This window comes from Salvelinus fontinalis, chromosome 29 (genome assembly GCF_029448725.1).
Source record: "Salvelinus fontinalis isolate EN_2023a chromosome 29, ASM2944872v1, whole genome shotgun sequence".
In the NCBI taxonomy this organism is placed as follows: Eukaryota; Metazoa; Chordata; class Actinopteri; order Salmoniformes; family Salmonidae; genus Salvelinus; species Salvelinus fontinalis.
In genome coordinates this window covers 15,579,851-15,718,504 of record NC_074693.1, presented here as the reverse complement: position 1 = coordinate 15,718,504, position 138,654 = coordinate 15,579,851, and the positions used below count along the sequence as shown (strand labels likewise).

General features: G+C 47.9%; 2 protein-coding genes and 4 long non-coding RNA genes across 49 annotated transcripts in view; 1 reads left to right on the top strand and 5 right to left on the bottom strand.

The window, feature by feature from the left end:
- The first annotated feature begins 17,719 nt into the window (after positions 1-17,719).
- LOC129827218 (basic proline-rich protein-like) lies at positions 17,720-76,655 on the top strand. Its single transcript, XM_055887956.1, has 7 exons — positions 17,720-17,844; positions 20,426-20,451; positions 21,330-21,716; positions 22,437-23,717; positions 24,129-24,320; positions 24,581-24,666; positions 76,035-76,655. The coding sequence occupies exons 1-7, from the start codon at positions 17,720-17,722 to the stop codon at positions 76,653-76,655; spliced, it is 2,718 nt and encodes a 905-aa protein (XP_055743931.1).
- Positions 76,656-97,695: 21,040 nt separating this feature from the next.
- On the bottom strand, positions 97,696-100,622 carry LOC129827476 (uncharacterized). Of its 16 annotated transcripts, none has more exons than XR_008755172.1 (4): positions 99,611-100,622; positions 99,492-99,534; positions 98,201-99,238; positions 97,696-98,081 (listed from the first exon to the last, which is right to left on the bottom strand). It is a non-coding gene; the product is annotated as an uncharacterized LOC129827476 (long non-coding RNA). The 16 variants fall into 16 exon arrangements; XR_008755168.1 differs by having other exon boundaries at positions 97,696-98,703; positions 98,745-99,238; XR_008755174.1 differs by having other exon boundaries at positions 97,696-98,825; positions 98,953-99,238.
- A 70-nt stretch (positions 100,623-100,692) lies between these two features.
- Positions 100,693-103,077, bottom strand: LOC129827473 (uncharacterized). Of its 7 annotated transcripts, none has more exons than XR_008755148.1 (4): positions 102,856-103,077; positions 102,403-102,559; positions 101,586-102,071; positions 100,693-101,129 (listed from the first exon to the last, which is right to left on the bottom strand). It is a non-coding gene; the product is annotated as an uncharacterized LOC129827473 (long non-coding RNA). The 7 variants fall into 7 exon arrangements; XR_008755149.1 differs by having other exon boundaries at positions 102,403-102,445; XR_008755147.1 differs by lacking the exon at positions 102,856-103,077 and having other exon boundaries at positions 102,403-102,716.
- A 578-nt stretch (positions 103,078-103,655) lies between these two features.
- LOC129827472 (uncharacterized) lies at positions 103,656-109,073 on the bottom strand. 6 transcript variants are annotated; one of them, XR_008755143.1, is made up of 6 exons: positions 108,971-109,073; positions 108,193-108,400; positions 107,744-108,068; positions 105,444-106,217; positions 104,626-105,025; positions 103,656-104,263 (listed from the first exon to the last, which is right to left on the bottom strand). It is a non-coding gene; the product is annotated as an uncharacterized LOC129827472 (long non-coding RNA). The 6 variants fall into 6 exon arrangements; XR_008755142.1 differs by having other exon boundaries at positions 107,744-108,233; positions 108,272-108,400; XR_008755144.1 differs by having other exon boundaries at positions 108,272-108,400.
- Positions 109,074-109,163: 90 nt separating this feature from the next.
- LOC129827475 (uncharacterized) lies at positions 109,164-115,196 on the bottom strand. Of its 10 annotated transcripts, none has more exons than XR_008755160.1 (3): positions 111,622-115,196; positions 109,667-111,583; positions 109,164-109,547 (listed from the first exon to the last, which is right to left on the bottom strand). It is a non-coding gene; the product is annotated as an uncharacterized LOC129827475 (long non-coding RNA). The 10 variants fall into 10 exon arrangements; XR_008755163.1 differs by having other exon boundaries at positions 109,748-111,583; XR_008755161.1 differs by having other exon boundaries at positions 109,164-109,628; positions 110,044-111,583.
- Positions 115,197-115,447: 251 nt separating this feature from the next.
- The window catches only part of LOC129827469 (dynactin subunit 4), a 27,399-nt gene continuing 4,192 nt past the window's right edge, over positions 115,448-138,654 (bottom strand). For 2 of the 9 annotated variants that reach the window (XM_055888356.1, XM_055888364.1), the window contains exons 5-15: positions 137,549-137,656; positions 135,493-135,513; positions 133,482-133,555; positions 131,931-132,043; positions 127,870-127,979; positions 127,662-127,735; positions 127,494-127,548; positions 125,864-125,971; positions 124,923-125,020; positions 119,883-121,525; positions 115,448-115,937 (exon numbers count right to left, since the gene is read on the bottom strand). In XM_055888356.1, the coding sequence (XP_055744331.1) occupies positions 121,309-121,525; positions 124,923-125,020; positions 125,864-125,971; positions 127,494-127,548; positions 127,662-127,735; positions 127,870-127,979; positions 131,931-132,043; positions 133,482-133,555; positions 135,493-135,513; positions 137,549-137,656 (978 nt within the window). In that variant the 3' untranslated portion in view covers positions 115,448-115,937; positions 119,883-121,308. Of the gene's footprint in view, positions 115,938-119,825; positions 121,526-124,922; positions 125,021-125,863; positions 125,972-127,493; positions 127,549-127,661; positions 127,736-127,869; positions 127,980-131,930; positions 132,044-133,481; positions 133,556-135,492; positions 135,514-137,548; positions 137,657-138,654 lie in introns of those variants that run through there. The other 7 variants (XM_055888362.1, XM_055888365.1, XM_055888359.1 and 4 more) reach the window with 6 other exon arrangements.

Below are 138,654 nucleotides of genomic sequence, written 5' to 3'. Positions count from 1 at the left end.
ATCAATGTTATAGTGCTCTGTCTCTCTCTCCACGTCAATGTATAGCGCTGTCTCTCTCTCCACATCAATGTATAGTGCTGTCTCTCTCTCCACATCAATGTATAGCGCTGTCTCTCTCTCCACGTCAATGTATAGTGCTGTCTCTCTCTCCACGTCAATGTATAGTGCTGTCTCTCTCTCCACATCAATGTATAGTGCTGTCTCTCTCTCCACATCAATGTATAGTGCTGTCTCTCTCTCCACATCAATGTATAGTGCTGTCTCTCTCTCCACATCAATGTATAGTGCTGTCTCTCTCTCCACGTCAATGTATAGCGCTGTCTCTCTCTCCACATCAATGTATAGTGCTGTCTCTCTCTCCACATCAATGTATAGTGCTGTCTCTCTCTCCACATCAATGTACAGTACTCCCTCCTTCCTCAGTGTACTCCTTCCTCAGTGTACTCCTTCCTGAGTGTACTCCTTCCTGAGTGTACTCCTTCCTGAGTGTACTCCTTCCTGAGTGTACTCCTTCCTGAGTGTACTCCTTCCTCAGTGTACTCCTTCCTCAGTGTACTCCTTCCTGAGTGTACTCTTTCCTGAGTGTACTCCTTCCTGAGTGTACTCCTTCCTGAGTGTACTCCTTCCTGAGTGTACTCCTTCCTGAGTGTACTCCTTCCTCAGTGTACTCCTTCCTGAGTGTACTCCTTCCTCAGTGTACTCCTTCCTGAGTGTACTCCTTCCTGAGTGTACTCCTTCCTGAGTGTACTCCAGGACAGATTACTGTGATGACGTGCACCAGCATAAATACACACAAATGAATCCTGTGGGACACGGCCCTGTTCCTCTCTCTCTCTCTCTCTCTCTCTCTCTCTCTCACTCTCTCTCTCACTCTCTCTCTCTCTCTCTCTCTCTCTCTCTCTCTCTCTCTCTCTCTCTCTCTCTCTCTCTCTCCTCTCTCTCTCTCTCTCTCTCTCTCTCTCTCTCTCTCTCCTCTCTCTCTCTCTCTCTCTCTCTCTCTCTCTCTCTCTCTCTCTCTCTCTCTCTCTCTCTCTCTCTCTCTCTCTCCTCTCTCTCTCTCTCTCTCTCTCTCTCCCTCCCTCCCTCTCCCTCCCTCCCTCCCTCCCTCCCTCCTGGTTTCTATTGGTTTATAATATGACACGTAGGTTCCAGTTCCCAGTACATAATCACACTCGTTACACAGAAACAGGCTACAGCAGGCTACAGCCGGCCGCCAACACAAACAAACACCGGACGTTGCTGTGAAATCACAAAAATAAAAATGAGCTCTTCGTTTTATTAGGGAGAAAAGAAGAAAGTCTTTCCCAACGTTCCTAACAACGTCAGCTCACCGTCGTCCTTCCTTGCACACCCTCTGAGTTGTAACGTATCGAAGCTGTATATGTACTGATGTTTAGTGATCATTCAGAGAGAGAGAGTGTGTGCTAGCTGGGCCAATCAGACGGTGTGGTTGTGTGAATGATGAGCATGTAAAGTACAGGATGCAGTTCCTATCTCATACAGGATGTGGCTGATGTCATAGGAATGTTGCTCGGCAACCTTCTCTCTCTTTATTCGCTCTATTACGCTGACTGTTGGTAAAGAATGAAAGGAAATTCAGTGGGAGAGTTTTCTTCCCGTGCTTCGGAACTACTTTGACATGGAACATAGTGCTGAAAGGTTCCCTGAAACATCGGAAAAATAGTTTATTTCACAAAAGTAGTGCACTAGGCCTTTATTAGTCCTGTTGTCAAAGACTGGTATAGCAGTCTGTAACACTGGACCTTTACTAATGGGGTTCACGAGTGGTACAGCGGTCTAAGGTACTGCATCTCAGTGCTTGAGGTATCACTACAGACACCCTGGTTCAAATTCAGGCTGTATCACAACCGGCTGTGATTGGGAGTCTCATAGGGCGGTGCACAATTGGCCCAGCATCGTCCGGGCTTTGCTGGTGTAGGCCGTCATTGTAAATAAGAATTTGTTCTTAACTGACTTGCCTCTATGCACCTCTATGCAATCCGTCTCTATCTGTTTGGTTCGGTCCATGTCTTTCCTCTCTAAATGTTTGGTTCGGTCCATGTCTTTCCTCTCTATCTGTTTGGTTCGTTCCATATCTTTCCCTCTAAATGTTTGGTTCGGTCCATATCTTCCCTCTCTAACTGTTTGGTTCGGTTCATGTCTTTCCGTCTCTAACTGTTTGGTTCGGTCCATATCTTCCCTCTCTAACTGTTTGGTTCGGTCCATATCTTCCCTCTCTAACTGTTTGGTTCGGTCCATATCTTCCCTCTCTATCTGTTTGGTTCGGTCCATGTCTTTCCTCTCTAAATGTTTGGTTCGGTCCATATCTTCCCTCTCTATCTGTTTGGTTCGGTCCATATCTTCCCTCTCTATCTGTTTGGTTCGGTCCATATCTTCCCTCTCTAACTGTTTGGTTCGGTCCATGTCTTTCCTCTCTATCTGTTTGGTTCGGTCCATATCTTCCCTCTCTATCTGTTTGGTTCGGTCCATATCTTCCCTCTCTAACTGTTTGGTTCGGTCCATGTCTTTCCTCTCTATCTGTTTGGTTTGGTTCATGTCTTTCCTCTCTAAATGTTTGGTTTGGTTCATGTCTTTCCTCTCTAAATGTTTGGTTTGGTTCATGTCTTTCCTCTCTATCTGTTTGGTTCGGTCCATATCTTCCCTCTCTATCTGTTTGGTTCGGTCCATGTCTTTCCTCTCTATCTGTTTGGTTCATGTCTTCCCTCTCTATCTGTTTGGTTCATGTCTTTCCTCTCTATCTGTTTGGTTCGGTCCATGTCTTTCCTCTCTATCTGTTTGGTTCGGTCCATGTCTTTCCTCTCTATCTGTTTGGTTCATGTCTTCCCTCTCTATCTGTTTGGTTCATGTCTTTCCTCTCTATCTGTTTGGTTCGGTCCATGTCTTTCCTCTCTAAATGTTTGGTTTGGTTCATGTCTTTCCTCTCTATCTGTTTGGTTCATGTCTTTCCTCTCTAAATGTTTGGTTTGGTTCATGTCTTCCCTCTCTATCTGTTTGGTTCATGTCTTTCCTCTCTAAATGTTTGGTTTGGTCCATGTCTTCCCTCTCTATCTGTTTGGTTCGGTCCATGTCTTTCCTCTCTATCTGTTTGGTTCGGTCCATGTCTTTCCTCTCTATCTGTTTGGTCCATATCTTCCCTCTCTATCTGTTTGGTTTGGTTCATGTCTTTCCTCTCTATCTGTTTGGTTTGGTTCATGTCTTTCCTCTCTATCTGTTTGGTTCGGTCCATATCTTTCCTCTCTAAATGTTTGGTTTGGTTCATGTCTTTCCTCTCTATCTGTTTGGTTCGGTCCATGTCTTTCCTCTCTATCTGTTTGGTTCATGTCTTTCCTCTCTATCTGTTTGGTCCATGTCTTTCCTCTCTATCTGTTTGGTTCATGTCTTTCCTCTCTATCTGTTTGGTTCGGTCCATGTCTTTCCTCTCTATCTGTTTGGTTCGGTCCATGTCTTTCCTCTCTATCTGTTTGGTTCGGGTTCACGCTCCTCTTCCAATCTCTAGCAGGGCCTCTGTGGTTCTGCCTGGCTGGGAACAAGGGTGGAATTCTTCTCCCAACAAGAAGTTCTCTCTTTGTTTGGTTCAATGCTCTCTAGAATCTAATCAAAATCATACCAAACCAGGAGACACAAACAACACAGCCCAAGCAACGGTCCCAGTTCAGTCCGACCCTGTCCGTTTCCACACAAACGACTCACACACACACACACACACACACACACACACACACACACACACACACACACACACACACACACACACACACACACACACACGCGCGCTAAAGGCTTAATCTGAATCACACAGCAACTTGGTCTCAACAAAATATCTATTCTTCTCTTCTCCCCTAAAGGACATTAGTGACTGAGACTGAAATATCAGCAATCACTGTAGACCATGGCATTCCAGGAAATCAGAAGCCTCGTGTGTGTGTGTGTGTGTTTGCGTGCGTGCGTGCGTGCGTGTACAATCGTGATGTTCAGTAGTATGTCATTAAGTCATTCCTTCATTCTGATGATCATTATATTTTGGTGAGTCCTACCATTCCCACTGCTAGAGAGCCTCACCTCAAACACATTACATCAATCCACACATCATGATCCAATGTCAACACAACAGTGGGTGTGCCTGCATGACTGCATGTGTGGGAAGAAGGAATCTTTTCTCCCTGCTGTGTGTCTCTCTGAGGTGCAGGTTGTGGTGAGATCAATCGACAGCATTTATATCAACAAAGATGACGATATTAAACATCTAACAACGCCTAGCATCAGTAATGTCCACGGTGCAGAAAACAAACTGCCATTCACAGTTCGATGTGGGTTCTATTTCTCTCTGATAACTCACTTCCTATTTGACCCAGATCAGATGAAGCCTACTCAGCTCCAGGGACCTCTAGGATCTAATTGTTCATTTTCTTCCTGGTGCAGTAGTTCATGACCTCTAGGGTCTAGGTGTTCCTTTTCTTCCTGGTGCAGTAGTTCATGACCTCTAGGGTCTAGGTGTTCCTTTTCTTCCTGGTGCAGTAGTTCATGACCTCTAGGGTCTAATTGTTCATTTTCTTCCTGGTGCAGTAGTTCATGACTTCTAGGGGTCTAATTGTTCATTTTCTTCCTGGTTCAGTAGTTCATGACCTCTAGGGTCTAATTGTTCCATTTCTTCCTGGTGCAGTAGTTCATGACCTCTAGGGCCTAATTGTTCCTGTTCTCCCTGGTGCAGTAGTTCATGACCTCTAGGGTCTAATTGTTCCTTTTCTTCCTGGTGCAGTAGTTCATGACCTCTAGGTTCTAATTGTTCCTTTTCAACCTGCTGCAGTAGTTTATTGGTTGATTTGATTGGCCAGAGACTCCTCACATCAGGTGTCCCCAGGTCTGAATCAGTTCCTGATTGATGAGGACAAAGGGTGCCATTTGGGAAGCACACAATCTCCTATATAGTGCACTACTTTTGAATGGATGGAAGTGCACTAAAGAGAGAATAGGCAGCCATTTTGAGATACGAATATGGGTCTCAGCTTTCCGGCTGTGGAGTTGAAATGCCCTGATCCAAATAGTGAACAATCCTCTTCATACACTATATAAAAAAATTTATGTGGACACCCCTTCAAATTAGTGGATTCAGCTATTTCAGCCACATCCTTTGCTGACAGGTGTATAAAATCGAGCGCCCAGCCATGCGATCTCCATAGACAAACATTGGCAGTAGAATGGAGAGCTCAGTGACTTTCAACATGGAACTGTCATAGGATGCCACCTTTCCAACAAGTCAGTTCGTCAAATTTCTGCCCTGCTAGAGCTGCCCCCGGTCAACTGTAAGGGCTGTTATTGTGAAGCGGAAACGTCTAGGAGCAACAACGGCTCATCCGCGAAGTGGTAGGCCACACAAGCTCACAGAACGGGACCGCCGAGTGATGAAGCGTGTACAAATAGTCTGTCCTCGGTTGCAACGCTACCTACCGAGTTCCAAACTGCCTCTGGAAGCAACGTCAGCACAAGAACTGTTAGTCGGGAGCTTCATGAAATGGGTTTCCATGGCCGAGCAGCAGCACACAAACCTAAGATCACCATCATGCACAATGCCAAGCGTCGGCTGGAGTGATGTTAAGCTCGCCGCCATTGGACGCTGGAGCAGTGGAAACGTGATGAATCATGGATCTAGCAGTTCGACTAACAAATCTGGGTTGGGCGGATGCCAGGAAAACACTACCTGCCCCATTGCATAGTGCCAACTGTAAAGTTTGGTGGAGGAGGAATAATGATCTGAGGCTGTTTTTCATGGTTCGCGCTCGGCCCATTAGAGAAATCTTAACGCTACAGCATAAAATTACATTCTAGACAATTCTGTGCTTCCAACTATGTGGAAACAGTTTGGGGAAGGTCCTTTCCTGTTTCAGCATGACAATGCCCCCGTGCATAAAGCGAGGTCCATACATAAATGGTTTGTCGAGATCGGTTTGGAAGAACTTGACTGGCCTGCACAGAACCCTGACCTCAACCCCATCGAACACCTTTTTGGATGAATTGGAAAGCCGACTGCGAAGGCCGGCCTAATAACCCAACATCAGTGACCCGACCTCACTAATGCTCTTGTGGCTGAATGGAAGCAAGTCCCTGTAGCAATGTTCCAACATCTAGTGAAGAGCCTTCCCAGTAGAGTGGAGGCTGTTATAGCAGCAAAGGGGGGACCAACTTCATATTAATGCCCATGACATTGAAATGAGAGGTTCGACAAGCAGGTGTCCACATACTTTTGGTCATGTAGTGACCCTAACCCAAATGTGGTGTTCCACTGGGATCGATTCCTGGACTTCTATTGTTTCTGATTTATATGAATGATCTGCTATCAACCTATCCCCCTAGTTAAACCCAGGTATGATCTGCTATCTACCTATCCCCCTAGTTAAACCCAGGTTTGATCTGCTATCTACCTTTCCCCCTAGTTAGACCCAGGTATGATCTGCTATCTACCTTTCCCCCTAGTTAGACCCAGGTCTGATCTGCTATCTACTTTTCCCCCTAGTTAGACCCAGGTCTGATCTGCTATCTACCTATCCCCCTAGTTAGACCCAGGTCTGATCTGCTTTCTACCTTTGCCCCTAGTTAAAACCAGGTCTGATCTGCTATCTACCTTTCCCCCTAGTTAGACCCAGGTATGATCTGCTATCTACCTTTCCCCCTAGTTAGACCCAGGTATGATCTGCTATCTACCTTTCCCCCTAGTTAGACCCAGGTATGATCTGCGATCTACCTATCCCCCTAGTTAGACCCAGGTATGATCTGCTATCTACCTTTCCCCCTAGTTAGACCCAGGTATGATCTGCGATCTACCTATCCCCCTAGTTAGACCCAGGTATGATCTGCTATCTACCTTTCCCCCTAGTTAGACCCAGGTATGATCTGCTATCTACCTATCCCCCTAGTTAGACCCAGGTATGATCTGCTATCTACCTTTCCCCCTAGTTAGACCCAGGTATGATCTGCTATCTACCTTTCCCCCTAGTTAGACCCAGGTCTGATCTGCTATCTACCTTTCCCCCAGTTAGGCCCAGGTATGATCTGCTATCTACCTTTCCCCCTAGTTAGACCCATGTATGATCTGCTATCTACCTTTCCCCCTAGTTAGACCCAGGTATGATCTGCTATCTACCTATCCCCCTAGTTAGACCCAGGTAGGATCTGCTATCTACCTTCCCCCCTAGTTAGACCCAGGTATGATCTGCTATCTACCTATCCCCCTAGTTAGACCCAGGTATGATCTGCTATCTTCCTTTCCCCCTAGTTAGACCCAGGTATGATCTGCTATCTACCTATCCCCCTAGTTAGACCCAGGAATGATCTGCTATCTACCTATCCCCCTAGTTAGACCCAGGTATGATCTGCTATCTACCTTTCCCCCTAGTTAGACCCAGGTCTGATCTGCTATCTACCTTTCCCCCTAGTTAGACCCAGGTATGATCTGCTATCTACCTTTCCCAGTAGTTAGACCCAGGTATGATCTGCTATCTACCTACCCCCCCCCCCCCCCTAGTTAGACCCAGGTCTGCTCTGCTATCTACCTTTCCCCCTAGTTAAACCCAGGTATGATCTGCTATCTACCTATCCCCCTAGTTAGACCCAGGAATGATCTGCTATCTACCTATCCCCCTAGTTAGACCCAGGTATGATCTGCGATCTACCTTTCCCCCTAGTTAGACCCAGGTCTGATCTGCTATCTACCTTTCCCCCTAGTTAGACCCAGGTATGATCTGCTATCTACCTTTCCCCCTAGTTAGACCCAGGTATGATCTGCTATCTACCTATCCCCCCCCCCCTAGTTAGACCCAGGTCTGTTCTGCTATCTACCTTTCCCCCTAGTTAAACCCAGGTATGATCTGCGATCTACCTTTCCCCCTAGTTAGACCCAGGTCTGTTCTGCTATCTACCTTTCCCCCTAGTTAAACCCAGGTATGATCTGCTATCTACCTTTCCCCCTAGTTAGACCCAGGTCTGTTCTGCTATCTACCTTTCCCCCTAGTTAGACCCAGGTATGATCTGCTATCTACCTATCCCCCTAGTTAGACCCAGGTATGATCTGGTATCTACCTATCCCCCTAGTTAGACCCAGGTCTGTTCTGCAAGTTCTGCTGTTCTCTGTTCTCTAGGAACATTCTGATGGAAAGTTTTTTTTTTTTATCTCTCTCGCGTGGAAATAGATTAACAAGATTTCCTGAGTTAATGTAAAAATTACTGATTGAGGGGTAAACTCCGGCTAACAGTGATGTTATTCATGATTCATCAACTGTTTCGCTCTACCTGGCCAAGTCTAGTTACTGTAGAACAAAGATCAAAGAAAATAGGAGACTGTTTCTGGAGGCAGAATACAGAATTTGGCTAAAACTCAACCACATCTCAACCACAGGGTCATCTGTAAAGGTTTGCCAGAAGACTAGACAGGGTCGTAATAATGTACTGTGGCCAAGCTCCAGATAGCCAGGGGGGGAAGGCCCCCTCTGAGCTGTCCTCCAGAAGCCTGACTGAATGACTGAATATCCCAGTTGTAAGTCGCTCTGGATAAGAGCGTCTGCTAAATGACTTAAATGTAATGTAAATGTAATGTAAATGAATATCTGACTGACTGACTGACTGACTGACTGACAGACAGACAGAAGCCACATGACAACCCTTTCCTTCACTGGGGGAGGACATGTTTGCTCCAGGCCAGTTCTAACACACACAGCATTCAATAAAGGACTTGATGAATATTTATGAGTTCAATCAGCATGCACAAACCTGAAGAACCTCCTCTACGCTCCACTCTACAACAACGGGACAAAGTGTGGAATCTCCTGGCTAGAGGAATAGGCCCTCACACAGAAGCGAGTGAGGTGGAGAGCCATGGTAGACACCCATGCTCCCAAAGGGGAGCAGTCAAGATAGTCGGAGTCTTCTCTCCTCTTCTTCTTCTCTCCATATTACTGCAATTGTTGGAGGTAGGAACACAAGCATTTCACTACACCCGCAATAACATCTGCTAAATATGTGTATGTGACCAATAACATTTGATTTGCTTTGATTTACCTTAATTTGTTACTCAGAGGGGGACGTTCCCTTTGGTTATCTCCCTGAGGTGTTTTCCTAGGGCCTTCCCCCTGGTTATCTCTCTGGACTGTCCCAAGGGCCTTCCCCCTGGTTATCTCTCTGGACTGTCCCAAGGGCCTTCCCCCTGGATATATCCCTGGACTGTCCTAATGGCCTTCCCCCTGGTTATCTCTCTGGACTGTCCCAAGGGCCTTCCCCCTGGATATATCCCTGGACTGAAGGGCCTTCCACCTGGATATACCCAGGGTCCTAAATGATATCATAACCGCCATCGATTAAAGACAATATTGTGCAGCCAGTCAAAAGTTTTAGAACACCTACTCATTCAATGGTTTTATTTTATTTTTTATATTTTCTACATTGTAGAATAATAGTGAAGACATCAAAACTATGAAATAACACATATGGAATCATGTATTAACCAAAAAAGTGTTAAACAAATCTAAATATATTTTATATTTGAGATTCTTCAAAGTAGCCACCATGATGACAGTTTTATACACTCTTGGCAAACTCTCAATCAGCTTCATGAGGTAGTCACCTGGAATGCATTTCAATTAATAGGTGTGCCTTTTTAAAAGTTAATTTGTGGAATATCTTCCCTTCTTAATGTGTTTGAGCCAATCAGTTGTGTTGTGCCAAGGTAGGGTTGGTATAGAGAAGTTAGCCATATTTGGTAAAATACCAAGTCCATATTACGGTAAGAGCAGCTCAAATAAGCAAAGAGAAACAACAGTCCATCATTACTTTAAGACATAAAGATCAGTCAATCTTTAAAATTTCAAGAACTTTGAAAGTTTCTTCAAGTGCAGTCGTAAAAACCATCAAGCGTTATGATGAAACTGGCTCTCATGAGGACCGCCACAGGAAAGGAAGACCCAGAGTTACCTCTGCTGCAGAGGAGAAGTTCATTAGAGTTACCAGCCTCAGAAATTGCTGCCCAAATAAAATTAACAAACACATCTAAACATCAACTGTTCACAGGAGACTGTGTGAATCAGGCCTTCATGGTCAAATTGCTGCAAGGAAACCACTACTAAAAGACATCAATAAGAAAAAGAGACATGCTTGGTGCAAGAAACACGAGCAATGGACATTAGACCGGTGGAAATGTGTCCTTTGGTCTGATGAGTACAAATGTAAGATTTTTGGTTCCATCCACCGTGTCTTTGTGAAACGCAGAGTAGGTGAACGGATGATCTCTGCATGTGTGGTTCCCACGGTGAAGCATGGAGGAGGAGGTGTGATGGTGTGGGGGTGCTTTGCTGGTGACACAGCATTCTGCAGCGATATGCCATCCCATCTGGTTTGCGCTTAGTGGGACTATCATCTTTTTTTTTTCAACAGGAAAATTACCCAATACACCTCCAGGCTGTGTAAGGGCTATTTGACCAAGAAGGAAAGTGATGGAGTGCTGCATCAGATGGCCTGGTCTCCAAAATAACCAGACCTCAACCCAATTAAACATCTGTCTGCCTGGGTCTGAGACTCTTGTCGGCCTCCTCACTGATGATTTTACCCACGTGTCTGTGGGTTACTGGGTAGAGTGAAGGAAAAGCAGCCAACAAGTGCTCAGCATATGTGGGAACTCCTTCTAGACAGTTTGAAAATAATTTCAGGTGAAGCTGGTTGAGAGAATGCCAAGATTGTGCAACGCTGTCATCAAGGTAAAAGTTGGCTACTTTGAAGAATCTAAAATTTAAAATATATTTTGATTTGTTTAAAACTTTTTTGGTTACTACATGATTCCATATGTGTTATTTCATAGTTTTGACATCTTCACTATTATTCTACAATGTAGAAAATAGTAAAAATAAAGAAAAACCCTTCAATGAGTAGGTGAGACCGAACGTTTTGACTGGTACAGCAGGTTGTGTTCTTCACCTCGCCACGCCTTGGACTCCAGACGTGTCCTCACCCCAGACGTCTGAAGAAGATACGCACACATTACACACAGACACACACTACTGTATGACATCACCGTCTCTTCCCATCATCCTTCTCCCTCTTCCCCTCCCCAACCCCCTCCATCCTTCTTTCCTCTCTTCCCCCTTGCCCTAGTCGTCTATCTCGCACCCAGGAGGCACTTGGCCCAGGTCCTCAAACAGGATATCCACATCCAAACCAACCAGCTAGCCAGACACTAAGCAGCTAGAAGAAGATGTTTGTTTTATTGTAATGTAGGCTATGACTGTGTACCAAATGTCCCCCCCTGTTCCCTATGGGCCCTGGTCCAAAGTATTGCACTACATAAGGAATAGGTGGTGAACTTATTAGGATTGAGAGGGCTCATAGGTTAGATCATCCATGGTGCTTGTAATCTGCTGTGTGGGTGTTTTAATTTTTACGCTGATCATCTGCGCAACATATGGTCATCAAACAAAAGCCTTGAATATTTTGCAATAAGCAGTCAAGGGATTGTTCCCATCAGACACACATGTTGATGGATTGGTTTAGAGTGATTTTTTGTTTTTCTCTCTCTCCAATGCTCACTTTACATGGTTAGGATGGAAGATGACCCTCATCCACTACCAGTCTGGAAGCTATGGCAGGCACCTGGGGGATGATGCCTCAGAAACCATTTGATATCAGAAATATCACCACTTAGTTGGTGAAGTTTCCCCTAGATGCTGATCTAAGGTCATTTCTCCCTATTCTTTCATTCCACCCGTAGCGTTTTGTGCTTGAAGACGACTACTGTCCCTTGGACCCACTGGTTCTGTCTGAGAGATCTGTGTTTGACTACTGTCCCTTGGACCCACTGGTTCTGTCTGAGAGATCTGTGTTTGACTACTGTTCCTTGGACCCACTGGTTCTGTCTGAGAGATCTGTGTTTGACTACTGTGACCTCAGACCCACTGATTCTGTCTGAGAGATCTGTGTTTGACTACTGTTCCTTGGACCCACTGGTTCTGTCTGAGAGATCTGTGTTTGACTACTGTTCCTTGGACCCACTGGTTCTGTCTGAGAGATCTGTGTTTGACTACTGTGACCTCAGACCCACTGATTCTGTCTGAGAGATCTGTGTTTGACTACTGTTCCTTGGACCCACTGGTTCTGTCTGAGAGATCTGTGTTTGACTACTGTTCCTTGGACCCACTGGTTCTGTCTGAGAGATCTGTGTTTGACTACTGTGACCTAAGACCCACTGGTTCTGTCTGAGAGATCTGTGTTTGACTACTGTGACCTAAGACCCACTGGTTCTGTCTGAGAGATCTGTGTTTGACTACTGTGACCTAAGACCCACCGGGTTTGTCTCAGGGAGGATGGAATGTGGAATGAAGGGTTGTATGATAAATGACCATATTAGGCTTTAGTTAGTAGCATGGGGTAACACGAGGAATCTCTCACTACACCCATCAGTTCCAATGAAATACACTCATCTCAAATACCAGCACTCTCACCAAATAACACTCTCACCGTGTGCTGCGTGTGTGTGTGCTGTGTGTGTGTGTGCGTGCTGTGTGCGTGTGTGCGTAAGTGTGTGTGTGTGTTGTCAATAGACAATACATGCTTCAACAAGCTGGCTACAAAGACCCCTTCTCCTCTCTGTTTCTCTCTCCTTCTTTTTCTCGGTCTACTCTTATTTTAGTTCTCTGTTGTCTTCTCTGTTGCCTTCTCTGTTGCCTTCTCTGTTGTCTTCTCTGTTGTCTTCTCTTTTGCCTTCTCTGTTGTCTTCTCTGTTGTCTTTTCTGTTGTCTTTTCTGTTGTCTTCTCTGTTGTCTTCTCTGTTGTCTTCTCTGTTGTCTTCTCTGTTGTCTTCTTTGTTGCCTTCTCTGTTGCCTTCTCTGTTGCCTTCTCTGTTGCCTTCTCTGTTGCCTTCTCTGTTGTCTTCTCTGTTGTCTTCTCTGTTGCCTTCTCTGTTGTCTTCTCTGTTGTCTTCTCTGTTGTCTTCTCTGTTGTCCTCTCTGTTGCCTTCTCTGTTGCCTTCTCTGTTGCCTTCTCTGTTGCCTTCTCTGTTGTCCTCTCTGTTGCCTTCTCTGTTGCCTTCTCTGTTGCCTTCTCTGTTGCCTTCTCTGTTGTCTTCTCTGTTGCCTTCTCTGTTGCCTTCTCTGTTGTCTTCTCTGTTGCCTTCTCTGTTGCCTTCTCTGTTGTCTTCTCTGTTGTCTTCTCTGTTGCCTTCTATGTTGCCTTCTCTGTTGCCTTCTCTGTTGTCTTCTCTGTTGCCTTCTATGTTGCCTTCTCTGTTGCCTTCTCTGTTGCCTTCTCTGTTGCCTTCTCTGTTGTCTTCTCTGTTGCCTTCTCTGTTGCCTTCTCTGTTGTCTTCTCTGTTGTCTTCTCTGTTGCCTTCTATGTTGCCTTCTCTGTTGCCTTCTCTGTAACCTTCTCTGTTGTCTTCTCTGTAACCTTCTCTGTTGTCTTCTCTGTTGCCTTCTCCCACCCCATCAAGGTTATTATCAGACAGTCAGCCAGCCAGTCTGCCAGTCAGCCAGCCAGCCAATCAGCCAGTCAGTCAGCCATTCAGTCAGTCAGTCAGTCAGTCAGCCAGCCAGTCAATCAGTCAGCCAGCCAGCCAGTCTGTCAGTCAGTCAGCCAGTCTGTCAGCCAGCCAGCCAGTCAGTCAGCCAGTCTGCCAGTCAGCCAGCCAGCCAGTCAGCCAGTTTGCCAGTCAGTCAGTCAGTCATCCAGTCAGCCAGTCTGTCAGCCAGCCAGCCAGTCAGTCAGTCAGCCATTCTGCCAGTCAGCCAGCCAGCCAGTCAGCCAGTCAGTCAGCCAGTCAGCCAGTCAGTCAGTCAGTCAGTCTGTCAGTCAGTCTGTCAGCCAGTCAGTCATCCATTCAGTCAGCCAGTCAACCATTCAATTCAGTCTGTCAGTCTGTCAGTCAGCCAGTTTGCCAGCCAGTCAGTCAGTCAGTCATCCAGTCAGCCAGTCAACCATTCAATTCAGTCTGTCAGTCTGTCAGTCAGCCAGTTTGTCAGTCAGCCAGTCAGCCAGTCTGTCAGTCTGTCAGTCAGCCAGTCAGTCAGTCAGTCAGCCAGCCAGTCAGCCATTCAGCCAGTCAACCAGTCATCCAGTCTGTCAGTCTGTCAGTCAGCCAGTCAGTCTGTCAGTCAGTCAGCTAAAAGCTCAAAACGAAGCACCCAGTAGCTCTCATCGACAGGTCTTTCTATGCATAATCTTAGGGGTGCATCCCAAATGCCATCTCTGGTGCACTATGGGTCCTGGTCAAAAGTAGTGCACTTTATAGGGAATAGAGTGTCATTTGGGATGCACTCAGAGAGGGTTTTTATTTAATTGGTTTTGATGTAATCTCCCTCAGAGCTCTGTGGTTGTCTGTGTCGGAGATTCACTCACACGAACACCGCATCTTTCAGAGAACAATAAAAGTTACCACAGAAATACTGTAGGCTGTTCATCATCTGGTGGGAGAATGACAAACACACATACCTTCCTTGAGAGAGTCGTGTCATGTGGTTCAGAGTGTGTGTGTGTGTGTGTGTGTGTGTGTGTGTGTGTGTGTGTGTGTGTGTGTGTGTGTGTGTGTGTGTGTGTGTGTGTGTGTGTGTGTGTGTGTGTGTGTGTGTGTGTGTGTGTGTGTGTGTGTGTGTGTGTGTGTGTGTGTGTCTGCGTACACTTCCGGTCAAAAGTTTTAGAACACCTATTCATTCAATGATTTGTATTATATTTTTACTATTTTCTACATTGTATAATAATAGTGAAGACATCCAAACCTTGAAATAACACATATGGAATCGTAGAGTAAACAAGAAAGTGTTAAACAGCCACCCTTTGCCTTGATGACAGCTTTGCACACTCTTGGTATTCTGTCAACCAGCTTCACCTGGAATACTTTTCCAACAGTCTTGTAGGAGTTCCCACATATGCTGATAACTTGTTGGCTGCTTTTCCTTCACTCCGCGGTCCGACCATCTCAATTTGGTTGAGGTCAGGGGATTGTGGAGGCCAGGTAATCTGATGCAGCACTCCATCACTCTCCTTCTTGGTAAAATAGCCCTTGCACAGCCTGGAGGTGTGTTGGGTCATTGTCCTGTTGAAAAACAAGATGGCATGGCGTATTGCTCCAGAATGCTGTGGTAGCCATGCTGGTTAACCTCTCTAGGGTATGTGGGACATTAACGTCGAACCTCATCAACAGCCAGTGAAACTAGCAGGGCGCCAAATTCAAAACAACAGAAATACCATAATTTAAATTCCTCAAACATACAAGTATTTTACACCATTTTAAAGCTACACTTGTTGTAAATCCAGCCAAAGTGTCCGATTTCAAAAAGGTTTTACGACGAAAGCAAACCAAAGGATTATGTTAGGTCAGAGCCAAGTAACAGAAAAACACAGCCATTTTTCCAGCCAAAGAGAGGAGTCACAAAAAGCAGAAATAGAGAAAATTAATCACTAACCTTTGTTAATCTTCATCAGATGACACTCATAGGACTTCATGCTACACAATACATGTATTTTATGTTCGGTAAAGTTCATATTTATATCCAAAAATCTGAGTTTAGGCAAGACGCTACTGTATCACTTTGCAAAAAACCTGAGAAAATGCAGAGCGCCAAATTAAAATGAATGACTATGAAAATTACTATAAAATCAAACTTTCATTAATCACACATGAAAAATATGAAATTAAAGCTACACTGGTTGTGAGTCCAGCCAACATGTCAGAATTCAAATAGGCTTTTCAGCGAAAGCGTACGATGCTATTATCTGAGCATAGCACCATAGTAAACAAAAGAGAGAAAACATTTCAACCCTGCAGGAGCGACACAAAACGCAGAAATAAAAAGATAATTCATGCCTTACCTTTGACGAGCTTCTGTTGTTGGCACTCCAATATGTCCCATAAACATCACAAATGGCCCTTTTGTTCGATTAATTCCGTCGATATCCAAAATGTCCATTTATTTGGCGCGTTTGATCCAGAAAAACACTGGTTCCAACTTGCTCAAACGTGACGACAAAATATATCAAAGGTTACCTGTAAACTTTGCCAAAAAATGTCAAACTACTTATGTAATACAACTTTAGGTATTTTTTAACGTTAATAATCGATAAAATTGAAGACGGGATGATATATGTTCAATACAGGATTAAAACGATATGTAGCATGCCTTCTGTTTGATTGAAGCTCATGTCCAGGACACCTGGAGTGCCTCAACTTCAAGATGGCCGTATTTCTTCATTACACAAAGGAATAACCTCAACCTATTTCTCACGACTGTTGACATCCAGTGGAAGTCGTAGGAACTGCAAGCAAGTTGCTTAGAAATCTGGTTTCCCAATGAAACCTCATTGAAAGACAGTGACCTCAAAAAAAAAAATTCTGAATGGTTTGTCCTCGGGGTTTCGTCTGATAAAAAAGTTATGTTATACTCACAGACATGATTCAAACAGTTTTAGAAACTTCAGAGTGTTTTCTATCCAAATCTACTAATAATATGCATATCTTATCTCCTGGGGATGAGTAACTGGCAGTTGAATTTGGGTATGCTTTTCATCCAAACGTGAAAATGCTGCCCCCTACCCTAGAGAAGTTAAGTGTGCGCTGAATTCTAAGTAGATCACAAACAGTGTCACCAGCAAAGCACCCCCACACCATCACACCTCCGCCTCGATGCTTTACGGTGGAAAATACACATGCTGAGATAATCCGTTCACCCACACCGCATCTCACAAAGACACGGTGGTTGGAACCAAAAATCTCACATTTGGACTGCAGAACAAATTACACATTTCCACCGGTCCAATGTCGATTGCTCGTGTTTCTTGGCCCAAGCAAGTCCCTTCTTATTATTGGTGTCCTTTAGTAGTAGTATCTTTGCAGCAATTCAACCATGAAGGCCTGATTCACACAGTCTCCTCTGAACAGTTGATGTTGAGATGTGTCTGTTACTTGAACTCTTTGAAGCATTTATTTGAGCTGCAATTTCTGAGGCTGGTAAGTCTAATGAACTTATCCTCTGCAGCAGAGGTAACTCTGGGTCTTACATTCCTCTGGCGGTCCTCATGAGAGCCAGTTCCGTCATACCGCTTGATGGTTTTTGCAACTGCACTTGAAGAAACTTTAAAAGTTCTTGAAATTTTCTGTATTGACTGACCTTTATGTCTTAAAGTTATGATGGACTGTTGTTTCTCTTTGCTTATTTGAGCTGTTCTTGCCATAATATGGGACTTGGTCTTTTACCAAATAGGGCTATCTTCTGAATGCCCCCCGACCTTGTCACAACACAACTGATTGGCTCAAACGCATTAAGAAAAATGAATTCCAACTTTAACTTTTAAGAAGGCACACCTTGTCACGTCTACTCCCTCTCCGGCGTTCGAAGTCGCAAGTTTACTCATCATCACTCACACCTGCCACCATCGTTACGCGCACCTGCACTTCATGAGACTCACCTGGACTCCATCCCTTTCCTGATTTCCTCCCCTATATCTGTCACACTCTGTAGTTCTTTCCCCAGGCGTTATTGATTATGTGTTTCATGTATGTACGCTACTCGTGTTTCCTGTTTTGTTCCATGTTTCATTTATTATTAAATTCACTCCCTGTTCTTGCTTCCCGACTCCCAGCGTACACGTTACAGAATAATGCCTCACCAAAGGGAAGCAAAACTGATTTTTTTTTTACTGGTGACGTTGGTTCCTTGTGCCGGTGCCGAAGCAACCGGGAATGCCCCAGCTGGCTCGTCAGGCTTCCATGCCTCAGCTGGCTCTACAGATTCCCATCGCCTCAGCAGAAGCAACTGGCCCGTTCCTAGTCCTCGGGATTGTCCCTCTCGTCGGCGACGTCCTGCGGTTGGAGCCGCGTGTCAGGGAGGGGGTACTGTCACGTCTACTCCCGCTTCCCATCTCCGGGGCTCGACATCGCAAGTTTACTCATCATTACACACACCTGCCACCATCGTTACGCGCACCTGCACTTCATGAGACTCACCTGGACTCCATCACCTTCCTGATTTCCTCCCCTATTTCTGTCATGCCCTTTTTTTTCTTTCCCAAGGCGTTATTGATTCTGTTACTGTGTTTCATGTCGGTACGCAACTCATGTTTCTAGTTTTGTTCCATGTTTCATTTATTATTACAGTTTTGCTCAATCGCTTTGGCTCATTTTTTGAAACGGTCTTAACATTCTCTAAACTGTAAGTGCAACTGTCACAACCGTTTAATGGGACATCACAACTCTATTGCATGTCTGCAAAAATGTAGTACTCACCCAAAACATTTAATTCATGCTTCAAAACCTATTTATTGTGTCAGTAAATTGGCCAATGCCACCAAAATAGGGGTGACAGGTAGCCTAGTCGTTAGAGCGTTGGGCCAGTAACTGAAAGGTTGCTAGATCGAATCCCTGAGCTGACAAGGTAAAAATCTGTTGTTCTGCCCCTGAACAAGGCAGTTAACCCACTGTTCCTAGGCCGTTATTGTAAATAATCATTTGTTCTTAACTGACTAGTTCTTAACTGACTAGTTAAAAAGGTAAAATAAATTCTAAATTTTTGTCATTGTGTGAGACGTACTTGTCAAAATGTTGAGATGTTTATTCACCATGGCAGTCAAACCCTGGAAATATTTAATGTACACATTTCAGTTTTGTTCTACTATTTTTTTGACACTGACTGCTTACTATACTATACCAGAAGGTCAGTTTCATCTAGCTGAATGCTATGGTCTATCACACTGAGCTTTTTAGATACCGATCTCAACAGTAGGTCAAAGTTCACTGGGAAAAGTCAATACTGTACGAGACAGAAAAAGGATAAACACATACAGTACATTTATTTTTGTAGCAATGTGTTACATGTAAACAGAAAATTCACATTTGCATGTCCATTTATACATATTTCTTACATAAAAATTTGCCACAAAATGACATCCATGCAACAAAAAAAACAAAAAAAACCTGCGATAGTTATGTAAAAACTATAAATTGTACCTCCTCACAGTACGTAACACTACAAGTTCCTGTCTTCTTGGTGGACATCCTGTGGCTCTTGTTGGTCTGGCCACTGATTTTTCAACAACATCAAATCTGAGAACAAATCCTTGCGTGGCGCAACCATCCCCTGCAATGATCGCCTGTGATGTCCTCACAAGCAGCATTCACGGCATCGAACAGAGACATCTGATCTTGTGACCGATAGTCATATACCATCTAACAGAGACATCTGATCTTGTGCCTGAGAAGATATTTTTGGTGGAAAGTATATGACTATCGGATTCAGGAATGGGGAGGATGGTGGAAGGAACTCCATTGTTATCCTTTCTCGAGCAGCAAACCATTACCTAACAATGTTGGTTCGGTGGAACCTGACATTATCCCACACAATTACATCATTTGGCAAATCTGGTCGAACTAAACCTCTTTCGTGTTCTGGTATTAGGTCACTGTAAAGTGTATTTAGGAAGACCAGGAGAAGTTGGGGTGTTATAGGACCCGATGTGTGGAATATGTGTGCGCTCACACCATTCTCAGAAATGGCAGCACACATTGTAATATTGCCCCCACGTTGGCCTGGTGTACCAACTGTGGCTCGGTGTCCAATGAGATTGCGGCCACGTCTCATGCCTTTGGCCAGATTGAACCCAGCCTCGTCCACAGAAATCAAGAATGTGGGTCATTTCACGTCCTTCCAGCTCCATCATTCTCTATGTAGTAACACAGAAATAAAATATAAAGTGAGTTTTACATAGCCTATTCAAGAATCAGACAGTTTAGTAAAGTAGAAATGTTTTCTGTTCTTATGGGTATCTACAACTTCAATAAGCATATACAGGCATCATTGAAGTACAGTAAAACTCCCTGTACAATATACCATGTGCACACCAATGTTTTACCTGGACATACTGGTACCGCAGCTTCTAACTGGACATCCTGGTACCACAGCTCCTACCTGGACATCCTGGTACCACAGCTCCTACCTGGACATCCTGGTACCACAGCTCCTACCTGGACATACTGGTACCACAGCTCCTACCTGGACATACTGGTACCACATCTCCTACCTGGACATACTGGTACCACAGCTCCTACCTGGACATCCTGGTACCACAGCTCCTACCTGGACATACTGGTACCACAGCTCCTACCTGGACATACTGGTACCACATCTCCTACCTGGACATACTGGTACCACAGCTCCTACCTGGTCATACTGGTACCACAGCTCCTACCTGGACATACTGGTACCACAGCTCCTACCTGGACATACTGGTACCACAGCTCCTACCTGGACATCCTGTTACCACAGCTCCTACCTGGACATCCTGGTACCACAGCTCCTACCTGGACATACTGGTACCACAGCACCTACCTGGACATACTGGTACCACATCTCCATTCACTCTGTCACTATTCCTCTCAAATGGCACATTGTAGAGTTGACCCTGTTGTTGGCTATGACCATGTTGTTGGCTGTGGCCATGTTGTTGGCTATGGCCATGTTGTTGGCTGTGACCATGTTGTTGGCTATGACCATGTTGTTGGCTATGACCTTGTTGTTGGCTGGCAATGACCATGTTGTTGGCTGTGACCACGTTGTTGGCTATGACCATGTTGTTGGCTATGACCATGTTGTTGACTATGACCATGTTGTTGGCTATGACCATGTTGTTGGCTATGACCATGTTGTTGGCTATGACCATGTTGTTGGCTATGACCATGTTGTTGGCTGTGGCCATATTGTTGTTGGCTATGACCATGTTGGTGGCTATGACCATGTTGTTGGCTATGACCATGTTGTTGGCTATGACCACATTGTTGACTATGACCATGTTGTTGACTACGCCACCAGCATGAGGTCGTTGTACAGTCCTATATATGACATGTAGAGCTGCTCTGTCAAAAGCACGAGGTCGTTGCCGTTGTCCACCACCACCACCATCACCCCTAACACCACCACCCCTAACACCACCACCACCACCACCACCACCACCACCCCTAACACCACCACCACCCCCACCCCTAACACCACCACCACCCCTAACACCACCACCACCCCTAACACCACCACCACCACCCCCACCCCTAACACCACCACCACCCCTAACACCACCACCACCCCTAACACCACCACCACCCCTAACACCACCACCACCCCTAACACCACCACCACCCCTAACACCACCACCACCCCTAACACCACCACCACCCCTAACACCACCACCACCCCTAACACCACCACCACCCCTAACACCACCACCACCCCTAACACCACCACCACCCCTAACACCACCATCACCCCTAACACCACCACCACCCCTAACACCACCACCCCTAACACCACCACCACCCCTAACACCACCACCACCACCCCTACCACCACCACCATCACCCCTAACACCACCACCACCACCCCTAACACCACCACCACCCCTAACACCACCACCACCCCTAACACCACCACCACCCCTAACACCACCACCACCCCCACCCCTACCACCACCACCACCCCTAACACCACCACCACCACCACCCCTAACACCACCACCACCCCTAACACCACCACCACCCCTAACACCACCACCACCCCTAACACCACCACCACCCCTAACACCACCACCACCCCTACCACCACCACCCCTAACACCACCACCACCACCCCCACCCCTAACACCACCACCACCACCAGCACCCCCACCCCTAACACCACCACCACCACCCCCACCCCTAACACCACCACCACCCCTAACACCACCACCACCCCTAACACCACCACCACCCCTAACACCACCACCACCCCTAACACCACCACCCCTAACACCACCACCACCCCTACCACCACCATCACCCCTAACACCACCACCACCCCTAACACCACCACCACCCCCACCCCTAACACCACCACCACCCCTAACACCACCACCACCCCTAACACCACCACCACCCCTAACACCACCACCACCACCACCCCTAACACCACCACCACCCCTAACACCACCACCACCCCTAACACCACCACCACCCCTAACACCACCACCACCACCACCCCTAACACCACCACCACCCCTACCACCACCACCACCCCTAACACCACCACCACCCCTAACACCACCACCACCACCACCACCCCTAACACCACCACCACCCCTAACACCACCACCACCCCCACCCCTAACACCACCACCCCTAACACCACCACCACCCCTAACACCACCACCCCTAACACCACCACCCCTAACACCACCCCTAACACCACCATCACCCCTAACACCACCACCACCCCTAACACCACCACCACCACCACCCCTAACACCACCACCACCACCCCTAACACCACCACCACCCCTAACACCACCACCACCACCACCCCTAACACCACCACCACCACCCCTAACACCACCACCACCCCTAACACCACCACCACCCCTAACACCACCACCACCCCTAACACCACCACCACCACCCCCACCCCTAACACCACCACCACCACCACCACCCCTAACACCACCACCACCCCTAACACCACCACCACCATCACCACCCCTAACACCACCACCACCACCCCCACCCCTAACACCACCACCACCACCACCACCCCTAACACCACCACCACCACCCCCACCCCTAACACCACCACCACCCCTAACACCACCACCACCACCCCCACCCCTAACACCACCACCACCCCTAACACCACCACCCCTAACACCACCACCCCTAACACCACCCCTAACACCACCACCACCACCCCCACCCCTAACACCACCACCACCCCTAACACCACCACCACCCCTAACACCACCACCACCCCTAACACCACCACCACCACCCCCACCCCTAACACCACCACCACCCCTAACACCACCACCACCCCCACCCCTAACACCACCACCACCCCTAACACCACCACCCCTAACACCACCACCCCTAACACCACCCCTAACACCACCACCACCACCCCCACCCCTAACACCACCACCACCCCTAACACCACCACCACCCCTAACACCACCACCACCCCTAACACCACCACCACCACCCCCACCCCTAACACCACCACCACCCCTAACACCACCACCACCCCTAACACCACCACCACCCCTAACACCACCACCACCACCACCACCCCTAACACCACCACCACCCCTAACACCACCACCCCTAACACCACCACCACCACCACCCCTAACACCACCACCACCACCACCCCTAACACCACCCCCAACACCACCACCAACAACACCACCACCCCTAACACCACCACCACCCCTAACACCACCACCACCACCAACACCACCACCCCTAACACCACCACCACCACCACCCCCCCTAACACCACCACCACCACCACCCCTAACACCACCACCACCACCACCCCTAACACCACCACCACCACCACCCCTAACACCACCACCACCACCCCCAACACCACCACCACTAACACCACCACCCCTAACACCACCACCACCACCACCCCTAACACCACCACCACCACCACCCATAAAACCACCACCACAACCCCCAACACCACCAACACCACCACCCCTAACACCACCACCACCACCCCTAACACCACCACCACCACCACCACCACCAACACCACCACCCCTAACACCACCACCACCACCACCCCTAACACCAGCACCACCACCACCACCACCACTCCTAACACCACCACCACCACCACCACCAACACCACCACCCCTAACACCACCACCACCACCACCCCTAACACCACCACAACCTCCACCCCTAACACCACCACCCCTAACACCACCACCACCCCTAACACCACCACCAACACCACCACCATCAACACCACCACCACCAGCAACACCACCACCAACACCACCACCACCAACAACACCACCACCAACACCACCACCACCAACACCACCAACACCACCACCCCTAACACCACCCCTAACACCACCACCCCTAACACCACCACCCCTAACACCACCACCACCAACACCACCACCAACACCACCACCCCTAACACCACCCCTAACACCACCACCACCACCACCCCCAACACCACCACCCGTAACACCACCCCTAACACCACCACCACACCCACCCCTAACACCACCACCCCTAACACCACCACCACCACCACCCCTAACACCACCACCCCTAACACCACCACCACCACCACCACCACCACCCCTAACACCACCACCACCAACACCACCACCAACAACACCACCACCACCAACACCACCACCACCCCCAACACCACCACCACCAACACCACCACCCCCAACACCACCACCCCTAACACCACCACCACCAACACCACCAACACCACCACCACCCCCAACACCACCACCACCACTTCTACCCCCAACACCACCAACACGCCACCACTACCAACCCCACCACCACCACCACAACCAACCCCAACAACACAACCATCACCACCACTACCAACCCCAACACCACCATCATCAACACCGCCCCTAACACCACCACCACCAACACCACCACCCCTAACACCACCACCACCCCAAACACCACCACCACCAACACCACCACCCCTAACACCACCACCACCCCTAACACCACCACCACCAACACCACCACCCCTAACACCACCACCACCAACACCACCACCACCCCCAACACCACCACCACCAACACCACCACCCCCAACACCACCACCCCTAACACCACCACCACCAACACCACCAACACCACCACCACCCCCAACACCACCACCACCACTTCTACCCCCAACACCACCAACACCGCCACCACTACCAACCCCACCACCACCACCACAACCAACCCCAACAACACAACCATCACCACCACTACCAACCCCAACACCACCATCATCAACACCGCCCCTAACACCGCCACCACCAACACCACAACCCCTAACACCACCACCACCCCAAACACCACCACCACCAACACCACCACCCCTAACACCACCACCACCCCTAACACCACCACCACCAACACCACCACCCCTAACACCACCACCACCCCTAACACCACCCCTAACACCCCCAACACCACCAACACCACCACTGCCAACCCCAACACCACCAACACCACCACCACTACCAACCCCAGCACCACCACTACCAACCCCAACACCACCACCAACACCACTACCAACCCCAAAACCACCACTACCAACCCCAACAACACCACTGCCAACCCCAACACTGCCAACCCCAACACCACCACTGCCAACCACAACACCACCACTGCCAACCCCAACACCACCACCACCACCATCACCACCACCACCACCACCAACACGATGACAGTTTCACTGAGAATCAACTCGCCAGTTTTGTAGTTGTTTTGTAGCAGGTAGTTATTGTGCAAATTGTAAACAATTGTACTTCCTCTTTTGCACACATGTTTCAAAACACGTGCAAATTGCTTAAATTAATAAGAAATTCAAATCTGGTATGAACAAGAAACGAATTGTTCAGAGATTTGAACTTATTGTTTTGAATCTCAAATATAAAAATGTATTTGATTTGTTTAACACTTTTTTGTGTTATTTCATAGTTTTGAAGTCTTCACAATTATTCTACAATGTAGAATATAGTAAAAAATAAATAAAGAAAAACCCTTGAATGGGTAGGTGTTCTAAAACTTTTGTGTTTGTGTGTGTTTAGTCTGCTTCTACCAGCAGAAAGGGGCTTGCGGTCTGAAAGAGGAGATAAAACAGCCTGAGTTTGTTCCTCTTTGGTGAGCATTCATCCCTCTCTGACATCACGGTTCCGTTAGCACACAATTGGCTGGCGCTGGCCGGGTCTAACTGGGCAGGACCACGTGCTTATATCAACAGGACAGGATGTATCCTCCACTACATAACACTTAATAGCACTGAAAAGGGATATTTAGCTTTTATACTTTCTTCACTCACACATTTTACATTTCTGTAAGATTCAACAACATCAAAGCAATGACAGATTTGTAGTAACAAGCTGTAGAAATAGTATAATTTGTGTGGAGAGAGAGAGGCAGAGAGAGAGAGACAGACAGACAGACCTGTAGTGGGTCATTATGCCAGTGGTATGTCATTGTTAGACAGACAGACAGACAGACAGACAGACAGACAGACAGACAGACAGACAGACAGACAGACCTGTAGTAGGTTATTATGCCAGTGGTATGTCATTGTTAGACAGACAGACAGACAGACAGACAGACAGACAGACAGACAGACAGACAGACAGACAGACAGACAGACAGACAGACAGACAGACCTGTAGTGGGTTATTATGCCAGTGGTATGTCATTGTTAGACAGACAGACAGACAGACAGACAGACAGACAGACAGACAGACAGACAGACAGACAGACAGACAGACCGACCTGTAGTGGGTCATTATGCCAGTGGTATGTCATTGTTAGACAGACAGGCAGACAGACAGGCAGACAGACCTGTAGTGGGTCATTATGCCAGTGGTATGTCATTGTTAGACAGACAGGCAGACAGACAGGCAGACAGACCTGTAGTGGGTCATTATGCCAGTGGTATGTCATTGTTAGACAGACAGGCAGACAGACGGGCAGACAGACCTGTAGTGGGTCATTATGCCAGTGGTATGTCATTGTTAGACAGACAGGCAGACAGACAGGCAGACAGACCTGTAGTGGGTCATTATGCCAGTGGTATGTCATTGTTAGACAGACAGGCAGACAGACAGGCAGACAGACCTGTAGTGGGTCATTATGCCAGTGGTATGTCATTGTTAGACAGACAGGCAGACAGACAGGCAGACAGACCTGTAGTGGGTCATTATGCCAGTGGTATGTCATTGTTAGACAGACAGGCAGACAGACAGACAGACCTGTAGTGGGTCATTATGCCAGTGGTATGTCATTGTTAGACAGACAGGCAGACAGACGGGCAGACAGACCTGTAGTGGGTCATTATGCCAGTGGTATGTCATTGTTAGACAGACAGGCAGACAGACAGGCAGACAGACCTGTAGTGGGTCATTATGCCAGTGGTATGTCATTGTTAGACAGACAGGCAGACAGACAGGCAGACAGACCTGTAGTGGGTCATTATGCCAGTGGTATGTCATTGTTAGACAGACAGGCAGACAGACGGGCAGACAGACCTGTAGTGGGTCATTATGCCAGTGGTATGTCATTGTTAGACAGACAGGCAGACAGACAGGCAGACAGACCTGTAGTGGGTCATTATGCCAGTGGTATGTCATTGTTAGACAGACAGGCAGACAGACAGGCAGACAGACCTGTAGTGGGTCATTATGCCAGTGGTATGTCATTGTTAGACAGACAGGCAGACAGACAGACAGACCTGTAGTGGGTCATTATGCCAGTGGTATGTCATTGTTAGACAGACAGGCAGACCACCGCCTGGTATTAACAGCATAGTGCCTCTGCTTCACAAAATACTGCTGAGCTGCAGTCACAGGTTACGTCCCAAACAGAACCCTATTCCCTACATTGGTCACTTCCTTTGACCATGGCCCATAGGGTTCTGGTCTAAGGTAAATCCCTATTTAGGGAATAGGACGCTATTTGGGATGTAGGCCCTGTAGTCAGAGCAGAGCCCACTGTGGAGATCAGACCAACAGCTCCATATAAAAACACAGGGAGGACAGAGAGAGGAGATAGGACAGAGAGAGGACAGAGAGAGGAGATAGGATGGAGAGAGGACGGAGAGAGGAGAAAGGACGGAGAGAGGACGGAGAGAGGAGATATGACACAGAGAGAGGAGATAGGATAGAGAGGACAGAGAGAGGAGAAAGGACGGAGAGAGGACAGAGAGAGGACAGAGAGAGGACAGAGAGATGACAGAGAGAGGACAGAGAGAGGAGATAGGATAGAGAGGAGAGAGGGCAGAGATAGGATAGAGAGGACAGAGAGAGGACAGAAAGAGGAGATAGGATAGAGAGGACAGAGAGAGGAGAGAGGACAGAGAGAGGAGATAGGACAGAAAGAGGACAGAAAGAGGAGATAGGATAGAGAGGAGAGAGGGCAGAGATAGGATAGAGAGGACAGAGAGAGGACAGAAAGAGGAGATAGGATAGAGAGGACAGAGAGAGGAGAGAGGACAGAGAGAGGAGATAGGACAGAGAGGAGAGAGGGCAGAGATAGGATAGAGAGGACAGAGAGAAGAGAGAGAGGACAGAGAGAGGAGAGAGGACAGAGAGAGGAGATAAGATAGAGGAAATAGGACATAGTGTTGACACAGTGAAAGCAGCTTGATGACAGAGCTCAGAAACCCACACAGTGACAGGCTGCAGGCCGGCAGCTCCGCATTATCAGTGGACTTGATGTGAGACTTGTCCTTTGCTCATTCTAACGAATGATGTGTTAAAAGACCTGTGAAATCCCAGCACAGTGGGAGGTCTGTAAAGTAGTAGGTAGAAAGGATGAGATCCACTTCACATCTTCACAATGGCATGTTCTTATAGTAGGTGGAAAGGATGAGATCCACTTCACATCTTCACAATGGCATGTTCTTATAGTAGGTGGAAAGGATGAGATCCACTTCACATCTTCACAATGGCATGTTCTTATTGTAAGTGTGGGAAGAACAAGAGCAAGACCATATAATGGAGGCTGTCTATGTGTTTCAGCATGAGGCCTTTCTAAAGACCAGTCACGTGTCAAATGTATTAAACAGTAGGTGGAAAGCCTTGCTCTAGTCTCTTAAATCATAATGTATATAGAGCAAATAAACATTTATCATGGTTGCCATGCCAACACGTATTGACAGGTATACAATTATAAACCGTCAGAAGTCTCGTGGTTGTCACGCCAACATGTATAGACAGGTTCACATTATAAACCATCAGAAGTCTCCTGGTTGTCACGCCAACATGTATAGACAGGTTCACATTATAAACCATCAGAAGTCTCGTGGTTGTCACGCCAACATGTATAGACAGGTTCACATTATAAACCATCAGAAGTGTCATGGTTGTCACGCCAACATGTACTGACAGGTTCACATTATAAACCATCAGAAGCCTCATGGTTGTCACGCCAACATGTACTGACAGGTTCACATTATAAACCATCAGAAGTGTCATGGTTGTCACGCCAACATGTATTGACAGTGTTACGCACGCCTCTGAGAAGAGGGAACGCAACTCCCTGCTACAATTCAACTCTCTGAAGTGCAAGAGGTATGGACTGTAGGTGCGAGTAAGGATGACACAAAAGCAGAATTTACCGTTTACTAGAATTTATTTTCTTACACGGTAATATGGGGAAAAGGGGCTGGACGGAACCAAAGCAAAGAAAGTAAATATCAAAGTTCCCCCTCTCCTTTCTAACCTGCCTACCCACTTAACACCGCCTGGTGCCCTAACCAAAATACAGGGGGTGGTCCGCCCAGGTCTTACCTAGTGTGCCTAGACAGTAAATATACTACGGGTATATGTATGCCCTCGGGCCTCTTGCCTAAGCACTCCCAAAGTGCCTTCTCCTTCCCCCCCTGGGAACAAACGAAACAGAGTAATTATTAATGATTTCACAAACACTCAAACACAGGACATAGAAAAACTGCTACCAACAACAACAGTACATACCACACTTTCTGATACACAACCCACACTATATCACAATCTAATTTTTCTCTCTCAATCTCCAAATCTCTACTCCAAATCTCATCTCTCTCCTCTCCCTCCTCAATATTTTCTAAAATCTCTCTTGGGCAGAACACTGGCTTTTATCTTCAGGTGGCAATGGTGATTAGTGTCAGCTGCTTCTTGACGAGGGGGCGGGGTCAGCTCCAATCACCAATTAGCCTGGTGTTGACCAATCAGCTGGTTGGGGAGTACTTCAGGAAGCCATCTCCTGAAACACACACTCAAATACAAAACAGAACACAGAAACTGGGGAACGTAACAACAGGTTCACATTATAAACCATCAGAAGTCTCATGGTTGCCACGCCAACATGTATAGACAGGTTCACATTATAAACCATCAGAAGTCTCTACTCTCCATCCCAACCGTATGTCTCTTCTTACACCGTACAGCTGATCATATCTGTCAGTCTGCTCTTCACACACACACACACACACACACACACACACACACACACACACACACACACACACACACACACACACACACACACACACACACACACACACACACACACACACACACAGACTCCCACAGTAAGGAAATACCAAATCTGGTCATATTGAAATCACTGTCCTGGCCTCACTGAGAAACCGTGTAATTTGTTACTGTTGTTTGAGTCTTATCTCAGTTTCTTGAGGTCGCATAATTCACCCTATTCAGTGCACTATGTTTGACCGGGGCCAATAGGATTCTGGTCAAAAGTAGTGCACTGTTTAGAGAATAGGGTGCCGTTTGAGACGAAGCCTTGCAGTCCCGTTTCTCTGTGCTCTGGCCTCTGTTACATTTCCCACCATATTCCATTTATTAGGACCACATCTGATTAGGACCACATCTGATTAGGACCACATCTGATTCACATTAAAACTTCCACAACAGGATCCAGGTTCCACCTCAGAATGCCATGGAAAAGTCTTTTTTTTGTTGTCAGTTTTTTCCATCCATCCTTCCAGTGGTCAACTTGGACTTAAAAAAAAAATAATAATTCAGACAGAGAGAGGGAACAGTAGCTATAACTGTCTGTCTGTGAGTGGAGGTTGGAGAGATTGGAGTGAAGCAGAGGAGGAGGAGGAGGTGACACTGGGACGGTGATGATACTGTTGAAGACGGGGGTTCTATCGAACACATGGTAACAGCAGTAAGCCTTGTCCAAGCCAGAATGGACCATAGGGCAGGAGCAAATCTCCTGTTTCTGTAGTGTCAGGCAGCTTTGATGGACAAGTACTCCCCCTGTACAGGACACTAGTATACAACTTGAATTAGTAGAAACAGTAGGAGACTCTCAGTCTCTGTCATAAGGCCTACAGAACACGATCATAATAAGACATAACAGATGGTATCGATAGGTATTAATTGCCAAGGAAACGGGATGAAGAGAACATCTTATGTCATGTTTCTTAAAAAATATATTTGTCTTTAGATTTAATGTAGTAGCCATGACAATAACAACAATTCCTTATGAGTTTCATGACCTGGGGAAGACCTGGGAAAGGCCTGAGAAAGACCTGAGAAAGGCCTGGGAAAGACCAGGGAAAGGCCTGTGAAAGACCTGGGAAAGACCTGGGAAAGGCCTGGGAAAGACCTGGGAAAGGCCTGAGAAAGGCCTGGGAAAGACCTGGGAAAGACCTGAGAAAGGCCTGGGAAAGGCAAGGGAAATATCTGGGAAAAGCCTGGGAAAGGCCTGGGAAAGGCCTGGGAAAGACCTGAGAAAGGCCTGGGAAAGGCAAGGGAAATATCTGGGAAAAGCCTGGGAAAGGCCTGGGAAAGGCCTGGGAAAGACCTGGAAAAGGCCTGAGAAAGGCCTGGGAAAGACCTGGGAAAGACCTGAGAAAGGCCTGGGAAAGGCAAGGGAAATATCTGGGAAAAGCCTGGGAAAGGCCTGGGAAAGGCCTGGGAAAGACCTGAGAAAGACCTGGGAAAGGCCTGGGAAAGGTCTGGGAAAGGTCTGGGAAGGACCTGGGAAAGGCCTGGGAAAGACCTGGGAAAGGCCTGGGAAAGACCTGGGAAAAACCTGAGAAAGGCCTGGGAAAGGCAAGGGAAAGATCTGGGAAAGACCTTGGAAAGAGCTGGGAAAGACCTGGGAAAGGCCTGAGAAAGGCAAGGGAAAGATCTGGGAAAGGCCTGGGAAAGATTTGGGAAAGACCTGGGAAAGGCCTGGGAAAGACCTGGGAAAGACCTGGGAAAGGCCTGGGAAAGGCAAGGGAAAGATCTGGGAAAGGCCTGGGAAAGGTTTGGGAAAGACCTGGGAAAGACCTGGGAAAGGCAAGGGAAAGATCTGGGAAAGGCAAGGGAAAGATCTGGGAAAGGCCTGGGAAAGGCAAGGGAAAGATCTGGGAAAGCCCTGGGAAAGGCCTGGGAAAGATCTGGGAAAGGCCTGGGAAAGACCTGGGAAAGACCTGGGAAAGACCTGAGAAAGGCAAGGGAAAGATCTGGGAAAGGCCTGGGAAAGGCCTGGGAAAGACCTGGGAAAGAACTGGGAAAGACCTGAGAAAGGCCTGGGAAAGGCCTGGGAAAGATCTGGGAAAGACCTGGGAAAGACCTGGGAAAGGCCTGGGAAAGACCTGGGAAAGGCCTTAAAACTGAGGAAAGACAAGCAGCCATATCCTCACTCAACCTCTTTTTTTTCCAGATTCGTCCTCTAAAACCAAGGAAATAGACTGAGCCAAAACACATCACCTTCACAGCTAAGATTCAAACAGTACATGTGCACAACCAATCAGGACCAACCAACCAGGACCAAGCAACCAGGGCCAACCAACCAGAACCAACCAACCAGGACCAACCAACCAGGGCCAACCAACCAGGACCAACCAATCAGGACCAACCAATCAGGAACAACCAATCAGGACCAACCAACCAGGGCCAACCAATCAGGACCAACCAACCAGGACCAACCAATCAGGACCAACCAATCAGGACCAACCACCCAGGGCCAACCAATCAGGACCAACCAACTAGGACCAACCAACCAGGACCAACCAATCAGGACCAACCAACCAGGACCAACCAATCAGGACCAACCAATCAGGACCAATCAACCAGGACCAACCAATCAGGACCAACCAACCAGGACCAACCAACCAGGGCCAACCAACCAGGACCAACCAACCAGGGCCAACCAACCAGGACCAACCAATCAGGACCAACCAACCAGGACCAACCAACCAGGACCAACAAACACAGAGAGAAAAGCCCTGGCCTGTCCAGTTCTATGAGTCTTGTCCAGTTCAGTATGAGTCTGTCCTGTCCGGTCCATTGTTCAGCGTGAGTCTGTCCTGTTCTGTCCAGGCCAGTGATCAGTCTGTCCTGTTCTGTCCAGTGTTCAGTATGAGTCTGTCCTGTCCTGGCCAGTTCTATAAGTGAGTCTTGTGTTGTGTGTCACAGTGGATCAGATGGATCAGACAGCAGTGGCGCATGTAACTATATGTGATTAACTTTGATTAACAGAAAGTCACAATGACACCACATCCTGTCTGTCTCCTGGCTGCCTCCAGCTGCTGACACCCCTCTGTCCTTGGTGCTGGGTTGGTTAAACTCTTATCAGTGCAGTGTGTGTGTGTGTCCAGCTGCCCAGCCATGTTGTCATTCTAGCACGTTGCCAACATTGTCCTGGTTCTGCCAATAAACATAAATCTGCAGCTTGCATCGTTTCAGAGAGTTGAGTGTGTCCTTCTCTAAAGTCTTGCTGCCTGGAGTGAAGCCAGGAGAGGAGGGGAATGCAAAATGGTGCCTTCCGTTCTCATGAAAGGTTGTTGTGTACACTGGGGTGGGAGAGCAAGCATGAAAACAGGTGAGGAAGGTTGTTTTTGTCTATATAACGTACCAGTCAAAAGTTTGGACACACCTACTCATTCAAGGGTTTTTCCTCAATTTGTACTATTTTCTGCATTGTGGAATAATAGTGAAGACATTACAAATAATGAAATAACACATATGGAATCATGTAGAGACCAAAAAAGGGTTAAACAAATCAAAATATATTTTAGACTTGAGATTCTTCAAGGTAGCCACCCTATGTCTTGATGACAGCTTTGCACACTGTGTGCGTGCGTGCGTGCGTGCGTTCGTTCGTGCGTGCGTGCGTGCCACAACCAAAAATGTACTTCACAGAGTAACCATTAACCACAATAACCTTTTAGTGTGACAGAATCAGAGGGAAGAATTCCAGGCAAAACAACATGTGTTGTTGCAAAATGAACTTTAGTGCCATTTCAAAAATACACTAATATCCATCTTCCCTTATCTTTCGTCAGCCTCAATTATCAACATTCATCAACATTTTATGAAACACAATTTCAAGCCAAGATAATAAGAACACCAGATAATAATAATAATATGTTGTTGTTGTTATGGAGTAGATCAGCTTTAATATTGCAGATTGATGGAAGCCACAAATATGTTTTTATATTTTTAAATATATTATCCTTTATTATTTTCCCTAACCCTTCCACCCTCCCCCTAATTGGAGTAAACTAATAAACAACAACACATAGGCTTCTACGTCCAGCGTATACATACTATACTGTGTCTTCGGGAAAGTATTCAGACCTCTTGACTTTTCCCACATTTCAGTACGTTGCAGCTTTTTTCAAAAATATATATATTTTTAAATGTAATCCTCAGCAATCAACACACAGTACCCCATAATGACATCAAAATACCCCATAATGACATCACAATACCCCATAATGACATCACAATACCCCATAATGACAAAGTGAAAACAGGTAGAAAAAGAAAATATGAAAAACATTCAAACAAAATACCTTATTTACATAAGTATTCAGACCCTTTGCTATGAGACTTGAATTTGAGCTCAGGGGCATCCTGTTTCGAATGATCATCTTTGAGATGTTTCTACAACTTGATTGGAGTCCACCTGTGGTAAATTCAATTGATTGTACCTGATTTGGAAAGGCACACACCTGTCTCAATAAGTTCCCAAAGCTGACAGTAAAAAAAGAGCAAAAATCAAGCCGTGACGTTGAAGAAATTGTCTGTAGAGCTCCAAGACAAGATTGTATCGAGGCACAGATCTGGGGAAGGGTACCAAAAAATGTCTGCAGCATTGAAGGTCTCCAAGAACACAATGGCCTCCATCATTCTCAAATGGAAGAAGTTTGGAACCACCAAGACTCTTCCTAGAGCTGGCCGCACACAGCCAAGACAACGCAGGAGTGGCTTCGGGACAAGTCTCTGAATGTCCTTGCATGGCCCAGCCAGAGCCCGGACTCGAACCCGATCTAACATCTCTAGAGAGACCTGAAAATAGCTGAGCGGCGATGCTCCCCATCCAACCTGACAGAGCTTGAGAAGATCTGCAGAGATGAATGAGAGAAACTCCCCAAATACAGTCGTGTCAAGCTTGAAGCATCATACCCAATAAGACTCAAGGCTGTAATCGCTGCCAAAGGTGCTTCAACAAAGTACTGAGTAAAGGGTCTGAATACTTATGTAAATGTGATATTTCAGTTTTTTTTATTTTATATACATTTGCAAAAAATTATAACCCAATTCTGCTTTGCCATTATGTAGTAAAGTGTGTAGATTGATGAAGAAATAACGTGGACAAAGTCAAGGAGTCTAAATACTTTCCGAAGGCACTGTATACATTTCACGGACACTGTATATTTGACAATTATGATCTTTTGTGTCTTTTCAGTCGCACCCTTCAGTTCCCCTCAACCCCTCCCATCTCTCTGTGAACACCATCCAGTCCCATCCTTCAGTTCCCCTCAACCCCTCCCATCTCTCTGTGAACACCATCCAGTCCCATCCTTCAGTTCCCCTCAACCCCTCCCATCTATCTCTGAACACCATCCAGTCCCATCCTTCAGCTCTCCTCAACCCCTCCCATCTATCTCTGAACACCATCCAGTCCCATCCTTCAGCTCTTCTCAACCCCTCCCATCTATCTCTGAACACCATCCAGTCCCATCCTTCAGCTCTTCTCAACCCCTCCCATCTATCTCTGAACACCATCCAGTCCCATCCTTCAGCTCTTCTCAACCCCTCCCATCTATCTCTGAACACCATCCAGTCCCATCCTTCAGCTCTCCTCAACCCCTCCCATCTATCTCTGAACACCATCCAGTCCCATCCTTCAGCTCTTCTCAACCCCTCCCATCTATCTCTGAACACCATCCAGTCCCATCCTTCAGCTCCCCTCAACCCCTCCCATCTATCTCTGAACACCATCCAGTCCAATCCTTCAGCTCCCCTCAACCCCTCCCATCTATCTCTGACCACCAACCAGTCCCGTCCTTCAGCTCCCCTCAACCCCTCCCATCTATCTCTGACCACCATCCAGTCCCATCCTTCAGCTCCCCTCAACCCCTCCCATCTATCTCTGAACACCATCCAGTCCCATCCTTCAGCTCCCCTCAACCCCTCCCATCTATCTCTGACCACCATCCAGTCCCATCCTTCAGCTCCCCTCAACCCCTCCCATCTATCTCTGAACACCATCCAGTCCCATCCTTCAGCTCCCCTCAACCCCTCCCATCTATCTTTGAACACCATCCAGTCCCGTCCTTCAGCTCCCCTCAACACCTCCCATCTATCTCTGACCACCATCCAGTCTCATCCTTCAGCTCCCCTCAACCCCTCCCATCTATCTCTGAACACCATCCAGTCCCATCCTTCAGCTCCCCTCAACCCCTCCCATCTATCTCCTAACACCATCCAGTCCCATCCTTCAGCTCCCCTCAACCCCTCCCATCTATCTCTGAACACCATCCAGTCCCATCCTTCAGCTCCATTCAACCCCTCCCATCTATCTCCTAACACCATCCAGTCCCATCCTTCAGCTCCCCTCAACCGCTCCCATCTATCTCTGAACACCATCCAGTCCCATCCTTCAGCTCCCCTCAACCCCTCCCATCTATCTCTGAACACCATCCAGTCCCATCCTTCAGCTCCCCTCAACCCCTCCCATCTATCTTTGAACACCATCCAGTCCCGTCCTTCAGCTCCCCTCAACCCCTCCCATCTATCTCTGAACACCATCCAGTCCCATCCTTCAGCCCCACTCAACCCCTCCCATCTATCTCTGACCACCATCCAGTCCCATCCTTCAGCTCCCCTCAACCCCTCCCATCTATCTCTGACCACCATCCAGTCCCATCCTTCAGCTCCCCTCAACCCCTCCCATCTATCTCTGAACACCATCCAGTCCCATCCTTCAGCTCCCCTCAACCCCTCCCATCTATCTCCTAACACCATCCAGTCCTATCCTTCAGCTCCCCTCAACCCCTCCCATCTATCTCTGAACACCATCTAGTCCCATCCTTCAGTTCCCCTCAAACCCTCCCATCTATCTCTGAACACCATCCAGTCCCATCCTTCAGCTCCCCTCAACCCCTCCCATCTATCTCTGAACACCATCCAGTCCAATCCTTCAGCTCCCCTCAACCCCACCCATCTATTTCTGACCACCATCCAGTCCCATCCTTCAGCTCCCCTCAACCCCTCCCATCTATCTCTGACCACCATCCAGTCCCATCCTTCAGCTCCCCTCAACCCCTCCCATCTATCTCTGAACACCATCCAGTCCCACCCTTCAGCTCCCCTCAACCCCTCCCATCTATCTTTGAACACCATCCAGTCCCGTCCTTCAGCTCCCCTCAACACCTCCCATCAATCTCTGACCACCATCCAGTCTCATCCTTCAGCTCCCCTCAACCCCTCCCATCTATCTCTGAACACCATCCAGTCCCGTCCTTCAGCTCCCCTCAACACCTCCTATCAATCTCTGACCACCATCCAGTCCCATCCTTCAGCTCCCCTCAACCCCTCCCATCTATCCCTGACCACCATCCAGTCCCATCCTTCAGCTCCCCTCAACCCCTCCCATCTATCTCTGAACACCATCCAGTCCAATCCTTCAGCTCCCCTCAACCCCTCCCATCTATCTTTGAACACCATCCAGTCCCGTCCTTCAGCTCCCCTCAACACCTCCCATCAATCTCTGACCACCATCCAGTCTCATCCTTCAGCTCCCCTCAACCCCTCCCATCTATCTCCTAACACCATCCAGTCCCATCCTTCAGCTCCCCTCAACCCCTCCCATCTATCTCTGAACACCATCCAGTCCCGTCCTTCAGCTCCATTCAACCCCTCCCATCTATCTCTGAACACCATCCAGTCCCATCCTTCAGCTCCATTCAACCCCTCCCATCTATCTCTGAACACCATCCAGTCCAATCCTTCAGCTCTCCTCAACCGCTCCCATCTATCTCTGAACACCATCCAGTCCCATCCTTCAGCTCCCCTCAACCCCTCCCATCTATCTCTGAACACCATCCAGTCCAATCCTTCAGCTCCCCTCAACCCCTCCCATCTATCTCTGAACACCATCCAGTCCCATCCTTCAGCTCCCCTCAACCCCTCCCATCTATCTTTGAACACCATCCAGTCCCGTCCTTCAGCTCCCCTCTACCCCTCCCATCTATCTCTGAACACCACACAGTCCCATCCTTCAGCCCCACTCAACCCCTCCCATCTATCTCTGACCACCATCCAGTCCCATCCTTCAGCTCCCCTCAACCCCTGCCATCTATCTCTGACCACCATCCAGTCCCATCCTTCAGCTCCCCTCAACCCCTCCCATCTATCTCTGAACACCATCCAGTCCCATCCTTCAGCTCCCCTCAACCCCTCCCATCTATCGCCTAACACCATCCAGTCCTATCCTTCAGCTCCCCTCAACCCCTCCCATCTATCTCTGAACACCATCTAGTCCCATCCTTCAGTTCCCCTCAACCCCTCCCATCTATCTCCTAACACCATCCAGTCCCATCCTTCAGCTCCCCTCAACCCCTCCCATCTATCTCTGAACACCATCCAGTCCCGTCCTTCAGCTCCATTCAACCCCTCCCATCTATCTCTGAACACCATCCAGTCCCATCCTTCAGCTCCATTCAACCCCTCCCATCTATCTCTGAACACCATCCAGTCCAATCCTTCAGCTCTCCTCAACCGCTCCCATCTATCTCTGAACACCATCCAGTCCCATCCTTCAGCTCCCCTCAACCCCTCCCATCTATCTCTGAACACCATCCAGTCCAATCCTTCAGCTCCCCTCAACCCCTCCCATCTATCTCTGAACACCATCCAGTCCCATCCTTCAGCTCCCCTCAACCCCTCCCATCTATCTTTGAACACCATCCAGTCCCGTCCTTCAGCTCCCCTCTACCCCTCCCATCTATCTCTGAACACCACACAGTCCCATCCTTCAGCCCCACTCAACCCCTCCCATCTATCTCTGACCACCATCCAGTCCCATCCTTCAGCTCCCCTCAACCCCTGCCATCTATCTCTGACCACCATCCAGTCCCATCCTTCAGCTCCCCTCAACCCCTCCCATCTATCTCTGAACACCATCCAGTCCCATCCTTCAGCTCCCCTCAACCCCTCCCATCTATCGCCTAACACCATCCAGTCCTATCCTTCAGCTCCCCTCAACCCCTCCCATCTATCTCTGAACACCATCTAGTCCCATCCTTCAGTTCCCCTCAACCCCTCCCATCTATCTCTGAACACCATACAGTCCCATCCTTCAGCCCCACTCAACCCCTCCCATCTATCTCTGACCACCATCCAGTCCCATCCTTCAGCTCCCCTCAACCCCTCCCATCTATCTCCTAACACCATCCAGTCCCATCCTTCAGCTCCCCTCAACCCCTCCCATCTATCTCTGAACACCATCCAGTCCCATCCTTCAGCTCCCCTCAACCCCTCCCATCTCTCTCTGAACACCATCCAGTCCCATCCTTCAGCTCTCCTCAACCCCTCCATCTATCTCTGACCACCATCCAGTCCCATCCTTCAGCTCCCCTCAACCCCTCCCATCTATCTTTGAACACCATCCAGTCCAATCCTTCAGCTCCCCTCAACCCCTCCCATCTATCTTTGAACACCATCCAGTCCCATCCTTCAGCTCCCCTCAACACCTCCCATCAATCTCTGACCACCATCCAGTCTCATCCTTCAGCTCCCCTCAACCCCTCCCATCTATCTCTGAACACCATCCAGTCCCATCCTTCAGCTCCCCTCAACCCCTCCCATCTATCTCCTAACACCATCCAGTCCCATCCTTCAGCTCCCCTCAACCCCTCCCATCTATCTCTGAACACCATCCAGTCCCATCCTTCAGCTCCATTCAACCCCTCCCATCTATCTCTGACCACCATCCAGTCCCATCCTTCAGCTCCCCTCAACCCCTCCCATCTATCTCTGAACACCATCCAGTCCAATCCTTCAGCTCTCCTCAACCGCTCCCATCTATCTCTGAACACCATCCAGTCCCATCCTTCAGCTCCCCTCAACCCCTCCCATCTATCTCTGAACACCATCCAGTCCAATCCTTCAGCTCCCCTCAACCCCTCCCATCTATCTCTGAACACCATCCAGTCCCATCCTTCAGCTCCCCTCAACCCCTCCCATCTATCTTTGAACACCATCCAGTCCCGTCCTTCAGCTCCCCTCAACCCCTCCCATCTATCTCTGAACACCATACAGTCCCATCCTTCAGCCCCACTCAACCCCTCCCATCTATCTCTGACCACCATCCAGTCCCATCCTTCAGCTCCCCTCAACCCCTCCCATCTATCTCTGACCACCATCCGGTCCCATCCTTCAGCTCCCCTCAACCCCTCCCATCTATCTCTGAACACCATCCAGTCCCATCCTTCAGCTCCCCTCAACCCCTCCCATCTATCTCTGAACACCATCCAGTCCCATCCTTCAGCTCCCCTCAACCCCTCCCATCTATCTCTGAACACCATACAGTCCCATCCTTCAGCTCCCCTCAACCCCTCCCATCTATCTCTGAACACCATCCAGTCCCATCCTTCAGCTCTCCTCAACCCCTCCCATCTATCTCTGAACACCATCCAGTCCCATCCTTCAGCTCCCCTCAACCCCTCCCATCTATCTCTGAACACCATCCAGTCCCATCCTTCAGCTCTCCTCAACCCCTCCCATCTATCTCTGAACACCATCCAGTCCCATCCTTCAGCTCCCCTCAACCCCTCCCATCTATCTCTGAACACCATCCAGTCCCATCCTTCAGCTCCCCTCAACCCCTCCCATCTATCTCTGAACACCATCCAGTCCCATCCTTCAGCTCTCCTCAACCCCTCCCATCTATCTCTGAACACCATCCAGTCCCATCCTTCAGCTCCCCTCAACCCCTCCCATCTATCTCTGAACACCATCCAGTCCCATCCTTCAGCTCCCCTCAACCCCTCCCATCTATCTCTGAACACCATCCAGTCCCATCCAGTTTTGATTTCTATTTGCCAAATATTTTTAAACTCTGATGTTTCACAAAAGTTCTGAACCTTTCTGTTCTCATAGTTTCTACAGATTGTAAATTAAGATTAAAAAACATTTTGATTGACTGTGACTTTTCAAATCACCCAGCAGTGCTATTTGCAGAGTTAGCTACAGGGTTTTTAATCAATGAGTCATAACAATAACAATGTTGTTGTTTTTTTCAAGTCCCTGTTTCCTGCATGTCTGAGACATGTCAGAGTGGCTATTAGTTCCAAATAAAACCAACCGTGTGGTAATGTAAAAGGTAGAACAGTTCTGCCTTCAGCGACCAGCTCCATATCTAACAGCTGATCTGAGGTACCTGTCCAGATAATAATTAAAAACACATGGTGTCATATTGTAGAGCAGAGAGGGAGCGAGTCGGAGGGAGACGCAGAAAGATACCAAGACAGAGACGCACACTGGCAGAGAAACGGAGGGGACAGAGAGGGGAAGCCAGCAAGATGTACTCTGGGATACGTAGAAAGAGGTTTGAAAACCACTTTTGTGATTAATAACAAACAAATGCCTATTTTTTCAGCCTTCCTCAATGCTTCTAGAACTTTGGAAAACTCAAGGGAACCAATAGAAAAGGGCAAACTACCTGCCCTCCAGGACACCTACAGCATCCGATGTCACAGGAAGGCCAAAAAAATCATCAAGGTCATCAACCACCCGAGCCACTGCCTGTTCACCCCACTACAATCCAGAAGGTGAGGTCAGTACAGGTGCATCAAAGCTGGGACCGAGAGACTGAAAAACAGCTTCTATCTCAAGGCCATCAGACTGTTAAACAGACATCACTAACATAGAGAGGCTGCCAACATACAGACTCAAATCACTGGCCACTTTAATAAATGGATGTGTTTACATATTGCATCACCCATATCATATGTATATATTGTATTGTATTCTATACTACACCACTGACTGTTAAACAGACATCTCCAGCACATCAGATGCTGCTGCCCTATAGGACATAGACTAGGAAACACTGGCCACTTTAAGGAATGGAACACTAGTCACCTTAATGATGTTTACATACCTGGCATTACTCATCTCATATGTATATACTGTATTCTACACTATTCTATGGTATCTTAGTCACTTAATAATGTTTACATATCTTGCATTACTCATCTCAGATGTACAGTCGTGGCAAAAAGTTTTGAGAATGACACAAATATACATTTTCACAAAGTCTGCTGCCTCAGTTTGTATGATGGCAATTTGCATATACTCCAGAATGTTATGAAGAGTGGTCAGATGAATTGCAATGAATTGCAAAGTCCCTATTGCCATGCAAATTAACTGAATCCCCCCCCAAAAAATTCCACTGCATTTCAGCCCTGCCACAAAAGGACCAGCTGACATCATGTCAGTGATTCTTTCGTTAATACAGGTATGAGTGTTGACGAGGACAAGGCTGGAGATCACTTTGTCATGCTGATTGAGTTTGAATAACAGACTGGAAGCTTCAAAAGGAGGGTGGTGCTTGGACTCATTGTTCTTCCTCTGTCAACCATGGTTGCCTGCAAGGAAACACGTGCCGTCATCATTGCCTTGCACAAAAAGGGCTTCACAGGCAAGGATATTGCTGCCAGTAAGATTGCACCTAAATCAAGCAATTATCGGATCATCAAGAACTTCAAGGAGAGCGGTTCAATTGTTGTGAAGAAGGCTTCAGGGTGCCCAAGAAAGTCCAGCAAGCGCCAGGACCGTCTCCTAAAGTTGATTCAGCTGCAGGATTGGGGCACCACCAGTACAGAGCCTGCTCAGGAATGACAGCAGGCAGGTGTGAGTGCATCTGCACGCACAGTGAGGCGAAGACATTTGGAAGATGGCCTGGTGTCAAGAAGGGCAGCAAAGAAGCCACTTCTCTCCAGAAAAAACATCAGGGACAGACTGATATACTGCAAAAGATACAGGGATTGGACTGCTGAGGACTGGGGTAAAGTCATTTTCTCTGATGAATCCCCTTTCCGATTGTTTGGGGCATCTGGAAAAAAGCTTGTCCGGAGAAGACAAGGTGAGCGCTACCATCAGTCCTGTGTCATGCCAACAGTAAAGCATCCTGAGACCATTCATGTGTGGGGTTGCTGCTCAGCCAAGGGAGTGGGCTCACTCACAATTTTGCCTAAGAACACAGCCATGAATAAAGAATGGTACCAACACATCCTCTGAGAGCAACTTCTCCCAACCATCCAGGAACAGTTTGGTGAAGAACAATGCCTTTTCCAGCATGATGGAGCACCTTGCCATACGGCAAAAGTGATAACTAAGTGGCTCGGGGAACAAAACATCGATATTTTGGATCCATGGCCAGGAAACTCCCCAGACCTTAATCACATTGAGAACTTGTGGTCAATCCTCAAGAGGCAGGTGGACACACAAAAACCCACAAATTCTGACAAACTCCAAGCATTGATTATGCCAGAATGGGCTGCCATCAGTCAGGATGTGGCCCAGAAGTTAATTGACAGCATGCCAGGGCGGATTGCAGAGGTCTTGAAAAAGAAGGGTCAACACTGCAAATATTGACTCTTTGCATCAACTTCATGTAATTGTCAATAAAAGCCTTTGACACTTATGAAATGCTTGTAATTATACTTCAGTATTCCATAGTAACATCTGACAAAAATATCTAAAGACACTGAAGCAGCAAACTTTGTGGAAGTTAATATTTGTGTCATTCTCAAAACTTTTGGCCACGACTGTATATTCCATTTTCTATACTTCTACGGTATCTTAGTCCGTTCCGCTCTGACACCGCTCGTCCATGTATGCATATAGTCCTAATTCATTCCTACTTAGATGTGTGTGCATTGGGTTTATGTTGTGTAATTTGTTAGATATTACTGCACTGTCGGAGCTAGAAGCAGAAGCATTTCGCTACACCCGCAATAACATCTGCTAAGCACGTGTATGTGACCAATAAAATTTGAGTTGATTTAGGATAGGAGGGGCATTGTTGTTGATGCTGTTGATTCTACTCGTCAGCGCACACAGATAAATCACACATTCGGGCCTTCTGAAGTGAACAGAACCAGCCAACAATCCTACAGTACACTCTTAGAAACATTTTTGCTTTCTAGAACCTAAAAGGGTTCTTTTGGTGTGCCCGTATGAGAACCCTTTGAATAACCCTATTTTGTTCCAGGTAGAACCCTTTTGGGTTCCGTGTAGAACCATTTTGAGTTCCGTGTAGAACCCTTTTGGCTTCCATGTAGATGTCACGGTTCATGAATCCACTGCCTCACTCTCTCTTTTCTCTCTCTCTCTCTATCTCTCTCTCTCTCTCTCTCTCTCTCTCTCTCTCTCTCGCTATCTCTCTCTCTCTCTCCTGTGTTTGTGTGGGCGTGGTTCCCAATCTTGGCCTGATTGTCTGCGCCAGCTGGAATTAATTATCTTCCCCTTTATATGTTCTGTAACCTGTGTTTCTTGTTGTCAGATCGTTGTTTCTTCCCTGAGGTTGTGTCGTGTGTCAGTGCTCATTGTCTCTCAGCCCTTGTGGGGATTATCTGCTGTGCTCCTTCCTACCCAGCCGGACTCACTCCCTTGGATTTCTCAGCACGCTATCATCAGAGGATGTGCCCTAGGCCCTGGGTTGGATTCTGTCTGAGTATATTCTGTCTGTCCTGTGGATACTGTTAACTATTTTCATTAAACCATCGTTGCTTGCATCTTGCATCCGCCTCTGTATTGTGACAGAACGATCTGACCTTCGCCAAGGAGACCGTTCAGTATCGGAATACTCCATCCAATTCCGCACTCTGGCCGCAGAGTGTCAGTGGAACGAGGAGGCGTAGTGGGACATGTTCCTGCATGGGCTGGGGGACCGGATCCAGAAGGAGATCTATGTTCTGGACCTTCCCAGGAGTTTAAATGGACTAGTGGAACTAGCCTTGAGGGTCGATGCTCGTCTGAGTCGTATTGGCCGCCGAGCATGCCCTAACAGACCGTATAACGACACGGAGGGCTGGCATACCAGCGGCGGGAACACGGTCAGTTCAGCCTCCGCTCACGAACCCATGCAGCTGGGGAGAGCTCGCCTCTCCCGGGAGGAGAGGGAGAGGCGGAGATCACAAGGACTCTGTCTCTACTGTGGTAGAGCGGGCCACTTTATCCACTCCTGCCCGGTAAAAGATCAGGCCCGGTAGTAAGTATGAGGCTACTATCGGGTGGTGTCACCACAGAGAAGACCTCATCATCTACTCTCCTCCCGGTAAGACTAAGATGGGCCACCCACACGCACGACACCCAAGCTTTACTGGACTCAGGAGCAGAGGGTAATTTCATGGACTTCAAGCTCGCTCACAAGCTCCAGATTCCTATCACCTCACTCACGCACAAGATATCCGTCAACGCTCTCAATGGTCAAGAACTCCCCAACATATCTCACACCACTGAACCTATCACACTCATCACTTCTGGCAATCACACTGAGACACTATCATTTCTACTCATGGACTCACCCCTTGCACCATTAGTTCTCGGCCACCCTTGGCTCACCCAACACAACCCCAGAGTTGACTGGGGTCATAACTCTATATCCATGTGGAGTAACAAGTGTCTTGAGTCCTGTTTAGTGTCTGCTTGTTCATCTGTGTCTGATTCTGTGTTTCTAGAGGAGGCAGTGGATTTGTCTAACGTGCCCGTTGAATACCTCGACCTGAAGGAGGTGTTCAGTAAGTCCCGTGCTGCTTCTCTTCCTCCGCATCGTCCCTATGACTGTGCAATAGAATTATTGCCAGGTGAGTCTCCGCCTAAAGGCAAGTTATATTCACTCTCTGTTCCTGAGAGGGAGGCTATGGAGAGATACATCTCTGATTCTCTGGCATCTGGATTCATTCGTCCTTCCTCTTCTCCAGCAGGGGCGGGGTTCTTCTTTGTGGGAAAGAAGGACGGATCTCTGCGTCCTTGCATTGATTACCGTGGGTTGAATAACATCACAGTGAAGAATACCTATCCCTTACCGTTGATGTCCTCAGCCTTTGAAAGGTTACAGGGAGCATCCGTGTTCACTAAGTAGGATTTACGTAATGCATATCATTTGGTTCGCATAAGGAGGGGGGACGAATGGAAGACCGCGTTTAACACCCCCAGAGGGCACTTTGAATATTTGGTCATGCCTTTTGGGCTATCCAACTCCCCAGCGGTTTTCCAGGCACTCGTCAATGACGTGCTGAGAGATATGATTGATCAGTTCATATATGTTTACCTGGATGACATACTGATTTTTTCTTCTTCTCTCCAGGAACACGTTCAGCACGTCAGACGAGTGCTCCAGAGGTTGTTGGAGAATGGACTTTTTGTCAAGGCGGAGAAATGCATTTTTCATGCACAATCCGTTCCATTCCTAGGTTACATCGTCTCGACTGAGGGTATTCGCATGGATCCTGACAAGATTAAGGCTGTGGTGGAGTGGCCAAGCCCAGATTCCCGTAAGGCCCTACAGAGGTTTCTGGGATTCGCCAATTTCTACCGGCGTTTTGTTCGCAACTTTAGCCAGATAGTCGCTTCCCTTACCGCCTTAACCTCCCCCAGAGTGACGTTCAGGTGTACCGATACAGCCGAGGCTGCATTCGTCAAACTCAAGAGCCGCTTTGTTTCGGCCCCCATCCTCATAGCTCCCGATCCCTCGCGTCAGTTCGTGGTGGAGGTGGACGCTTCAGAGGTGGGGGTAGGTGCGGTACTTTCCCAACGTGCCGCATCTGACAACAAGATGCACCCTTGCGCGTTCCTTTCCCATCGGTTATCACCTGCGGAACGCAACTACGACATTGGCAACAGAGAGTTGTTGGCAGTAAAGTTAGCATTGGAGGAGTGGCGCCATTGGTTAGAGGGTTCGGGGGTACCTTTTATAGTTTGGACCGATCACAAGAATTTGGAATATATCAGAACAGCCAAGAGACTCAACTCCAGGCAGGCGCGGTGGGCACTCTTTTTCGGACGTTTTGACTTCTCTCTCTCGTATCGCCCGGGTTCCAAGAATGTCAAACCCGATTCCCTTTCTCGTATTTTTGACCATTCCGAACGCCCATCCACTCCCGAGTGCATCCTACCCAGGACCCTAGTGGTCTCCACACTTATATGGGAGGTTGAATCGAGGGTCAGAACGGCCTTAGAAGGGGTAACGCCTCCGCCCGGTTGTCCGCCTAATCGGTTGTTTGTGCCGGAGGGGTGTCGGTCCGATGTTATTCGGTGGGGGCATTGCTCCAACGTAGCGTGTCATCCAGGAGTCAGCCGTACTAGCTTTTTAGTGAAGCAACGCTTTTGGTGGCCGCTGATGGCTCGTGACATTCACAGTTTTGTCTTGGCTTGCTCGGTTTGTGCCACTGGGAAGAGTTCTAATCGACCCCCAGATGGGTTACTCCAACCGCTGTCGGTCCCTTCGAGACCCTGGTCCCACATCGCGCTAGATTTTGTTACCGGTCTCCCGCCCTCCCAGGGCAAGACGGTTGTTTTGACTGTGGTGGACCGGTTCTCGAAGGCGGCTCATTTTATTCCCTTGCCTAAATTACCATCTGCCAAGGAAACAGCGGTAACGGTCGTGGATCATGTCTTTCGCTTACATGGCCTGCCGATGGACGTAGTTTCTGACCGTGGGCCCCAATTTGTGTCCAAGTTTTGGCAGGAGTTTTGTAGGTTACTGGGAGCAAGTGTCAGTCTTTCTTCAGGGTTTCATCCCCAGAGCAACGGTCAAACGGAGAGGGCCAACCAAGATTTGGAGAGAGTGTTGCGATGTTTGGTTTCTAAGAACCCCTCTTCCTGGAGTCAACAACTCTCTATGGTTGAGTACGCTCACAATTCGTTGCCAGTGGCAGCCACGGGTCTCTCTCCGTTTGAGTGTAGTTTAGGTTACCAGCCACCTATCTTTCCCAGTACAGAGTCCGAGGTCACTGTTCCCTCCGCTCACGCTTTCATCCAGAGGTGCCGTCACGTATGGAGCAGAGCCCGTGAGACTCTCCTCCGGGTGGGGGCGCGCACCAAGGCTAAGGCCGATCGCCACCGGTCGAAGCCTCCGGTATACGTTGTTGGACAAAGAGTGTGGCTTTCCACGAAGAACATTCCACTCCGATCCGTTTCTAACAAGCTTGCCCCCAAATTTATCGGGCCGTTCAGGGTCACCAGGATCATTAGTCCGGTGGCGGTCCGGCTCAAGCTTCCTCCGGCGTATAGGAGAATTCATCCTACCTTCCATGTGTCCAAGATAAAACCGGTGTTTCAGGCACGCATTAACCCGCCGGTCCCGGTTCCCCCGCCGCCACGACTTGTTGATGGGGAGACCACCTTTTCTGTCAATCGGATTTTGAACTCGAGAAGGAGGGGACGCGGATTCCAGTACCTGGTAGACTGGGAGGGTTACGGTCCGGAGGAGAGAAGTTGGGTACCCGCTAGGGACATTCTGGATCACTCCCTTATCGATGATTTCAATCGACAGGTAAATTTGTCTGGGAACGCCAAGAGGCGTTCCTAGGGGGGGGTATTGTCACGGTTCATGAATCCACTGCCTCACTCTCTCTTTTCTCTTTTCTCTCTCTATCTCGCTCTCGCTCTCTCGCTCTCTCTCTCTCTCTCTCCTGTGTTTGTGTGGGCGTGGTTCCCAATCTTGGCCTGATTGTCTGCGCCAGCTGGAATTAATTATCTTCCCCTTTATATGTTCTGTAACCTGTGTTTCTTGTTGTCAGATCGTTGTTTCTTCCCTGAGGTTGTGTCGTGTGTCAGTGCTCATTGTCTCTCAGCCCTTGTGGGGATTATCTGCTGTGCTCCTTCCTACCCAGCCGGACTCACTCCCTTGGATTTCTCAGCACGCTATCATCAGAGGATGTGCCCTAGGCCCTGGGTTGGATTCTGTCTGAGTATATTCTGTCTGTCCTGTGGATACTGTAAACTATTTTCGTTAAACCATCGTTGCTTGCATCTTGCATCCGCCTCTGTATTGTGACAGTAGAACCCTTTTGAGTTTCGTGTGGAACCCTTCCCACAGAGGGTTCTACATGGAACCCAATAGGGTTCTAACTGGAGCCAAAAAAAGGTCTCATATAGGGACAGCCTGTCCCACTAGCCAGACCACCTGCTGCCCTGACAGAGCTGTGGGTTAGAGAGGTGCACTCTGTCCTACTCTGGTCTGCTACACTCTAACAGTCTATGGCTCAGTCCAGCTCTTTCTTTTCTTGTCATAGTGTTCAGGGCCTTTTACAAAGCGGATCCAACCCACTGGACCCTGAGCTGTTACAGATGTATGCAGTGAAGAATAGGCAGGGAGAGAGGGGGGAGGGAGAGGAGGAGAGAGTGAGAGAGAGAGAGCAGTGAGGGAGACAATGGAAGGGTGACTTACTGGATGCAGGCTACTAAATCTAACACTTTCAACATCTTGGTTTACACCCACCCATCCCGCCTGGCTGTAAAATCAAATCACTCTCCCAGTCGAGCTAGCATAGATGCTAAAGCTAACCAACAGAGGTAATTCATTGTGATCATTGAGGCCTGTTAGGTTGTTGTGAATGCCACAGTTGATTATCAAATGAGGCTGCAGTAATCAACAACAGAGAAGGTCCCCAGACAGATACAGATACGTCTCCACGAAGTCCTGCTAAAATCCTGAAGTCGATGATAAAGCATTATAAGACTGTAATCTGGATGTAATGAAATATAAGAACTAAAGTTATTGTGTATCAGGCAGTCAGCCAAGTGTTGACTTCCTGAGTCCTGGTGTTGACTTCCTGATTCCTCTCTATATTCCTGATGTTGACTTCCTGATTCCTCTCTATATTCCTGATGTTGACTTCCTGATTCCTCTCTATATTCCTGATGTTGACTTCCTGATTCCTCTCTTCTCTCTGTTCTGTAGAATCAAGGATTCCTAAATTGCACTCTATTCCATATGCACTTCTTTTGAACAAGGCCCATAGTGCTCTGGTCAAAAGTAGTGCACTATATAGGGAATAGGGCTCTGGTCGAAAGTAGTGCACTAGATAGGGAATAGGGCTCTGGTCAAAAGTAGTGCACTATATAGGGAATAGGGCTCTGGTCAAAAGTAGTGCACTATATAGGGAATAGGGCTCTGGTCAAAAGTAGTGCACTAGATAGGGAATAGGGCTCTGGTCGAAAGTAGTGTACTATATAGGGAATAGGGCTCTGGTCGAAAGTAGTGCACCAGATAGGGATTAGGGCTCTGGTCGAAAGTAGTGTACTATATAGGGAATAGGGCTCTGGTCAAAAGTAGTGTACTAGATAGGGAATAGGGCTCTGGTCAAAAGTAGTGCACTAGATAGGGAATAGGGCTCTGGTCAAAAGTAGTGCACTAGATAGGGAATAGGGCTCTGGTCGAAAGTAGTGTACTAGATAGGGAATAGGGCTCTGGTCGAAAGTAGTGTACTAGATAGGGAATGTATTGCCATTTGGGAAGTAATCTAGATCTCAGCTAAAGAATGTTATGAATTGTAGCTTCTTTTGACGGACATTTCTTTCTCCCATGACGGAACGAGACCGACCAACATCTTCAAACAAGCCACTATAAATACATGGAAAGAGAAGAAAAAGAACCACCCTGATCAACTCTCTCAATGACAAACTAGTCATGACAGTCATTATGGGAAGTGGAGTTTATTCGTTTAAAACAGGACAGATAATGTAGTTGAATTTGATGGTGGTGAGGGGGGCACACAATGCTGCTAGATTATGGGGGGCCGGAGACGAGACCACAAGCTTTATGATGTGTGTGTGTGTGTGTGTGTGTGTGTGTGTGTGTGTGTGTGACTGCGTGTGTGCGTGTGTGTGTGTGTGTGTGTGTATGACTGCGTGTGTGTGCGTGTGCGTGTGCGTGTGCGTGCGCGTGCGCGTACGCGTGTGTGTGTGTGTGATATGAAAACAAAATGTCAGCAGCAGTATGCTGTTGCCATGGGAAGTTTTCTTCATGGTTGCGAAAACACCAGCAATCCAATCATCGTCATCGTTGTGTCCATTTCTCCCCGCGGGGCTGTGACTGCGGTTTGGCCCTCGTCCCTGCCTCTCATCAAACATCCCAGACACGCTTTGATTTGATTCTCTGCATCTGGGATCAAGGCTAGAGGAGGAACATGAAAAGAATCAACGCAGGTTGAATGCATTAGATTGAATCTGGACATGATGTCAGACCCTTGTGTTCCAAATGGCGCCCTATTCCCTATATAGTGCACTACTTTTGACCAGAGCCCTGTGGCACCCTATTCCCTATATAGTGCACTACTTTTGACCAGAGCCCTGTGGCAAAAGCAGTGCACTAAAATAGGGAATAGGGTGCCATTTGGGACATAGACAGACAACATTCTCTGTAACTTGCAGTCTGCTGCTCTATACTGTAATATACTGCTCTATACTGTAATATACTGTTCTATACTGTAGTCTACTGCTCTATACTGCTCCATGCTGTAGTCTACTGCTCTATGCTGCTCTATAATGTAATCTACTGCTCTATACTGCTCCATACTGTAGTCTACTGCTCTATGCTGCTCTATACTGTAGTCTACTGCTCTATGCTGCAGTCTACTGCTCTATACTGCTCTATGCTGCTCTATACTGTAGGCTACTGCTCTATACTGTAGTCTACTGCTCTATACTGTAGTCTACTGCTCTCTACTGTAATCTACTGCTCTCTACTGTAGTCTACTGCCCTATACTGTAGTCTACTGCTCTATACTGTAGTCTACTGCTCTCCACTGTAGTCTACTGCTCTCTACTGTAGTCTACTGCTCCATACTGCAGTCTACTGCTCCATACTGTAGCCTACTGCTCTATGCTGCTCTATACTGTAGTCTACTGCTCCATACTGTAGTCTACTGCTCTCTACTGTAGTCTACTGCTCTCTACTGTAGTCTACTGCTCTATACTACTCCATGCTGTAGTCTACTGCTCTATACTGCTCTATACTGTAATTTACTGCTCTATGCTGCAGTCTACTGCTCTATACTCTAGCCTACTGTTCTATGCTGCTCTATACTGTAGTCTACTGCTCTATACTGTAGTCTGCTGCTCTATGCTGCTATATACTGTAGTCTACTGCTCTATACTGCTCTATACTGCAGTCTACTGCTCTATACTGTAATCTACTGCTCTATACTGCTCCATACTGTAGTCTACTGCTCTATGCTGCTCTATACTGTAGTCTACTGCTCTATACTGCAGTCTACTGCTCTATACTGTAGTCTACTGCTCTATACTGCTCTATACTGCAGTCTACTGCTCTATACTGTAATCTACTGCTCTATACTGCTCCATACTGTAGTCTACTGCTCTCTACTGCTCCATACTGTAGTCTACTGCTCTATGCTGCTCTATACTGTAGTCTACTGCTCTCTACTGTAGTCTACTGCTTTCTACTGTAGTCTACTGCTCCATACTGTAGCCTACTGCTCTATGCTGCACTATACTGTAGTCTACTGCTCTATACTGTAGTCTACTGCTCTATACTGTAGTCTACTGCTCTATGCTGCTCTATACTGTAGTCTACTGCTCTATACTGCTCTATACTGTAGTCTACTGCTCTATACTGTTCTATACTGTAGTCTACTGCTCTATACTGTAGTCTACTGCTCTATGCTGCTCTATACTGTAGTCTACTGCTCTATGCTGCTCTATACTGTAGTCTACTGCTCTATACTGTACTCTACTGCTCTCTACTGTAGTCTACTGCTCTATACTGCTCTATACTGTAGTCTACTGCTCTATACTGTAGTTTACTGCTCTATGCTGCTCTATACTGTAGTCGACTGCTCTATACTGCTCTATACTGTAGTCTACTGCTCTATACTGTTCTATACTGTAGTCTACTGCTCTATACTTTAGTTTACTGCTCTATGCTGCTCTATACTGTAGTCTACTGCTCTATACTGCTCTATACTGTAGTCTACTGCTCTATACTGTAGTCTACTGCTCTATACTGTAGTCTACTGCTCTATACTGTAGTCTACTGCTCTGTGCTGCTCTATACTGTAGTCTACTGCTCTATGCTGATCTATACTGTAGTCTACTGCTCTATACTGTAGTCTACTGCTCTATCCTGCCCCTATACTGTAGTCTACTGCTCTATGCTGCTCAATACTGCTATATACTGTAGTCTACTGCTCTCTACTGTAGTCTACTGCTCTATACTGCTCTATACTGTAGTCTACTGCTCTATACTGTAGTCTACTGCTCTATGCTGCTCTATACTGTAGTCTACTGCTCTATACTGCTCTATACTGTAGTCTACTGCTCTATACTGTTCTATACTGTAGTCTACTGCTCTATACTGTAGTCTACTGCTCTATGCTGCTCTATACTAAAGTCTACTGCGCTATGCTGCTCTATACTGTACTCTACTGCTCTATACTGTAGTCTACTGCTCTCTACTGTAGTCTACTGCTCTATACTGCTCTATACTGTAGTCTACTGCTCTATACTGTAGTTTACTGCTCTATGCTGCTCTATACTGTAGTCTACTGCTATATACTGCTCTATACTGTAGTCTACTGCTCTATACTGTTCTATACTGTAGTCTACTGCTCTATACTGTTCTATACTGTAGTCTACTGCTCTATACTGTAGTTTACTGCTCTTTGTTGCTCTATACTGTAGTCTACTGCTCTATACTGTAGTCTACTGCTCTATACTGTTCTATACTGTAGTCTACTGCTCTATACTGTAGTCTACTGCTCTATGCTGCTCTATACTGTAGTCTACTGCTCTATGCTGCTCTATACTGTAGTCTACTGCTCTATACTGTAGTCTACTGGTCTATCCTTCCCCTATACTGTAGTCTACTGCTCTATGCTGCTCAATACTGCTCTATACTGTAGTCTACTGCTCTATACTGTTCTATACTGTAGTCTACTGCTCTATACTGTAGTCTACTGATCTATGCTGCTCTATACTGTAGTCTACTGCCCTATACTGTAGTCTACTGCTCTATACTGTAGTCTACTGCTCTCTACTGTAGTTTACTGCTCTATACTGTAGTCTACTGCTCTATACAGTACTCTACTGCTCTATGCTGCTCTCTACTGTAGTCTACTGCTCTATACAGTACTCTACTGCTCTATGCTGCTCTATACTGTAGTCTACTGCTCCATACTGTAGTCTACTGCTCTCTACTGTAGTCTACTGCTCTCTACTGTAGTTTACTGCTCTATACTGTAGTCTACTGCTCTATGATGCTCTATGCTGCTCTTTGCTGCTCTCTACTGCTCTATACTGCCTCATACCGCTTTAGCTGTCGGAGTGGGTGGATAGAGGGAGGATGGGTTGAGTGGGTGGATACAGGAAGGGTGGGTTTAGTGGGTGGATGGATGATACAACTGAGGCAGAATAGTTGGCTGGATACAGTAGGTGGATGAATGATCTGGACAGATGTCTCTCTAGTCCCTCGGTGGTAGGTGAATGATTTGAGGACACAGAATAGATGGACTATGAAGTGTGTGTGTGTGTGTGTGTGTGTGTGTGTGTGTGTGTGTGTGTGTGTGTGTGTGTGTGTGTGTGTGTGTGTGTGTGGGAGCTTTGGCACTACATGGAGATTTCCTTTACCCTCTGCTCCCAGACATGTTGTTTTAGTGTGAATATCTGCAGCAAAGAGCTGTTCTGTCCTGTGTTTCAAGGGAAATCCCTTGTTCTCCCTCTCTCCCGCTCTGTCTCTCCCTCACTCCTGCTCTCTCGCTCTCTATCCCACTCCCTCTCTCCCCTCCTGTTGTGCCTCCCTCCCTCTCTCTCTCGCTCTCTATCCCACTCCCTCTCTCCCCTCCTGTTGTGCCTCCCTCCCTCTCTCTCTCACTCTCTATCCCACACCCTCTCTCCCCTCCTGCTGTGCCTCCCTCCCCCCTCTCTCCTGCTCTGTCTCTCCCTCACTCCTGCTCTCTCGCTCTCTATCCCACTCCCTCTCTCCCCCTCCTGTTGTGCCTCTCTCCCTCCCTCTCTCTCGCACTCTCTCTCCTTCCCTCCCTCCCTCCCTGCCTCTCTCTCTGAGTCATTGTTCCACTCAGGCATGTCCAAGGCTACAGGCTCTATTAGTGAAAAGCGGTGACCTAACGCTCCTAAATCTGCCAAACACATTCTGAGTCAACACTGGAAATAACCTGGGATTTACCGTCCGCTAGAGACGTGTTTTTACATCTATCCATCCAAGGTAAGAGGAAAACCATGGGTCTAGAATGTATTCAAATCCACTGATGCTTATGATTTGTTTCATTCCAGATGGAGAATAGCAGCATTGAGGACAGTAGGTAAAGGATGCTGGGAGAAAAAAAAGAGGAAAAAGTTGAAGCCTTTATTTGTGAAGTTTATCACGTTAGTCACAAAGGCCATGGATATTTGGAGACAGATGGTTAATGGTTAAACCATTATGACGCAGACATTCTAACATTATGTTGGTTGTTTATTCTCTCGGACCGTCATTACAACGTGAAAGAAGTTAAAGAACACTTTGGGTTTGTGTGACACTTCCAGAAATGGAAGACAAGCCCCAACATTAAAAAACAACAGATGCGTATTCGGAAAGTATTCAGACACCTTGACCTTTTTCCACATTTTGTGAGGTTACAGCCTCATTCTAAAATGTATTAAATATCACATTTACAAAAGTATTCATACCCTTTCATACCCTTTTCAGTAATTTGTCGAAGCACCTTTTGCAGCGATTACATCCTCGAGTCTTCTTGGGTATGACGCTACAAGCTTGGCACACCTGTATTTGGGGAGTTTCTGTTAAGTGCCTCCTTAAGGGAGGGAGGTGCAGGAATCAGGAGCAGGAGAGCAAGGAAGTCCCAGTGGCACAATAGTTTATTCCCGAAGTCCTAACTGAGCAACCACATGGGGGGGGGATATGCCCAAACGAGGTCGCCACACACAGGGAAAATAAACGATACTCCTACACACATACCAAACCGGTACAACTGCCGTGTGAAAGAAAACCCCCGTGGTGCAGACACGCTCCCCTAACACAGTAACCACAGCAAAACAATCCCGCACAAAGACTCACAGGCAGCGGAGGTAAATAAACCCATCGAAATCAACTAATAGGACACAGGTGTAAACAACACAGAGAGACACAAACGAAAAGGAAAAATGGATCGGTGGCAGCTAGTAGGCCGGCGACGACGACCGCGGAGCGCCGCCCGAACAGGGAGAGGAGCCACCTCGGTGGAAGTCTTGACAGTTTCTTCCATTTCTTCTCTGCAGATCCTCTCAAGCTCTGTCAGGTTGGATGGGGAGCGTCGCTGCACAGTCATTTACAGGTCTCTCCAGAGATGTTCGATTGGGTCCAAGTCCGGGCTCTGGCTGGGCCACTCAAGAACATTCAGAGACTTTTCCTGAAGCCACTCCTGCGTTGTCTTGGCTGTGTGCTTAGGGTTGTTTTCCTGTTGGAAGGTGAACCTTCACCCAAGTTTGAGGTTCTGAGCACTATGGAGAAGTCTTTCATCGAGGATCTCTCTGTACTTTGCTCCGTTCATCTTTCCCTCGATCCTGACTAGTCTCCCAGTCCCTGCCGCTGCAAACATTACCCCCTGATCAAGGCCCTCTACCCCGATTGCTCAGTTTGGCCAGCACTAGGAAGAGCCTTGGTGGTTCCAAACTTCTTCCATTTAAGAACAATGGAGGCCACTGCGTTCTTGGGGACCTTCAATACTGCAGAAAGTTTTTGATACCCTTCCCTAGGTCTGTGCCTCGACACAATCCTTTCTCAGAACTCTACGGACAATTCCTTTGACCTCATGGCTTGGTTTTTGCTTTGACATGCACTGTCAACTGTGCCTTTCCAAACGATGTCCAATCAATTGAATTTACCACAGATGGACTCCATTCAAGTTGTAGAAACATCTCAAGGATGTTCAATGGAAACAGGATGCACCTGAGCTCAATTTCGAGTTAGCAAAATAGCAAAGGGTCTGAATATTTCAAATGCGCCGAATACAACAGGTGTAGACCTCGCCATGAATTCCTTACTTACAAGCCCTCAACCAACAATGCAGTTCAAGAAATAAAGTTAAGAAAATATTCACAAAATAAAATGTAAAAAACCCCAAATCAAATCAAAAAGTAACAAGAAAATGACAATTACAATAACGAGGCTATATACAGGGGTTACCGGTACTGAGTCAATGTGTGGGGGTACAGGTTAGTCGAGGTAATTTGTAAAGTGAATATGCATAGATAATAAACAGCGAGTAGCAGCAGTGTAAAAAGAGAGGGGGGGGGATATCTATGTATCCAAGATGGCGTAGCAGTCAGATGTGTGTTTGTCTTGTCCCGTGTAAATAATCGTTTTCCTCGTTTTTTTCCCAGATATATTTTAATCTAATTTTCCATCTATGGACTGAATATACTCTCCTGCAACCCGCCTCACCCAATGTGGTACGGATCTGCTATTTTTATACTTTAGAACCGGAACCCCCATCAGAAGCTAGCCAGCTAACTAGCTACTAGCTACTAACTAGCTAGTAGTCAGTTAGCCACTGCTAGCGGTCTTCACAGACACCAACCAGCCTCAGTTCGGTCAATACCTGTCAGTCTGCACAGCGCGATATCAACCCAGAGCATATCGGACTGCTTTTTCTCTACCGGATTCCTACCACAAGCTCCGGACCATTAATCCGGATCACCGCAGCTAGCTAGCTGCTATCCGAGTGGCTACTCCTGGCTAACATCTCTGTCCCGAAGCAAGAACCAGTTAGCCTTAAGCTAGGCTCGAGCTAGGCCCATCTCCCGGCTAGCCGAAGAGGTCTACCAGCTAATTCTTGGGCCATAATACCTCTTTAGACAATTGGCCTAGACCCTTTATTGCCGACACAGAGCCCCGCCGATCCATCATGACTGGTCTGCCGAGGGTAATCGTCCGAGGTGGTTTCAACAGGCTTTTCCATTGCGACGTCGCCGAAGACCCATCTGCTGGCCCCGGCCCGCTAGCTTTCTGAATCGCCGTGCCTCCAGCTTGCCTAGCGTAGTAGCAACTACCGAACGGCTCTCTGACTCACCTATTGCTGCTCATTGGACCCTATGATCACTCGGCTACACATGCCTCTCCCTAATGTCAATATGCCTTGTCTATTGCTGTTTAGGTTAGTTATTATTGTTTTATTTCACTGTAGACACCCAGCCCCACCCTAAATGCCTTAGATAGCTCTTTAGTTTCACCCTCCACTCATGCGGAGACCTCACCTGCCTTAACTGGTGCCTCCAGAGATGCAACCGCTCTCATCGTCACTCAATGCCTAGATTTACCTCCACTGTACTCACATCCTACCATACCCTTGTCTGTACATTAAGCCCTGAATCTATTCTACCACACCCAGAAATCTGCTCCTTTTATTCTCTGTTCCCAACGCACTAGACGACCAGTTCTTATAGCCTTTAGCCGAACCCTTATCCTACTCCTCCTCTGTTGCTCTGGTGATGTAACGGTAGTCCTCCTCCTCTTCAACCGAAAAGGAGGAGTAGTGATGGAACCAAGGCGCAGCGGGTTGTGAACACATAATTTATTTAAAGACAAGACGAAAAAACACGAACTTCACTATAACTAACAAAACAACAAACGGAGTAGACAGACCTGGACGACGAACTTACATTAAACACGAAGAACGCACAAACAGGGAAAATAGACTACACAAAATGACGATGTACAAAACAAACCGAACAGTCCCGTATGGTGCGACAAACACTGACACAGGAGACAACCACCCACCACGAACACTGTGAAACAACCTACCTAAATATGACTCCCAATTAGAGGAACGCCAAACACCTGCCTCTAATTGAGAGCCATACCAGGCAACCCTTAAACCAACATAGAAACAGACAACATAGAATGCCCACCCAAACTCACGTCCTGACCAACTAACACATACAACAAACTAACAGAAATAGGTCAGGAACGTGACAGATGTAGAGGTTAACCCAGGCCCTGTAGCCTCCAGCACCACACCTATTCCCCAGCGCTCTCATTTGTTGACTTCTGTAACCGTAAAAACCTTGGTTTCATGCATGTTAACATCAGAAGCCTCCTCCCTAAGTTTGTTTTATTCACTGCTTTAGCACACTCCGCCAACCCTGATGTCCTAGCCGTGTCTGAATCCTGGCTTAGGAAGGCCACCAAAAATTCTGAAATTTCCATCCCCAACTACAACATTTTCCGACAAGATAGAACTGCCAAAGAGGGTGGAGTTGCAATCTACTGCAGAGATAGCTTGCTGAGTTCTGTCATACTATCCAGGTCTGTGCCCAAACAATTTGAACTTCTACTTTTAAAAATGCACCTTTCCAGAAATTAGTCTCTCACCGTTGTCGCTTGTTATAGACCCCCCTCAGCCCTCAGCTGTGCTCTGGATACCATATGTGAACTGATTGCCCCCCATCTATCTTCAGAGTTTGTATTGTTAGGTGACCTAAACTGGGATATGCTTAACACCCCGGCCGTCCTACAATCTAAGCTAGATGCCCTCAACCTCACACAAATGATCAAGGAACCTACCAGGGACAACCCTAAATCTGTAACCACGGGCACCCTCATAGATATCATCCTGACCAACTTGCCCTGTAAATACACCTCTGCTGTTTTCAACCAGGATCTCAGCGATCACTGCCTCATTGCCTGTGTCCGTAATGGGTCTGCGACCAAACGACCACCCCTCATCATTGTCAAAAGCTCCTTTAAACACTTCAGTGAGCAGGCCTTTCTAATCGACCTGGCCCTGGTATCCTGGAAGGATATTGACCTCCTCCCGTCAGTAGAGGATGCCTGGTTGCTCTTGAAAAGTGCTTTCCTCGCCATCTTAAAAAAGCATGCCACATTCAAAAAATGTGGAACGAAGAACAGATATAGCCCTTGGTGCACCCCAGACTTGACTGCCCTTGACCAGCACAAATAATCCTGTGGCGTACTGCATTAGCATCGAATAGCCCCCGCGATATACAACTTTTCAGGGAAGTCACGAACCAATATACACAGTCAGTTAGGAAAAGTAAGGCTAGCTTTTTCAAATGGAAATTTGCATCCTGTAGCACTAATTCCCAAAAGTTTTGGGACACTGTAAAGTCCACGGAGAATAAGAGCACAGGAAACACTGTCACCACTGATAAATCTACGGTAATCAAGAATTTCAATAAGCCTTTTTTTACGGCTGGCAATGCTTTCCACCTAGCTACTCCAACCCCAACCAACAGCTCTGCACCTCTGCAGAAACTTGCACAAGCCCCCCTCCCCCCACTTCTCCTTCACCCAAATCCAGACAGCTGATGTTCTGAAAGAGCTGCAAAATCTGGAACCCTACAAATCAGCCGGGCTAGACAATCTGAACCCTCTCTTTTTTAAAATATCTTTCTAAAATGATCCGCAGAAATTGTTGCATCCCCTATTACTAGCCTCTCAACCTCTCTTTCGTATCGTCTGAGATGCCCAAAGATTGGAAAGCTCTAGACCCAAACCTATATCCATCCTCCAGGGACTGTAGTGACGCCTCTTGCACTGAGATGCAGTGTCTTAGACCGCTGCGCCACTCGGGAGCCTCAATAACAGCACGATCATCCTAAAGAGCGCTGAGTTGTTTGTAAACACAACAAATATTGATTATACCGGTAATCTGAAACATCTGGGTTTCCCTGGACGACAGAGAGAGACATAAACAGACAGAAATACACTCCAACTGTAGAACCAGTCAGCTCACAAGCATGCACACACGCACACGCGCTCTCACACACGCACGCACTCTCACACACGCACACGCACGTTCACACACGCACGCACGCACACACTCTCACACATGCACGCACGCACTCATACGCACGCACGCTCACACACGCACGCACGCACGCACTCTCACATGCATGCACTCTCACACACGCACACGCACGCTCACACACGCACGCACACTCTCACACGCACGCACTCGCACACGCACGCACTCACACACGCACGCACTCACACACGCACGCACTCACATGCATGCACTCGCACGCACGCTCAAACACCCACACACAGCCATCTGGCTCCATCAGGTTCCTGTTACTGGATAAGTTACATGGGAAAATGAATAGGTGCTTGGATGTAAACCATGATAGAGGGTTAGAAGAGACCGACAAAGTCTCTAATGTGACTGGATGTAAACCAGGCCAGGAGTAAGACGTCTCTAATGGATTCAGCACTGCAGTCCCAGGGGTGTCTGGAGGCCTGGTTCTGAGGCCTGACTGCAGGGAGATTTGACCCCGTAAGGGTGGAGGGATACTGGTGTTCTAGGGGCTAACGTCTGGGGCTGGGTTTAGGTCCTGGGGACCAAAAGTCTGGGGCTCCCCCTTCAGAGGACTCTTTTGTAGTCTGGGGTCTAGGTCCTATATTAGAGGTTAAAGGCTGGGGTCTGGGTCCTATATAAGAGGTTAAAGGCTGGGGTCTCTGTCCTATATTCAGGGTTAAAGGCTGGGGCCTGGGTCCTATATTAGAGGTTAAAGGCTGGGGTCTGGGTCCTATATTAGAGGTTAAAGGCTGGGATCTGGGTCCTATATTAGAGGTTAAAGGCTGGGGCCTCTGTCCTATATTAGTGGTTAAAGGCTGGGGTCTGGGTTCTATATTAGGGGTTAAAGGCTGGGGTCTATGTCCTATATTAGAGGTTAAAGGCTGGGGTCTGGGTTCTATTTTAGAGGTTAAAGGATGGAGTCTGACTATTTGACCCCATGAAGGTGAATTAAATCTGGGTCTGGAGGTTAAAATGGCGCCGAAGAGGATGGCTGACGTTTTACATGCCCGTAATCAATTGTGCTATTTTTTTATATATATTTTTTGCATTTTCTGTAACTTATTTTTGACATAATGTTGCAGCTTCCGTCTCTTATGACCGAAGATGATTTCTGTACATCAGAAGTTCTATTACTCACCACAGACTGGAAGAAGCTTTTTCCTTTAACGAGTCCGAAGAGAAAGATATACTGCTACTCCCAGGAACAGATCCAGATCCCCGTCATTTGCTTGAAGAAAAGACAGAGGAAAAGAGGACGCAGATCAGTCTGCTTTCTGCCATCAGTTCTACTTGCTAACGTGCAATCATTGGAAAATGAAATCGATTACCTATGATTACGATTATCCTACCAACGGGACATTATGAACTGTAATATCCTATGTTTCACAGAGTAGTGGCTGAACGACGACACGGACAATATAGAGCTGGAGGGATTGTCAATGCACCGGCAGAACAGAGAAGCTATGTATGGTAAGAGGGGTGGGGGTGTGTGTCTTTTTGTCAATAACAGCTGGTGCGCGATGTCTAATATTAAAGAAGTCTCAAGGTATTGCTCGCCTGAGGTAGAGTACCTTATGATAAGCTGTAGACCACACTATCTACCAAGAGAGTTCTCATCTATATTATACGTAGCCGTCTATTTACCACCAGAGAATGAAGCTGGCACTAAGAGCGCACTCAACCAACTATACGCCCATAAGCAAACAAGAAAACGCTCACCCAGAAGCGGCGCTCCTAGTGGCCGGGGACTTTCATGTAGGAAAACTTCAATCAGTTTTACCAGCATGTTACATGTGCAACCAGAGGGGGAAGAAAACTCTGGACCACCTATACTCCACACACAGAGATGCGTACAAAGCTCTACCTCACCCTCCATTTGGCGAATCTGACCATAATTCTATCCTCCTGATTCCTGCTTACAAGCAAAAACTAAAGCAGGAAGTACCAGTGACTCGCTCAATACGGAAGTGTTCAGATGACGCGGCTGCTACACTACAGGACTGTTTTGCTAGCACAGACTGAAATATGTTCTGGGATTCATCCAATGGCATTGAGGAGTTTACCACCTCAGTCATCGGCTTTGCCAATAAGTGCATCGACGACGACGTCCCCACAGTGACCGTACGTACATATCCCAACCAGAAGCCATGAATTACAGGCAACATCTGCATCGAGCTAAAGGCTGGAGCTGCCACTTTCAAGGAGCGGGACACTAATCCGGACTTCTATAAGAAATCCCGATATGCCCTCAGATGAACCATCAAACCACCAAAGCGTCAATACAGGATTAAGATTCTGCTACACCGGCTCTGACGCTTGTCGGATGCAGCAGGGTTTGAAAACTATTAAGGACTACAAAGGGAAACCCAGACGCGAGCTGCCCAGTGACGCGAGCCAGATGAGCTAAATGCATTTTATGCTCACTTCTGGATGACTGTGTGATAACGCTCTCGGTAGCCGATGTGAGCAAGACCTTTAACCTGTCTAGGATCAGCGTGGCGCTAGCGGCACACCCCCCCCCCCCCACTGAAAAACCAGTGCCGCGAAATTCAAAAAAAATTTTTTTTTTAAATATTTAACTTTCACACATTAAAGTCCAATACAGCTAATGAAAGACACAGATCTTGTGAATCCAGTCAACATTTCCGATTTTTAAAATGTTTTACAGGGAAGACACAATATGTAAAGATGTACATCTATTACCTAAAAACACATTAGCATAATCCACCATCTTTTATTTGTCCACCAACACCAGTAGCCATCACCAATTCGGCTAAACTAAGATATTTATAGCCCCTAACCAACAAAAAAACTCATTAGATGACAGTCTGATAACATATTTATGGCATGGGATAGGTTTTGTTAGAAAAAAGTGCATATTTCAGGTAGATGGCATAGGTTACAATTGCACCCACCGTCACAAATGGAATAGAAAAACTACTTAGAGCAACGTGTTTACCTACTTACTAATCATCAAACATTTCGTAAAAATACACAGCATACACGAATCGAAAGACACAGATCCTGTGAATACAGACAATATTTCAGATTTTCTAAGTGTCTTACAGCGAAAACACAATAAATCGTTATATTAGCTTAGCACATAGCAATTAGCAGCCCAGCATTGATTCTAGCCAAAGTGAGCGATAAAAGTCAACATCGCCAAAAGATATTAATTTTTTCACTAACCTTCTCAGAATTCTTCCGATGACACTCCTGTAACATCACATTACAACATGCATATACAGTTTGATCGAAAATGTTTATATTTAGCCACCAAAATCATGGTTAGACAATGTGAAATGTAGCTCAGTTGGTCAGAAAATTTCCTTGCGCCACTTAGACAGTGATCTACTCTTATACATAAATACTCATAAACGTGACTAAAAAATATAGGGTGGACAGGGATTGATAGACAATTTAATTCTTAATACAATTGCGTTATTACATTTTTTTATTTATCCTTACTTTTCAATACAGTTTGCGCCAAGCGAAGCTACGTCAAAAAACATGGCGTCCTAAGCCACTAAAATGTTTCGACAGAAACACGATTTATCATAATAAAAATGTCCTACCTTGAGCTGTTCTTCCATCAGTATCTTGGGCAAAGGATCCTTTCTTGGGAGGAATCGTCTTTTGGTGGAAAGCTGTCCTCTTGCCATGTGAAAATGCCAACTGCGTTCGGGATGAACTGAAAGCGTGCCCACCTATTCACAGCGTTAAAGAAATAAATGTCCCAAAATCGCACTAAACGGATATAAATTGCTATAAAACGCTTTAAATTAACTACCTTATGATGTTTTTAACTCCTATAACGAGTGAAAAGATGACCGGAGAAATATAACAGGCTAAACTAACGCTTGGAACAGGAGAGGGTCGGTGTCCTCCACGCGCGTTACGCAGCAAGAAAAGACTTGCTAGCTACAGGGTTTTTTCATTTGTAGTGCCTGTGAACGCGCAATCGACCCCATTGGAATCGTCATCACGTAAAGGCATCCAGGGGAAGACGTAAGAAGTGTCCGTATAGTCATAGCAAAATCAGTGCCCTTTTAACTGACTTCAGAACAGTGGCCAACATTTCTGAAATCTGAATCCATGTCAGGGAAATTGCTGTAGAATGGGCTCTGTTCCACTTAGAGACAAAATTTCAACTCCTATAGAAACTATAGACTGTTTTCTATCCAATAATAATAATAATATGCATATTGTACGATCAAGGATTTTGTGGGAAGCCGTTTCAAAAATTAGCCAAATTAGCATAAATAGTCTAAACAGCGCCCCCATCCCCAACAGGTTAAACAGGTCAACATTCACAAAGCCGCGGGGCCAGATGGATTACCAGGATGTGTACTCAAAGCACGCGCAGACCAACTGGCAAGTGTCTTCACTGACATTTTCAACCTCTCCCTGACTGAGTCTGTTATACCTACATGTTTCAAGCAGACCACCATAGTCCCTGTGCCCCTGGAAGCCAAGGTAACCTGCCTAAATGATTACGGCTCCGTATCACTCACGTCTGTAGCCATGAAGTGCTTTGAAAGGCTGGTAATGGCTCACATCAACATCGTTATCCCAGAAACCCTAGACCCACTCCAATTTGCATACCGCCCCAACAGATCCACAGATGACACAATCTCAATCGCACTCCACACTGCCCTTTCCCATATGGACAAAAGGAACACCTATGTGAGAATGGTGTTCATTGACTACAGCTCAGCGTTCTCCATAGTGCCCATGAAGCTCATCACTAAGCTAAGGACCCTGGGACCAAACATCTCCCTTTGCAACTGGATCCTGGACTTCCTTATGGGCCGCCCCCAAGTGGTAAGGGTAGGCAACAACACGTCTGCCATGCTGATCCTCAACACTGGGGCCATTCAGGGGTGCATGACTAGTTCCCTCCTGTACTCCCTGTTCAACCATGACTGCATTGCCAAACACGACTCCAACACCATCATTAAGTTTGCTGACGACACAACAGTGGTAGGCCTGATTACCGTTACCAATGATGAGACAGTCTATAGGGAGGAGGTCAGATAACTGGGAGTGTGGGGCCAGTACAACAACATCTCCCTCAATGTGATCAAGACAAAGGAGCTGATAGTGGACTACAGGAAAAGGCGTGCCGAACAGGCCCCCATTAACATCAACGGGGCTGTAGTGGAGCGGGTCGAGAGTTTCAAGTTCCTTGGTGTCCACATCACCAACGATCATCATGGTCCAAACACACCAAGACAGTCGTGAAGCGAGCACAACAAAACTGTTTCCCCCTCAGGAGACTGAAAAGATTTGGCATGGGTCCCCAGATCCTCAAAACGCTCTACAGCTGCACCATCGGGAGCATCCTGCCCGGTTGCATCACCGCCTGGTATGGCAACTGCTTGACATCTGACCGTAAGGCACTACAGAGGGTAGTCCGTAGGGTCCACTACATCACTGGGACCAAGCTTCCTGCCATCAAGGACCTATATAATAGACGGTGCCAGAGGAAAGCTCATAAAACTGTTAGACTCAAGACTCCCAAGTCATCGAATGACCACCGGACTATCAAAAGGACATTTATAAAACTTTCCAAACGTTTAAACTGTCGTGTACATACAGTACTGCTACTACAGTCAGAGAGTCAGTCCCTGTGAGAACTTCTGAATGTTGACTATAGATATGGCTGGGTATCAGGTTATTCCTGAAGTATAACTGTTAGGTATTAGGTCTCTACAGTATGTATGGCTCTGCTACTTTGATTGATTGAATGTACAGCACAGTAAATCGTTCTGTATGTTTACTATAGATATGACTGGGTGACAGGTTTTTCCTGAAGAATAACTGTCCTGGCATTAAGACAGAGGAGTCTGTGATTTGTATTGAATGTAACCCACTGTACAGTAAATCGTTCTGTATGTTTACTATAGATATGACTGGGTATCAGGTTTTTCCTGAAAAATAACTGTCCTGGCATGAAGATAGAGTAGTCTGTGATTTGTATTGAATGTAAACCACTGTACAGTAAATTGATCTGGATAAGAGCATCTGCAAAATGGCTGAATAGTAAATTGCATCATGTCATGGAACTGGCCTACTGTCATGAAACCAGTCTACTGTCATGGAACTAGTCTACTGTCATGTAACCAGTCTACTGTCATGAAACCAGGCTACTGTCATGAAACTAGTCTACTGTCATGAAACCAGTCTACTGTCATGAAACCAGTCTACTGTCATGAAACTAGTCTACTGTCATGAAACCAGTCTACTGTCATGAAACTAGTCTACTGTCATGAAACCAGGCCACTGTCATGATACTAGTCTACTGTCATGAAACCAGTCTACTGTCATGAAACCAGTCTACTGTCATGAAACTAGTCTACTGTCATGAAACCAGTCTACTGTCGTGAAACTAGTCTACTGTCATGAAACCAGTCTACTGTCATGAAACCAGTCTACTGTCATGAAACTAGTCTACTGTCATGAAACCAGTCTACTGTCATGAAACTAGTCTACTGTCATGAAACCAGTCTACTGTCATGAAACCAGTCTACTGTCATGAAACTAGTCTACTGTCATGAAACCAGTCTACTGTCATGAAACTAGTCTACTGTCATGAAACCAGGCCACTGTCATGAAACCAGTCTACTGTCATGAAACCAGTCTACTGTCATGAAACCAGTCTACTGTCATGAAACTAGTCTACTGTCATGAAACCAGTCTACTGTCGTGAAACTAGTCTACTGTCGTGAAACCAGTCTACTGTCATGAAACTAGTCTACTGTCATGAAACCAGTCTACTGTCATGAAACCAGTCTACTGTCATGAAACTAGTCTACTGTCATGAAACCAGTCTACTGTCATGAAACCAGTCTACTGTCATGAAACTAGTCTACTGTCATGAAACTAGTCTACTGTCATGAAACCAGTCTACTGTCATGAAACCAGTCTACTGTCATGAAACCAGTCTACTGTCATGAAACCAGTCTACTGTCATGAAACCAGTCTACTGTCATGAAACCAGTCTACTGTCATGAAACCGGCCTACTGTCATGGAACTAGTCTACTGTCATGAAACCAGTCTACTGTCATGAAACCAGTCTACTGTTATGAAACTAGTCTACTGTCATGAAACTAGTGTACTGTCATGAAACTAGTCTACTGTCATGAAACCAGTCTACAGTCATGAAAATGGCCTACTGTCATGGAACTAGTCTACTGTCATGAAACCAGTCTACAGTCATGAAACTGGCCTACTGTCATGAAAATAGGCTACTGTCATGAAACCAGTCTACTGTCATGAAACTAGTCTACTGTCATGAAACCAGTCTACTGTCATGAAACCAGTATACTGTCATGAAACCAGTCTACTGTCATGAAACCAGTCTACTGTCATGAAACCAGTCTACTGTCATGAAACCAGTCTACTGTCATGAAACCAGTCTACTGTCATGAAACCAGTCTACTGTCATGTAACTAGTCTACTGTCATGTAACCAGTCTACTGTCATGAAACTAGTCTACTGTCATGAAACCAGTCTACTGTCATGAAACTAGTCTACTGTCATGAAACTAGTCTACTGTCATGAAACCAGTCTACTTTCATGAAACCAGTCTACTGTCATGAAACCAGTCTACTGTCATGAAACCAGTCTACTGTCATGAAACTAGTCTACTGTCATGAAACCAGTCTACTGTCATGAAACCAGTCGACTGTCATGAAACCAGTCGACTGTCATGAAACCAGTCTACTGTCATGAAACCAGCTTACTGTCATGAAACCAGTCTACTGTCATGAAACCGGCCTACTGTCATGGAACTAGTCTACTGTCATGAAACCAGTCTACTGTCATGAAACCAGTCTACTGTCATGAAACCAGTCTACTGTCATGAAACCAGTCTACTGTCATGAAACCAGTCTACTCTCATGAAACTAGTCTACTGTCATGAAACCAGTCTACTGTCATGTATCCAGTCTACAGTCATGAAACTAGGCTACTGTCATGAAACCAGTCTACTGTCTTGAAACTAGTCTACTGTCATGAAACTAGTCTATTGTCATGAAACTAGTCTACTGTCATGAAACCAGTCTACAGTCATGAAACTGGCCTACTGTCATGGAACTAGTCTACTGTCATGAAACCAGTCTACTGTCATGAAACTAGTCTACTGTCATGGAACTAGTCTACTGTCATGAAACCAGTCTACTGTCATGAAACCAGTCTACTGTCATGAAACTAGTCTACTGTCATGGAACTAGTCTACTGTCATGAAACCAGTCTACTGTCATGAAACCAGTCTACTGTCATGAAACCAGTCTACTGTCATGAAACCAGTCTACTGTCATGAAACCAGTCTACTGTCATGAAACCAGTCTACTGTCATGAAACCAGTCTACTGTCATGAAACCAGCTTACTGTCATGAAACCTGTCTACTGTCATGAAACTGGCCTACTGTCATGGAACTAGTCTACTGTCATGAAACTAGTCTACTGTCATGAAACCAGTCTACTGTCATGAAACCAGTCTACTGTCATGAAACCAGTCTACTGTCATGAAACCAGCTTACTGTCATGAAACCAGTCTACTGTCATGAAACCAGTCTACTGTCATGAAACCAGTCTACTGTCATGAAACCAGGCCACTGTCATGAAACTAGGCTACTGTCATGAAACCAGTCTACTGTCATGAAACCAGTCTACTGTCATGAAACTAGTCTACAGTCATGAAACCAGTCTACTGTCATGAAACCAGTCTACTGTCATGAAACTAGTCTACTGTCATGAAACCAGTATACTCTCATGAAACCAGGCTACTGTCATGAAACTAGTCTACTGTCATGAAACTAGTCTACTGTCATGAAAACAGTCTACTGTCATAAAACTAGTCTACTGTCATGAAACTAGTCTACTGTCATGAAACCAGTCTACTGTCATGAAACCAGTCTACAGTCATGAAACCAGTCTACTGTCATGAAACCAGTCTACTGTCATGAAACCAGTCTACTGTCATGAAACCAGTCTACTGTCATGAAACCAGTCTACTCTCATGAAACTAGTCTACTGTCATGAAACCAGTCTACTGTCATGTATCCAGTCTACAGTCATGAAACTAGGCTACTGTCATGAAACCAGTCTACTGTCTTGAAACTAGTCTACTGTCATGAAACTAGTCTATTGTCATGAAACTAGTCTACTGTCATGAAACCAGTCTACTGTCATGAAACTGGCCTACTGTCATGGAACTAGTCTACTGTCATGAAACCAGTCTACTGTCATGAAACCAGTCTACTGTCATGAAACTAGTCTACTGTCATGGAACTAGTCTACTGTCATGAAACCAGTCTACTGTCATGAAACCAGTCTACTGTCATGAAACCAGTCTACTGTCATGAAACCAGTCTACTGTCATGAAACCAGTCTACTGTCATGAAACCAGTCTACTGTCATGAAACCAGCTTACTGTCATGAAACCTGTCTACTGTCATGAAACTGGCCTACTGTCATGGAACTAGTCTACTGTCATGAAACTAGTCTACTGTCATGAAACCAGTCTACTGTCATGAAACCAGTCTACTGTCATGAAACCAGTCTACTGTCATGAAACCAGCTTACTGTCATGAAACCAGTCTACTGTCATGAAACCAGTCTACTGTCATGAAACCAGTCTACTGTCATGAAACCATGCCACTGTCATGAAACTAGGCTACTGTCATGAAACCAGTCTACTGTCATGAAACTAGTCTACTGTCATGAAACTAGTCTACAGTCATGAAACCAGTCTACTGTCATGAAACCAGTCTACTGTCATGAAACTAGTCTACTGTCATGAAACCAGTATACCCTCATGAAACCAGGCTACTGTCATGAAACTAGTCTACTGTCATGAAACCAGGCTACTGTCATGAAAACAGTCTACTGTCATAAAACTAGTCTACTGTCATGAAACTAGTCTACTGTCATGAAACCAGTCTACTGTCATGAAACCAGTCTACAGTCATGAAACCAGTCTACTGTCATGAAACTAGTCTACTGTCATGAAACCAGGCTACTGTCATAAAACCAGGCTACAGTCATGAAACCAGTCTACAGTCATGAAACCAGTCTACAGTCATGAAACCAGTCTACTGTCATGAAACCAGGCTACTGTCATGAAACCAGTCTACTGTCATGAAACCAGTCTACTGTCATGAAACTAGTCTACTGTCATGAAACCAGTCTACTGTCATGAAACCAGTCTACTGTCATGAAACCAGTCTACTGTCATGAAACCAGTCTACAGTCATGAAACCAGGCTACTGTCATGAAACTAGTCTACTGTCATGAAACCAGTCTACAGTCATGAAAATGGCCTACTGTCATGGAACTAGTCTACTGTCATGAAACCAGTCTACAGTCATGAAACTGGCCTACTGTCATGAAAATAGGCTACTGTCATGAAACCAGTCTACTGTCATGAAACTAGTCTACTGTCATGAAACCAGTCTACTGTCATGAAACCAGTATACTGTCATGAAACCAGTCTACTGTCATGAAACCAGTCTACTGTCATGAAACCAGTCTACTGTCATGAAACCAGTCTACTGTCATGAAACCAGTCTACTGTCATGAAACCAGTCTACTGTCATGCCAGGAACAGTGAAATGGAATATACTGTATATCTCTGTACGACTCCTCTCACTCTACCCCCCCCCCCCCCCCCCCCTCTCCTCTCTCTCTGTCTTCCCATCGCTCTCTCCTGTTATAAAGGGTATGTTACAGGAAGGAGCTGCCATACTTCTCAATTGGTCCCAGACAAAAATAATCTGCCCCCTTCATCAGCACACATCTTTTCTTCCCTCCCTCCCTCCTTCTGCTGCCCTTTCTTTCCTTCTCTGATCTACTTGCATGATGCACTCAACCCCAAAAAGAGAAGGACCGAGAGAAAGAGAAGAGACCCACACTCCTCCAACACGTGGCAGAGTCCTCCACTCCTCCAACACATGGCTGAGTCCTCCACTCCTCCAACACATGGCTGAGTCCTCCACTCCTCCAACACGTGGCAGAGTCCTCCACTCCTCCAACACATGGCTGAGTCCTCCACTCCTCCAACACATGGCTGAGTCCTCCACTCCTCCAACACATGGCTGAGTCCTCCATTCCTCCAACACATGGCTGAGACTCCTCCAACACATGGCTGAGTCCTCCATTCCTCCAACACATGGCAGAGTCCTCCACTCCTCCAACACATGGCAGAGTCCTCCACTCCTCCAACACATGGCAGAGTCCTCCACTCCTCCAACACATGGCTGAGTCCTCCATTCCTCCAACACATGGCTGAGACTCCTCCAACACATGGCTGAGACTCCTCCAACACATGGCAGAGTCCTCCACTCCTCCAACACATGGCAGAGTCCTCCACTCCTCCAACACATGGCAGAGTCCTCCACTCCTCCAACACATGGCAGAGTCCTCCACTCCTCCAACACATGGCAGAGTCCTCCACTCCTCCAACACATGGCAGAGTCCTCCACTCCTCCAACACATGGCAGAGTCCTCCACTCCTCCAACACATGGCAGAGTCCTCCACTCCTCCAACACATGGCTGAGTCCCCCACTCCTCCAACACATGGCTGAGTTCTCCAACACATGGCTGAGTCCTCCATTCCTCCAACACATGGCTGAGGCCTCCACTCCTCCAACACATGGCAGAGTCCTCCACTCCTCCAACACATGGCTGAGTCCTCCACTCCTCCAACACATGGCAGAGTCCTCCACTCCTCCAACACATGGCAGAGTCCTCCACTCCTCCAACACATGGCTGAGTCCTCCACTCCTCCAACACATGGCTGAGTCCTCCACTCCTCCAACACATGGCTGAGTCCTCCACTCCTCCAACACATGGCTGAGTCCTCCATTCCTCCAACACATAGGCTGAGTCCTCCACTCCTCCAACACATGGCTGAGTCCTCCACTCCTCCAACACATGGCTGAGTCCTCCACTCCTCCAACACATGGCTGAGTCCTCCACTCCTCCAACACATGGCAGAGTCCTCCTCTCGTCCAACACATGGCAGAGTTCTCCATTCCTCCAACACATGGCAGAGTCCTCCAACACATGGCTGAGTCCTCCTCTCCTCCAACACATGGCTGAGTCCTCCACTCTTCCAACACATGGCTGAGGCCTCCTCTTCTCCAACACATGGCTGAGTCCTCCACTCCTCCAACACATGGCAGAGTCCTCCTCTCCTCCAACACATGGCAGAGTCCTCCAACACATGGCAGAGTCCTCCACTCCTCCAACACATGGCTGAGTCTTCCACTCCTCCAACACATGGCTGAGTCCTCCACTCCTCCAACACGTGGCTGAGTCCTCTACTCCTCCAACACGTGGCTGAGTCCTCCACTCCTCCAACACGTGGCAGAGTCCTCCACTCCTCCAACACGTGGCAGAGTTCTCCACTCCTCCAAAACATGGCAGAGTCCTCCACTCCTCCAACACATGGCTGAGTCCTCCAACACATGGCTGAGTCCTCCACTCCTCCAACACATGGCAGAGTCCTCCACTCCTCCAACACATGGCAGAGTCCTCCACTCCTCCAACACATGGCAGAGTCCTCCACTCCTCCAACACATGGCTGAGTCCTCCACTCCTCCAACACATGGCTGAGTCCTCCACTCCTCCAACACATGGCAGAGTCCTCCACTCCTCCAACACATGGCAGAGTCCTCCACTCCTCCAACATATGGCTGAGTCCTCCACTCCTCCAACACATGGCTGAGTCCTCCACTCCTCCAACACATGGCAGAGTCCTCCACTCCTCCAACACATGGCTGAGTCCCCCACTCCTCCAACACATGGCTGAGTTCTCCAACACATGGCTGAGTCCTCCATTCCTCCAACACATGGCTGAGGCCTCCACTCCTCCAACACATGGCAGAGTCCTCCACTCCTCCAACACATGGCTGAGTCCTCCACTCCTCCAACACATGGCAGAGTCCTCCACTCCTCCAACACATGGCAGAGTCCTCCACTCCTCCAACACATGGCTGAGTCCTCCACTCCTCCAACACATGGCTGAGTCCTCCACTCCTCCAACACATGGCTGAGTCCTCCACTCCTCCAACACATGGCTGAGTCCTCCACTCCTCCAACACATGGCTGAGTCCTCCATTCCTCCAACACATAGGCTGAGTCCTCCACTCCTCCAACACATGGCTGAGTCCTCCACTCCTCCAACACATGGCTGAGTCCTCCACTCCTCCAACACATGGCAGAGTCCTCCTCTCGTCCAACACATGGCAGAGTTCTCCATTCCTCCAACACATGGCAGAGTCCTCCAACACATGGCTGAGTCCTCCTCTCCTCCAACACATGGCTGAGTCCTCCACTCTTCCAACACATGGCTGAGGCCTCCTCTTCTCCAACACATGGCTGAGTCCTCCACTCCTCCAACACATGGCAGAGTCCTCCTCTCCTCCAACACATGGCAGAGTCCTCCAACACATGGCAGAGTCCTCCACTCCTCCAACACATGGCTGAGTCTTCCACTCCTCCAACACATGGCTGAGTCCTCCACTCCTCCAACACGTGGCTGAGTCCTCTACTCCTCCAACACGTGGCTGAGTCCTCCACTCCTCCAACACGTGGCAGAGTCCTCCACTCCTCCAACACGTGGCAGAGTTCTCCACTCCTCCAAAACATGGCAGAGTCCTCCACTCCTCCAACACATGGCTGAGTCCTCCAACACATGGCTGAGTCCTCCACTCCTCCAACACATGGCAGAGTCCTCCACTCCTCCAACACATGGCAGAGTCCTCCACTCCTCCAACACATGGCAGAGTCCTCCACTCCTCCAACACATGGCAGAGTCCTCCACTCCTCCAACACATGGCTGAGTCCTCCACTCCTCCAACACATGGCAGAGTCCTCCACTCCTCCAACACATGGCAGAGTCCTCCACTCCTCCAACATATGGCTGAGTCCTCCACTCCTCCAACACATGGCTGAGTCCTCCACTCCTCCAACACATGGCTGAGTCCTCCACTCCTCCAACACATGGCTGAGTCCTCCATTCCTCCAACACATGGCAGAGTCCTCCACTCCTCCAACACATGGCTGAGTCCTCCACTCCTCCAACACATGGCTGAGTCCTCCTCTCCTCCAACACATGGCTGAGTCCTCCACTCCTCCAACACATGGCAGAGTCCTCCACTCCTCCAACACATGGCAGAGTCCTCCACTCCTCCAACACATGGCAGAGTCCTCCTCTCCTCCAACACATGGCAGAGTCCTCCAACACATGGCAGAGTCCTCCAACACATGGCAGAGTCCTCCACTCCTCCAACACATGGCTGAGTCTTCCACTCCTCCAACACATGGCTGAGTCCTCCACTCCTCCAACACATGGCTGAGTCCTCTACTCCTCCAACACGTGGCTGAGTCCTCCACTCCTCCAACACGTGGCAGAGTCCTCCACTCCTCCAACACGTGGCAGAGTTCTCCACTCCTCCAAAACATGGCAGAGTCCTCCACTCCTCCAACACATGGCTGAGTCCTCCAACACATGGCTGAGTCCTACACTCCTCCAACACATGGCAGAGTCCTCCACTCCTCCAACACATGGCAGAGTCCTCCATTCCTCCAACATATGGCTGAGACTCCTCCAACACATGGCTGAGTCCTCCACTCCTCCAACACATGGCTGAGTCCTCCACTCCTCCAACACATGGCTGAGTCCTCCACTCCTCCAACACATGGCTGAGTCCTCCACTCCTCCAACACATGGCTGAGTCCTCCACTCCTCCAACACATGGCTGAGTCCTCCACTCCTCCAACACATGGCAGAGTCCTCCACTCCTCCAACACATGGCTGAGTCCTCCACTCCTCCAACACATGGCTGAGTCCTCCACTCCTCCAACACATGGCTGAGTCCTCCACTCCTCCAACACATGGCAGAGTCCTCCACTCCTCCAACACATGGCTGAGTCCTCCACTCCTCCAACACATGGCTGAGTCCTCCACTCCTCCAACACATGGCAGAGTCCTCCACTCCTCCAACATATGGCTGAGTCCTCCACTCCTCCAACACATGGCTGAGTCCTCCACTCCTCCAACACATGGCAGAGTCGTCCACTCCTCCAACACATGGCTGAGTCCTCCACTCCTCCAACACATGGCAGAGTCGTCCACTCCTCCAACACATGGCAGAATCCTCCACTCCTCAAACACATGGCTGAGACACTCTCTAAGTTTCCCTCCCACCCCTCTCCTCTTCCAAAATGAAATTTCATACTTTCATGCAAGAAAATTCATGGCAAGAATCTATTGGAGGGAGGAAGAGAAGGAGGGAGGCCAGGCTAGCTCACCAGAGAGAAGAAGGGGGAACAGACTAGCTCACGAGAGGGAAACTCTGCCCCTGTTCGGCAGATTGATGACAAGATCATTTTTCACAGACAGGAAATCAGACCTCTAGCCAGCCACCTCAACAGGGAATCAAACCTCCCAGCCAGCCACCTCCACAAGAAATCAGACCTCCAGCCAGCCACCTCAACAAGAAATCACACCTCCAGCCTGCCAACTCAACAAGAAATCAAACCTCCAGCCAGCCACCTCAGCAGGAAATCAAACCTCCAGCCTGCCACCTCAACAAGAAATCAGGCTCCAGCCAGCCACCTCAACAAGAAATCAAACCTCCAGCCAGCCACCTCAACAAGAAATCAGACCTCCTGCCAGCCACCTCAACAAGACATCAGACCTCCAGCCAGCAACCTCAACAAGCAATCAAACCTCCAGCCAGCCACCTCAACAAGAAATCAAACTTCCAGCCAGCCACCTCAAAAAGAAATCAGACCTCCAACCAGCCACCTCAACAAGAAATCAGACCTCCAGCCAGCCACCACAATTGGATGTTCCAGCCTGGCAACACAGAGAATATCCCAGCCAAAGTCCACTAAGGTTCCAGCCTGGCAACACAGAGAGTCTCCCAGCAAACGTCCACTAAGGTTCCAGCCTGGCAACACAGAGAATATCCCAGCCAACGTCCACTAAGGTTCCAGCCTGGCAACACAGAGAATCTCCCAGCCAACGTCCACTAAGGTTCCAGCCTGGCAACACAGAGAGTCTCCCAGCAAACGTCCACTAAGGTTCCAGCCTGGCAACACAGAGAATCTCCCAGCCAACGTCCACTAAGGTTCCAGCCTGGCAACACAGAGAGTCTCCCAGCAAACGTCCACTAAGGTTCCAGCCTGGCAACACAGAGAATATCCCAGCCAAAGTCCACTAAGGTTCCAGCCTGGCAACACAGAGAGTCTCCCAGCAAACGTCCACTAAGGTTCCAGCCTGGCAACACAGAGAATATCCCAGCCAACGTCCACTAAGGTTCCAGCCTGGCAACACAGAGAGTCTCCCAGCAAACGTCCACTAAGGTTCCAGCCTGGCAACACAGAGAATCTCCCAGCCAACGTCCACTAAGGTTCCAGCCTGGCAACACAGAGAATATCCCAGCCAACGTCCAATAAGGTTCCAGCCTTGCAACAAAGAGAATCTCCCAGCCAACGTCCAATAAGATTCCAGCCTGGCAACACAGAGAATCTCCCAGCCAACGTCCAATAAGGTTCCAGCCTGGCAACACAGAGAATATCCCAGCCAACATCCAATAAGATTCCAGCCTTGCAACAGAGAGAATCTCCCTGCCAACGTGCAATAAGGTTCCAACCTGGCAACACAAAGAATCTCCCAGCCAACGTCCAATAAGGTTCCAGCCTGGCAACACAGAGAATCTCCCAGCCAACGTCCACTAAGGTTCCAGCCTTGCAACACAGTGTAACGGCAGTCCTCCTCCTCTTCAACCGAAAAGGAGGAGTAGTGATTCGACCAAGGCGCAGCGGGTTGTGAATACATAATTTATTTAAAGACAAGACGAAAAACACGAACTTTACTATAAATTAACAAAACAACAAAACGGAATAGACAGACCTGGACATGGAACTTACATAAAACACGAAGAACGCACGAACAGGGAAAATAGACTACACAAAAGGACGATGTACAAAAACAAACCGAAACAGTCCCGTATGGTGCGACAAACACTGACACAGGAGACAACCACCCACAACGAACACTGTGAAACAACCTACCTAAATATGACTCTCAATTAGAGGAACGCCAAACACCTGCCTCTAATTAAGAGCCATACCAGGCAACCCTAAACCAACATAGAAACAGAAAACATAGAATGCCCACCCAAACTCACGTCCTGACCAACTAACACATACAACAAACTAACAGAAATAGGTCAGGAACGTGACACACAGAGCATCTCCCAGCCAACGTCCAATAAGGTTCCAGCCTGGCAACACAGAGAATCTCCCAGCCAAAAATCTGTCGATGTGCCCTTGAGCACAACATTTCATTGCAACTACTGTAAGTATGTGACAATACATAATTTAAAAATGTATATATTTTGCAGGACTTCCAACAGTACATTTAGATTACATTTACGTCATTTAGCAGACGCTCTTATCCAGAGCGACTTACAAATTGGAAAGTTCATACATATTCATCCTGGTCCCCCCGTGGGAATTGAACCCACAACCCTGGCGTTGCAAGCGCCATGCTCTACCAACTGAGCCACACGGGACAGTACATATATGGTTTAGAGTCATGTAGGCCATTGTATCCTTCTGCTAGACTCCTGTATCCTGATGTCTCCCATCTACCCCCCTCAGCATTATCTACCAGTCCTTTATTGATATCTCCTGTTGTTTTTTAAAACATGTCAACGGCCAAACATGCTAAAATGGTCCATGTTGTCTTGCTGATATTCAAAAGACATTGTTGGAGTCTTGGCTGACCTGAGAAAGTAACTTAGAGTGTCTGTTCAGAGGTGGACACGGAATGAAACCCCTGTCACTGCTTCCTGATTAGAGTGTCTGTTCAGCGGAGGACACGGAATGAAACCCATGTCACTGCTTCCTGATTAGAGTGTCTGTTCAGAGGAGGACACGGAATGAAACCCCTGTCACTGCTTCCTGATTAGAGTGTCTGTTCAGAGGAGGACACGGAATGAAACCCCTGTCACTGCTTCCTGATTAGAGTGTCTGTTCAGCGGAGGACACGGAATGAAACCCATGTCACTGCTTCCTGATTAGAGTGTCTGTTCAGAGGAGGACACGGAATGAAACCCCTGTCACTGCTTCCTGATTAGAGTGTCTGTTCAGAGGAGGACATGGAATGAAACCCCTGTCACTGCTTCCTGATTAGAGTGTCTGTTCAGAGGAGGACACGGAATGAAACCCCTGTCACTGCTTCCTGATTAGAGTGTCTGTTCAGAGGAGGACACGGAATGAAACCCCTGTCACTGCTTCCTGATTAGAGTGTCTGTTCAGAGGAGGACACGGAATGAAACCCCTGTCACTGCTTCCTGATTAGAGTGTCTGTTCAGAGGAGGACATGGAATGAAACCACTGTCACTGCTTCCTGATTAGAGTGTCTGTTCAGAGGAGGACATGGAATGAAACCCCTGTCACTGCTTCCTGATTAGAGTGTCTGTTCAGCGGAGGACACGGAATGAAACCCATGTCACTGCTTCCTGATTAGAGTGTCTGTTCAGAGGAGGACATGGAATGAAACCACTGTCACGGCTTCCTGATCTGTCACGTTCCTGACCTGTTTTCCGTTGTTTTTGAACTTTGTTTAGATGGTCAGGACGTGGGCTGGGTGGGTAGTCTGTGTTATATATTTAGATGTTGGGTTAAATGTGTTGCCTGATATGGTTCTCAATTAGGGGCAGGTGTTTGACGTTTCCTCTGATTGAGAACCATATTAAGGTAGGCTGTTCTCACTGTTTGTTTGTGGGTGATTGTTCCTGTGTCTGTGTCTACCACACGGGACTGTTTCGTTTGTTCGTTCGTTTGACTAGTCTTTCCTGTTCGTGCATTCTTCGTGTCTATGTAAGTTCTCAAGTTCAGGTCTGTCTACGTCGTTTTGTTGTTTTGTTTCTATTCAAGTGTTCTTCGTATGTTCGTCTTTGCTTTAATAAATATTCATTATGTCTACATACCTCGCTGCGTGTTGGTCCGATCCATGCTCCTCCTCGTCCGAGGAGGAGGAATATGACGAACGTTCCATGATCCTTGTTTTCAGTTGACTGGCGAGGAGTTTTGTCCCCAGCTGGCTGAAGCGTCCCGTCCAACAGACATGGGTTCAGGTCGTATGTGTTTTCTTTCAAAGGCTTTTGCTGCACTTGATCGAGCTTGCCTGGCTGCAGTACAACCAATTGGATAGTCTTAACAGTTCAAACCTCGCCCGTCTGGCACTGCATGCAGTCTCAATCCAACGCTTAAAACGATTTGAAAGGAAACCAATTCTATTTGAACCTAGGACTGCTGTCCAAAGCTGGTCTTCTTATGAGGGGTGTATCCTGTACTCTGTCTTGTTCCCAAATGGGAACACTGTTCCCTACATAGAGCCTCACAGCCCCCATTCAAAAGTAGCACACTATAGAGAAATAGGATGTAATTTTGTACATTTGAATCCCAGCCCTCCCTCCTGGAAGATCCCAAATCCAAACCGTAGGAAGGATCTATGGAGTGAAGGGTAACGATTATAATGATACAATAGTTCCCGCTTCAAATCAGATCCATAATACCTGCTTCAAATCAGATCCATAATACCTGCTTCAAATCGAAATCCATAATACCTGCTTCAAATCAGATCCATAGTACCTGCTTCAAATCGAAATCCATAATACCCGCTTCAAATCGAAATCCATAGTACCTGCTTCAAATCAGATCCATAGTACCTGCTTCAAATCAGATTCATAATACCTGCTTCAAATCAGATTCATAGTACCTGCTTCAAATCGAAATCCATAATACCTGCTTCAAATCAGATTCATAGTTCCTGCTTCAAATCAGATCCATAGTACCTGCTTCAAATCAGATCCATAGTACCCGCTTCAAATCAGATCCATAGTACCTGCTTCAAATCAGATTCATAGTACCTGCTTCAAATCAGATTCATAGTACCTGCTTCAAATCAGATTCATAGTACCTGCTTCAAATCAGATCCATAGTACCTGCTTCAAATCAGATCCATAATACCTGCTTCAAATCAGATCCATAATACCTGCTTCAAATCAGATCCATAGTACCTGCTTCAAATCAGATCCATAGTACCTGCTTCAAATCAGATCCATAATACCTGCTTCAAATCAGATCCATAGTACCTGCTTCAAATCAGATCCATAGTACCTGCTTCAAATCAGATTCATAGTACCTGCTTCAAATCAGATTCATAGTACCTGCTTCAAATCAGATCCATAGTACCTGCTTCAAATACAGTTTTTTTTACTTTCTGGTTATTTAAATTAATTTTCACACAAAACATTTCTGAGGACCACTTTACAGCAACATATAATCTTTCTAGCATTCTTTGGGCATGAGCTTATGCCTTCCTGTGATTTGCTTTCTATTCTCTCTCTGCTACATATCCTGTGGTATCTCATGTCTGTCTCCTCTGCTACATATCCTGTGGTATCTCACATCCGTCTGCTCCGCTACATATCCTGTGGTATCTCACGTCCGTCTCCTCCGCTACATATCCTGTGGTATCTCACGTCCGTCTCCTCCGCTACATATCCTGTGGTATCTCACGTCCGTCTCCTCTGCTACATATCCTGTGGTATCTCACGTCCGTCTCCTCCGCTACATATCCTGTGGTATCTCACGTCCGTCTCCTCTGCTACATATCCTGTGGTATCTCACATCCGTCTCCTCCGCCACATATCCTGTGGTATCTCACGTCTGTCTCCTCTGCTACATATCCTGTGGTATCTCACCTCCGTCTCCTCCGCTACATATCCTGTGGTATCTCACGTCCGTCTCCTTCGCTACATATCCTGTGGTATCTCACGTCCGTCTCCTCCGCTACATATCCTGTGGTATCTGACGTCCGTCTCCTCCGCTACATATCCTGTGGTATCTCACATCCGTCTCCTCCGGTACATATCCTGTGGTATCTGACGTCCGTCTCCTCCGCTACATATCCTGTGGTATCTCACGTCCGTCTCCTCGGCTACATATCCTGTGGTATCTCACGTCCGTCTCCTCGGCTACATATCCTGTGGTATCTCACGTCCGTCTCCTCCGCTACATATCCTGTGGGATCTCACCTCCGTCTCCTCCGCTACATATCCTGTGGTATCTCAAGTCCGTCTCCTTCGCTACATATCCTGTGGTATCTCACGTCCGTCTCCTCTGCTACATATCCTGTGGTATCTCACGTCTGTCTCCTCTGCTACATATCCTGTGGTATCTCACGTCCGTCTCCTCCGCTACATATCCTGTGGTATCTCACGTCGGTCTCCTCTGCTACATATCCTGTGGTATCTCACGCCCGTCTCCTCTGCTACATATCCTGTGGTATCTCACGTCCGTCTCCTCTGCTACATACCCCGTGGTATCTCACGTCCGTCTCCTCCGCTACAAGCAGCTGATTTGTAGCTTTGACTCTCCAATTAGCGTCTGTTAGCTTTGCTGGCACGCACACGCACACGCACGTACGCTGTCCACAGACTAATTCACAACCACCAACACCTCACATTAACCTCGTGGGGATGGGGGATTATAGTTTACATTGTGTGCAAGGAACGCAGGCAGTAATCAGAATCACTGAGGACAAGTTAATTAGCAGGTTAATTAACCGGACACAGACCCCTGCATCTATCACTCTTTATCTCTCCCTCTCTCTCAACTCAATTACAATTCAATTCAAAGGGCTTTATTGGCATGGGAAACTTATGTTTACATAAAAAATGAACAGTGCTTATTATTAAACTCACAAAAGTTACAAAGGAATAAATAAACATTTGAAATGTAATATTATGTCTATATACAGTGTTGTAACTATATGCAAATAAGGGTTGTATTTACAATGGTATTTGTTCTTCACTGTTTGCACTTTTCTTGTGGCAATAGGTCACAGATCTTGCTGCTGTGATGGCACACTGTAATTTTTCACCCAATAGATATGTGTTTTATAAAAATTGGATTTGGTTTCAAATTCTTTGTGGGTCTGTGTAATCTGAAGGAAATATGTGTCTCAAATATTGTCGTACATTTGGCAGGAGGTTAGGAATTGCAGCTCAGTTTCCACCTCATTTTAAGGGCAGTGTACACATAGCCTGTCTTCTCCTGAAAGCCAGGTCTGCCAGGTCTCTCTCTCTCTCTTTCTCTCTCGCTCTCTCTGATTCTCTCTCTCCCTCTCTCTGATTCTCTTTCTCTCTCTCTGATTCTCTCTCTCTCTGATTCTCTCTCTCTCTCTGATTCTCTCTCTCTGATTCTCTCTCTCTCTCTGATTCTCTCTCTGATTCTCTCTCTCTCTGATTCTCTCTCTGATTCTCTCTCTCTCTGATTCTCTCTCTCTCTCTGATTCTCTCTCTCTCTCTGATTCTCTCTCTCTCTGATTCTCTCTCTGATTGTCTCCCTCTCTCTGATTCTCTTTCTCTCTCTGATTCTCTCTCTGATTCTCTCTCTCTCTCTGATTCTCTCTCTCTCTCTCTCTCTCTCTGATTCTCTCTCTGATTCTCTCTCTCTGATTCTCCCTCTCTGATTCTCTCTTCCTCTGATTCTCTCTCTCTCTGATTCTCCCCCTCTCTGATTCTCTCTCTCTCTGATTCTCTCTCTCTCTGATTCTCTCCCTCTCTGATTCTCTCTCTCTCTCTGATTCTCTCTCTCTGATTCTCTCTCTGATTCTCTCTCTCTCTGATACTCTCCCTCTCTCTGATTCTCTCTCTCTCCCTCTCTCTGATTCTCTCTCTCTGATTCTCTCTCTCTCTCTCTCTCTCTCTCTGATTCTCTCTGTCTCTCTGATTCTCTCTCTGATTCTCTCTCTCTCTGATACTCTCCCTCTCTCTGATTCTCTCTCTCTCCCTCTCTCTGATTCTCTCTCTCTGATTCTCTCTCTCTCTCTCTCTCTCTCTCTCTCTCTGATTCTCTCTCTCTCTGATTCTCTCTCTCTCTCTGATTCTCTCTCTGATTCTCTCCCTCTCTGATTCTCTCTCTCTCTCTGATTCACTCTCTCTCTGATTCACTCTCTGATACTCTCCCTCTCTCTGATTCTCTCTCTCTGATTCTCTCTCTTTCTCTCTCTCTGATTCTCTCCCTGATTCTCTCCCTCTCCCTGATTCTCTCTCTGATACTCTCCCTCTCTCTGATTCTCTCTCTCTCTCTGATTCTCTCTCTCTCTCTCTGATTCTCTCCCTGATTCTCTCCCTCTCCCTGATTCTCTCTCTGATACTCTCCCTCTCTCTGATTCTCTCTCTCTCTCTCTGATTCTCTCCCTGATTCTCTCCCTCTCCCTGATTCTCTCCCTCTCTCTGATTCTCTCCCTCTCCCTGATTCTCTCCCTCTCCATGATTCTCTCTCTCTCTGATTCTCTCTCTCTCTGATTCTCTCCCTCTCTCTGATTCTCTCCCTCTCCCTGATTCTCTCCCTCTCCATGATTCTCTCTCTCTCTGATTCTCTCCCTCTCTCTCTGATTCTCTCTCTCTCTGAAACAGACCGTGGCTATCCTGTGCCTTTCACTAAACATGCTTTAAAATCTAATCTCATGATGCTGTAGCTCCAATGGTGAGTGAATGTTAGTTAGTTATACCACCCTGGGGCTGTGACTACTGTAAATGTGTCCTGTTATATTGATGTGGATCTCAATGAGACTAAACTATATCATAACCCTGGTTGTGGTGGGAGGTGAGTGGTCTTTAAGGATGGGATTTGTAGTTTACGGCATGTGGAGGATCCACGAAGGCCAAGTTAATCAGCAGGTTAACCAGAGCATAGACCCCTTGCATCTAGCACTCTCTCTGTCTATTTCAATACGGCACAACGGAAAGTTCCCGCTCTTCTTCTCTTCTCTTCTCTTTGTGTTGGCTACCCCACTTGGAGGTTCGTGCTCTCTGCTTGGCTACTAGTGAAGTTGTCGGCCGCAGAGGAGCATTGCGATTCTACAAGTAGAAACGGCAGGTTCGGCGGTCACGCAGCAGGAACCACTTTTTGTTCTAGCAAGATTCGCTCTGCATTCGCTCTGCAGGTAGTATAACTTTTATAACTTTTATAACTTTTCATTACATCTCATTATAGTACAACGATTTAATTTGTCCAACCTTAGCAATTTCTTCTTAACTAGCTACATAGCCGTCTGTGTATCAAAGATAACTGCGTAATTATCGTATTTCGTCGTCTCGTTGTCCACTGCTATCTGCCCAGCAGCTAGCAAACGTCCACCGTCTACCGAATAGTAGTATAACTTTTCATTACATTTCATTATAGTACAACGGTCTGATTTTCATTTTCATTACAGTACAACGGTTTGATTTGTTTGATCTTAGCTAGCTACATAGCCGTCTTTTATCAAACATAATTGCGTCGTTATTGAGGTTCGCTAGCGAGCTATTTTCGTTCGAAATTAACGCAACGTAGCCAACACTGCTAGCTAGCCAGCTTGCCACCGAAGAGCATTGTAGAAACGATTACAATACAACGGAACGACTTGTTTTGTGTAGTGTTAGCTAGCTACATAGTTTTCTTTGCTAGCTTTGTATCTAAGATAATTGTGTAACTTTGAGTAATTATCGGTTAGCTAGCCAGCTAGTTTCGCCTGCCGCGCTGCCGTCCTCCTACCTAGCCAACACTGCTAGCTAACACTGCTAGCTAGCCAACTTCTACCGAATAGCAGCACTGTAGAAACTTACATTACAACGGAACGACTTGATTAGCGTAGTGTTAGCTAGTTGTCTTTGCTGTCCTTGTATCCATGATAATTGTGTAGTTTAGAGAAACTTAGAGAAACTGTCGAGGTCACCTAGCCAGCTTCACTTTCAACAACGCAGCTACTGCTAGCCAGGCTACTTCACCAGCCAGCAGTACTATATCATTTTAGTCAATAAGATTTTTAATTTTATTGATTTTTTGCTACGTAAGCTTAACTTTCTGAACATTCGAGACGTGTAGCCCACTTGTCATTCTAATCTCCTTTGCTTTAGCGTAGCCTCTTCTGTAGCCTGTCAAATATGTGTCTGTCTATCCCTGTTCTCTCCTCTCTGCACAGACCATACAAACGTCTCACACCGCGTGGCCGCGCCCACCCTAACCTGGTGGTCCCAGCCCGCACGACCCACGTGGAGTTCCAGGTCTCCGGTAGCCTCTGGAACTGCCGATCCGCGGCCAACAAGGCAGAGCTCATCTCAGCCTATGCGTCCCTCCAGTCCCTCGACTTCTTGGCACTGACGGAAACATGGCTCACCACAGATAACACTGCTACTCCTACTGCTCTCTCTTCGTCTGCCCACGTGTTCTCGCACACCCCGAGAGCTTCTGGTCAGCGGGGTGGTGGCACCGGGATCCTCATCTCTCCCAAGTGGTCATTCTCTCTTTCTCCCCTTACCCATCTGTCTATCGCCTCCTTTGAATTCCATGCTGTCACAGTTACCAGCCCTTTCAAGCTTAACATCCTTATCATTTATCGCCCTCCAGGTTCCCTTGGAGAGTTCATCAATGAGCTTGATGCCTTGATAAGCTCCTTTCCTGAGGACGGCTCACCTCTCACAGTTCTGGGTGACTTTAACCTCCCCATGTCTACCTTTGACTCATTCCTCTCCGCCTCCTTCTTTCCACTCCTCTCCTCTTTTGACCTCACCCTCTCACCTTCCCCCCCTACTCACAAGGCAGGCAATACGCTTGACCTCATCTTTACTAGATGCTGTTCTTCCACTAACCTCATTGCAACTCCCCTCCAAGTCTCCGACCACTACCTTGTATCCTTTTCCCTCTCGCTCTCATCCAACACTTCCCACACTGCCCCTACTCGGATGGTATCGCGCCGTCCCAACCTTCGCTCTCTCTCCCCCGCTACTCTCTCCTCTTCCATCCTATCATCTCTTCCCTCTGCCCAAACCTTCTCCAACCTATCTCCTGATTCTGCCTCCTCAACCCTCCTCTCCTCCCTTTCTGCATCCTTTGACTCTCTATGTCCCCTATCCTCCAGGCCGGCTCGGTCCTCCCCTCCCGCTCCGTGGCTCGACGACTCATTGCGAGCTCACAGAACAGGGCTCCGGGCAGCCGAGCGGAAATGGAGGAAAACTCGCCTCCCTGCGGACCTGGCATCCTTTCACTCCCTCCTCTCTACATTTTCCTCTTCTGTCTCTGCTGCTAAAGCCACTTTCTACCACTCTAAATTCCAAGCATCTGCCTCTAACCCTAGGAAGCTCTTTGCCACCTTCTCCTCCCTCCTGAATCCTCCTCCCCCTCCCCCCCCCTCCTCCCTCTCTGCAGACGACTTCGTCAACCATTTTGAAAAGAAGGTCGACGACATCCGATCCTCGTTTGCTAAGTCAAACGACACCGCTGGTTCTGCTCACACTGCCCTACCCTGTGCTTTGACCTCTTTCTCTCCTCTCTCTCCAGATGAAATCTCGCGTCTTGTGACGGCCGGCCGCCCAACAACCTGCCCGCTTGACCCTATCCCCTCCTCTCTTCTCCAGACCATTTCCGGAGACCTTCTCCCTTACCTCACCTCGCTCATCAACTCATCCCTGACCGCTGGCTACGTCCCTTCCGTCTTCAAGAGAGCGAGAGTTGCACCCCTTCTGAAAAAACCTACACTCGATCCCTCCGATGTCAACAACTACAGACCAGTATCCCTTCTTTCTTTTCTCTCCAAAACTCTTGAACGTGCCGTCCTTGGCCAGCTCTCCTGCTATCTCTCTCAGAATGACCTTCTTGATCCAAATCAGTCAGGTTTCAAGACTAGTCACTCAACTGAGACTGCTCTTCTCTGTATCACGGAGGCGCTCCGCACTGCTAAAGCTAACTCTCTTTCCTCTGCTCTCATCCTTCTAGACCTATCGGCTGCCTTCGATACTGTGAACCATCAGATCCTCCTCTCCACCCTCTCCGAGTTGGGCATCTCCGGCGCGGCCCACGCTTGGATTGCGTCCTACCTGACAGGTCGCTCCTACCAGGTGGCGTGGCGAGAATCTGTCTCCTCACCACGCGCTCTCACCACTGGTGTCCCCCAGGGCTCTGTTCTAGGCCCTCTCCTATTCTCGCTATACACCAAGTCACTTGGCTCTGTCATAACCTCACATGGTCTCTCCTATCATTGCTATGCAGACGACACACAACTAATCTTCTCCTTTCCCCCTTCTGATGACCAGGTGGCGAATCGCATCTCTGCATGTCTGGCAGACATATCAGTGTGGATGACGGATCACCACCTCAAGCTGAACCTCGGCAAGACGGAGCTGCTCTTCCTCCCGGGGAAGGACTGCCCGTTCCATGATCTCGCCATCACGGTTGACAACTCCATTGTGTCCTCCTCCCAGAGCGCTAAGAACCTTGGCGTGATCCTGGACAACACCCTGTCGTTCTCAACTAACATCAAGGCGGTGGCCCGTTCCTGTAGGTTCATGCTCTACAACATCCGCAGAGTACGACCCTGCCTCACACAGGAAGCGGCGCAGGTCCTAATCCAGGCACTTGTCATCTCCCGTCTGGATTACTGCAACTCGCTGTTGGCTGGGCTCCCTGCCTGTGCCATCAAACCCCTACAACTCATCCAGAACGCCGCAGCCCGTCTGGTGTTCAACCTTCCCAAGTTCTCTCACGTCACCCCGCTCCTCCGCTCTCTCCACTGGCTTCCAGTTGAAGCTCGCATCCGCTACAAGACCATGGTGCTTGCCTACGGAGCTGTGAGGGGAACGGCACCTCAGTACCTTCAGGCTCTGATCAGGCCCTACACCCAAACAAGGGCACTGCGTTCATCCACCTCTGGCCTGCTCGCCTCCCTACCACTGAGGAAGTACAGTTCCCGCTCAGCCCAGTCAAAACTGTTCGCTGCTCTGGCACCCCAATGGTGGAACAAACTCCCTCACGACGCCAGGACAGCGGAGTCAATCACCACCTTCCGGAGACACCTGAAACCCCACCTCTTCAAGGAATACCTAGGATAGGATAAAGCAATCCTTCTGCCCCCCCCCCCCCCCTTAAAAGATTTAGATGCACTATTGTAAAGTGGCTGTTCCACTGGATGTCATTAGGTGAATGCACCAATTTGTAAGTCGCTCTGGATAAGAGCGTCTGCTAAATGACTTAAATGTAATGTAAATGTAAGAGAAAGAACGTCCTCCTACTGTGATCAGTACCTACAAGGAGTCTATCAGCAGTCAGATTCTCTGTGTTTCATGCTTTAGTAAAATAAACATGAGGTCTGCTTCCCCCCCCCCCCCCCCATCCTCTGTGGCTTTCACCACTTGTAATGTCTGTTGTTATTTTTGGTCAGGTCTCTCTCTCTCGAAAGAGATGACCAGTTTCCAAGAGAATAAACCTGGTAGAAAAATAAGTTGTGTTGTGGGGTTTGGATGAAGGCCTGGGGGAAGGCTGAGAGAAGGAAACCAGACGGAGACCCACAGACCTCTCTAACAAACAACTAATGTATGTTTAGTCTGGTAGCATGGCTGTCTGCTGGGAGTGTGTAGTATCACAGTAGTATTACACTGGTAATAGAGTCATGTAATAAATACCACACGCAGGGGAGGGTGAAAGCACACCACAGACCCAGTACCACCACAGACCCTTAACCTCAAGGACAGACCCAGTACCACCACAGACCCAGTACCACCACAGACCCTTAACCTCAAGGACAGACCCAGTCCCACCACAGACCCAGTACCACGACAGACCCTCAACCTCAAGGACAGACCCAGTTCCACGACAGACCCTCAACCTCAAGGACAGACCCAGTACCACCACAGACCCAGAATTACAATATACCCAGAATCCCCACAGACCCTAAACCTCCACCACAGATTCAGCACCACCACAGACCCTGAACCTTCAGGACAGATCCAGTACCACCACAGACCCTCAACCTCCAGGACAGACCCAGCACCACCACAGACCCTTAACCTCCACCACAGACCCAGTACCACCACAGACCCAGTACCATCAGAGATCCTCAACCTCCAGGACAGACCCAGTACCACCACAGACCCTCAACCTCCAGGACAGACCCAGTACCATCAGAGACCCTCAACCCCCAGGACAGACCCAGTACCACCACAGACCCTCAACCTCCAGGACAGATGGTGTAATGTATTCCTGCTCTATGTAGACTATGTCCTATACCTATGTGTATGTACATGACATAGTTACTGACTTTTCTACAGACTTGATATTTCAGTCTTGTCAACATCTAGGCTCATTGAGACAGCTAGAGAAGACCTGGCCTGCATCATATCTGACTGTGGTGTGTTAGCGGTCGCAGGGTCTCAGGCACTTCGTTCTGTATCACTGACCTGTGAACCAGGGCCCGTATCCACAAAAACATCTCAGAAAATCTCCTAGGAATCCTGCTAAAAAACGTTTTTAAGAAGTTTTAAATCCCACCTCAGAGTCGGATTTAGGATGACGTTAAAAAGACACTGCTCAGACAAACTCTGAGCCAGGAGTAAAATCAACTGGTAAAAGTTTACCTCAGCTGGTAATCGCGACAGTTAACGCAAAGGAAAGATGATGATGACGCTCATTTACATCATTGCAAATGATGGGGAACAACCAGCTGTGAACTCTATAGCTGCAGATAACCACAGTGACTATAGCCTACATTTAATGTTGCAAAGGAAAAAATGTTTGACATAATTGTTTGACAGACACGATCACATTGCCCACTCTTAATTCTTGCCTACTATGTTGGCACGCATAACCTTTTTTGAACCAATTCTGACATTTTGAATAATGTGATAAGCATATTGCAGAGAATCATACAGTATGTGTAATGGTTTTCTTCCTGGGATGAAGAAGAGGACCAAAATGCAGCGCGGCTAGTGTTCAACATAATTTAATAAAGAAAATGTGAACACTACAAACAACAAAACAATAAATGTGAAAACCGAAAACAGTCCTATCTGGTGCAGAACACAAAGACAGAAGACAACCACCCACAATCCCCAACACAAAACAAGCCACCTATATATGATTCTCAATCAGGGACAACGATTGACAGCTGCCTCTGATTGAGAACCATATTAGGCTGAACACAGAAACAGACAAACTAGACACACAACATAGAATGCCCACCCAGCTCACGTCCTGATCAACACTAAAACAAGCACAACACACAATAACTATGGTCAGGACGTGACACTAACGGCGAATAAACTATAAACTATCAAAACAAAGAAAGTCGCACACTCCATGTATAAACTCCCAGCAATTAGAGCTAGGCCCATTTTTTCTCCACTTCCTGTCTGACTCACGTGCCCTAAGTAAACTGCCTGTAGTTTAGGCCCTGAAGCCAGATATGCATATAAGTGGTAACATTGGAAAGGAAATGTTAAAATAATGTAGGAGAATATAACACAATAGATATGGTAGGAGAAAATCCACACAAAAAAACAATCGGAAATAAAAACAAATTTAGAGACCATCCTCTTACAAACGCAAGAGAAACTTCATATTGAAAATGAGCTCCCTGGATGCAAATCCAATGGCTTCCACGGGGTGTCAGCAGTCTATATTCAAGGTTTCGGGCTTGTAACTTCAAAAACGAATAAGAAATATCAGTTTTAGCAGAGGGACACAGTCTTGGAAATTAGTGTTTCCATTAAACACCTGCTAAAATCGGTTTCCTATTGAACGTACTTATTTCTGATAGAAATATTATAGTTTGATTACATTTTAGGGTGTCTGAGGAGTAAATAGAAACGTATTTTGACTTGTTGAAACAAAGTTTAGGGGTAGATTTTCGGATTCCTTTCTCTGCCTGTTGAACGAGTGGATTACTCAAATCGATGGCGTCAACTAAACAGACTTTTTGAGATATAAAGAAGGACATTATCTAACACAACGACACAACATGTTATAGCTGGGACCTTTTGGATGACAAATCCGAGGAGGATTTTCAAAAAGTAAGTGAATATATAATCGTTATATGTGAATGTATGAAACCTGTGCCGGTGGAAAAATATTTTGATGTGGGGCGCTGTCCTCAAACAATCACATGGCATGCTTTCGCTGTAATAGCTACTATAAATCTGACAGTGCAGTTAGATTAACAATAATTTAAGCTTTCAGCCAATATAAGTCAATTAAATGTACATAAATGTTTAAAATCCATAATATTTATGATTATTTCTTTGAATTGCGTGCCCTCCAGTTTCATCGGAAGTTGTCCCGCTAGCGGGGACACCTAGCCCTATAAAATGGATATTTACCAACGTTTCGGCATCACTGTGCCTTCCTCAGTTTTGTGCCAACAAAAATAAAGGGTTAAATATGTGTAAAAAAAAAAAGTTTAAAACTTAGCAGTTTCTGAGAGCTCTAACCTCTTTATATGTATATAGATTTACCGAATTACAAGTATGTCTGTCTGTGCGACTGACTGACTGACTGACTGCACCCAGCCAGGACCTCTCCTGTCCACCATTACGTCATTCACAATGACTGTGTCTCAAATGGCAACCTACTATTCCCAATATAGTGTACTACTTTCGACCAGGGCCCATAGGGGATAGGGGGCCATTTTGGGACGTAACCCAACCCTCCCTGCCATACCTCACCACCAGACTATGCTGCATAACACAGTAGAACAACAATAAGGAAAGGTAGACATAACACACCTGAAGGCAGTAAATCACACAGAACTGATCTAGACAGGATCTGTGGAAGAGCCTGGAAATAGACATGGAACTGACCTAGACAGGATCTGTGGAAGAGCCTGGAAATAGACATGGAACTGACCTAGACAGGATCTGTGGAAGAGCCTGGAAATAGACATGGAACTGACCTAGACAGGATCTGTGGAAGAGCCTGGAAATAGACATGGAACTGACCTAGACAGGATCTGTGGAAGAGCCTGGACATAGACATGGAACTGACCTAGACAGGATCTGTGGAAGAGCCTGGACATAGACATGGAACTGACCTAGACAGGATCTGTGGAAGAGCCTGGAAATAGACATGGAACTGACCTAGACAGGATCTGTGGAAGAGCCTGGACATAGACCGGGAACTGACCTAGACAGGCTCTGTGGAAGAGCCTGGACATAGACAGGGAACTGATCTAGACAGGATCTGTGGAAGAGCCTGGAAATAGACATGGAACTGACCTAGACAGGATCTGTGGAAGAGCCTGGAAATAGACATGGAACTGACCTAGACAGGATCTGTGGAAGAGCCTGGAAATAGACATGGAACTGACCTAGACAGGATCTGTGGAAGAGCCTGGAAATAGACAGGGAACTGATCTAGACAGGCTTGGTGGAAGAGCCTGGAAATAGACAGGGAACTGATCTAGACAGGATCTGTGGAAGAGCCTGGAAATAGACATGGAACTGACCTAGACAGGATCTGTGGAAGAGCCTGGAAATAGACAGGGAACTGATCTAGACAGGCTTGGTGGAAGAGCCTGGAAATAGACAGGGAACTGATCTAGACAGGATCTGTGGAAGAGCCTGGAAATAGACATGGAACTGACCTAGACAGGATCTGTGGAAGAGCCTGGAAATAGACAGGGAACTGATCTAGACAGGCTTGGTGGAAGAGCCTGGAAATAGACAGGGAACTGATCTAGACAGGCTCTGTGGAAGAGCCTGGAAATAGACAGGGAACTGATCTAGACAGGCTTGGTGGAAGAGCCTGGACATAGACAGGGAACTGATCTAGACAGGATCTGTGGAAGAGCCTGGACATAGACATGGAACTGACCTAGACAGGATCTGTGGAAGAGCCTGGACATAGACAGGGAACTGATCTAGACAGGCTCTGTGGAAGAGCCTGGAAATAGACAGGGAACTGATCTAGACAGAATCTGTGGAAGAGCCTGGACATACACAGGGAACTGATCTAGACACGCTCGGTGGAAGAGCCTGGACATAGATAGGGAAGACGACAAGTAAATCAAATCAAATTTTATTTGTCACATACACATGGTTAGCAGATGTTAATGCGAGTGTAGCGAATTGCTTGTGCTTGTAGTTCCGACAATGCAGTGATAACCAACAAGTAGTCTAACCTAACAATTCCACAACTACTACCTTATACACACAAGTGTAAAGGGATAAAGAATATGTACATAAAGATATATGAATGAGTGATGGTACAGAACGGCATAGGCAAGATGCAGTAGATGGTATAGAGTACAGTATATACATATGAGATGAGTAATGTAGGGTATGTAAACATAAAGTGGCATAGTTTAAAGTGGCTAGTGATACATGTATTACATAAAGATGGCAAGATGCAGTAGATGATATAGAGTACAGTATATACATATACATATGAGATGAGTAATGTAGGGTATGTAAACATAAAGTGGCATAGTTTAAAGTGGCTAGTGATACATGTATTACATAAAGATGGCAAGATGCAGTAGATGATATAGAGTACAGCATATACATATACATATGAGATGAGTAATGTAGGGTATGTAAACATTATATTAAGTGGCATTGTTTAAAGTGGCTAGTGGTACATTTTTACATAATTTCCATCAATTCCCATTTTTAAAGTGGCTGGAGTTGAGTCAGTATGTTGGCAGCGGCCGCTAAATGTTAGTGGTGGCTGTTTAACAGTCGGATGGCCTTGAGATAGAAGCTGTTTTTCAGTCTCTCGGTCCCCGCTTTGATGCACCTGTGCTGACCTCGCCTTCTGGATGATAGCGAGGTGAACAGGCAGTGGCTCGGGTGGTTGTTGTCCTTGATTATCTTTATGGCCTTCCTGTGACATCGGGTGGTGTAGGTGTCCTGGAGGGCAGGTAGTTTGCCCCCGGTGATGCGTTGTACAGACCTCACTACCCTCTGGAGAGCCTTACGGTTGTGGGCGGAGCAGTTGCCGTACCAGGCGGTGATACAGCCCGACAGGATGCTCTCGATTGTGCATCTGTAGAAGTTTGTCAGTGCTTTTGGTGACAAGCCGAATTTCTTCAGCCTCCTGAGGTTGAAGAGGCGCTGCTGCGCCTTCTTCACAACGCTGTCTGTGTGGGTGGACCAATTCAGTTTGTCCGTGATGTGTACACCGAGGAACTTAAAACTTTCCACCTTCTCCACTACTGACCCTTCGATGTGGATAGGGGGGTGCCACTGTGTACCACTGTGACTGCTGTATTCAGTCATATCCCCCCCTTCACAGATCAAACGTACAGCAGCATTCTGTACACTGTCAGACACACGGAACACGGGCCTGTTTTCTCCACTAATAGAAATCATTAGATTAGATACTGAAGTAGTGCACTAGTGAAGGAATAGGGTGGGATTTGGGTGGTAACCTAGCTGTCAGGTGGGCCACTAGATATCCCACAGAGCCCTGGTGATGGCCTGGATACATCACCTTACCTCCGGGGCCAACCAACCAGAGAGAGGAGGAGGAGGAGGAGGAAGAGGAGGAGGAGGGGGGGGTGGGTTACACAAAATACCAGGGTACGTTTTTATACACAACCCCTTCAGGTTGAGCGGAGGGTCTGATTAATCACCACCCATCGTTCTCTGTTCAGCGGACCATCACCACGTTAATTACAGGTAATAGATGATGTCTGGATCGGATTGATGGATACAGACAGTTCTCAGGGTCTCCTGTTCTGACTAGAACCTGGAACAACCTGAGAACCCTCTGGAATAAATCAAACTTTTTTTCTCTCTCTTTCTCTGCCTCTTTCCCCCTCATTTCCCCCCTCTCTTTCCCCCTCTATTTCCAATGTTGACTTTGTGGACCTTGGAGTGAAAAGGAACTCTGACCCCCCCACGCTTCCTTCCTCACCCTCAACGCCCTTCTCACCCTTACCCTCTACAACTGTGACATCAGATACAGCTCTGACCAGTGCCACAGAGAGGAGACGCCACTGGGGAGCCATTTTGGAGACCCCAGGGCTCAAGTGTCTGTCATTATACTGCAGTATGGCTGTCTGGGGAGTCCAGATGCCCCTTAGTGGAAAGGTTGGAGAGGAAGGAGGGGAGATGGAGAGAAGGACAGAGGAGAAGAGTTGGATAGGAAGAGAGGTGTCAGGGATTGACTGAGTAAAAAAAGGGGGTGAGGGTAGGAATGATGTGGAAAGGAACACGTAGAGGAATGTCTTGAGCTGTGGTTTTCAGCAGCACGTCAAGAGGATCCGTTGATAGGATACAGGCTCAGCCACAGGTGTGTCCCTATTGGCCCTGGTCAACAATAGTGCACTGTAAAGGGAATAGGGAGCCATTTGGGTCACACCCACAACATTCAGCTTCCTGTTTTGGGTTAGCAGTCATCTCTGGGAGTTTTCTCATGTCTCTCTGTAGTCTAGTTGACATTCAGCTTCCTGTTTTGGGTTAGCAGTCATCTCTGGGTGTTTTCTCATGTCTCTCTGTAGTCTAGTCAACATTCACCTTCCTGTTTTGGGTTAGCAGTCATCTCTGGGGTTTTCTCATGTCTCTCTGTAGTCTAGACGCTGCCTGATGTGAGGTTGTTGACTGACGTTTTCCTGATGTTGACAGATCACTATTCCACACAGCCTTTTAGTAGTTCTATAGTACTAGAACAGTAACAGTAGTAGTATAATATAGTAGTTTAACTACTGAGTCTTAAAAACACAACTACCACACAGCTCAGCCACCCACATGTTAACCTGCCTGCCTTCCTGGCTCAGTCTGGCTCCATTTACTGAAATTAGTTTACAGAACATTTACCCTACCAGATGTGAGATCGTTAGGCCATATTTACAGTCGGGCTACAATGGCATCTATCATCAGCAGCTCTCTCTCTCTGTGTGTGTGTGTGTTTATCTTCTAGTGAAGCAACATCTCTTCCCCCAAAGTGTCTTTTCCCACGAAAACGTAAAGTGTGTTCCATTTACAAACAGCACCGACCTCAAATCCTTTTTGGTAATAATTCATATTTAATCTGTCCGTGAGGACTATTTTCTTCTAAGAAAACTTGTATCATAATATTTTCAGTTTATTTATAGAGAAGCAAGAGAGAATGGATACTTACATCATGGAGGATACCTACATTGGTCGGCAGGTTGCCTAGAGTTTAGAGTGATTGGCCAGTAACCAAATAATTACTGGTTAGGATCCGCGAGCCGAACAAGTGAAAAATCTGTCGATGTGCTCTTGAGCAAGGCACAAAACCCTAATTGCTCTGAATAATAGAACCTGCTAAATGACTCAAAATATGAATTGTTCATTTCACTTAAACCATCCTCCAGTGATTCAAAAAAAAACTTTTATAAAACAATATTCCAAATATAAAGTACAAACACACAAATATACACAATAATAATAAATGTTTTCAGCAAGATAGTGTTATTTTTTTTGACAACTGCAAACTTAAGAGTAGGACATTCAAGGAATTTGTCTGATGGGAATCCGTGATGTCGTCGGCCTCCCTCTCTGCTTCAGGAACAATAAGGTCACTATTTTAGTTCATTGCACACAAGGTCCAACTGAAAATGTGTCTTCTGCTTTTAACCCAACCCCTCTGAAAGACACACAATAGAGACCCCCTCCCACTTGTGCTATACCATAAACATACCACGACCACCTATTGAGATGAGCCTTTTGTGAAGTAAATCAGGTGTTAAAAATTAGGTGAAAAGGAAACTGGAGCCCCACTTTAACCCGGGATAATTGTCCCTCTAATGTAGTTGTCAAAACAGTTGATACACCAGTCACACTGTTGACAGTGACTCGAGGCTGCCACCTACAGGATATAGCATGCAGTTACACCACATTTAAAAAAGGCCCACAGCTCCACCTTGTGGTGGCATAGTCTACATGCACTAAAATGACAGGCAAATTGATAAGACTAGTTTCTTGAAGAAAAACAATCAAATGTACGAATCAAAAAGGTAAAAACACAATAGAATGCTTCTGTTTAAAGGCCATTGACAGCCGAAAAATAATGATTTTAACTCAAATTGTAGAAATAAAGTAACACGTTTTTAAATTGTGAGCGAGAGTTGTGCTCGTGATTTTTTTTTTGGTTGGTTGGTCCTCGTCTCCCGTCGGGGGTTGAGCCCTGGTGCCTTCGATACCTCACCAATAACACATTAAACACAAAGGTGTTTTTCAGACATTATTTTATTAGCCAGTACAGGTTAACCGTGTTGTAAGACTCTGTCTAACAAACCCGAGGAATTCCTTCCAGACTTCACACACCGAGACAACAAATTAAAATGAATGACAGTGAACCACAATGCACAGCAACCAGCCACTGTTGGTCAGATCTTCAGTACAAACCATCCAATGAATATATATATATATATATATACACACACACTTTACATTTTATGAAAATGTACGATTGATCGATAGTGTTTTTAGGTCATGTATCTTACCTCAGACAAACGGACACGTTTACAGATCTCACTACAGCTAATAGAACAACTGAGTGACTTCAGTACTGAAGACTACAGCAAAATAAATATAACTCCTTAGTCTCATCCTACCTTCAACCCAGAGAGGAGTAATGACAGTCTCACCCTACCTTCACCCCAGAGAGGAGTAATGACAGTCTCACCCTACCTTCAACCCAGAGAGGAGTACAGTAATGACAGTCTCATCCTACCTTCAACCCAGAGAGGAGTACAGTAATGACAGTCTCACCCTACCTTCAACCCAGAGAGGAGTACAGTAATGACAGTCTCACCCTACCTTCAACCCAGAGAGGAGTACAGTAATGACAGTCTCATCCTACCTTCAACCCAGAGAGTACAGTAATGACAGTCTCATCCTACCTTCAACCCAGAGAGGAGTACAGTAATGACAGTCTCATCCTACCTTCAACCCAGAGAGGAGTACAGTAATGACAGTCTCATCCTACCTTCAACCCAGAGAGGAGTACAGTAATGACAGTCTCACCCTACCTTCAACCCAGAGAGGAGTATAGCAATGACAGTCTCACCCTACCTTCAACCCAGAGTACAGTAATGACAGTCTCACCCTACCTTCAACCCAGAGTACAGTAATGACAGTCTCACCCTACCTTCAACCCAGACAGGAGTACAGTAATGACAGTCTCACCCTACCTTCAACCCAGAGAGGAGTACAGCAATGACAGTCTCACCCCACCTTCAACCCAGAGGAGTACAGTAATGACAGTCTCACCCCACCTTCAACCCAGAGTACAGTAATGACAGTCTCACCCCACCTTCAACCCAGAGAGGAGTACAGTAATGACAGTCTCACCCCACCTTCAACCCAGAGAGGAGTACAGTAATGACAGTCTCACCCCACCTTCAACCCAGAGAGGAGTACAGTAATGACAGTCTCACCCTACCTTCAACCCAGAGGAGTACAGTAATGACAGTCTCACCCCACCTTCAACCCAGAGTACAGTAATGACAGTCTCACCCTACCTTCAACCCAGAGAGGAGTACAGTAATGACAGTCTCACCCTACCTTCAACCCAGAGAGGAGTACAGTAATGACAGTCTCACCCCACCTTCAACCCAGAGTACAGTAATGACAGTCTCACCCCACCTTCAACCCAGAGAGGAGTACAGCAATGACAGTCTCACCCCATCTTCAACCCAGAGAGGAGTACAGTAATGACAGTCTCACCCTACCTTCAACCCAGAGTACAGTAATGACAGTCTCACCCTACCTTCAACCCAGAGAGGAGTACAGTAATGACAGTCTCACCCTACCTTCAACCCAGAGTACAGTAATGACAGTCTCACCCCACCTTCAACCCAGAGAGGAGTACAGTAATGACAGTCTCACCCCACCTTCAACCCAGAGAGGAGTACAGTAATGACAGTCTCACCCCACCTTCAACCCAGAGAGGAGTACAGTAATGACAGTCTCACCCCACCTTCAACCCAGAGAGGAGTACAGTAATGACAGTCTCACCCCACCTTCAACCCAGAGAGGAGTACAGCAATGACAGTCTCACCCTACCTTCAACCCAGAGTACAGCAATGACAGTCTCACCCCACCTTCAACCCAGAGTACAGTAATGACAGTCTCACCCCACCTTCAACCCAGAGGAGTACAGTAATGACAGTCTCACCCCACCTTCAACCCAGAGAGGAGTACAGTAATGACAGTCTCACCCCACCTTCAACCCAGAGAGGAGTACAGTAATGACAGTCTCACCCCACCTTCAACCCAGAGTACAGTAATGACAGTCTCACCCCACCTTCAACCCAGAGTACAGTAATGACAGTCTCACCCTACCTTCAACCCAGAGAGGAGTACAGTAATGACAGTCTCACCCTACCTTCAACCCAGAGAGGAGTACAGTAATGACAGTCTCACCCCACCTTCAACCCAGAGAGGAGTACAGTAATGACAGTCTCACCCTACCTTCAACCCAGAGTACAGTAATGACAGTCTCACCCCACCTTCAACCCAGAGAGGAGTACAGCAATGACAGTCTCACCCCATCTTCAACCCAGAGAGGAGTACAGTAATGACAGTCTCACCCTACCTTCAACCCAGAGAGGAGTACAGTAATGACAGTCTCACCCTACCTTCAACCCAGAGTACAGTAATGACAGTCTCACCCCACCTTCAACCCAGAGAGGAGTACAGTAATGACAGTCTCACCCCACCTTCAACCCAGAGAGGAGTACAGTAATGACAGTCTCACCCCACCTTCAACCCAGAGAGGAGTACAGTAATGACAGTCTCACCCCACCTTCAACCCAGAGAGGAGTACAGTAATGACAGTCTCACCCCACCTTCAACCCAGAGAGGAGTACAGCAATGACAGTCTCACCCCACCTTCAACCCAGAGAGGAGTACAGCAATGACAGTCTCACCCCACCTTCAACCCAGAGTACAGTAATGACAGTCTCACCCCACCTTCAACCCAGAGTACAGTAATGACAGTCTCACCCTACCTTCAACCCAGAGTACAGTAATGACAGTCTCACCCTACCTTCAACCCAGAGTACAGTAATGACAGTCTCACCCTACCTTCAACCCAGAGAGGAGTACAGTAATGACAGTCTCACCCTACCTTCAACCCAGAGAGGAGTACAGTAATGACAGTCTCACCCTACCTTCAACCCAGAGAGGAGTACAGTAATGACAGTCTCACCCTACCTTCAACCCAGAGAGGAGTACAGTAATGACAGTCTCACCCTACCTTCAACCCAGAGAGGAGTACAGTAATGACAGTCTCACCCTACCTTCAACCCAGAGTACAGTAATGACAGTCTCACCCTACCTTCAACCCAGAGAGGAGTACAGTAATGACAGTCTCACCCCACCTTCAACCCAGAGTACAGTAATGACAGTCTCACCCCACCTTCAACCCAGAGTACAGTAATGACAGTCTCACCCCACCTTCAACCCAGAGAGGAGTACAGTAATGACAGTCTCACCCTACCTTCAACCCAGAGTACAGTAATGACAGTCTCACCCTACCTTCAACCCAGAGTACAGTAATGACAGTCTCACCCTACCTTCAACCCAGAGAGGAGTACAGTAATGACAGTCTCACCCTACCTTCAACCCAGAGTACAGTAATGACAGTCTCACCCTACCTTCAACCCAGAGTACAGTAATGACAGTCTCACCCTACCTTCAACCCAGAGTACAGTAATGACAGTCTCACCCTACCTTCAACCCAGAGTACAGTAATGACAGTCTCACCCTACCTTCAACCCAGAGTACAGTAATGACAGTCTCACCCTACCTTCAACCCAGAGTACAGTAATGACAGTCTCACCCTACCTTCAACCCAGAGTACAGTAATGACAGTCTCACCCTACCTTCAACCCAGAGTACAGTAATGACAGTCTCACCCTACCTTCAACCCAGAGTACAGTAATGACAGTCTCACCCTACCTTCAACCCAGAGTACAGTAATGACAGTCTCACCCTACCTTCAACCCAGAGTACAGTAATGACAGTCTCACCCTACCTTCAACCCAGAGTACAGTAATGACAGTCTCACCCTATCTTCAACCCAGAGTACAGTAATGACAGTCTCACCCTACCTTCAACCCAGAGAGGAGTACAGTAATGACAGTCTCACCCCACCTTCAACCCAGAGTACAGTAATGACAGTCTCACCCCACCTTCAACCCAGAGAGGAGTACAGTAATGACAGTCTCACCCCACCTTCAACCCAGAGTACAGTAATGACAGTCTCACCCTACCTTCAACCCAGAGAGGAGTACAGCAATGACAGTCTCACCCCACCTTCAACCCAGAGTACAGTAATGACAGTCTCACCCCACCTTCAACCCAGAGAGGAGTACAGTAATGACAGTCTCACCCTACCTTCAACCCAGAGAGGAGTACAGTAATGACAGTCTCACCCTACCTTCAACCCAGAGAGGAGTACAGTAATGACAGTCTCACCCTACCTTCAACCCAGAGTACAGTAATGACAGTCTCACCCTACCTTCAACCCAGAGTACAGTAATGACAGTCTCACCCTACCTTCAACCCAGAGTACAGTAATGACAGTCTCACCCTACCTTCAACCCAGAGAGGAGTACAGTAATGACAGTCTCACCCTACCTTCAACCCAGAGAGGAGTACAGTAATGACAGTCTCACCCTACCTTCAACCCAGAGAGGAGTACAGTAATGACAGTCTCACCCTACCTTCAACCCAGAGAGGAGTACAGTAATGACAGTCTCACCCCACCTTCAACCCAGAGAGGAGTACAGTAATGACAGTCTCACCCTACCTTCAACCCAGAGAGTACAGTAATGACAGTCTCACCCCACCTTCAACCCAGAGTACAGTAATGACAGTCTCACCCCACCTTCAACCCAGAGTACAGTAATGACAGTCTCACCCCACCTTCAACCCAGAGAGGAGTACAGCAATGACAGTCTCACCCTACCTTCAACCCAGAGTACAGTAATGACAGTCTCACCCTACCTTCAACCCAGAGTACAGTAATGACAGTCTCACCCTACCTTCAACCCAGAGTACAGTAATGACAGTCTCACCCCACCTTCAACCCAGAGAGGAGTACAGTAATGACAGTCTCACCCCACCTTCAACCCAGAGAGGAGTACAGTAATGACAGTCTCACCCCACCTTCAACCCAGAGAGGAGTACAGTAATGACAGTCTCACCCCACCTTCAACCCAGAGAGGAGTACAGTAATGACAGTCTCACCCCACCTTCAACCCAGAGAGGAGTACAGTAATGACAGTCTCACCCCACCTTCAACCCAGAGAGGAGTACAGTAATGACAGTCTCACCCCACCTTCAACCCAGAGTACAGTAATGACAGTCTCACCCTACCTTCAACCCAGAGAGGAGTACAGCAATGACAGTCTCACCCCATCTTCAACCCAGAGTACAGTAATGACAGTCTCACCCTACCTTCAACCCAGAGTACAGTAATGACAGTCTCACCCTACCTTCAACCCAGAGTACAGTAATGACAGTCTCACCCTACCTTCAACCCAGAGAGGAGTACAGTAATGACAGTCTCACCCTACCTTCAACCCAGAGAGGAGTACAGTAATGACAGTCTCACCCTACCTTCAACCCAGAGAGGAGTACAGTAATGACAGTCTCACCCTACCTTCAACCCAGAGAGGAGTACAGTAATGACAGTCTCACCCTACCTTCAACCCAGAGAGGAGTACAGTAATGACAGTCTCACCCTACCTTCAACCCAGAGAGGAGTAATGACAGTCTCACCCTACCTTCAACCCAGAGAGGAGTAATGACAGTCTCACCCTACCTTCAACCCAGAGAGGAGTAATGACAGTCTCACCCTACCTTCAACCCAGAGAGGAGTACAGTAATGACAGTCTCACCCTACCATCAACCCAGAGAGGAGTACAGTAATGACAGTCTCACCCTACCTTCAACCCAGAGAGGAGTACAGTAATGACAGTCTCACCCTACCTTCAACCCAGAGAGGAGTACAGTAATGACAGTCTCACCCTACCTTCAACCCAGAGAGGAGTACAGTAATGACAGTCTCACCCTACCTTCGACCCAGAGAGGAGTACAGTAATGACAGTCTCACCCTACCTTCAACCCAGAGAGGAGTACAGTAATGACAGTCTCACCCTACCTTCAACCCAGAGAGGAGTACAGTAATGACAGTCTCACCCTACCTTCAACCCAGAGAGGAGTACAGTAATGACAGTCTCACCCTACCTTCAACCCAGAGAGGAGTATAGCAATGACAGTCTCACCCTACCTTCAACCCAGAGTACAGTAATGACAGTCTCACCCTACCTTCAACCCAGAGTACAGTAATGACAGTCTCACCCTACCTTCAACCCAGACAGGAGTACAGTAATGACAGTCTCACCCTACCTTCAACCCAGAGAGGAGTACAGCAATGACAGTCTCACCCTACCTTCAACCCAGAGGAGTACAGTAATGACAGTCTCACCCCACCTTCAACCCAGAGTACAGTAATGACAGTCTCACCCCACCTTCAACCCAGAGAGGAGTACAGTAATGACAGTCTCACCCCACCTTCAACCCAGAGAGGAGTACAGTAATGACAGTCTCACCCCACCTTCAACCCAGAGAGGAGTACAGTAATGACAGTCTCACCCCACCTTCAACCCAGAGTACAGTAATGACAGTCTCACCCCACCTTCAACCCAGAGAGGAGTACAGTAATGACAGTCTCACCCCACCTTCAACCCAGAGGAGTACAGTAATGACAGTCTCACCCCACCTTCAACCCAGAGTACAGTAATGACAGTCTCACCCTACCTTCAACCCAGAGTACAGTAATGACAGTCTCACCCTACCTTCAACCCAGAGTACAGTAATGACAGTCTCACCCTACCTTCAACCCAGAGTACAGTAATGACAGTCTCACCCTACCTTCAACCCAGAGTACAGTAATGACAGTCTCACCCTACCTTCAACCCAGAGAGGAGTACAGTAATGACAGTCTCACCCTACCTTCAACCCAGAGAGGAGTACAGTAATGACAGTCTCACCCTACCTTCAACCCAGAGAGGAGTACAGTAATGACAGTCTCACCCTACCTTCAACCCAGAGAGGAGTACAGTAATGACAGTCTCACCCTACCTTCAACCCAGAGAGGAGTACAGTAATGACAGTCTCACCCTACCTTCAACCCAGAGTACAGTAATGACAGTCTCACCCTACCTTCAACCCAGAGAGGAGTACAGTAATGACAGTCTCACCCCACCTTCAACCCAGAGTACAGTAATGACAGTCTCACCCCACCTTCAACCCAGAGTACAGTAATGACAGTCTCACCCCACCTTCAACCCAGAGAGGAGTACAGCAATGACAGTCTCACCCTACCTTCAACCCAGAGTACAGTAATGACAGTCTCACCCTACCTTCAACCCAGAGTACAGTAATGACAGTCTCACCCTACCTTCAACCCAGAGAGGAGTACAGTAATGACAGTCTCACCCTACCTTCAACCCAGAGTACAGTAATGACAGTCTCACCCTACCTTCAACCCAGAGTACAGTAATGACAGTCTCACCCTACCTTCAACCCAGAGTACAGTAATGACAGTCTCACCCTACCTTCAACCCAGAGTACAGTAATGACAGTCTCACCCTACCTTCAACCCAGAGTACAGTAATGACAGTCTCACCCTACCTTCAACCCAGAGTACAGTAATGACAGTCTCACCCTACCTTCAACCCAGAGTACAGTAATGACAGTCTCACCCTACCTTCAACCCAGAGTACAGTAATGACAGTCTCACCCTACCTTCAACCCAGAGTACAGTAATGACAGTCTCACCCTACCTTCAACCCAGAGTACAGTAATGACAGTCTCACCCTACCTTCAACCCAGAGTACAGTAATGACAGTCTCACCCTATCTTCAACCCAGAGTACAGTAATGACAGTCTCACCCTACCTTCAACCCAGAGAGGAGTACAGTAATGACAGTCTCACCCCACCTTCAACCCAGAGTACAGTAATGACAGTCTCACCCCACCTTCAACCCAGAGAGGAGTACAGTAATGACAGTCTCACCCCACCTTCAACCCAGAGTACAGTAATGACAGTCTCACCCTACCTTCAACCCAGAGAGGAGTACAGCAATGACAGTCTCACCCCACCTTCAACCCAGAGTACAGTAATGACAGTCTCACCCCACCTTCAACCCAGAGAGGAGTACAGTAATGACAGTCTCACCCTACCTTCAACCCAGAGAGGAGTACAGTAATGACAGTCTCACCCTACCTTCAACCCAGAGAGGAGTACAGTAATGACAGTCTCACCCTACCTTCAACCCAGAGTACAGTAATGACAGTCTCACCCTACCTTCAACCCAGAGTACAGTAATGACAGTCTCACCCTACCTTCAACCCAGAGTACAGTAATGACAGTCTCACCCTACCTTCAACCCAGAGAGGAGTACAGTAATGACAGTCTCACCCTACCTTCAACCCAGAGAGGAGTACAGTAATGACAGTCTCACCCTACCTTCAACCCAGAGAGGAGTACAGTAATGACAGTCTCACCCCACCTTCAACCCAGAGAGGAGTACAGTAATGACAGTCTCACCCTACCTTCAACCCAGAGAGTACAGTAATGACAGTCTCACCCCACCTTCAACCCAGAGTACAGTAATGACAGTCTCACCCCACCTTCAACCCAGAGTACAGTAATGACAGTCTCACCCCACCTTCAACCCAGAGAGGAGTACAGCAATGACAGTCTCACCCCACCTTCAACCCAGAGAGGAGTACAGCAATGACAGTCTCACCCTACCTTCAACCCAGAGTACAGTAATGACAGTCTCACCCTACCTTCAACCCAGAGTACAGTAATGACAGTCTCACCCTACCTTCAACCCAGAGTACAGTAATGACAGTCTCACCCCACCTTCAACCCAGAGAGGAGTACAGTAATGACAGTCTCACCCCACCTTCAACCCAGAGAGGAGTACAGTAATGACAGTCTCACCCCACCTTCAACCCAGAGAGGAGTACAGTAATGACAGTCTCACCCCACCTTCAACCCAGAGAGGAGTACAGTAATGACAGTCTCACCCCACCTTCAACCCAGAGAGGAGTACAGTAATGACAGTCTCACCCCACCTTCAACCCAGAGTACAGTAATGACAGTCTCACCCTACCTTCAACCCAGAGAGGAGTACAGCAATGACAGTCTCACCCTACCTTCAACCCAGAGTACAGTAATGACAGTCTCACCCTACCTTCAACCCAGAGTACAGTAATGACAGTCTCACCCTACCTTCAACCCAGAGTACAGTAATGACAGTCTCACCCTACCTTCAACCCAGAGAGGAGTACAGTAATGACAGTCTCACCCTACCTTCAACCCAGAGAGGAGTACAGTAATGACAGTCTCACCCTACCTTCAACCCAGAGAGGAGTACAGTAATGACAGTCTCACCCTACCTTCAACCCAGAGAGGAGTACAGTAATGACAGTCTCACCCTACCTTCAACCCAGAGAGGAGTAATGACAGTCTCACCCTACCTTCAACCCAGAGAGGAGTAATGACAGTCTCACCCTACCTTCAACCCAGAGAGGAGTAATGACAGTCTCACCCTACCTTCAACCCAGAGAGGAGTAATGACAGTCTCACCCTACCTTCAACCCAGAGAGGAGTACAGTAATGACAGTCTCACCCTACCATCAACCCAGAGAGGAGTACAGTAATGACAGTCTCACCCTACCTTCAACCCAGAGAGGAGTACAGTAATGACAGTCTCACCCTACCTTCAACCCAGAGAGGAGTACAGTAATGACAGTCTCACCCTACCTTCAACCCAGAGAGGAGTACAGTAATGACAGTCTCACCCTACCTTCAACCCAGAGAGGAGTACAGTAATGACAGTCTCACCCTACCTTCAACCCAGAGAGGAGTACAGTAATGACAGTCTCATCCTACCTTCAACCCAGAGAGGAGTACAGTAATGACAGTCTCATCCTACCTTCAACCCAGAGAGGAGTACAGTAATGACAGTCTCACCCTACCTTCAACCCAGAGAGGAGTATAGCAATGACAGTCTCACCCTACCTTCAACCCAGAGTACAGTAATGACAGTCTCACCCTACCTTCAACCCAGAGTACAGTAATGACAGTCTCACCCTACCTTCAACCCAGACAGGAGTACAGTAATGACAGTCTCACCCTACCTTCAACCCAGAGAGGAGTACAGCAATGACAGTCTCACCCTACCTTCAACCCAGAGGAGTACAGTAATGACAGTCTCACCCCACCTTCAACCCAGAGGAGTACAGTAATGACAGTCTCACCCCACCTTCAACCCAGAGTACAGTAATGACAGTCTCACCCCACCTTCAACCCAGAGAGGAGTACAGTAATGACAGTCTCACCCCACCTTCAACCCAGAGAGGAGTACAGTAATGACAGTCTCACCCCACCTTCAACCCAGAGAGGAGTACAGTAATGACAGTCTCACCCCACCTTCAACCCAGAGTACAGTAATGACAGTCTCACCCCACCTTCAACCCAGAGTACAGTAATGACAGTCTCACCCCACCTTCAACCCAGAGTACAGTAATGACAGTCTCACCCTACCTTCAACCCAGACAGGAGTACAGTAATGACAGTCTCACCCTACCTTCAACCCAGAGAGGAGTACAGCAATGACAGTCTCACCCTACCTTCAACCCAGAGGAGTACAGTAATGACAGTCTCACCCCACCTTCAACCCAGAGTACAGTAATGACAGTCTCACCCCACCTTCAACCCAGAGAGGAGTACAGTAATGACAGTCTCACCCCACCTTCAACCCAGAGAGGAGTACAGTAATGACAGTCTCACCCCACCTTCAACCCAGAGAGGAGTACAGTAATGACAGTCTCACCCCACCTTCAACCCAGAGTACAGTAATGACAGTCTCACCCCACCTTCAACCCAGAGTACAGTAATGACAGTCTCACCCCACCTTCAACCCAGAGTACAGTAATGACAGTCTCACCCCACCTTCAACCCAGAGTACAGTAATGACAGTCTCACCCCACCTTCAACCCAGAGTACAGTAATGACAGTCTCACCCCACCTTCAACCCAGAGTACAGTAATGACAGTCTCACCCTACCTTCAACCCAGAGTACAGTAATGACAGTCTCACCCTACCTTCAACCCAGAGTACAGTAATGACAGTCTCACCCTACCTTCAACCCAGAGTACAGTAATGACAGTCTCACCCTACCTTCAACCCAGAGTACAGTAATGACAGTCTCACCCTACCTTCAACCCAGAGTACAGTAATGACAGTCTCACCCTATCTTCAACCCAGAGTACAGTAATGACAGTCTCACCCTACCTTCAACCCAGAGTACAGTAATGACAGTCTCACCCTACCTTCAACCCAGAGTACAGTAATGACAGTCTCACCCTACCTTCAACCCAGAGTACAGTAATGACAGTCTCACCCTACCTTCAACCCAGAGTACAGTAATGACAGTCTCACCCTACCTTCAACCCAGAGAGGAGTACAGTAATGACAGTCTCACCCTACCTTCAACCCAGAGAGGAGTACAGTAATGACAGTCTCACCCTACCTTCAACCCAGAGAGGAGTACAGTAATGACAGTCTCACCCTACCTTCAACCCAGAGAGGAGTACAGTAATGACAGTCTCACCCTACCTTCAACCCAGAGAGGAGTACAGTAATGACAGTCTCACCCTACCTTCAACCCAGAGAGGAGTACAGTAATGACAGTGTCACCCTACCTTCAACCCAGAGAGGAGTACAGTAATGACAGTCTCACCCTACCTTCAACCCAGAGTACAGTAATGACAGTCTCACCCTACCTTCAACCCAGAGTACAGTAATGACAGTCTCACCCCACCTTCAACCCAGAGAGGAGTACAGTAATGACAGTCTCACCCCACCTTCAACCCAGAGAGGAGTACAGTAATGACAGTCTCACCCCACCTTCAACCCAGAGTACAGTAATGACAGTCTCACCCCACCTTCAACCCAGAGTACAGTAATGACAGTCTCACCCCACCTTCAACCCAGAGTACAGTAATGACAGTCTCACCCTACCTTCAACCCAGAGAGGAGTACAGTAATGACAGTCTCACCCCACCTTCAACCCAGAGTACAGTAATGACAGTCTCACCCTACCTTCAACCCAGAGAGGAGTACAGCAATGACAGTCTCACCCCATCTTCAACCCAGAGTACAGTAATGACAGTCTCACCCTACCTTCAACCCAGAGAGGAGTACAGCAATGACAGTCTCACCCTACCTTCAACCCAGAGAGGAGTACAGCAATGACAGTCTCACCCTACCTTCAACCCAGAGAGGAGTACAGCAATGACAGTCTCACCCCATCTTCAACCCAGAGTACAGTAATGACAGTCTCACCCTACCTTCAACCCAGAGAGGAGTACAGTAATGACAGTCTCACCCTACCTTCAACCCAGAGAGGAGTACAGTAATGACAGTCTCACCCTACCTTCAACCCAGAGAGGAGTACAGTAATGACAGTGTCACCCCACCTTCAACCCAGAGTACAGTAATGACAGTCTCACCCCACCTTCAACCCAGAGAGGAGTACAGTAATGACAGTCTCACCCCACCTTCAACCCAGAGTACAGTAATGACAGTCTCACCCTACCTTCAACCCAGAGAGGAGTACAGCAATGACAGTCTCACCCTACCTTCAACCCAGAGAGGAGTACAGCAATGACAGTCTCACCCCACCTTCAACCCAGAGAGGAGTACAGCAATGACAGTCTCACCCCACCTTCAACCCAGAGTACAGTAATGACAGTCTCACCCCACCTTCAACCCAGAGTACAGTAATGACAGTCTCACCCTACCTTCAACCCAGAGTACAGTAATGACAGTCTCACCCCACCTTCAACCCAGAGTACAGTAATGACAGTCTCGCCCCACCTTCAACCCAGAGTACAGTAATGACAGTCTCGCCCCACCTTCAACCCAGAGTACAGTAATGACAGTCTCGCCCCACCTTCAACCCAGAGTACAGTAATGACAGTCTCGCCCCACCTTCAACCCAGAGTACAGTAATGACAGTCTCGCCCCACCTTCAACCCAGAGAGGAGTAATGACAGTCTCGCCCCACCTTCAACCCAGAGAGGAGTAATGACAGTCTCGCCCCACCTTCAACCCAGAGAGGAGTAATGACAGTCTCGCCCCACCTTCAACCCAGAGAGGAGTAATGACAGTCTCGCCCCACCTTCAACCCAGAGAGGAGTAATGACAGTCTCGCCCCACCTTCAACCCAGAGAGGAGTAATGACAGTCTCGCCCCACCTTCAACCCAGAGAGGAGTAATGACAGTCTCGCCCCACCTTCAACCCAGAGAGGAGTAATGACAGTCTCGCCCCACCTTCAACCCAGAGAGGAGTAATGACAGTCTCGCCCCACCTTCAACCCAGAGAGGAGTAATGACAGTCTCGCCCCACCTTCAACCCAGAGAGGAGTAATGACAGTCTCGCCCCACCTTCAACCCAGAGAGGAGTAATGACAGTCTCGCCCCACCTTCAACCCAGAGAGGAGTAATGACAGTCTCGCCCCACCTTCAACCCAGAGAGGAGTAATGACAGTCTCGCCCCACCTTCAACCCAGAGAGGAGTAATGACAGTCTCGCCCCACCTTCAACCCAGAGTGGAGTAATGACAGTCTCGCCCCACCTTCAACCCAGAGTGGAGTAATGACAGTCTCGCCCCACCTTCAACCCAGAGTGGAGTAATGACAGTCTCGCCCCACCTTCAACCCAGAGTGGAGTAATGACAGTCTCGCCCCACCTTCAACCCAGAGTGGAGTAATGACAGTCTCGCCCCACCTTCAACCCAGAGTGGAGTAATGACAGTCTCGCCCCACCTTCAACCCAGAGTGGAGTAATGACAGTCTCGCCCCACCTTCAACCCAGAGTGGAGTAATGACAGTCTCGCCCCACCTTCAACCCAGAGTGGAGTAATGACAGTCTCGCCCCACCTTCAACCCAGAGTGGAGTAATGACAGTCTCGCCCCACCTTCAACCCAGAGTGGAGTAATGACAGTCTCGCCCCACCTTCAACCCAGAGTACAGTAATGACAGTCTCGCCCCACCTTCAACCCAGAGTGGAGTAATGACAGTCTCGCCCTACCTTCAACCCAGAGTACAGTAATGACAGTCTCGCCCTACCTTCAACCCAGAGTACAGTAATGACAGTCTCGCCCTACCTTCAACCCAGAGTACAGTAATGACAGTCTCGCCCTACCTTCAACCCAGAGTACAGTAATGACAGTCTCGCCCTACCTTCAACCCAGAGTACAGTAATGACAGTCTCGCCCTACCTTCAACCCAGAGTACAGTAATGACAGTCTCGCCCTACCTTCAACCCAGAGTACAGTAATGACAGTCTCGCCCTACCTTCAACCCAGAGTACAGTAATGACAGTCTCACCCTACCTTCAACCCAGAGTACAGTAATGACAGTCTCACCCTACCTTCAACCCAGAGTACAGTAATGACAGTCTCGCCCTACCTTCAACCCAGAGTACAGTAATGACAGTCTCACCCTACCTTCAACCCAGAGTACAGTAATGACAGTCTCACCCTACCTTCAACCCAGAGTACAGTAATGACAGTCTCACCCCACCTTCAACCCAGAGAGGAGTACAGTAATGACAGTCTCACCCCACCTTCAACCCAGAGTACAGTAATGACAGTCTCACCCTACCTTCAACCCAGAGAGGAGTACAGTAATGACAGTCTCACCCTACCTTCAACCCAGAGTACAGTAATGACAGTCTCACCCCACCTTCAACCCAGAGAGGAGTACAGTAATGACAGTCTCGCCCCACCTTCAACCCAGAGTACAGTAATGACAGTCTCGCCCCACCTTCAACCCAGAGAGGAGTACAGCAATGACAGTCTCGCCCCACCTTCAACCCAGAGAGGAGTACAGTAATGACAGTCTCGCCCCACCTTCAACCCAGAGAGGAGTAATGACAGTCTCGCCCCACCTTCAACCCAGAGAGGAGTACAGCAATGACAGTCTCGCCCCACCTTCAACCCAGAGAGGAGTAATGACAGTCTCACCCCACCTTCAACCCAGAGAGGAGTAATGACAGTCTCGCCCCACCTTCAACCCAGAGTACAGAAATGACAGTCTCGCCCCACCTTCAACCCAGAGAGGAGTAATGACAGTCTCGCCCCACCTTCAACCCAGAGAGGAGTAATGACAGTCTCGCCCCACCTTCAACCCAGAGAGGAGTAATGACAGTCTCGCCCCACCTTCAACCCAGAGAGGAGTAATGACAGTCTCGCCCCACCTTCAACCCAGAGAGGAGTAATGACAGTCTCGCCCCACCTTCAACCCAGAGAGGAGTAATGACAGTCTCGCCCCACCTTCAACCCAGAGAGGAGTAATGACAGTCTCGCCCCACCTTCAACCCAGAGAGGAGTAATGACAGTCTCGCCCCACCTTCAACCCAGAGAGGAGTAATGACAGTCTCGCCCCACCTTCAACCCAGAGAGGAGTAATGACAGTCTCGCCCCACCTTCAACCCAGAGAGGAGTAATGACAGTCTCGCCCCACCTTCAACCCAGAGAGGAGTAATGACAGTCTCGCCCCACCTTCAACCCAGAGAGGAGTAATGACAGTCTCGCCCCACCTTCAACCCAGAGAGGAGTAATGACAGTCTCGCCCCACCTTCAACCCAGAGAGGAGTAATGACAGTCTCGCCCCACCTTCAACCCAGAGAGGAGTAATGACAGTCTCGCCCCACCTTCAACCCAGAGAGGAGTAATGACAGTCTCGCCCCACCTTCAACCCAGAGAGGAGTAATGACAGTCTCGCCCCACCTTCAACCCAGAGAGGAGTAATGACAGTCTCGCCCCACCTTCAACCCAGAGAGGAGTAATGACAGTCTCGCCCCACCTTCAACCCAGAGAGGAGTAATGACAGTCTCGCCCCACCTTCAACCCAGAGAGGAGTAATGACAGTCTCGCCCCACCTTCAACCCAGAGAGGAGTAATGACAGTCTCGCCCCACCTTCAACCCAGAGAGGAGTAATGACAGTCTCGCCCCACCTTCAACCCAGAGAGGAGTAATGACAGTCTCGCCCCACCTTCAACCCAGAGAGGAGTAATGACAGTCTCGCCCCACCTTCAACCCAGAGAGGAGTAATGACAGTCTCGCCCCACCTTCAACCCAGAGAGGAGTAATGACAGTCTCGCCCCACCTTCAACCCAGAGAGGAGTAATGACAGTCTCGCCCCACCTTCAACCCAGAGAGGAGTAATGACAGTCTCGCCCCACCTTCAACCCAGAGAGGAGTAATGACAGTCTCGCCCCACCTTCAACCCAGAGAGGAGTAATGACAGTCTCGCCCCACCTTCAACCCAGAGAGGAGTAATGACAGTCTCGCCCCACCTTCAACCCAGAGAGGAGTAATGACAGTCTCGCCCCACCTTCAACCCAGAGAGGAGTAATGACAGTCTCGCCCCACCTTCAACCCAGAGAGGAGTAATGACAGTCTCGCCCCACCTTCAACCCAGAGTGGAGTAATGACAGTCTCGCCCCACCTTCAACCCAGAGTGGAGTAATGACAGTCTCGCCCCACCTTCAACCCAGAGTGGAGTAATGACAGTCTCGCCCCACCTTCAACCCAGAGTGGAGTAATGACAGTCTCGCCCCACCTTCAACCCAGAGTGGAGTAATGACAGTCTCGCCCCACCTTCAACCCAGAGTGGAGTAATGACAGTCTCGCCCCACCTTCAACCCAGAGTACAGTAATGACAGTCTCGCCCCACCTTCAACCCAGAGTACAGTAATGACAGTCTCGCCCCACCTTCAACCCAGAGTACAGTAATGACAGTCTCGCCCTACCTTCAACCCAGAGTACAGTAATGACAGTCTCGCCCTACCTTCAACCCAGAGTACAGTAATGACAGTCTCGCCCTACCTTCAACCCAGAGTACAGTAATGACAGTCTCGCCCTACCTTCAACCCAGAGTACAGTAATGACAGTCTCGCCCTACCTTCAACCCAGAGTACAGTAATGACAGTCTCGCCCTACCTTCAACCCAGAGTACAGTAATGACAGTCTCGCCCTACCTTCAACCCAGAGTACAGTAATGACAGTCTCGCCCTACCTTCAACCCAGAGTACAGTAATGACAGTCTCGCCCTACCTTCAACCCAGAGTACAGTAATGACAGTCTCGCCCTACCTTCAACCCAGAGTACAGTAATGACAGTCTCGCCCTACCTTCAACCCAGAGTACAGTAATGACAGTCTCGCCCTACCTTCAACCCAGAGTACAGTAATGACAGTCTCGCCCTACCTTCAACCCAGAGTACAGTAATGACAGTCTCGCCCTACCTTCAACCCAGAGTACAGTAATGACAGTCTCGCCCTACCTTCAACCCAGAGTACAGTAATGACAGTCTCGCCCTACCTTCAACCCAGAGTACAGTAATGACAGTCTCGCCCTACCTTCAACCCAGAGTACAGTAATGACAGTCTCGCCCTACCTTCAACCCAGAGTACAGTAATGACAGTCTCGCCCTACCTTCAACCCAGAGTACAGTAATGACAGTCTCGCCCTACCTTCAACCCAGAGTACAGTAATGACAGTCTCACCCTACCTTCAACCCAGAGTACAGTAATGACAGTCTCACCCTACCTTCAACCCAGAGTACAGTAATGACAGTCTCACCCTACCTTCAACCCAGAGTACAGTAATGACAGTCTCACCCTACCTTCAACCCAGAGTACAGTAATGACAGTCTCACCCTACCTTCAACCCAGAGTACAGTAATGACAGTCTCACCCTACCTTCAACCCAGAGTACAGTAATGACAGTCTCACCCTACCTTCAACCCAGAGTACAGTAATGACAGTCTCACCCTACCTTCAACCCAGAGTACAGTAATGACAGTCTCACCCTACCTTCAACCCAGAGTACAGTAATGACAGTCTCACCCTACCTTCAACCCAGAGTACAGTAATGACAGTCTCACCCTACCTTCAACCCAGAGAGGAGTACAGTAATGACAGTCTCACCCCACCTTCAACCCAGAGAGGAGTACAGTAATGACAGTCTCACCCCACCTTCAACCCAGAGTACAGTAATGACAGTCTCACCCTACCTTCAACCCAGAGAGGAGTACAGCAATGACAGTCTCACCCCACCTTCAACCCAGAGTACAGTAATGACAGTCTCACCCTACCTTCAACCCAGAGAGGAGTACAGCAATGACAGTCTCACCCCATCTTCAACCCAGAGTACAGTAATGACAGTCTCACCCTACCTTCAACCCAGAGAGGAGTACAGTAATGACAGTCTCACCCTACCTTCAACCCAGAGAGGAGTACAGTAATGACAGTCTCACCCTACCTTCAACCCAGAGTACAGTAATGACAGTCTCACCCTACCTTCAACCCAGAGAGGAGTACAGTAATGACAGTCTCACCCTACCTTCAACCCAGAGTACAGTAATGACAGTCTCACCCCACCTTCAACCCAGAGAGGAGTACAGTAATGACAGTCTCACCCCACCTTCAACCCAGAGTACAGTAATGACAGTCTCACCCCACCTTCAACCCAGAGAGGAGTACAGTAATGACAGTCTCACCCCACCTTCAACCCAGAGTACAGTAATGACAGTCTCACCCCACCTTCAACCCAGAGAGGAGTACAGTAATGACAGTCTCACCCTACCTTCAACCCAGAGAGGAGTACAGTAATGACAGTCTCACCCTACCTTCAACCCAGAGTACAGTAATGACAGTCTCACCCTACCTTCAACCCAGAGTACAGTAATGACAGTCTCACCCTACCTTCAACCCAGAGTACAGTAATGACAGTCTCACCCTACCTTCAACCCAGAGTACAGTAATGACAGTCTCACCCTACCTTCAACCCAGAGTACAGTAATGACAGTCTCACCCCACCTTCAACCCAGAGTACAGTAATGACAGTCTCACCCCACCTTCAACCCAGAGTACAGTAATGACAGTCTCACCCCACCTTCAACCCAGAGAGGAGTACAGTAATGACAGTCTCACCCCACCTTCAACCCAGAGAGGAGTACAGTAATGACAGTCTCACCCCACCTTCAACCCAGAGAGGAGTACAGTAATGACAGTCTCACCCCACCTTCAACCCAGAGTACAGTAATGACAGTCTCACCCTACCTTCAACCCAGAGAGGAGTACAGCAATGACAGTCTCACCCCACCTTCAACCCAGAGTACAGTAATGACAGTCTCACCCCACCTTCAACCCAGAGAGGAGTACAGTAATGACAGTCTCACCCCACCTTCAACCCAGAGAGGAGTACAGTAATGACAGTCTCACCCTACCTTCAACCCAGAGTACAGTAATGACAGTCTCACCCTACCTTCAACCCAGAGTACAGTAATGACAGTCTCACCCTACCTTCAACCCAGAGTACAGTAATGACAGTCTCACCCTACCTTCAACCCAGAGTACAGTAATGACAGTCTCACCCTACCTTCAACCCAGAGTACAGTAATGACAGTCTCACCCTACCTTCAACCCAGAGTACAGTAATGACAGTCTCACCCCACCTTCAACCCAGAGAGGAGTACAGTAATGACAGTCTCACCCTACCTTCAACCCAGAGTACAGTAATGACAGTCTCACCCTACCTTCAACCCAGAGTACAGTAATGACAGTCTCACCCTACCTTCAACCCAGAGTACAGTAATGACAGTCTCACCCTACCTTCAACCCAGAGTACAGTAATGACAGTCTCACCCCACCTTCAACCCAGAGAGGAGTACAGTAATGACAGTCTCACCCCACCTTCAACCCAGAGTACAGTAATGACAGTCTCACCCCACCTTCAACCCAGAGAGGAGTACAGTAATGACAGTCTCACCCTACCTTCAACCCAGAGAGGAGTACAGTAATGACAGTCTCACCCTACCTTCAACCCAGAGTACAGTAATGACAGTCTCACCCTACCTTCAACCCAGAGTACAGTAATGACAGTCTCACCCTACCTTCAACCCAGAGTACAGTAATGACAGTCTCACCCTACCTTCAACCCAGAGTACAGTAATGACAGTCTCACCCCACCTTCAACCCAGAGAGGAGTACAGCAATGACAGTCTCACCCCACCTTCAACCCAGAGTACAGTAATGACAGTCTCACCCCACCTTCAACCCAGAGAGGAGTACAGTAATGACAGTCTCACCCCACCTTCAACCCAGAGAGGAGTACAGTAATGACAGTCTCACCCTACCTTCAACCCAGAGAGGAGTACAGTAATGACAGTCTCACCCTACCTTCAACCCAGAGAGGAGTACAGTAATGACAGTCTCACCCTACCTTCAACCCAGAGAGGAGTACAGTAATGACAGTCTCACCCTACCTTCAACCCAGAGAGGAGTACAGTAATGACAGTCTCACCCTACCTTCAACCCAGAGAGGAGTACAGTAATGACAGTCTCACCCTACCTTCAACCCAGAGAGGAGTACAGTAATGACAGTCTCACCCTACCTTCAACCCAGAGAGGAGTACAGTAATGACAGTCTCACCCTACCTTCAACCCAGAGAGGAGTACAGTAATGACAGTCTCACCCTACCTTCAACCCAGAGAGGAGTACAGTAATGACAGTCTCACCCTACCTTCAACCCAGAGAGGAGTACAGTAATGACAGTCTCACCCTACCTTCAACCCAGAGAGGAGTACAGTAATGACAGTCTCACCCTACCTTCAACCCAGAGAGGAGTACAGTAATGACAGTCTCACCCTACCTTCAACCCAGAGAGGAGTACAGTAATGACAGTCTCACCCTACCTTCAACCCAGAGAGGAGTACAGTAATGACAGTCTCACCCTACCTTCAACCCAGAGAGGAGTACAGTAATGACAGTCTCACCCTACCTTCAACCCAGAGAGGAGTACAGTAATGACAGTCTCACCCTACCTTCAACCCAGAGAGGAGTACAGTAATGACAGTCTCACCCTACCTTCAACCCAGAGAGGAGTACAGTAATGACAGTCTCACCCTACCTTCAACCCAGAGAGGAGTACAGTAATGACAGTCTCACCCTACCTTCAACCCAGAGAGGAGTACAGTAATGACAGTCTCACCCTACCTTCAACCCAGAGAGGAGTACAGTAATGACAGTCTCGCCCTACCTTCAACCCAGAGAGGAGTACAGTAATGACAGTCTCGCCCTACCTTCAACCCAGAGAGGAGTACAGTAATGACAGTCTCGCCCTACCTTCAACCCAGAGAGGAGTACAGTAATGACAGTCTCGCCCTACCTTCAACCCAGAGAGGAGTACAGTAATGACAGTCTCGCCCTACCTTCAACCCAGAGAGGAGTACAGTAATGACAGTCTCGCCCTACCTTCAACCCAGAGAGGAGTACAGTAATGACAGTCTCGCCCTACCTTCAACCCAGAGAGGAGTACAGTAATGACAGTCTCGCCCTACCTTCAACCCAGAGAGGAGTACAGTAATGACAGTCTCGCCCTACCTTCAACCCAGAGAGGAGTACAGTAATGACAGTCTCGCCCTACCTTCAACCCAGAGAGGAGTACAGTAATGACAGTCTCACCCTACCTTCAACCCAGAGAGGAGTACAGTAATGACAGTCTCACCCTACCTTCAACCCAGAGAGGAGTACAGTAATGACAGTCTCACCCTACCTTCAACCCAGAGAGGAGTACAGTAATGACAGTCTCACCCTACCTTCAACCCAGAGAGGAGTACAGTAATGACAGTCTCACCCTACCTTCAACCCAGAGAGGAGTACAGTAATGACAGTCTCACCCTACCTTCAACCCAGAGAGGAGTACAGTAATGACAGTCTCACCCTACCTTCAACCCAGAGAGGAGTACAGTAATGACAGTCTCACCCTACCTTCAACCCAGAGAGGAGTACAGTAATGACAGTCTCACCCTACCTTCAACCCAGAGAGGAGTACAGTAATGACAGTCTCACCCTACCTTCAACCCAGAGAGGAGTACAGTAATGACAGTCTCACCCTACCTTCAACCCAGAGAGGAGTACAGTAATGACAGTCTCACCCTACCTTCAACCCAGAGAGGAGTACAGTAATGACAGTCTCACCCTACCTTCAACCCAGAGAGGAGTACAGTAATGACAGTCTCACCCTACCTTCAACCCAGAGAGGAGTACAGTAATGACAGTCTCACCCTACCTTCAACCCAGAGAGGAGTACAGTAATGACAGTCTCACCCTACCTTCAACCCAGAGAGGAGTACAGTAATGACAGTCTCACCCTACCTTCAACCCAGAGAGGAGTACAGTAATGACAGTCTCACCCTACCTTCAACCCAGAGAGGAGTACAGTAATGACAGTCTCACCCTACCTTCAACCCAGAGAGGAGTACAGTAATGACAGTCTCATCCTACCTTCAACCCAGAGAGGAGTACAGTAATGACAGTCTCATCCTACCTTCAACCCAGAGAGGAGTACAGTAATGACAGTCTCATCCTACCTTCAACCCAGAGAGGAGTACAGTAATGACAGTCTCATCCTACCTTCAACCCAGAGAGGAGTACAGTAATGACAGTCTCATCCTACCTTCAACCCAGAGAGGAGTACAGTAATGACAGTCTCATCCTACCTTCAACCCAGAGAGGAGTACAGTAATGACAGTCTCATCCTACCTTCAACCCAGAGAGGAGTACAGTAATGACAGTCTCATCCTACCTTCAACCCAGAGAGGAGTACAGTAATGACAGTCTCATCCTACCTTCAACCCAGAGAGGAGTACAGTAATGACAGTCTCATCCTACCTTCAACCCAGAGAGGAGTACAGCAATGACATGTATTAGTAGATAGATGTAGCCTGGCATAGCATGCAGGTAAATACTCTTCATCCTTAGGAGGATGAGGAAGATAATGCCTAAGTTGAAGCGTGAAGCAGGAAAGGGTCTCTGGAACTGCTTGGTGGTAGAGAACTGTTGCTAGTCGAGTATGTGTGTGTGTGTGTGTGTGTGTCTGTTAGTGTGTTCTCTCTCAACACTGCTCTACTGTATATAATGACTATACCAAACATTAGGAACCTGAGGTCACCCCCCCGTCCCCTTTTGCCCTCAGAACAGCCTCAGTTCATCAGGTCATGAACTCCAATGTCGACTCCATTGCCACAGTTGTGACAAGTTGGCTAGATGTTCATTGGGTGTCGGACCATTCTTGATACATACAGGAAACTGTTGAGCGTGAAAAACCCCAGCAGCGTTGCAGTTCTTGACTCAAATTGGTGCGCCTGGCACCTACTACCAAACCCCGCTCAAAGGCACTTAAATATTTTGTCTCGCCCATTCACCCTCAGATACACAATCTATGTCTCAATTGTCTCAAGACTTAAAAATCCTTCTTGAACCATCTCCTCCCCTTCATCTAGACTGATTGAAGAGGATTTAACCATCTCCTCCCCTTCATCTAGACTGATTGAAGAGGATTTAACCGTCTCCTCCCCTTCATCTAGACTGATTGAAGAGGATTTAACCGTCTCCTCCCCTTCATCTAGACTGATTGAAGAGGATTTAACCTGTCTCCTCCCCTTCAACTAGACTGATTGAAGAGGATTTAACCCGTCTCCTCCCCTTCATCTAGACTGATTGAAGTGGATTTAACAAGTGACATTATTAAGGAATCATAACTTTCACCTGGTCAGTCTGTCATGGAAAGGGCAGGTGTTCTTAATGTTTTGTATACTCAGTGTATATATGTATTTTGTGTGTGTGTGTGTGTGTGTGTGTGTGTGTGTGTATTCAGTGTGTGTAACTTCACGCTACGAGCGGCCCCAGGCTGAGCTCTACGTGGTGTGTGAGCCATATTGCCTCGGTGGGGGCATCGTCCTCCTCGCTCGGCCTTATGGGAGCCGCCAAATTCCGGAAGTCGTGGCGAATCTTAAAGGCCACCGTGACATCACCGTCCTCCTCGCGCTGAGGGACCACCTTGATGAAGAAACCAATCTTATTGGATTTCCTGAAGGCCACCACGCTGGACGGGAGACAGGAGCAGAGAGGGAAGGTTAGGAGACCAGGGCCAGAGGGGGAAGGTTAGGAGACCAGGGCCAGAGAGGGAAGGTTAGGAGACCAGGGCCAGAGAGGGAAGGTTAGGAGACCAGGGCCAGAGAGGGAAGGTTAGGAGACCAGGGCCAGAGAGGGAAGGTTAGGAGACCAGGGCCAGAGAGGGAAGGTTAGGAGACCAGGGCCAGAGAGGGAAGGTTAGGAGACCAGGGCCAGAGAGGGAAGGTTAGGAGACCAGGGCCAGAGAGGGAAGGTTAGGAGACCAGGGCCAGAGAGGGAAGGTTAGGAGACGAGGGCCAGAGAGGGAAGGTTAGGAGACGAGGGCCAGAGAGGGAAGGTTAGGAGACGAGGGCCAGAGAGGGAAGGTTAGGAGACGAGGGCCAGAGAGGGAAGGTTAGGAGACGAGGGCCAGAGAGGGAAGGTTAGGAGACGAGGGCCAGAGAGGGAAGGTTAGGAGACGAGGGCCAGAGAGGGAAGGTTAGGAGACGAGGGCCAGAGAGGGAAGGTTAGGAGACGAGGGCCAGAGAGGGAAGGTTAGGAGACGAGGGCCAGAGAGGGAAGGTTAGGAGACGAGGGCCAGAGAGGGAAGGTTAGGAGACGAGGGCCAGAGAGGGAAGGTTAGGAGACGAGGGCCAGAGAGGGAAGGTTAGGAGACCAGGGCCAGAGAGGGAAGGTTAGGAGACGAGGGCCAGAGAGGGAAGGTTAGGAGACGAGGGCCAGAGAGGGAAGGTTAGGAGACGAGGGCCAGAGAGGGAAGGTTAGGAGACGAGGGCCAGAGAGGGAAGGTTAGGAGACGAGGGCCAGAGAGGGAAGGTTAGGAGACGAGGGCCAGAGGGGGTAGGTTAGGAGACGAGGGCCAGAGAGGGAAGGTTAGGAGACAGACGAGGGCCAGAGAGGGAAGGTTAGGAGACAGACGAGGGCCAGAGAGGGAAGGTTAGGAGACAGACGAGGGCCAGAGAGGGAAGGTTAGGAGACAGACGAGGGCCAGAGAGGGAAGGTTAGGAGACCAGGGGCAGAGAGGGAAGGTTAGGAGACAGACGAGGGCCAGAGAGGGAAGGTTAGGAGACAGACGAGGGCCAGAGAGGGAAGGTTAGGAGACAGACGAGGGCCAGAGAGGGAAGGTTAGGAGACAGACGAGGGCCAGAGAGGGAAGGTTAGGAGACAGACGAGGGCCAGAGAGGGAAGGTTAGGAGACAGACGAGGGCCAGAGAGGGAAGGTTAGGAGACAGACGAGGGCCAGAGAGGGAAGGTTAGGAGACAGACGAGGGCCAGAGAGGGAAGGTTAGGAGACAGACGAGGGCCAGAGAGGGAAGGTTAGGAGACGAGGGCCAGAGAGGGAAGGTTAGGAGACGAGGGCCAGAGAGGGAAGGTTAGGAGACGAGGGCCAGAGAGGGAAGGTTAGGAGACGAGGGCCAGAGAGGGAAGGTTAGGAGACGAGGGCCAGAGAGGGAAGGTTAGGAGACGAGGGCCAGAGAGGGAAGGTTAGGAGACGAGGGCCAGAGAGGGAAGGTTAGGAGACGAGGGCCAGAGAGGGAAGGTTAGGAGACGAGGGCCAGAGAGGGAAGGTTAGGAGACGAGGGCCAGAGAGGGAAGGTTAGGAGACGAGGGCCAGAGAGGGAAGGTTAGGAGACGAGGGCCAGAGAGGGAAGGTTAGGAGACGAGGGCCAGAGAGGGAAGGTTAGGAGACGAGGGCCAGAGAGGGAAGGTTAGGAGACGAGGGCCAGAGAGGGAAGGTTAGGAGACGAGGGCCAGAGAGGGAAGGTTAGGAGACGAGGGCCAGAGAGGGAAGGTTAGGAGACGAGGGCCAGAGAGGGAAGGTTAGGAGACGAGGGCCAGAGAGGGAAGGTTAGGAGACGAGGGCCAGAGAGGGAAGGTTAGGAGACGAGGGCCAGAGAGGGAAGGTTAGGAGACGAGGGCCAGAGAGGGAAGGTTAGGAGACCAGGGCCAGAGAGGGAAGGTTAGGAGACGAGGGCCAGAGAGGGAAGGTTAGGAGACGAGGGCCAGAGAGGGAAGGTTAGGAGACGAGGGCCAGAGAGGGAAGGTTAGGAGACGAGGGCCAGAGGGGGTAGGTTAGGAGACGAGGGGCAGAGAGGGAAGGTTAGGAGACGAGGGGCAGAGAGGGAAGGTTAGGAGACGAGGGCCAGAGAGGGAAGGTTAGGAGACGAGGGCCAGAGAGGGAAGGTTAGGAGACCAGGGCCAGAGAGGGAAGGTTAGGAGACGAGGGCCAGAGAGGGAAGGTTAGGAGACCAGGGGCAGAGAGGGAAGGTTAGGAGACGAGGGCCAGAGAAGGAAGGTTAGGAGACCAGGGGCAGAGAGGGAAGGTTAGGAGACGAGGGCCAGAGGGGGAAGGTTAGGAGATGAGTGGCAAAGAGGGAAAGTTAGGAGACGAGGGGCAGAGCTCCCCTCATCTCCTTACATTCCCTATGAAGTACACTCATTTTAATCTAGAGCTGATGTCCTTTCTCCTCATTTCTGACCATATCGTCACTTATAACGGTGTGTGTACCAGTGTGTGTGTGTGTATGTGCACCAGTGTGTTTGTACCAGTGTGTGTGTGTGTGTCTGTGTGTGTGTGTGTGTGTGTCTGTGTACCAGTGTGTGTGTGTGTGTCTGTGTGTGTGTGTGTGTGTCTGTGTACCAGTGTGTGTGTGTGTGTGTGTGTGTGTGTGTGTGTGTGTGTGTGTGTGTGTGTGTGTGTGTACCAGTTTGTGTGTACCAGTGTGTGTGTGTGTACCAGTGTACCAGTGTGTGTGTGTGTCTGTGTACCAGTGTGTGTGTGTGTCTGTGTACCAGTGTGTGTGTGTCTGTGTACCAGTGTGTGTGTGTGTGTGTGTGTCTGTGTACCAGTGTGTGTGTGTGTCTGTGTACCAGTGTGTGTGTGTACCAGTGTGTGTGTGTACCAGTGTGTGTGTGTCTGTGTACCGTGTACCAGTGTGCGTGTGTGTACCAGTGTGTGTGTACCAGTGTGCGTGTGTGTACCAGTGTGTGTGTACCAGTGTGTGTGTGTGTGTGTGTGTGTGTGTACGTGTGTGTGTGTGTACGTGTGTGTGTGTGTACGTGTGTGTGTGTGTACGTGTGTGTGTGTGTGTACGTGTGTGTGTGTGTGTGTGTGTGTACGTGTGTGTGTACGTGTGTGTGTGCGTGTGTGTGTGTGTGTGTGTGTGTGTGTGTGTGTACGTGTGTGTGTACGTGTGTGTGTACGTGTGTGTGTACGTGTGTGTGTACGTGTGTGTGTACCAGTGTGTGTGTACCAGTGTGTGTGTACCAGTGTGTGTGTACCAGTGTGTGTGTACCAGTGTGTGTGTGTGTGTGTACCAGTGTGTGTGTGTGTGTGTGTGTGTGTACCAGTGTACTAGTGTGTGTCTTACTCTGGGTGGTCCTGGAAGTCCTGAGGCTCAGCCAACTCGTCGTATTCTGCTGCAGCATCCTTCCCTGCCAGGACCAACTCCTTGGTAGGAACCATCACCTAGAAAACAACATCATCAACACCAGAGGTCAGGGGTGAGAGGTCAGGGCTGAGAGGTCAGGGCTGAGAGGTCAGGGCTGAGAGGTCAGGGCTGAGAGGTCAGGGCTGAGAGGTCAGCAGTAGGGTTACAAAGGAAGGGTATACTTCCGGAAACTTCTTAAAATGTACCAGTAAACTACCAGAACTTCAAGGATTTTCTGTCATTTATAACGAGACATCAAGTGGCCCTTTTGGGTCGCTGTCGGGCCCGGGCCCTCTGTGTGGCCTGACCACAATATAATTACATAAGATGGATTTTAAAAATAGAAAAACAACTGAATGACAAAGTTGTAAAACGTTTCAATATAAAACATCTAATTAGTGAATAACATCGGTGTTTAATGTGAGGGGTTCAGCATGAAATATCATTTTTTCGGGGGGGTTTGTTTACTATGTTCATTTGTATTTGTTGTCAAATGTTTTCTGGACAAAATTGGTCACAGATGTGGAAAAAAGTCAATAGTCGGAAGAAATGCTGAGGGAAAATAATGTAATTGTTGATTAAATGTTTTTCCATTAATTAGACAATTTTTCTCTTGAATCGTATGGTCTATCTACTAGAAACGTGTGGACACACATGAAAAAGTAACACACATATACATACATACATACATACATACATACATTAATACATTATTTATTCAAGTATAAATTACCACAGTTGCGGGAGAAAATCTATGGCAATCTGTTAATTACAAAAATGACTGAAGATTCCGGTATCTTTGGTAAATTACCGGTATCTTTGGTAAATTACCGGTATCTTTGGTAAATTACCGGTAGCTTTGCAACCCGAGTCAGTATTACCTTCGCAGTGGTGTTGATGTCCTCCGGGTCTCCCTCCTTACAGCCCACCAGGGTGACGTGGGTAATATTCTCCACTGGGTTGGTCAGGGTGAGCAGCACCTGGCACTCCTACAGACATGATACCACTCATACTGTAAGTCTCTCCTACAGACATGATACCACTCATACTGTAAGTCTCTCCTACAGACATGATACCACTCATACTGTAAGTCTCTCCTACAGACAACATGATACCACTCATACTGTAAGTCTCTCCTACAGACATGATACCACTCATACTGTGAGTCTCTCCTACAGACAACATGATACCACTCATACTGTAAGTCTCTCCTACAGACAACACGATACCACTCATACTGTAAGTCTCTCCTACAGACAACATGATACCACTCATACTGTAAGTCTCCCCTACAGACAACATGATACCACTCATACTGTAAGTCTCTCCTACAGACAACATGATACCACTCATACTGTAAGTCTCTCCTACAGACAACACGATACCACTCATACTGTAAGTCTCTCCTACAGACAACATGATACCACTCATACTGTGAGTCTCTCATACAGACATGATACCACTCATACTGTGAGTCTCTCCTACAGACAGCATGATACCACTCATACTGTAAGTCTCTCCTACAGACAACATGATACCACTCATACTGTAAGTCTCTCCTACAGACATGATACCACTCATACTGTAAGTCTCTCCTACAGACATGATACCACTCATACTGTAAGTCTCTCCTACAGACAACATGAGACCACTCATACTGTAAGTCTCTCCTACAGACAACATGATACCACTCATACTGTAAGTCATTCTGCTCCTCTACAGACAGCATGATACCACTCATACTGTAAGTCTCTCCTACAGACAACACGATACCACTCATACTGTAAGTCTCTCCTACAGACAACACGATACCACTCATACTGTAAGTCTCTCCTACAGACATGATACCACTCATACTGTAAGTCTCTCCTACAGACAACGCGATACCACTCATACTGTAAGTCTCTCCTACAGACAACACGATACCACTCATACTGTAAGTCTCTCCTACAGACATGATACCACTCATACTGTAAGTCTCTCCTACAGTCAACATGATACCACTCATACTGTAAGTCTCTCCTACAGACATGATACCACTCATACTGTAAGTCTCTCCTACAAACAACATGATACCACTCATACTGTAAGTCTCTCCTACAGACATGATACCACTCATACTGTAAGTCTCTCCTACAGACATGATACCACTCATACTGTGAGTCTCTCCTACAGACATGATACCACTCATACTGTAAGTCTCTCCTACAGACATGATACCACTCATACTGTAAGTCTCTCCTACAGACAACATGATACCACTCATACTGTAAGTCTCTCCTACAGACATGATACCACTCATACTGTAAGTCTCTCCTACAGACATGATACCACTCATACTGTAAGTCTCTCCTACAGACAACACGATACCACTCATACTGTAAGTCTCTCCTACAGACATGATACCACTCATACTGTAAGTCATTCTGCTCCTCTACAGACAACATGTGACACGGGAAGTCTTCAAACATGTTTTGGGACGTGATTCCGATACTTGAATAATTGACTTGCCTTCTGGAAGCGCAGGTTTGGAATGGACATTATTCTGACTTCAGGGATGTAACTCCTTTAAGGAGTGAAAATAACATCACTTTACTGAGAAATAATACAACAAAACCAACAGAGTAGAGAACAAGGTGAATGCGTTTCGGTACAGAGGAGATGCTAAGCAATACTTACACAGCCACCAGCTGGATTTTGAACTTTATTGAAGTTGGGTTGAATTCTGGCTTGCTCAGATTGTGCTCACATTTCTAGGAAGAAAAACATCATTTTTTATCACGAGTAAATCAAGAGAAATAGGCAGAAAACAACAACAGTAAAATAGCAGTAAAAAGCCCTTCCTGATTAGGGCCGTGTGGTGTAAAGTACTGTGTCATGTACCGACCCTGCATCGCAGAGAGCGCTTGATGAGCAGGTGTTTGTGTTTGGGGTGGAGCTGAGAGGCTCCGGCAGGCTGGAAGTCAGGCTGGAGCAGCCGCTGACGCAAGGTGGTCACTGTAATACATTACACACACCAGGGAGTTAACACAACGTGGTCTAACTAGACAACCCGGGGAGTTAACTAGACGACCCGGGGAGTTAACTAGAAGACCCGGGGAGTTAACTAGAAGACCCGGGGAGTTAACTAGAAGACCCGGGGAGTTAACTAGAAGACCCGGGGAGAGTTAACTAGAAAACACAGGGAGTTAACTAGACAACATGGTCAACTAGACGACCCGGGGAGAGTTAACTAGACGACCCGGGGAGAGTTAACTAGACACGGTCAACTAAACAACCCAGGGTGTTAACAAAACATGGTAAACTAGACAACACGGCGAGTTAACTAGACAACACGGCGAGTTAACTAGACAACACGGCGTGCTAACTAGACAACACGGCGAGTTAACTAGACAACACGGCGAGTTAACTAGACAACACGGCGAGTTAACTAGACAACACGGCGAGTTAACTAGACAACACGGTTTAGTGTAGTGTTGCAGGTCAGGGGTTAGCGTAGTGTTCCAGGTCAGGGGTTAGCGTAGTGTTCCAGGTCAGGGGTTAGCGTAGTGTTCCAGGTCAGGGGTTAGCGTAGTGTTCCAGGTCAGGGGTTAGCGTAGTGTTCCAGGTCAGGGGTTAGCGTAGTGTTCCAGGTCAGGGGTTAGCGTAGTGTTCCAGGTCAGGGGTTAGCGTAGTGTTCCAGGTCAGGGGTTAGCGTAGTGTTCCAGGTCAGGGGTTAGCGTGGTGTTCCAGGTCAGGGGTTAGCGTGGTGTTCCAGGTCAGGGGTTAGCGTGGTGTTCCAGGTCAGGGGTTAGCGTGGTGTTCCAGGTCAGGGGTTAGCGTGGTGTTGCAGGTCAGGGGTTAGCGTGGTGTTGCAGGTCAGGGGTTAGCGTGGTGTTGCAGGTCAGGGGTTAGCGTCGTGTTCCAGGTCAGGGGTTAGCGTCGTGTTCCAGGTCAGGGGTTAGCGTGGTGTTCCAGGTCAGGGGTTAGCGTGGTGTTCCAGGTCAGGGGTTAGCGTCGTGTTCCAGGTCAGGGGTTAGCGTGGTGTTCCAGGTCAGGGGTTAGCGTGGTGTTCCAGGTCAGGGGTTAGCGTGGTGTTCCAGGTCAGGGGTTAGCGTGGTGTTCCAGGTCAGGGGTTAGCGTGGTGTTCCAGGTCAGGGGTTAGCGTGGTGTTCCAGGTCAGGGGTTAGCGTGGTGTTCCAGGTCAGGGGTTAGCGTGGTGTTCCAGGTCAGGGGTTAGCGTGGTGTTCCAGGTCAGGGGTTAGCGTGGTGTTCCAGGTCAGGGGTTAGCGTGGTGTTCCAGGTCAGGGGTTAGCGTGGTGTTCCAGGTCAGGGGTTAGCGTGGTGTTCCAGGTCAGGGGTTAGCGTGGTGTTCCAGGTCAGGGGTTAGCGTGGTGTTCCAGGTCAGGGGTTAGCGTGGTGTTCCAGGTCAGGGGTTAGCGTGGTGTTCCAGGTCAGGGGTTAGCGTGGTGTTCCAGGTCAGGGGTTAGCGTGGTGTTCCAGGTCAGGGGTTAGCGTGGTGTTCCAGGTCAGGGGTTAGCGTGGTGTTCCAGGTCAGGGGTTAGCGTGGTGTTCCAGGTCAGGGGTTAGCGTAGTGTTCCAGGTCAGGGGTTAGCGTAGTGTTCCAGGTCAGGGGTTAGCGTAGTGTTCCAGGTCAGGGGTTAGCGTAGTGTTCCAGGTCAGGGGTTAGCGTAGTGTTCCAGGTCAGGGGTTAGCGTAGTGTTCCAGGTCAGGGGTTAGCGTAGTGTTCCAGGTCAGGGGTTAGCGTAGTGTTCCAGGTCAGGGGTTAGCGTAGTGTTCCAGGTCAGGGGTTAGCGTAGTGTTCCAGGTCAGGGGTTAGCGTAGTGTTCCAGGTCAGGGGTTAGCGTAGTGTTCCAGGTCAGGGGTTAGCGTAGTGTTCCAGGTCAGGGGTTAGCGTAGTGTTCCAGGTCAGGGGTTAGCGTAGTGTTCCAGGTCAGGGGTTAGCGTAGTGTTCCAGGTCAGGGGTTAGCGTAGTGTTCCAGGTCAGGGGTTAGCGTAGTGTTCCAGGTCAGGGGTTAGCGTAGTGTTCCAGGTCAGGGGTTAGCGTAGTGTTCCAGGTCAGGGGTTAGCGTAGTGTTCCAGGTCAGGGGTTAGCGTAGTGTTCCAGGTCAGGGGTTAGCGTAGTGTTCCAGGTCAGGGGTTAGCGTAGTGTTCCAGGTCAGGGGTTAGCCTAGTGTTCCAGGTCAGGGGTTAGCCTAGTGTTCCAGGTCAGGGGTTAGCCTAGTGTTCCAGGTCAGGGGTTAGCCTAGTGTTCCAGGTCAGGGGTTAGCCTAGTGTTCCAGGTCAGGGGTTAGCCTAGTGTTCCAGGTCAGGGGTTAGCCTAGTGTTCCAGGTCAGGGGTTAGCGTAGTGTTCCAGGTCAGGGGTTAGCGTAGTGTTCCAGGTCAGGGGTTAGCGTAGTGTTCCAGGTCAGGGGTTAGCGTAGTGTTCCAGGTCAGGGGTTAGCGTAGTGTTCCAGGTCAGGGGTTAGCGTGGTGTTCCAGGTCAGGGGTTAGCGTGGTGTTGCAGGTCAGGGGTTAGCGTGGTGTTGCAGGTCAGGGGTTAGCGTGGTGTTGCAGGTCAGGGGTTAGCGTCGTGTTGCAGGTCAGGGGTTAGCGTCGTGTTGCAGGTCAGGGGTTAGCGTAGTGTTCCAGGTCAGGGGTTAGCGTAGTGTTCCAGGTCAGGGGTTAGCGTAGTGTTCCAGGTCAGGGGTTAGCGTAGTGTTCCAGGTCAGGGGTTAGCGTAGTGTTCCAGGTCAGGGGTTAGCGTAGTGTTCCAGGTCAGGGGTTAGCGTAGTGTTCCAGGTCAGGGGTTAGCGTAGTGTTCCAGGTCAGGGGTTAGCGTAGTGTTCCAGGTCAGGGGTTAGCGTAGTGTTCCAGGTCAGGGGTTAGCGTAGTGTTCCAGGTCAGGGGTTAGCGTAGTGTTCCAGGTCAGGGGTTAGCGTAGTGTTCCAGGTCAGGGGTTAGCGTAGTGTTCCAGGTCAGGGGTTAGCGTAGTGTTCCAGGTCAGGGGTTAGCGTGGTGTTCCAGGTCAGGGGTTAGCGTGGTGTTCCAGGTCAGGGGTTAGCGTGGTGTTCCAGGTCAGGGGTTAGCGTGGTGTTCCAGGTCAGGGGTTAGCGTGGTGTTCCAGGTCAGGGGTTAGCGTGGTGTTCCAGGTCAGGGGTTAGCGTGGTGTTCCAGGTCAGGGGTTAGCGTGGTGTTCCAGGTCAGGGGTTAGCGTGGTGTTCCAGGTCAGGGGTTAGCGTGGTGTTCCAGGTCAGGGGTTAGCGTGGTGTTCCAGGTCAGGGGTTAGCGTAGTGTTCCAGGTCAGGGGTTAGCGTAGTGTTCCAGGTCAGGGGTTAGCGTAGTGTTCCAGGTCAGGGGTTAGCGTAGTGTTCCAGGTCAGGGGTTAGCGTAGTGTTCCAGGTCAGGGGTTAGCGTAGTGTTCCAGGTCAGGGGTTAGCGTAGTGTTCCAGGTCAGGGGTTAGCGTAGTGTTCCAGGTCAGGGGTTAGCGTAGTGTTCCAGGTCAGGGGTTAGCGTAGTGTTCCAGGTCAGGGGTTAGCGTAGTGTTCCAGGTCAGGGGTTAGCGTAGTGTTCCAGGTCAGGGGTTAGCGTAGTGTTCCAGGTCAGGGGTTAGAGTAGTGTTCCAGGTCAGGGGTTAGCGTAGTGTTCCAGGTCAGGGGTTAGCGTAGTGTTCCAGGTCAGGGGTTAGCGTAGTGTTCCAGGTCAGGGGTTAGCGTAGTGTTCCAGGTCGTGGGTTAGCGTAGTGTTCCAGGTCGGGGGTTAGCGTAGTGTTCCAGGTCGGGGGTTAGCGTAGTGTTCCAGGTCGGGGGTTAGCGTAGTGTTCCAGGTCATGGGTTAGCGTAGTGTTCCAGGTCAGGGGTTAGCGTAGTGTTCCAGGTCAGGGGTTAGTGTAGTGTTCCAGGTCATGGGTTAGTGTAGTGTTCCAGGTCAGGGGTTAGTGTTAGTCTTAGGGGTGGATATCTCTTACCCTCAGGTAGGTTGATTGGTTTGGTGTAGTAGTCTTCAGGTAGTGGTTCTACCTCATCTAAGGCCTGGGCTGGCTCTATGTTAATCTCCTTTTGGTCTTCACCTTCCTTCAGACTGGAATAGCAGAAAGGGACAGACACAGTTGAGGGCCATTATGGGAGACAGGGACAGACACAATGAGGGCCATTATAGGAGACAGGGACAGACACAATGAGGGCCATTATAGGAGACAGGGACAGACACAGTGAGGATCATTATAGGAGACAGGGACAGACACAATGAGGGCCATTATAGGAGACAGGGACAGACACAGTGAGGGCCATTATAGGAGACAGGGACAGACACAGTGAGGGCCATTATAGGAGACAGGGACAGACACAGTGAGGGCCATTATAGGAGACGGGGACAGTTGAGGGCCATTATAGGAGACAGGGACAGACACAGTGAGGGCCATTATAGGAGACAGGGACAGACACATTGAGGGCCATTATAGGAGACGGGGACAGTTGAGGGCCATTATAGGAGACAGGGACAGACACAGTGAGGGCCATTATAGGAGACAGGGACAGACACAGTGAGGGCCATTATAGGAGACAGGGACAGACACATTGAGGGCCATTATAGGAGACAGGGACAGACACAGTGAGGGCCATTATAGGAGACAGGGACAGACACATTGAGGGCCATTATAGGAGACGGGGACAGTTGAGGGCCATTACAGGAGACAGGGACAGACACAGTGAGGGCCATTATAGGAGACAGGGACAGACACAGTGAGGGCCATTATAGGAGACGGGGACAGTTGAGGGCCATTACAGGAGACAGGGACAGACACAGTGAGGGCCATTATAGGAGACAGACACAGTGAGGGCCATTATAGGAGACAGACACAGTTGAGGGCCATTATAGGAGAGACAGACGCATTGAGGGCCATTATAGGAGACAGACACATTGAGGGCCATTATAGGAGACAGACACAGTGAGGGCCATTATAGGAGACAGACACAGTGAGGGCCATTATAGGAGACAGACACAGTGAGGGCCATTATAGGAGACAGACACAGTGAGGGCCATTATAGGAGACAGACACAGTGAGGGCCATTATAGGAGACAGACACAGTGAGGGCCATTATAGGAGACAGACACAGTTGAGGGCCATTATAGGAGACAGGGACAGTGAGGGCCATTATAGGAGACAGGGACAGTGAGGGACATTATAGGAGACAGGGACAGTGAGGGACATTATAGGAGACAGGGACAGCTGTATTTATTAACTCTAACACAAGGCAGTGGCTTTATCCCAAACTGCACGCCATTCCCTAATTAGAGCACAACTTTTGACCTAATAGCCTGTACAAAAGTAATGCACTACAAATGGGCAATGGGTGCCATTTGGGACTCGATCCTTGTTTAGGCTATTTGTGATGTGCTAACATCAACATGATTTGTCATGTAAAATGTACAATAAAAAAAATGGTACAGTAATTATCTGAGGATGTGAGACTCATACTTTATGAACAGTAACGTTTCTGTATACTCATGTAATACTCACGAAAGACCAGCCAGACTGGTGATAGGAGCTCCAGGTCTCTGTCTCTGTAGTCTGGTACCCAGCCCATACTTCTCCTTTACAGAGCAACACAACCACAAATGTCAACTGACTCACAGACAAGACACACCACCGTGTGGTAGACTTCGGGGACAGGAAATACTGGTATTTCTATTGATGACTGATAAATGTTCATGTTCTTTCCTTTAATTGGGAAGAGAGAGGCAATTTTTTCCTGATAAGACATTTTCAAAAATCCAATTAGGAAAACATTAACATAAATGGCAATTTTTTTTATTGGGATTCGAAACCAAAGACATAAACCAAATCTAGTGAAAAATTTGGTTTGAAAAAAACGAGAACACAAACCTTTATGTTAATAGTGGAATAATTACTACTCTCTACTATACTACAGGCTAAATCAGTATGTTTTCTAACTGGGGAGAGTAACTACTCTCTACTATACTACAGGCTAAATCAGTATGTTTTCTAACTGGGGAGAGTAACTACTCTCTACTATACTACAGGCTAAATCAGTATGTTTCCTAACTGGGGAGAGTAACTACTCTACTATACTACAGGATAAATCAGTATGTTTCCTAACTGGGGAGAGTAACTACTCTACTATACTACAGGATAAATCAGTATGTTTCCTAACTGGGGAGAGTAACTACTCTACTATACTACAGGCTAAATCAGTATGTTTCCTAACTGGGGAGAGTAACTACTCTACTATACTACAGACTAAATCAGTATGTTTCCTAACTGGGGAGAGTAACTACTCTACTATACTACAGACTAAATCAGTATGTTTCCTAACTGGGGAGAGTAACTACTCTACTATACTACAGGATAAATCAGTATGTTTCCTAACTGGGGAGAGTAACTACTCTACTATACTACAGACTAAATCAGTATGTTTCCTAACTGGGGAGAGTAACTACTCTACTATACTACAGGATAAATCAGTATGTTTCCTAACTGGGGAGAGTAACTACTCTACTATACTACAGGATAAATCAGTATGTTTCCTAACTGGGGAGAGTAACTACTCTACTATACTACAGGATAAATCAGTATGTTTCCTAACTGGGGAGAGTAACTACTCTATATTACTACAGGCTAAATCAGTATGTTTCCTAACTGGGGAGAGTAACTACTCTACTATACTACAGGCTAAATCAGTATGTTTCCTAACTGGGGAGAGTAACTACTCTCTACTATACTACAGGCTAAATCAGTATGTTTCCTAACTGGGGAGAGTAACTACTCTCTACTATACTACAGGCTAAATCAGTATGTTTCCTAACTGGGGAGAGTAACTACTCTACTATACTACAGGCTAAATCAGTATGTTTGCTAACTGGGGAGAGTAACTCTCTACTATACTACAGGCTAAATCAGTATGTTTCCTAACTGGGGAGAGTAACTACTCTACTATACTACAGGCTAAAACAGCATTAACTGTACATTGCAATAGAATGCATCCTATTTGCTTCTCTTCCCCCCAGTCAACATAAAGTATCCTATTGTGCTCCTGGTAATATCTTTCTCCTGAGGGGACGCTAACCCCTGACCTGGAACACTACGCTAACCCCTGACCTGGAACACTACGCTAACCCCTGACCTGGAACACTACGCTAACCCCTGACCTGGAACACTACGCTAACCCCTGACCTGGAACACTACGCTAACCCCTGACCTGGAACACTACGCTAACCCCTGACCTGGAACACTACGCTAACCCCTGACCTGGGAGAGTAACTACTCTACTATACTACAGGCTAAAACAGCATTAACTGTACATTGCAATAGAATGCATCCTATTTGCTTCTCTTCCCCCCAGTCAACATAAAGTATCCTATTGTGCTCCTGGTAATATCTTTCTCCTGAGGGGACACATGTGATCAGGGAGGTCACTCAGTTACAGATTAGATACGGAGAACTGATGAAGGAGGAGAGAGAAAGAGAGAACACTGTTTGGACTATTAAAGTTGTGAAAAATACAACTCACCACCACATGAATAGTGTGTTGCTGGGGGAGGGAGGGGTTAGAAACCAACATATCAGTGTGCAGAAGCAAAAGAAAAAGAAGAACGTATCAAGTAAAACCAAAGCAGTTAAAGCATATAGCTAGCAGATAGCTTATAGTGACTCTTCAGCTGCAGTAGCTACTATATAGCTAGCTAGCACATAGCACACAGCTAGCTTATAGTGACTCTTCAGCTACAGTAACTACTATATAGCTAGCTAGCATATAGCGAGCAGCTAGCTTATAGTGACTCTTCAGCTGCAGTAGCTACTATATAGCTAGCTAGCACATAGCACACAGCTAGCTTATAGTGACTCTTCAGCTACAGTAACTACTATATAGCTAGCTAGCATATAGCGAGCAGCTAGCTTATAGTGACTCTTCAGCTACAGTAACTACTATATAGCTAGCTAGCATATAGCGAGCAGCTAGCTTATAGTGACTCTTCAGCTGCAGTAGCTACTATATAGCTAGCTAGCACATAGCACACAGCTAGCTTATAGTGACTCTTCAGCTACAGTAACTACTATATAGCTAGCTAGCATATAGCGAGCAGCTAGCTTATAGTGACTCTTCAGCTGCAGTAGCTACTATATAGCTAGCTAGCACATAGATAGCAGCTAGCTTATAGTGACTCTTCAGCTACAGTAGCTACTATATAGCTAGCTAGCACATAGCACACATCTAGCTTATAGTGACTCTTCAGCTGCAGTGGCTATTATATAGCTAGCTAGCACACAGCTAGCAGCTAGCTTATAGTGACCCTTCAGCTGTAGTAGCTACTATATAGCTAGCTAGTACATAGCTAGCAGCTAGCTTATAGTGACTCTTCAGCTGCAGTAGCTACTACATAGCTAGCTAGCACACAGCTAGCTTATAGTGACTCTTCAGCTGCAGTAGCTACTATATAGCTAGCTAGCACACAGCTAGCAGCGTGACAATTCAGCTGCAGTTTCTACTATATAGCTAGTTAGCACACAGCTAGCTTATAGTGACCCTTCACCAATCACAGGGTCTGAAATCAATATTCCAGTATGCTCCAGGTTCTAATCTGTCTATACACATTAACTATACATGCATGTCAATCAATGTCAACATAATGTAACAAAATATTACAGTACAAATGTAGACATGTACGCTATTCAGAAATAGTTGCCTTGTTAATTTCAGCAGGGTTAATAACACAGCAATAACCATCACAAAAAAAAAAAATATGAAAAGCATGATTTGTGTCATTATAAAAGGTGGGAGCTGGGCTTATTGAGAGAGGATAACGTGTTCCAGAGAGAAGTGCAAAGGCTTAGCATGTTATCTGCCGGAGTCTGTCTGTCTGTCTGTCTGTCTGTCTGTCTGTCTGTCTGTCTGTCTGTCTGTCTGTCTGTCTGTCTGTCTGTCTGTCTGTCTGTCTGTCTGTCTGTCTGTCTGTCTGTCTGTCTGTCTGTCTGTCTGTCTGTCTGTCTGTCTGTCTGTCTGTCTGTCTGTCTGTCTGTCTGTCTGTCTGTCTGTCTGTCTGTCTGTCTGTCTGTCTGTCTGTCTGTCTGTCTGTCTGTCTGTCTGTCTGTCTGTCTGTCTGTCTGTCTGTCTGTCTGTCTGTCTGTCTGTCTGTCTGTCTGTCTGTCTGTCTGTCTGTCTGTCTGTCTGTCTGTCTGTCTGTCTGTCTGTCTGTCTGTCTGTCTGTCTGTCTGTCTGTCTGTCTGTCTGTCTGTCTGTCTGTCTGTCTGTCTGTCTGTCTGTCTGTCTGTCTGTCTGTCTGTCTGTCTGTCTGTCTGTCTGTCTGTCTGTCTGTCTGTCTGTCTGTCTGTCTGTCTGTCTGTCTGTCTGTCTGTCTGTCTGTCTGTCTGTCTGTCTGTCTGTCTGTCTGTCTGTCTGTCTGTCTGTCTGTCTGTCTGTCTGTCTGTCTGTCTGTCTGTCTGTCTGTCTGTCTGTCTGTCTGTCTGTCTGTCTGTCTGTCTGTCTGTCTGTCTGTCTGTCTGTCTGTCTGTCTGTCTGTCTGTCTGTCTGTGTGTGTGTGTGTGTGTGTGTGTGTGTGTGTTTGTACCGAGAAGGCCAGTGGCATGTAGGGTCGTCTCCTGGCCAGCTTCTTCCGGTCCCTCTCCAGTTTCTCTCTCTGGGCCAGCTGCTGGTAATACTCTATCAGTTTATTGATCTGGAGGAAAATTACCCAACAATACCATGAGTACCTGGAGGAAGATTACCCAACAATACCATGAGTACCTGGAGGAAGATTACCCAACAATACCATGAGTACCTGGAGGAAGATTACCCAACAATACCATGAGTACCTGGAGGAAGATTACCCAACAATACCATGAGTACCTGGAGGAAGATTACCCAACAATACCATGAGTACCTGGAGGAAGATTACCCAACAATACCATGAGTACCTGGAGGAAGATTACCCAACAATACCATGAGTACCTGGAGGAAGATAACCCAACAATACCATGAGTACCCAGAGGAAGCTTACCCAACAATACCATGAGTACCCAGAGGAAGCTTACCCAACAATACCATGAGTATCCGGAGGAAGATTACCCAACAATACCATGAGTATCTGGAGGAAAATTACCCAACAATACCATGAGTACCTGGAGGAAGATTACCCAACAATACCATGAGTACCTGGAGGAAGATTACCCAACAATACCATGAGTACCTGGAGGAAGATTACCCAACAATACCATGAGGATCCAGAGGAAGATTACCCAACAATACCATGAGTATCCAGAGGAAGATTACCCAACAATACCATGAGTATCCAGAGGAAGATTACCCAACAATACCATGAGTACCCAGAGGAAGCTTACCCAACAATACCATGAGTATCCGGAGGAAGATTACCCAACAATACCATGAGTATCTGGAGGAAAATTACCCAACAATACCATGAGTACCTGGAGGAAGATTACCCAACAATACCATGAGTACCTGGAGGAAGATTACCCAACAATACCATGAGTACCTGGAGGAAGATTACCCAACAATACCATGAGTATCCAGAGGAAGATTACCCAACAATACCATGAGTATCCAGAGGAAGATTACCCAACAATACCATGAGTACCTGGAGGAAGCTTACCCAACAATACCATGAGTACCCAGAGGAAGCTTACCCAACAATACCATGAGTACCCGGAGGAAGCT

What these genes read in the sequence shown, in the direction of transcription:
- LOC129827218 (XM_055887956.1), top strand. Translation starts at nt 17,720, where the DNA reads ATGCCCCAGCTGGCTCGTCAGGCTTCCATGCCTCAGCTGGCTCTACAG. An exon ending in CCCTGTTGTTGGCTATGACC is followed by an intron (nt 20,452 to 21,329) that starts ATGTTGTTGGCT and finishes CACCCCTAACAC; the next exon opens with CACCACCACCCCTAACACCA. An exon ending in ACCACCACCACCCCCACCCC is followed by an intron (nt 21,717 to 22,436) that starts TAACACCACCAC and finishes CACCACCCCTAA; the next exon opens with CACCACCACCACCACCCCCA.